Source organism: Rhinoraja longicauda, chromosome 18, assembly GCF_053455715.1.
Source record: "Rhinoraja longicauda isolate Sanriku21f chromosome 18, sRhiLon1.1, whole genome shotgun sequence".
NCBI classification, from domain to species: Eukaryota; Metazoa; Chordata; class Chondrichthyes; order Rajiformes; family Arhynchobatidae; genus Rhinoraja; species Rhinoraja longicauda.
This window is the reverse complement of record NC_135970.1, coordinates 9504082-9638400: the sequence shown is the minus strand read 5'-3', so window position 1 is coordinate 9638400 and position 134319 is coordinate 9504082. Positions and strand designations below refer to the sequence as shown.

General features: G+C 41.7%; 1 protein-coding gene across 5 annotated transcripts; it reads left to right on the top strand.

The window, feature by feature from the left end:
* The first annotated feature begins 30157 nt into the window (after positions 1 to 30157).
* prdm11 (PR domain containing 11) lies at positions 30158 to 133625 on the top strand. 5 transcript variants are annotated; one of them, XM_078415085.1, is made up of 10 exons: positions 30158 to 30498; positions 48342 to 48462; positions 69216 to 69328; positions 69899 to 70161; positions 73586 to 73653; positions 74178 to 74365; positions 84487 to 85299; positions 104495 to 105927; positions 108669 to 108891; positions 113074 to 114451. In XM_078415085.1, the coding sequence occupies exons 2-10, from the start codon at positions 48347 to 48349 to the stop codon at positions 113208 to 113210; spliced, it is 3354 nt and encodes a 1117-aa protein (XP_078271211.1). In that variant the 5' UTR covers positions 30158 to 30498; positions 48342 to 48346; the 3' UTR covers positions 113211 to 114451. The 5 variants fall into 5 exon arrangements, with proteins under 5 accessions (XP_078271211.1, XP_078271209.1, XP_078271208.1 ...); XM_078415083.1 differs by lacking the exons at positions 104495 to 105927; positions 108669 to 108891; positions 113074 to 114451 and adding an exon at positions 124970 to 133625 and having other exon boundaries at positions 84490 to 85299; XM_078415082.1 differs by lacking the exons at positions 104495 to 105927; positions 108669 to 108891; positions 113074 to 114451 and adding an exon at positions 124970 to 133625.
* The last annotated feature ends 694 nt before the right edge of the window (positions 133626 to 134319 follow it).

Below are 134319 nucleotides of genomic sequence, written 5' to 3'. Positions count from 1 at the left end.
TTTTGGACACATCAACCACAATCTTGGTTTGTCCACACCGAAGCCCAGTTTCACTTAAGAAACATCTCGGCAGATGCGACGAAATACTACTACCTTGTCAGCGCTCTATTGCTGGAGACGACCACACGTGTGATGTGGTTCATCGTAAACCCTCCCGCGGAAGACAAGTACGAGGCCATGAAGGCACTGTTACTACGAACCTTCGGGTTCAATAGGCATGACCGAGCTAAAAAACTTCTGCACCTACCGGATCTCAGAGATCGGCTGCCGTCCGTTCTCATGGCTGAGATGTTAATGCTAGCAGGTGAACATACGGATTGCCTCATGTTCAAGCAGGCATTCCGAGAGAAGCTTCCCGAAGATGTCAAACTTATGCTCACGGATTGTTCTTTTAAGGACCCCGTGGCATATGCAGAAAAAGCTGATGCGCTCATGGCGTCCAAATCGAAAGGAAGCGGTTCGATCAACAAGGTCTCGACATCAGTGACCACGCCACAGCGACATCAAGATGGCGCCGCGTCTCCTGTCATTTCTCCAAAAGCCCGCCAAAAGGATCCGCACAAGCGCGGCTGGTGCTATTACCATCTACGATGGGGTGGAGAATCCCGCAACTGCCGCTCACCTTGTACCTTCGCGGGAAATGCCTCGGCCGATCGTACATAGGGGCAGTTGCGATTGGCCAGAACCGACGCCTCTACGTCCGAGACCGATTCACGGACACAGAATTTTTGGTGGACACGGGAGCCATTGTCAGTATAGTGCCGCCGACCGACCTTGAGACCAGATCGGGTAAGACAGGTCCTGCCCTCATCGCGGTTAATGGCAGCCCCATCCGCACGTTCTGTACGCGGAAGATGTCCCTGGTTTTAGGCCTCCGCACGTATGAATGGCCATTCATTATAGCAGACGTCAGCCAAGCGATCCTAGGCGCAGATTTTCTCTGGGCCTTTTCACTGGTCCCCAACGTCCGCGGTAACGACCTCAGACCCTCCGCCAGCGATGAGCCCGTTGCTTCGACAACCGCCACCCCGCCCAGCCCAACTGTCCAGGCCGTCGTCGCGGCCCCCGACTTGTATGCCGAGGTCCTGGCGGAGTTTCCAGAGCTGCTCATCCAGCGTTTCGACGCCCTTTCGGCCAAGCACGACGTTGTCCACCACATCCGCACCGAGGGTCCCCCCGTTTTCGCTCGGGTTCGGAGGCTACCGCCTGACAAGCTGGTGGTGGCGCGAGAGGAATTTAGGAAGATGGAGGAAATGGGAATTGTCCGTCAGTCTGACAGCCCGTGGGCCTCACCGTTGCATATGGTCTCCAAAGCATCTGGGGGGTGGGGACCATGTGGCGATTATCGGCGTCTCAACGCTGTCACCACGGCTGATCGCTACCCCATACCGCACCTGCAGGATTTCTCGTCTGGGCTGAAAGGTGCGGTGGTGTTCTCCAAGATCGATTTGGTGCGAGGATACCACCAGATTCCTGTGCGGCCAAAGGACATACCAAAAACTGCCACGATCACTCCGTTCGGGTTGTTCGAATGGTTGCGCATGCCTTTCGGTTTAAAGAACGCGGCACAGGCTTTCCAGCGACTGATGGACCGTGTGGGTCGGGGTTTACCTTTTGTGTTTATTTATTTAGATGACATCCTGGTCGCCAGCCCCTCAGTGCAGGAACACCTGGTCCACTTGCGGACTGTATTCCAGCGGCTCCAAGACCACGGGCTCATTATCCAACCCTCCAAGTGTCAATTCGGCCTCCCTTCTCTCGATTTTTTAGGGCACAGAATCACCCCTGCCGGCGCCACCCCTTTGCCCGAGAAGGTGGAGGCTATCCGGGCATTTCCCAGGCCCACCACAGTGAAAGGTCTGCAGGAGTTCATAGGTATGGTTAACTTCTACCATAGGTTCGCCCCGGTTGCTGCGCGGGTCATGCACCCGCTCTTCCAGTGCCTTGCGGGTAAACCTGTAGAGTTGATATGGTCCCCGGCCGCGGAGTCGGCTTTTGCAGCAGCTAAGGCAGCTTTGGCAGACGCCACCGTGTTGGTCCACCCAAGCGCCTCCGCCCCCACGGCCCTGACGGTTGATGGGTCTGACGTGGCGGTGGGTGGGGTTTTGGAGCAGCAGGTCGGTGGCCTTTGGCAGCCCTTGGCGTTTTTCAGCCGGCAACTGAGTTCGGCTGAGCTGAAGTATAGCGCCTTTGACCGAGAGCTTCTGGCCCTCTATTTAGCTGTTCGTCATTTCAGGTATTTCCTTGAAGGCCGCCCATTTGTGGCCTTTACGGACCATAAACCATTAACTTTTGCTTTTTCCAAATTGTCCGACCCATGGTCGGCCCGCCAGCAGCGGCACCTGACTGCCATCTCCGAATTTACCACCGATGTCCGTCATGTCGCTGGTAAGCTTAATGCCGTTGCTGACGCCCTATCTCGGCCTGCTTTTTCCCCCATTTCAGTGGTGGACTGCGAGGTGGATCCCCAGGAGCTTGCGGAGGCACAGCTTCTGGCGGATACCGCCTCGGCATACCAGTCCACCACTTCGGGGTTGAAGTTGGCTCAGGTAGCCTGCGGGTCGGAAGGCACAAAAGTCTGGTGTGATGTTTCCCTTCCCCGTCCCAGGCCGGTAGTGCCGCCCTCCCTTCAGCGCCGGGTTTTCGATGCCATTCACGGGCTGGCGCACCCGTCCATCCGCTCCACCTCTGCTTTAGCAGCCGCTCGGTTTGTGTGGCATGGCCTGCGTAAACAGGTAGCTGTTTGGGCCCGTTCCTGCGTTCCCTGCCACACCGCTAAAGTCCAGCGCCATGTCAAGCCCCCGGTACAGGAGTTTGAGGTCCCAGCGGTCCGTTTTTTCCACATTCACGTGGATTTAGTCGGGCCCTTGCCTTCCTCCCGGGGCTACACCCATCTCCTCACGGTGGTGGATCGGTTCACCCGGTGGCCGGAGGCTTTCCCATTGTCCGATACCTCTGCTGCCTCTTGTGCCAGGACTTTGGCCCTCCATTGGGTAGCACGTTTCGGAGTTCCGGCTGTTATTACCACCGACAGGGAGCCACAGTTCACTTCGACCCTCTGGGCCACGCTAACAGAGCTGTACGGTTCCCGGTTACAACACACTACAGCGTACCACCCCCAGGCTAATGGGCTTGTGGAGAGGTTCCACCGTCAACTCAAGGCGGCCCTCAGTGCGAGGCTAGAAGGCCCGGACTGGGTAGACCAACTTCCCTGGGTCCTTCTGGGCATCCGGACTGCTCCTAAACAGGATCTCGGTGCTTCGTCCGCGGAGCTAGTATATGGCTCGCCACTTCGAGTACCCGGGTATTTGCTTCCGGACCCCTCCGGCCTGCTGCCTCCAGTCCCGTCAGTCTTAGCATCGCTCCGGGCACGTGTGGGTTCCCTGGACCCAGTTCCGACTTCACGTCATGGGTGTCCCATGGTACACGAACCACCTGCCCTGAAGGACTGTGAGTTTGTATTTCTGCGTAAGGATGCCCATCGTTCCCCGTTGCAGAGGGTCTATGAAGGGCCGTTCCGGGTTTTGCATAAAGGGATGGTCACCTTCACCTTAGACGTGGGCGGCAGGAGTGAGCTCGTCTCGGTGTCCAGGCTTAAACCTGCGCACTTGGATCCGGACCGCCCAGTCCTGGTCGGCCAACCACCTCGGAGAGGCCGGCCTCCGGCAGTTCCGATCAGTCCAGGACCCCCCGCTCCGGCAGTTCCACCAAGTCCGGAATCCCCTGCTCCTATGGTTCAGGCTGCCCCTCTCCTTACTCGTTCTGGTCGCGAAATCCGGCTCCCTGCTAGGTTCCGTACCTCGGGTTCTGGGGGGGGGGGGGGGGGGGGGGTCATGTAGCGACCATAGAGTGGTCCTAGTCGTCGAACCCTCAGATTGGCCAGCCAGGTCACGTGTGGGTGCGACCATAGGGATTGGTCCAGAGAGCGACATCGCTGATTGGACAGCGTTGTCATGTGCGCTTTTGGTGCCCAAAAAGAGTCAGTTGGGAGACGTCTTTGAAGAGGACAGTTAGTTTTAATGGTTGTCTGTAATCTTGTTAAGAAAACTTTGTAATCGAATATTGCTGTCGCAAAAAACTTCTTCAACAAAGAACAAGTTTCCAGCTTCGCCATACCTGCCTCTTGTAATTTTCGGCCAAAGTTTTGAATCAGTGTACTCCGAACCTTGCATCATCTACTGCAAGGGACAACTTTTCCCCATCTAAATCAAAGATCTCTTCTCCATCTGTTTTGAAGAATGATTCCGTATCTCCAGTCTAATCATTTTTGCTGAATTTTCTCATTCTTGGAACTATTCTAACAAGTTTACTTTCCTTAATCAATCTTTGGATCAAGAGAGTCAAGAGTGTTTATTGTCATATGTGCTGGAACGGAACAATGAAATTCTTACTTGCAGTAGCAGCACAACACATTTGTAATTGCAGTACTCAATAGAAAATATAATAGACAAACAGAAAAGGTTCAATAAATAAAAAAACAAGAGTGCAAAAACAAAACAAAGCTCAAAGTTCCTAGTGCAATGCAGGCTGTTTGTAGTTTAGTTGGAGATCGCAATGTTCAATTGCCTGACGGTTGTTGGAAAGACGTTGTTCCTGAACCTTGACACTGCAGTTTTCAGACCCTTTATGCCTGTTCCAAATGGCAGTAGTGAAATGAAAGCATGGCCAGGGTGATGCGTGTCCTTGATGTCGCTTGCTGCCTTTTAGTGACAGTGTGTCTTATAGATCACTTCAATGGTGGGGAGTACAGCACCTGTGATGGACTAGGTTCACCACATTTTGTAATCTCCTTCATTCCTGGGCATTCAAATTGCCAAACTAGGCCGTGATGCAACCAGTCAATATGCTTTTGACTGTAGAAGTTCAAGGCAGTATTCGACAACATACCTGGTCTCGTCAATCTTCTAACGATGTAGAGGCATTGGTGGATTTTCTTAATGCAGAGATATGCACGCTCAGGAAGTGGTTGACTTTCTCCACCACCAACCCATTGATGAAGACAGGTTTGTGGATAGTCAGCCCCCCTCTTCTGTTGACAAAAACAATTGCTTGGTTTTATTGATATTGAGAGTTAGGTTGTTTTTCTGCCACCATCCAATCAGATGATCGATTTCCCTCCTCTACTCTGACTCATCATTATCCATAATACAGCCAACAACGGTGGATATACGTCCAACATTGGCAAATTTAAAGATGGGGTTGGAACTATGTGCGGTTACACATTCATGGGTATAGAGTGAGTAAAGCAGGGGGATGAGCACAGTCTTGAGGTGCCCCTATGCTGATGGTTCTCAAGGAGGACGTTTTGTTACCAATTCGCACTGATGAGGAAGTTGAGGATCCAGTTGCAAATGGATGTGTAGAGACCCAATTTCCTTAACTTGGTAACAAGTTTGAAGGGATGATAATATCGAACGATAAGCTGTAGTCTATGAACAACAGGCTGACGTATATGTTTTTATTGCCAAAGTGGTCTACTGCAGAGTAGAGCCAGCGAGATAGCATCCCTCCTTGATCTACTGTGGCGATAGGCAAATTGTAGTGGATCCAGGTTCTTGCTGAGGCGGGGGTTGATGTCATCGATGGCAGTGTCAGCATTTATCGTCCAATCTAATCCCCTGAACTGATGAGACAGTTACCAATCAGGCAGGTTTGGGGTCACATGCACTCCAGTCTGGTTGAGGATGACAGGATTTCTTCTCAAACGATTTTTAATGCCAATTTGACGTTTTTTAAACTGCCACATACTTATCTCTGGATTGATGCCCTAGGAATCTGGACGTTTCATCTAGTAACTTAACAACAACACTGTTTCCCTGCCTTTGTATGCTTCTTAAAGTTCTGTTCAGTGGAATTTTTAATATCTGTGTAGTATGGTAGTTACTGAATGAAAAACCTGAGACAGATATCATTCTGTGAATAACTTTGCCATTTCACCTTTGTCCCCTCACCCATGTCATCCTCAATCCTTAACTCCCCACCCCCCACCCTCAGCTTTGTTGCTTTATCAATGGCAACCTTGTTGATTTTCAAAATAGTGACTGTATGCCACAATATCCACTATATATTTTGCAATGCCAGATTTTATTTGCACAGTTCCAGATCTATCTTCTTTTTGCAGTGAATGCCAATTTCCTATGTCAAAACTATCTATTTGGAGTAAGTGCTTGGAGCATAAGACGGAGACGTGGCTCAACGCGCTGGTCCCCGACGGGGCTGTGGAGCTAACAAACCGCTCACTACATCGTGCTGATAGAACAAAGGACTCCGGTAAGAGCAAGGGCGGTGGGCTCTGCATCTACATTAACAATGACTGGTGCACCAACCACTCCGCAATAGAGAGCTACTGCTCCCCAGACCTGGAGTACTTACTGCTCAAATGTAGGCCATTCTATCTGCCGCGGGAGTTTACGGTGGTCATCATCATGGCCGTATACATTCCCCCACAGGCTAATGCTAACCTAGCACTAGCACAGCTACACTCGGCCATCAGTAAGCAGCAGGATGCCCACCCCAACGGTGCCTTCATTGTTGCAGGGGACTTCAATCAGGTCGACCTACGAGCCTCACTCCACAAATTCCATCAGCATGTGCAGTGCCCTACCAGGGGCTCAAACACACTGGATAAGGTGTACACCAATGTAAAGGACGCCTACAGAGCTCTCCCCTGCCCACCCCTGGGACAATCCGATCACCTCTCACTGTTTCTACTGCCCGCATACAAACCCCTCATCCGCAAGACCAAACCCACAATAAAGACGGTCAAAATATGGCCCGAGGATGCCACCCTACAACTCCAGGACTGCTTTGATCGCACCGACTGGGACCTGTTTGCACAACAGGCCACCTACGGTTCAGAGGTAGACTTGGAGGAATACGCATCCACTGTGCTCTCCTACATCAACTGCTGTGTGGAGAATGTCACGGAGGACAAGGAGATAAAGATGTTCCCAAACCGGAAACCCTGGATGAACAAGGAGGTACAGAACCTGCTGAGGGCACGCAACAATGCCTTTAAATCTGGTGACACTTCAGCATACAGTGTTGCCAGGTCAAACCTGAACAAAGGTATTAAAAGGGCCAAAGACACCCACAGGCAATGGGTGGAAGACCACTTCAACACCACGGACACCAGAAGCATGTGGCAGGGTGTCAGGGACATCACTGGCTACAAGAGCAGCCCTGCCTGCCCCCACAGCGATATGGCACTGACCAACGAGCTTAACACCTTCTTTGCCCGCTTTGAAACTGGCAAAACCACCTTGAGTGAAAGAACCCCAGCCGAGGCGGTGGGACAGGTCTTGCAACTGAACACACAAGAGGCACAACGCGCTCTGCAAAGGGTCAACCCACGCAAGGCTGCAGGACCGGATGGAGTTCAAGGAAGGGTACTGAAGGACTGTGCTGAACAGCTGGCTGAGGTATTCACCAGGATCTTTAACCTGTCATTATCTCTAGCTATGGTCCCCAAGTGCCTGAAGTCGGCTATCATAGTTCCGGTGCCGAAAAAAGCAAAGATCTCCAACCTGAACGACTACCGCCCGGTTGCCCTAACGCCGATAGTCATGAAGTGCTTTGAGAGGCTGGTCCTCTCACACATCAAATCCAGCATTCCTGACTCACTGGACCCACATCAATTTGCATACAGGGCAAATAGATCCACAGAGGACGCCATCTCTCTGGCTCTTCACACTGTCCTGACTCACCTAGAGAGACAGGGCACGTACGTGAGGATGCTATTCATAGACTATAGCTCCGCCTTCAACACGGTCATCCCCACCAAGCTCATCACCAAACTCCACCAGCTAGGCCTCAGCTCGTCATTATGTGACTGGATCCTGGACTTCCTGCTGGAACGACCGCAGGCAGTGAGAATGGGCCCACACCTGTCCTCCACTATCACCCTGAGTACCGGCACACCACAGGGCTGTGTTCTGAGCCCCATGCTCTACTCCCTCTTCACACACGACTGTGTTCCTGCATTCGACACCAACACCATTGTCAAGTTTGCAGACGACACAACGGTGATCGGGCTTATCACCAACGGGGATGAAACAAACTATAGAGCGGAGGTGCAGAACCTGGCGGACTGGTGCTCGGATAACAACCTGTCCCTAAATACCACCAAGACCAAGGAGCTGATCATCAACTTCCGTAGGTCACATAACAGGGAATATGCCCCGATCTCTATCAACGGGGACAGTGTGGAGAGAGTGTCCAGCTTCAACTTTCTGGGCACTCACATTTCGGAGGACCTAACATGGTCCAATAACACTGCTGCGCTGGTCACGAAGGCACAACAAAGACTGTTCTACTTAAGAACACTGAAAAAGTCTAGTCTACCCCAACAGCTGCTGACGACCTTCTACCGCTGTACCATAGAGAGCATCCTAACGCATGGCATCCCTGTGTGGTACCTCAGCTGCACGGAGGCAGAAAGGAAAGCTCTACAGCGGGTAGTCCATAGAGCTCAGAGGGCCATCAGAACACAGCTACCAGACTTGGAGGGCATCTACAACACACGATGCCTCAGAAAAGCCATCAGCATCCACAAAGACTCTTCACACCCCTGCAACAGTCTGTTCGAACTCCTTCCATCGGGCAGACGATACAAGGCCTTCTACGCCCGTACCTCCAGACTCAGGAACAGCTTCATCCCCAGGGCCATAGCTGCTATGAACCGGTCCTGCTGAGCCGGATGGCCACAACGCATAGATCAACTTGCACTTTACCCTGTCTAAAAACTGTTACAATTGTTTCGTTTCGTTGGGTTGCTGTTAATTACTTAAATTATTGCATCGTATGGGAGGCGCATTCCCAATCTCGTTGTACCCCTGGGTACAATGACAATAAAGATATATTGTATTGTATTGTATTGTATAACACAGATTTGGGTTTGTTTTGATGTAAGGTCTTTGACATGATTTTCTCACTCTGTTTCTCACCAAAAAAAAGCACAAGACTTTAGCAGGAATAGCCAACAGGCTCCTCAAACCAGCCCCACCATTCAATATCTTCCATGCCAGTAGCTCTCAATTCCTTTATCTTTCAAAAATTCATCAACGTCTTCTTTGAGTCGCCCCACAACATTATTTTGTGGGGAAATCCAGAGATTCAACGTCCTTTGCAAGAAGAAATTCCTCCACATCAAAACTTTAAATGGACGCTTCCTTATCTTGTAACTTGTTTCTAGTAAGACATCTGACGTACGTATTTTCAGAATGTTCTTTATTCATATTTAACACCTTAGTCTGTTGTTTTATACACATTCATGACAAAGGAACAGCCAAAAAATGCTAAAGTGACACAAAATCATTACCGAACTTGCTAAATATAAAAGTGTGAATATGTTCCTTGTGAATATGAAGCTTTTGCAGCTTACGATATGTCATGCATATAAACTTGTTAACATGAAGAGGACAATGAATTCTGTTTAGTGGGATTTTTAATGCTTGTATACTATGGTATTTTATCAATGAAGAATCCCTTTATAGAAATAGTTGTGGGAATAATTTTCCCGGTTTTCCTTCTTTTCAACTATCCAAAAGCTGTACTTTGTTCCCCATTGCACATGTTCTCCCCCAATCTCTGTGGCTGTGTTAACCATGACTACCATGTTCATTTAAACAATGCATGGAAGGAATGGGTGACATTTGTGGTCAAGACCCTTCTTCAGACTGTCTCAGTCGGAAGAAGGGTCTCAACCCGAAACGTCACCCATTCATTCTCTCCAGAGATGCTGCCTGCCCCGCTGAGTTACTCCAACATTTTGTGTCGATCTTCAGTGTAAGCCAGCAACTGCAGTTCCTTCCCACACAAGAGTAACTGCATGTTTATTTTCACCCACATGTTCAGACCGTAATGTTTTATCCTTATTGTTTTGATGTGTTTATGCTTTATTCTTAATTGTTAACTGTATGTTTATGTTGTCATTTGTGAGCAGAGCACCAAGCAACATTCCTTGTATATGCACATACTTGGCCAATAAACTTATTCATTCATTCATACTCAGAGTTCTTGAAAAACATAGCACCCTCGCAGACTGCGGAAATCCCCAGCCTGTGTCAACGTAACATTGAAAAGGAGTGTCTGGGAAAAGACTAAACTTCTCACATTTCAATGGTAGGAGCATGTGGAAGCTAAACACAAACAGCAGGAGTGCCTAATATCCCAATAACTTACCCACCAGTTCCATCTGAGGTAGAGTCTGTAGATCCCACACTTGCATCATCAGATTTCTCAGAACCCACCAAACTGGAGTGGAAGCAAGTTGTCCTCAACTCCAATGGAGTATGAAAGAAGAAACAATGAAATAAGGTTTACACAACAAAATCAGACACTGGGCTATAAGAAAATAACTGCAGATGCTGGTACAAATCGAAGGTATTTATTCACAAAATGCTGGAGTAACTCAGCAGGTCAGGCAGCATCTCGGGAGAGAAGGAATGGGTGACGTTTCGGGTCGAGACCCTTCTTCAGACAGGTCAGGAGAGATCAACCCATGGTTTAGGTCATTTTTTTCTTCTCATGCATCATTATTATTTTTTTGGCCCACTAATTTTTTAGGTTACAGTTTAGCTTAGTTTAGAGTTAAAGCGCGGAAACAGGCCCCTCGGTCCACCGAGTCTGTACCGACCAGCGATCCCCGCACATTAACACAGGGGCCAATTTACATTTATATCAATCCAATTAACCTACAAACCTGTACATCTTTGGAGTGTGGGAAGAAACCAAAGATCTCAGAGAAAATCCACGCGGTCACGGGGAGAACGTTCAAACTCTGTACAGACAGCACCCGTAGTCGGAACCGAACCCGGGTCTCTGGCGCTGTAAGCGCTGTAAGGCAGCTGTAAGCGCTGTAAGGCAGCAACTCTGCCACCCATACAGGCTTTAATATTTCTATTTTCTGTAAACAGGTCATCTGAATGTTAGTTTTAGTTCATAACAAAGATAATTTGGAAAGAAGAGACAACATTAAAGATTAAATTAAAGATTCCGACTATCACAAACATATCATATCATATCATATCATATATCTACAGCCGGAAACAGGCCTTTTCGGCCCTCCAAGTCCGTGCCGCCCAGTGATCCCCGTACATTAACACTATCCTACACCCACTAGGGACAATTTTTACATTTACCCAGCCAATTAACCTACATACCTGTACGTCTTTGGAGTGTGGGAGGAAACCGAAGATATGAACCTACAAAATTCATTAAAATGTACAGCAAAGAAATGGGTCCTTTCATTCATTAAAATGTACAGCAAAGAAATGGGTCCTTTCGACCCACCTCATCCACTCTGACCGTGATCCTTAGCCTATTTGCCTGCATTGGGCCCAAATTCCTTCACACCCTTCTTATCTAAGTACCTGTCCAAATGCTTTCAACCGCAGTAATCATATCTGTCTCCACCAGCTCCTCTAGCAGCTTGTCCCAGATATCACCACCCTGTGTGGAAAAACCTACTGCTCAGATGTCCTTTAAATTTCTCCCATCAAAACAAACCATTACCCTCTAGTTGAAGAATCCCATTTGAGTAAGAAAAGATTCTGACCATCTATCTCATCATTTTATAAACCTCTATAAGGTTGTCTTTCAGCCTCGTATGTTCCAGTGAAAATTCTGTCAGCCCATCTTATGTCTCCTTACAAGTTCATAAGTTGTAGGAGCACAATTAGGCCATCAAGTCTACTCCACCATTAAATCATGGCTGATCTATCTTTTCCTCTCAACCTCATTGTCCTGCCTTCTCACCATAACCCCCTGTCACCCTTACTAATCGAGAATCCTTATAATCACTGAATCAAGGAAAGACCAGCTGGTCAGAGAAACATGTGTCATGAGTTTTAGTCATGTCTATACGTTGAGTCATTATGCCACAGCTGTACGACATTTTTTACTGCACAAAATAAAACCAGGAATAACACCTGCAGAAACAATAGTGTGGTGTGAATCTTATAACACTCAGAATTCCACTTGGAATTTTTGAGTGTAGGTCTGTGGATAGTATATCGGAGGCTCATGGATAATGTCGGTGGGCAGCTATTATTCATTTGTGTTCACAACTGAAATTGGGTCATGTTTTTCTGCTTTGGGAACATGGTGGAGTATCACAGGGACAAGGTTTTCATCAGACACCATTTACAGTGGCTGTGCTATTTAAATGGATACTCAGACACTTTAACCTCTGTTTTGCATTGTACTGCATTGAACCAGCGAAACTGCCTTGGGCATAGGAAGACACATTCATTTCTCCAGCTCCCCAAGGAGCAATATATCTGGAAGTGAAGATTTGCTAAATTAGTGGTGACAAAAGTCCAAGGTCTCTGAGGTTTTTTTTCTTAGCAATCTGAGGCACATATCAATGCAGCATCACGCAGAAAGGCAGGCTATAGGGAGACACTTCCTGTTTTCAGCTCATTATTCCTGACCAGGTCCCAGCTACTGCAGCTGAGTGCTGTACAATGATAACCACTGAGACACTAGGATCTTTTAGATCAGGCTCCATTGTCCGTATCATTCCGGGAGCACCCTGCAGTATTCCTACAGGGAGTTGGATATTTTGTCTTTGAGAAGGCCTGCCCATGCTCGAAACCAGAAGGAGAATAAGGAAGAGGATCAAACAATGGCGTGGAATATATGACAATGCAAGACTCTAGGCATGTCGACAGGGCACACAAGATTGTCTGGAGATTGTATTTACGATTCCACTGCAGTAGCTTTGGGATCAGAAGATAATAACTGGGGCAATGATCGCCTTGTCTATCAACCTCCTACTTTCAACTTCATCTGCAAGGGCACCATGGTGGAGAACCTGTGGTAGGAGCAAACATCCTGAGAAAGATGAAGGTTTTCCTACCTTGAAAAGGATTCTCAATGAGTCCACGTTAATGAACATCTAAAAGGACACAAATGTACCAGCAGCTTCTGACTGAAGGATACCACTGAACGATTATTGAAACCATACTTTCTTTATTAATGATTGTTAGACATCAAGGTGATTATTTAAGCTGAGAAAGCGGTCATCTACCCAACTGGCTCTGCTGGTGGTGATGATTGCAGGAAAACTGGCAACGATCCCTTCAACTCAATCCAGACACATTCAGCCCCTGCCTTGGCTTACTATGTACTATATTATAATGGTTTGGTAGCGAGAATCCTTTTTGGATTGAATAGCAGAGTTTGAGAGAATAAAATTTTGACCCCAAAATAATGTTCAAGATACTGAGTGGTCTTAGCCATCACTCCTCACATGTGCAGGGAAAGGAATACATGGAGACTGCAAAACAATTTTTTCTTTGGGACCATTTTCATTTAATTTCAGTCTTGAGGAAATGAATGATGTCAATAATAAAAGTGGTAATTGTGAAGAACCCTAATTCTAAGAAAACATATTATCTCCCATTGGTGATATACGTTAAAGTAATTTCACAGTGCTTCGGAAAAGATCCCTTAGTTGTGTGAAGGGTGTGCGATCATGATGAGTGAAACAACCTCACCATCTCTCATCAATCTTTGCAAGTGGCAGGATTGGTTTGACACGATTAGCTGCTATAGACATCTATGGGTTCACATCAGCAAAGGTAGCATTGAACAAGGCAACAGCTACAGGCCTAGATATACCTTGGTTGCATGGTTTAAGACGTAGCCTAGAGCAAATCACATCTTTAGCTAAGATGTTTGAGTGCTGCTCTGCCCTTTTTTCCCCTGTTCTATCTGTGTCGGTAATTAGAACATCATCATAAAGCATACGCATTAATCATTTACAGTTAATGAATATAGTTCCTAATGTTCCATTATAACTACAAGTACCAGTGATACGAGGAATTAATTGCAACCCAAGAAAAGTAGTGGGATGTGTGTCCCTCTGGGCTTAATCATGGTATTTTCATTTATTAAGGACTGCAGTGATGAATACAGACCAGTGCGTTAGCTCCAGTGCAAGTTGGCAAATGGTTGCCCAAAGCAAGCCAAATGTAGACTTTTAAAGTCAAAGCACCTTGACTATAAAGGTAAGCCTCTTGACTTTCTTTAAATGAAAGCAACAAAAGATTGATATGTCACGAAAATGACTTTAGTATACGAATGCTGTCCATGGACAATGCACCATGTGTCTCTAAACTCACTGCACAGCACATTTCAGAGTCTTAAAATACTCGCTTTCTGACAGGAGACATAATTTTATTTTCTTTATCAGACATATGCACTGAATTATTGGGAGATTCAGCGTAGAAACTCGGAAAACATACAATTGCAAAAATTCAATCATTTTTCAGTAGGAAGGCAATTGCTTTACAATTACATGAATCTACAAATGCATCAAACCGCACAGTATTCTGGTTTCCAAGAATAATCTCAACATAAAAATTGTAAGAAAATAACTGCGGATGCTGGTACAAATCGAAGGTATTTATTCACAAAATGCTGGAGTAACTCAGCAGGTCAGGCAGCATCTTGGGAGAGAAGGAATGGATGACGTTTAGGGTCGAGACCCTTCTTCAGACTGAACATAAAAATTGCTGGGTAGATCCCACAGGTCAAACAACATTTGTGGAAAGGGAAACATTTAATGTTTCAGGCCCAGGACCCTCATCAAGAGTGGAAAAGAGCAAAAACAAGTCAGTCACAAATTGCTGAAGTAACTTAGTGGGTCAGGCAGCATTGTTGGAGAACATGGATCGGTGATGTTTTGGGTCAGAACCCTTCTTCAGACTGGAGAGTTTAAAGAAGGGCCCCGACCCGAAACGTCACCTATCCATGTTCTCCAGAGATGCTGCCTGCCCCGTTGAATTACCTCAGCACTTTGTGTCTATCTTTACTATACACCAGCACCTGCAGTTCTTTGTTTCTACAGGAGGGAAATCTATGTCTGGTTGTGGAAGTTTGATGGAGCTGGCAGTAGTTGTGAAGGAGGGTCCATTGAATAGGTGGGTGATGATCATGGGAATTCCATTCTCACTCAGTCCAGGACGAGATTCGTTAAGAGCAGAGGTGCAGGAAATAATATGGTCGTAGGTCGTGTGCACTTTTGTAGAGGACAAGCCATGGTTTATGATATTTTATGAGATACAGTGAAAAACTTTATGTGCTATCCAGTCAAATCATACTACACATGAATACAACCAAGTCATTGCACAGGTGAAGCAAGTAGTGCAAAGAAATCAATACCAGCCTGCAAAATATCCTTGGATCCTTGACTTCCTGATCCAGAGACCATAATCAGTGAGGATAGGTAACATTTCGTCCTCCATGACAATTCTCAACAACATGGTGCCGCAAGGATGCATTCTCAGCCCCATAATATACTCCCTGCATGGCCAAATTTTACTCTAAGTCCATTTGCAAGTTTAATGATGACACGGCTGTAGTGGGCCAAATGTCGAACAATGACTTGATCAGTTAGGCCGGTGGACTGAGGAACGGTTGATGTAATTTAATATAGAGAAGTGCAAGGTGCTGCATTTTGGGAAGTCTAACCAGGACAAGACCAAGCCAGTGAATGGCAGGGCTCTGGGAAGTGTTGCACAGTAGAGGGATTTAGGAGTGCAGGTACATAGTTCCTTGAAAGTGATGTCACAGGCACATTGGCATTACATTGAGTATAGAAGTTGGGAGGTCCTGTTACAGTTGAGGCCACATTTAGAGTATTGTGTTCAGTTTTAGTCACCCTGTTATAGGAAAGATGATGTTAAGATGGAACGGGTGCAGAGAAGACTTACGAGGATGTTGCTAAGACCCGATGGCCTGAGCTATAGGGAAAGGTTGAGCAGGCTAAGGCTTTATCCTTGGAGCACAAGAGGATGAGGGGGTGATCTTACAGGAGTGTATATGATCATGAGAGGAATAGATAGGGTAAATGTACAGAGTCTTTTACCCAGAGTAGGGTAATCAAGAATCAGCAGACATAGGTTTAAGGTGAGTGAGGAAAGATTTAATAGGAACCTGAGGGGCAACTTTTTTTACACTAAAGGCATATATGGATAGTACTTGCTGGAGGAGGTAGTTGAGGCAGGTACTATCACAACGCTTAAAAATCATTTGGGCAGATACATGGAGAAGATTGGTTTAGACGGATCTGGACCAAATGCTGGCTGGTGGGACTAGTGTACATGGGGCATGTTGGTCGGTGTGGGGAAGTTGGGCCGAAGGGCATGTTTCCATGCTGTATGACTTCATAACCTTTGTTTTTCTCCTGTTGATTCTAACTACAGATAGTCTGCAGATTATGGATGAGTTCCGTTCCTAACAGTATGTGAGCCGATTTCTCTGTCAGTCAGGAACGTCCATTTTCTATAGCTATCCATTGTTTATATCACTTTGTTTCACTCTACAAATACTTTATTTCATTGTATGATCACACTAATGCTACCCATAATTAAACTGATGGTCTACATGATGGCATCCAGTCATTAATAACTTATGTGAAACATTTTATGATTCTTACCAATTAGGTAAAAAATTGCTTTGAAGGTGGGTTTACATAAAGTTGGTTTTTCATAATAATTGGCTCATTAATAACCCAGGGAGCCCATGGGAAGCTTGGATGTTTGCAAACCTTGGCGGACAAATGCAATGAATTGCACAATTCAATTTATTGCAACTACCAAGTGTAACATTTCTATTGAGATGAACCCTTGTGTGTTTACTTGAGGTAAGGGGAGTGATGCAAAAGATGAAAAAATATTTGCTTGAATATGCCAGGGATTGAGTTCAAGGATTTATAGCTGAGCTGCATTTCCAGCAAATATTAAATTGGGATTTAGATGTAAACAAACAGATAACTAGTTTTTTTACCTGTCCCACAGCACACCTAATTGTGTAGTAGGAATGCAGTTCATCAGCTCTGCACGAACGAGGCCCCAGAGTTTAAACTGTTGCTGCCCAATAAAGACTAAACATTTTAATACAATTGTTAAAAGTTCTTCTTGGGTATACAGACATACAATCCCACGGCAAAATACTACTGCTCATTATGTAGTCAACAAATATCCAAATGGTAGACACATAGTGCCGGAGTAACTCAGTGGGTCAGGCAGCATCTCTGGACAAAAAAAAGATGGGTGACATTTCAGGTCAGGATCCTTGTTCAGTCCCAAAACGTCACCCATTGTTTTTCTCTGTTGCCTGACCCACTGAGTTACTCTGGCACTTTGTGTCTATCTTTGTACCAGCATCTTGCAGTTCCTTTCTATACAATTATCCAAATGGATCTGGTCATCCAACCAATTTTTTAAATAATCATAAAAGAAGAAATATTGAAAATGAGAGATTACACATAAGATTCTATAATTATTTTATAGACGAGAAACTCAAGGCTAAACAATGGAAAGGGCCCCATATTGAGTTGTATTGGAAAACACAAATCTACCAATGAAGCAGAATCTCAACAGATGAATATCGCAGTATGTAGAATATTGAGTCTGGCAGAGTTTTGGTGCAGTGTGGCTGGACAAAAAACTGCTCTTGCTTGCCACGCAATCAGAACCTGGTACACTGCACTTTACAGCACAGTGGGAATTTCATTTACATGATGGCTTATACAGGAAGGCAATTTACTTCCACCTTTTTCATGACAATAAGTATCCATTGTTGTGGAAGAGTCTTCCAAAGAAGTGCATAAGCTTTGCTGTTAGAGGTGAGAGTGGAGACAGGAAAATGGATTCAAGAAACAGCAGCAAAATCTGGGGTTAGGTCTCGACCCGAAACGTCACCCATTCCTTCTCTCCAGAGATGCTGCCTGCCCCGCTGAGTTACTCCAGCATTTTGTGTCTACCTTTGATTTAAACCAGCATCTGCAGTTCTTTCCTACAAAAGTTATACTTACGTTCCTGGATGATCCAGGAAATGTGAACAACGCTTTATGAGTACTAGTTAGAAATGGCAATGAATGGCTAAACGTGTTGTCTGCAATTATTGAACACAGGTAGGAACAGAGCAGGTCAGTTAATCTCCCAAACCAGTTTTTCCATAAATTAGATCATGGCTGATATGAGACTTTAACTTCATATATTATCCCCAACCATGTCTTAATACCTATGGCTATCAAGAAGCATTATTTCAGATTTAAAACCCGAACCTTGCTTCAATTTCCATCCTTGAAAGTATTTCACATTTCTACCTCCCTCTGGGATGGCGAGGGCTCCAGATGCGGCTGAAATTATTTGAATTCTGGCGTGCCTTCACCAGCATACTCTCGCTAATATTCAATCACGCGAGGACAAGCTTGAAGAGCTTACAGCAGGCTGCTGTTTCACTGGGAGATCAGACTCTGCGCAGTTTACCCCTGACTCATCTGACCCTGCTGTACAACCTTAGAGATTCTCCATTTATTATATGGACCACAAGAAATCTCCAGGTAAGGTGAAAGGCCATGGTGTCCGCTTTTTGGGAAGTCAATGCTTCGTGGTGCTGATGTGATGATTTTTGCTCAATTCTACTTTCCTACCTAGAATACCTATTTGAAAAATCCCATCCCTTTTATCCAAAAAGGGAATTCACCTCTACCATCTTGTCGACAGTCTACATGCCAGCATAAGCAAATGCAAGGTGGTACTGGACAAATTAAGCCTGGTCGAGAACTCTCTCGTTACAGCAAACCCTGATGCCGTGTCCAGCTTACAGACAGAGATTAAAGTGCAAGGAACTAAGAGAAAGAGTAAGACAGCAATGGTCTGAGGAGGTTGAGGATCTACTTCAGGACAGCCTTAAGTTGGTGAATCGGAACATGCTCAAGACAACTTCATCCAGCCTGAATGGGTACACCTTGGCGACTGCCTTCCGACAAAGACAATTATGATCTACTAGACCAAGTGGGCCCGTCGTAACGTCACCTATTCCTTTTCTCCAGAGATGCTGCCTGACCCGCTGAGTTACTCCAGCTTTTTGTTTCTTTCTTTAGTTTACACCAGCATCTGCAGTTCCTCCCTACATTACAAGAAGGCCACACTGTACAAGAAGGCCAGGTATGTTCTCCACAAAACTATCAGGTGCCAAGAGAGAATTCCAAAACATCCAAGGCTCCTTCCCTGCTGAGTCAGCCTCTTGGAAAGTGTCCAGCCCAGATTATGTCCCTGGATGGGTCATGAAATCAAGAGCCAATTAACTGGCCACAGTATCGACATCTTCATATCCTCCCACTTCAACAGTTTACTGTCCCCATTTGCTTCAAGGAAACTTCTATCATTCCAGTGCCCCAGAAAAGTAAAGTGACTTGTCTCAATGACTACCATTCAGTAGCCCGAATATAGACCATAAAGCTTTGATAAATTGTTAATGGCCCACATCTACGCAAGTCTAATGAACAATCTAGACCTATTGCAATTTGTGTACTGGAGAATAGATCTAACGAGGACACCATCTCTCTTGTACTACATTTAGCTCTGGATCACCTTGACAAGAACATTTATATCTTAATGTTATCGATGTATAGAGCTCAGCCTCTAACACTATAATGCCAAATAGGTTCATCTCTAAACTGCTGGACCATAACCTTGGGTCCTCCAGCTGCAACAACTTATGGACTTCCTGACCGGCAAACCTCAAGTTGATTAGAATTAATCATAACATTCTCTCCACCTTGATTCTCAACACTGGTGCTCCTCCAGATTATGTCCTCTGTCCTTGTTCTACTGCTTGTGCTGTGACCAAGTACAACGCCAACTCAATATGTTTACTGAAGAAGCCGCTTGTTGGCCAGATCAACATTAACGATGAGACAAAATACAGGAAAGAGATCGAGAAACTTATGTCATGGTGTCAGGACAACAACCTATCATTTAACGTCAGCAAGGTGAAACAGTAGGTTGTTGACCTAGGGAAGCGAGGGAGTGTGTACATAGCCCTATCCTCATTAACGGAGCTGCTGTAGAGTTGGTCGGCAGCTTCATGTTTCTAGGCATCAATATCACCCCAGCAGGACTATCCCATCGTTTAAGAAACAGTTAGACAGGTGCATGGATAAGACAGGTTTGGAGGGATATCAACCAAGCGCAGGGAAGTGGGACTAGTGTAGCTAATTGTTGGCGGTGTGGGCGAGTTGGGCCGAAGGGCCTGTTTCCACACTGTATCACTCTATGACTCTAACCTAACTTGGTCCTTTTGCACTGATGTGCTGACCAAGGATATCATATATCCCGCCCCCCTGACATCAGTCTGAAGAAGGGTCTCGACCCGAAACATCGCCCATTCCTTCTCTCCTGAGTTACTCCAGCATTTTGCGAATAAATACATTCGATTTGTACCAGCAGCTGCAGTTATTTTCTTATAAGGATATATATCAGCATATTTACTTTCTGAGGCATCTGAAAATATTTTTCACATCCAGATTCCCTTGTACTTCCACAGATGCACTTTAGAAAGTATTCTCATGGGATGTATCTCAGACTGGTATGGTCACTGATCAGTTTGTGACCACTTGAAACTGTAGAGAGTGTACACAGCCCAGTCCATCAAAGGCTCGTCACTTCCTTCCATCCAGTCCATCTTCATGGTGTGTTGCATCAGGAAGGCTGGAAGTATCATCAAGGGTGCTACCATCCTGGCCATTCCTTTTCCAATCTTCAACCTTCCTCGAGAAGGTACAGAAGAGCTTAAAAGCCCTGAAGTTCAACTTAAGAATAGTACGTCCCACTTCTATTAAACCTGTGAACCAACCACCTTTTTCACACTCTCTTGTCACATTCTGTCCTGTTCACTCACCTGGCAGCCACGCCCACCACGTTAAGCCAACTCCACTCACCTGCTCCAGATCATCAATCAAGCCAGCATATAAACCCTTCCTGCACACACACTCTTTGTCAGATTGTTCTTAGCCCTCATGCAAGACTCTCCAGCATTCTCTTGGACTGATTTCCCGTTGCCGACCCTGCCTGCTCCTGACCTTCATGCTCTTCGTCGCCCTGGTGAACACCTCAGTCTTCTGTCCTCGACCATGAGCAGGTAGAAATAAAGCTCTTTCTAAAACTATTTCCTTGGTTCCGTGTGCTGCATTTGGGTCTACCTGCGGTCCGTTACATTACAATCTGGCCAAGACATGGACCCAGCACACACAGCGTCACCACTGAATCGCTTTGAGCGGATCGAGAGTGCGCTCCAACAGCAGCAGGAAGGTTTTACCAATGCTCTCGCTGATACTCGCCGGAATGTTTCTGTCTTGGAGCACACAATGACCACATTAGCCAACCAGATGCAGCAGTTAACCGTGGTGCTAACGCAGCAGACAGCTGCAGCTTCAACGGCTGCTCCTCTGCCACCTGTGCCTGAGCCCTCACCACCCAGGAACTCCCCTGAACCCATGGTGGGGCTGCCGGAACGCTATGCCGGAGATCCTGAAGGCTGTGGACCTTTTCTCACAAGCTGTTCGATCCTGTTTTCCCTGCAACCCCGTACCTTCGCCACGGAGGAGGCGAGGGTGGCCTTCGCCATTACCCACCTGACAGGCAGAGCATGGTTGTGGGGAACAGCCGAATGGGATCGTGGGACGCCAGCCTGTTCTTCCTTTCGGGCTTTCTCTGAGGAGCTTCGCAAGGTTTTCTGTCTGGGGCCTGAGAGCTCGGACGCGGGTCGAGGCCTTTTTCACCTGTGTCAGGGGATTCGGACCGTGGCTGACTACTCCATTGATTTCCGTACTCGGGCTCGTCGGAGTAACTCGAACATTTCCGCTTTGTGTGACGCTTTCCTGCATGGATTAGCTGACTATGTTAAAGACGAGCTGGTCTCCTATGACCTACCTGCCACGCTCGATGGAGTCATTGAGCTCGCCACCCGGGTTGACCTCCGGATTCAGACACGGAGACGGGAGAGGCGTCAGGGGCCCGCAGAACATCATCCCCGGGGCCGCCCCTGGGTAGCCGCTGCCTCAGCCAGCACAGCCAGACCAACCGGACAACCGCCTGAGGGGGCAGAGCCGGTGCAGCTGGGTCGTTCCCACCTGTCTACGGAGGAACGGCAGCGCCGGCACCGGAACAACCTCTGCCTCTACTGTGGCCAGAGCGGCCATTTTTTCGCCAGCTGTCCGGCAAAAGGGAGGGTTCATCAGTGAGTAGGGGAGTCCCGATCAGCTGCACCCCGACTAAAAACTCTCTCATCCAAAGACCATTGTTCCACGCTCGGTTTTGTTTTTCTGGCAGGATTCTCGCCCTCGCCTGCTTCATTGACTCTGGGGCCGCTGTCAGTATCATGGACGAAAGGCTCGTCACCCAGCTGGAGCTGGGCCGAGTTCCTCTGCCTCAGCCAGTGCCGGCCAGTGCCCTGGATGGCCACCTGCTGGGAACTGTCACCCATCAGACCACCCCAGTTCTTATGCTGATGTCCGGCAACCACCACAAGACGCTGCAGTTCCACATCCTGCCATCACCTCTGCAGCCATTGATTCTGGGGTATGCCTGGCTCCGCTGCCATAACCCCCACATCGACTGGTCCACAGGGGCCATCCTGGGGTGGGGTTCATCATGCCATCAGATCTGTCTCAAGCAAGCCTCCTTGTCACAGTCTTCGCCGGTCTCCAGCCCTGCTCCTGATCTGTCCTCAGTGCCGGCTGAATACCATGATTTCCAGGAGGTATTCAGCAAGACTAAAGCCACGTCTCTTCCACCACATAGACCCTATGACTGCGCCATCGACCTACAACCTGGCACTTCCCCTCCCAGGGGGCGTCTGTTCTCCCTGTCTGCACCTGAGAGGGAAGCCATGGAGAAATACATCAATGACTCTTTGGCTGCGGGCATTATTCGTCCATCGTCATCCCCAGCTGGGGCTGGATTTTTTTTGTTGATAAGAAGGACAAGTCCCTGAGGCCCTGCATTGACTACCGGGGCCTCAACGACATTACAATTAAGAACCGATACCCACTTCCCCTCATCACCTCCGCCTTTGAACTGTTGCAGGGAGCCGCTATCTTTAATACGCTCGATTTACACAATGCCTACCACTTGGTCCGGATCCGTGAGGGGGACGAGTGGAAGATAGCTTTTAACACCTACACTGGACACTACGAGTATCTTGTCATGCCTTTCGGGTTGACCAACGCCCCAGCTGTGTTTCAGGCCTTGGTCAACGATGTGCTGAGAGATATGCTCAACAAATATGTTTTCGTCTATCTGGATGACATCCTCATCTTCTCTCGCTCCCGGGAGGAGCACGTCCACCATGTCCAGACCGTCCTCCAGCGCCTCCTCGAGAATTCCCTGTTCGTCAAAGCTGAGAAATGTAAGTTTCACGCTGCCTCCGTCACATTTCTCGGCTACATCATCCGCCAGGATCACGTCCAGATGGACCCGGAAAAGGTTTCCGCTGTGACCACCTGGCCAGCCCCGAAGGACCGTAAGCAGCTCCAAAGGTTCCTGGGTTTCGCCAATTTTTACCGGAGGTTCATCCGAGGCTACAGCACCATAGCCTCTCCACTCACCGCGCTGACCTCTTCCAAGGTTCCATTCCGGTGGTCCTCTGAAGCAAAGACGACCTTCAGGGAGCTGAAGGCCAGATTCACCTCCGCGCCCATTCTTCAGGTTCCAGATCCAGACCGTCAGTTCATGGTGGAAGTCGACGCTTCTAATGTGGGGGTAGGAGCTGTCCTTTCGCAGCGTGCTGCAGCTGACCAAAAGCTTCACCCCTGCGCTTTCTTCTCTCGTCGACTCACCCCAGCACGGTGCTGGCTCGAAGGGCCGAATGGCCTTCTCCTGCACCTATTTTCTATTGTCTATTGCAGAGAAGAACTACGACATTGGGAACCGGGAGCTCCTAGCGGTCAAGTTGGCCTTGGAGGAGTGGCGCCACTGGCTCGAAGGGCCCAATCTGCCTTTTCTGGTGTGGACTGATCATAAGAACTTGAAGTATATCCGCACAGCCAGACGACTCAATTCCAGGCAAGCCAGGTGGCCACTCTTCTTCACCAGGTTCAATTTCACCCTCTCCTATCGTCCCGGTTCCCGTAACGTCAAGCCTGACGCCCTATCCCGCCGCTTTCCTGATGAAGAGGGGCCTTCCCCAGAGTCCGACTCCATCCTTCCTGCTCCGTGCCTGGTTGCTGCAGTTTCCTGGGAGACCGAGGAGAGAGTGAGGGCCGCCCTGGAGGACCAGCCCGGCCCCAGCACCTGTCCCCCGGGTCGCCTGTTTGTTCCCCAGGCTCTCAGGGGGGACATCCTCAAGTGGGCCCACGACTCCCGTCTCTCCTGTCCTCCCGGCATCCAGAGGACTAAGGACGTCGTCCAACAACGTTTCTGGTGGGCCACGCTGGATGAGGATGTCCGGGGGTATGTCAACGCCTGCCCAGTTTGCAACCAGCACAAGCCATCCCATAAGGCTCCTGCCGGACTTCTGCAGCCCCTGCCTGTGCCTTATCGCCCGTGGTCCCACATATCCCTGGACTTTGTCACCGGTCTGCCGCCATCAGACAATAATACCACCATCCTGACGGTGGTAGACCGCTTTAGTCAGATGGCACACTTCATCCCTCTCCCAAAGCTGCCATCCACCAAAGAAACCGCCATGGTCATCCTCCAACATGTGTTCTGGCTCCAAGGTCTACCAGTTGATGTGGTTTCCGACCGGGGGCCCCAGTTCACATCCGTTTTCTGGAGGGGGTTTTGCAAGCTGCTGGGGGCCACAGTCAGCTTATCCTCCGGCTTTCCCCCCCAGACCAACGGCCAGACGGAGAGAAAGAATCAGGAGATGGAGACGGCCCTGCGGTGCATGGTCTCTCAGAACCCCTCCTCCTGGTCCCGTCTACTCCTGTGGGTGGAGTACGCCCACAACACATTGACCAGCTCGGCCACTGAACTTTCTCCCTTTCAGTGTGCCTATGGCTTCCAGCCTCCACTTTTTCCGGCCCAGGAGGAGGAGGTATCCTGTCCGTCTGTCCAGTCCTTCATCCACCGCTGCCAGCGAACCTGGGTCCGAGCACGAGCTTCTCTGATGCGTGCGGCGGACCGCTACTCGGTAGCAGCCAACAGATGCCGCTCTCCAGGCCCCACCTACCAGATTGGCCAGAAGGTTTGGCTGTCTGCCCGAGACGATCCTCTTCAGGTGGAGTCCAAGAAATTGGCACCCAGGTTCATCGGTCCCTTCGAGATTGAGAGGATCATCAACCCATCGGCGGTGAGACTGAAGCTTCCTCGGACCATGAGGGTACACCCGACGTTTCACGTCTCCAAGGTGAAGCCAGTCCGGGAGAGTCCCCTTTCGCCAGCAGCTCCACCACCGCCACCTCCACGCTTCATCGATGGGGGCCTTGTCTACACGGTCCGTCGCCTGCTGCAGTTCCGCCGCCGAGGGAGGGGCCTGCAGTACCTCGTCGACTGGGAGGGGTATGGTCCAGAGGAGAGGTCCTGGGTCCCTGCTCGACACATTCTCGACTCCCGACTCAAGGACTTCCATCTTCAACACCCCGGCCAACCGGTTAGGCCCACTACATCTTCCAGAGGGGCATCCCGGATAACCTCGCCGTCTGCTGCTCCAGATTCTCCGGAGGAAGAAGACTCATCTGGTGACGAGGAGATTTCCAGTTCCAGGCACACTAGTGCTGGAAGTCTCGAGGGGCCATCTTCTGATGAAGATGATTCCCCCCACCAGTCACCTGCCTCCCACCCAGTTGCAACTATGGAATGGGACGGCGTCTCAGAAGAGTATTAGCCCACCTCCACGGCCCCTCCTCCCACCCGGTTTCTGTTTATTGACTTTTGGGGACGTCAGGTTCTGTCACAGTCTGTCCTGTTCACTCACAGGGCAGCCACGCCCACCACGTTAAGCCAACTCCCCTCACCTGTTCACTCACCTGCTCCAGATCATCAATCAAGCCAGCATATAAACCCTTCCTGCACACACACTCTTTGCCAGATTGTTCTTAGCCCTCATGCAAGACTCTCCAGCATTCTCTCGGACTGATTTCCCGTTGCCGACCCTGCCTGCTCCTGACCTTCATGCTCTTCGTAGCCCTGGTGAACACCTCAGTCTTCTGTCCACGAGCAGGTAGAAATAAAGCTCTTTCTAAAACTATTTCCTTGGTTCCGTGTGCTGCAGTTAAGTCTACCTGCGGTCCGTTACATCTCTTCCTGGAGGTGTTGATACTAACTCTTCCTCTTAACTCTCGGTTGTTAGTCTATAACGGTATAGTTATATTGCAAAGAAACCTTGTGTTATAAAAAAATTATAAAGATAATTGTGCCAATGGGGGAAAAGAAAGTTGGGGGTTATAGAGCTTCAGACTCGCAATAGCAAAGTTATTTTTCCCCAGGATTTTCAAAAATACAGGTCTTTTCAATAGCAATAAGTTTATTTTTTATTACTGCATAAATACTAAAGGCTGTGTTTCACATTGTTTAATATAGTATAGTTGAACAAGTGTCCATAGATATGATTGCTTGTCAATTTCATTGGCCAACCTTGGTTAAAATAGAAATTGTGTTCATAAGAAACAATGGTGTCTGATTACTGTGAGGAGGTTACAGGGAAACAGGTTTTTTTCTCCCACGTACTATTTAAATCCAAGACTGCTTTCTTTCAACTTGCAATTTTGACAGCCTCAAATTCCTAGGCATCCTGTAATCAAACTGGTCCCTTTACACTTGTAAATGGTACTCAAGTTCATGATCAAAATCACACTATAATCAATTTGGCTCAGGTAATGCAAATTGTGTTCCCCAATTCATAATTTGCATATCCAAATCATGTTGTGGAAACATGTGTACCTCGTTTAGTTATTCTGTTATTGTACTTAATTGTTTGTTGCACTACATCAGATTAAATTACAATATTATGTATCTGCTGTTTTGCACTAATCACTATTTATTGTTGTTTGTCATTACTATATGTATACTGTTTATTCTGTGAGCTTCATGTGAACAAGGAATTTCATTGCATCCGAGTGTATGGCAATAAACCAATCTGAATTGGAGTGACATTTTCTATGATTCTGGACATAATTTTTTTAAGAAAGCTCAAGATCTTTATATATCGTTGTCACGCATATTGTCATTGCTGATTCATTATGAAAGTGTTTATTGTGAACAAGGCTTGCAGAAATTAGTGTATCCTACAAAACACCAGATGCCAACGTTACCTTCCTGCCTCATTGTCCCACTTCCTATTTTAAGGCAAGATTGGCTATCTTGTTTCTCAATGTGGCAATAAAAGGAAGTCAAAAGGCACGACTCATAAATCCTGCAATCCACATTCTGCACATCAGCAGAAAGTAAACAGTGCAGTCAGCTAAATTATACCCTGTCAGATGAAATTCTAAAGCATCCTGGCAACTAGCAGCTTTAACCAATTCATTATTTCCAATTGCAGTACAAATCTTCAAGCCATACATAAAGCAAAAATTATGCAAGATTAAACTGACTACATTCCCAACATGTTTGTGAATGTATAGTGGGACATTTTACTGCATCAAAGTGCGATGGAAAGTGCAAGGGTCTGTAATTGGGAACATGACATCAGGTACAAACTCTATTTGGTAGGACATCATGATCCTCAGAAGCACAAGGGAAAATAAGAATGTGTTTAACACAAGTGTTTGGCACATTTTATGGGAGACCACGAACAATGGTGTATACGGAGGCCAGAGAAAGAGAGAATGGGAAACGGTGACAACAGACAACCACTGGGCCGAGAGTGGAATACATTCAGTGTCTGAGGCCACTCAGTGCACAGTAATTGAATCTGTGTTATCTGTAAAGCACTAATTACTTGCCAAGATCATCCCATTGTACCTTCAAAAGATGCAATCTCGATCACTAAAAAGGACAACAGTGGTGAGGGAACATGCCGTCTATGACGTCTCCTCCAACCTCCATATAGCACCATTCTTTAAACATAATTGGGGCTGAATCTTGAGCTCTTACCTTGACAGATCGTGGGACTCCATCATTAGGACTGCAGCAGTTCAAGAAATTGGCTCACCAATAAGGGGAAAGTGAAGATAGATGATAAATGCCAAGTTTGCAAATGATAACTCGGATCCCAAAAGATGAAGCTGAAACTTGGTGTGCAAGGGGCACTTCATGGGAGACATTTGCAATACATGGAACAGAAAGGTAGTGAGAGTAGTCCATTAGAACTTGAGAAGCAGAGAGTAGGGAGATTGTTGGAATGCAAAAAAAATAGATTTTGAGGCCACTTGAATGTGAAAGACAGAGATTGAGGAGTGTTCGCAGTTATGGGTGCAAGTGTTTGAATTTAAAGTTTAGTTTATTGTCACGTGCACCTAGGTACAACGAAAATCTTTTGTTGAATGCTAACCAGTCAGCGGAAAGACAATACATGATTTGTATCGAGCCATCCACAGTGGCCACGTGATAAAGGGAATAAAGTGAATAACGGTTAAAGATAAAGCCAGTGAAATCCAATCAAAGGTAGTCCGAGGGTTTCCAATGTGGTAGATAGTAGTTCAGGACTGCTTTCTAGTTGTGGTAGGATGGTTCAGTTACCTACTAACAGTGGGGAAGAAACTGTCCCTGAATCTGGAGGCGTGCGTTTTCACACTTCTATCCCTTTTGCCCGATGGGAAAGGGAAGAAGAGGGAGCGGCCAGGTTGTGACTCATCATTGATTATGCCGCTCTTGATAACTACTGTGATGTGAGGGACCAGAAATGGAGCAGAAAATATAACATTGTTGAATTGTGAGGCAAAGGAGACCATTGGAGTGTCATGAGCAGAATTTAAGAAATCATTGCAGGAGGATTACTGCAGGAGACCATTAGAGTGTGAGGGACAATAATTCTTGTTGGATTTAATTCCCAGATTCACATTTTGTATTTGTTTTCACTGTTCTCAATAGTTTTATTAAAACTTAAATTAAAATTATGTACAGTTCACACTTCTGGCAGTGTCCAGCAGTCCCCCAAAACCTCCAGCTATGCTGTGAATGAGAATGTGGGAGAGGATTACAGTACAGGGAATAATACATGTGACGAATAGAAAAGGACAGATAGTGGGAGAGAATGCTAGAATGGGAGGTGTGGACTTTTAGACTGTAAGAGATAGAAACTGAAGACTCATTGGATGTCAAAAGAACTATTACAAAGCAACTGGCAAGCTGTTTGTTATTGTGGAAGGTGCAAAGGGTGGGAGACTTTCAAAACTCAAAGGGCGGAGGGTTGGAAAACATGGATAACGAGGAATAGAGTGGCAACCCCTCAAAAGAACACATGGGAAAGGGTGTGGGAGACAGCTGGAATATCGGTGGCAGGGAGAGGAAGACCGTTGGAGCTTGAAGGACAGAATGGGAGGCCATTGACTGAAATAAACATAGTGGGGGAAGACATGGTGGGAGCCATAATGCCAGAGTGGGAATAGTTAGCATGCAAGGAACGAAGGTAGGAGACCATTAGAAGACAATGGATCGGGCATGGGAGATAGAAGGTAAGCTACAGAGGGTGGGAGCTGGAGGGAAAGAACGAGCCCTTAAGCTCCATTGAGAGACAATGGGAAAAGGGGTGACATGTGAGAGGTCTAGAGCGAGAGGAGGTTGAGGAAGTGGAGCTGGACAGAAGCTGGGTGCACGTGGAACAGGAAGCGGGTGACCGTTGGCACTGGACACCGTTTGAACGTGGGGCGGCCGTTGGAAGGCCGCGAGACGGGCGGCGGGCAGTTGGAAGGCGGGAGGCCGCGTGCAGGCGAGGGGCCGGGTGCGGGAAGTCGATGGTCGCCCGGGCCACAGGGAATGAGCCCGTTGCCACAGAATGAGGGGCAGTTGGAGGATGCGGAAGAGAGCGACAGCCGGTGGCAGCCATCGCCGCGGACCGAGTGTGACAACTCGAGACCGCTGGCAGCAATGGCAGTCACAGCTACTGCAAGCGGCTTTTGATGGCGGGTGGGGGTTACACCACTAATGTTCTAACTGCTTTGAAGTTACTGGGCAACCTCTTCTACTAGAGATCAAATCTGCACCTGTTCCCCTTTCCCCAACCGGGAATCACCCCTTTCTCCCATCCTGACCATTTTAGGTCATTTCCAAAAGCACACCAAAAAGAAATCCTTAAAAACTTTTTCCATGCAAACACCGTGCCCGGTGACAAATTCACTGATTATCTGCAAAATTAAATAATTTGCAAAACCAAACCGCCCGCGATGTACTTTGCTGGGAGCTGGCGAGCACAAGGCGTGATTTCCTCTGCAGGTAGACCTGTTTACCGCCAAAGTTTTGCGCGGATGGTGCCGATCAGAGGTTGTCTGGGGGTCTCGGCTCCTTTCTTCCGCTTCAACTTTTACATGTCATTTCCTGCAATATGGTGGTCAAGGCAAAGAGCCGAGCGAGCCTCCCGAAAATATTCACCCCCGACACCAGCAGACAACTTCTCCCTTCCTGGCCTCTGACTCGTGAGAGCCGCGGCGCCGCCGGCAGCGGGAGCGACCTGGACCCGACAGCCGCCGCCACACAAACAACATTACACACTGAGAAATAGAGGCACCCGTCTGGATAGATGCGAGAAGAGAAAAAGACGAAAACAATTAAGTGCAGCGGATTCCAACCCCGACCACCAACATTTCATTTTCCTGAGGTAAGAACTGCACTGTCCAAGGTGGCAAATAACAACGTTAAACGGGCTTGGTGCAAGGAACCGGCTGTGCCAGCTAAAAGCAAGTACGGTTTAATGGGACGGGAGTATTAAAACGCTGGAAATTGCTAACGGTTTGTTTTCTGAGGAGGAGAGGGACGATTTTCGTTTATGTTTTTATATATTTGTGTTTGTTTTTGCTGGAAAAGCTGCTTGAATCGACATCGGTGAACGGCTGCCCGTTTTTGCGGAGGGGGGGGGGGGGGGGGCAGGTGGACTGCGCTCAAGCAAACTTGGAAGCGGTGCGTTGTGATTGACAGCCGACCCGGCCAATGGAGATTGAGGGATGGGCGCCCGGCGTCATGAAATGGAACGCCGGCTGGCGGCGGGGTGGGACCTTGGATCCATCAGGTTTGGTGGCGAGGGCAATCTCAATGACATCATCCGTGTGGATTTTATGCAGCTTTTAAATTCCCGAGTTTGCAGATTTTCAGTCAGCGTCTTGTGTTTCCAGAATTATCCCTGCGACTTGCGGAACTTGACATTTACAACTCGCAATTAGTGGAATTTGTGTCGTGTTGACAACGTTGAGTTAACGCAGAGGCCCAGGTGACCTCTGTGTACTGTAGACAGAAAGACTTGATTTGGCATAGTTTAATTCGAGGCTTTTCATGACGTGCCAAAAGGTTTTCCAGCCGGTGAAGTGCGTTTTGAAACATAATTAGCCTCTATGGGGAAAATAGAAATTATTTGTGCACTCCAAGTTCTCATAATCAGCCTTGTTAATAAAAAGATCATTGTTTTTCACATCACTCAAACAAGCGTTGGCCAGGACATGGAAGATACGTGCTCATTTTAGGTTTTCATTTGTAGGTATGAGTATCTAGCAAAATAGGGTGAAATCAGTTTTCTAGCTATTCAAAATCAAAACCAGCATTTCATGTCATTGTAAAATTAGAAAAAAAAAAGATTTGAGCTTGTTGCACAAACCATTTAGTCCAAAAAATATTAGAAAGTCGCCCACTGGATATATTAACACCCATTTTCTCACCACTGGTGCACATGAACTACTGAGTATTGCACTACAATGTCGTGGAGATGCTGTCCCTTCAGTATTTTCTGTTTTTATTTTCGAAAGTGTTCTGGAAAAAGTGTACATGCAAAGAACAGCATGACAATCTGAAAGTGTTAAGCTCACTGTTGGCACGAAGGCTGTAGTGACATTTTTTCTCTTGCACCTTATGTTGTGCGTCATTAGATCAATGTAGAAGACCCAGGCAATGGAAACTTTCTGGAGTGGGACTGAGAATTAAACTGGTGTTTAAAATGAGATTAAGATCATGCTTGTGGAATGAATAGCTGTGTTTGCAAAGTAGTCACACAATTTGGCCTTCTCAAGTTTGGAGCAAATTGCATTGAGCTGTGAATAAAGTTCCAGTATACTAAAATGAAATAAATACAAATAGATTTTTGTTGTACCCAGAAAGATAATTTGAAACTCTCGACAGTGGACAGAGAGAAGATAACATGGTAGTTGCTATATATTCTCCAACGGGAAGTTTCCAATTGGAAATGAACGGAATTGGTGATTGAGTATTGAACTACGATGTCGTGGTGATGCTGTCCCTTCAGAATACTGAATGTATTTTGTATTAACAGCACCAAGGTGGTGCTAGAAAATGCAGAGGATAGTTCATTGAAGATGAAGATGGTGGCAGGACAAAATAACCCTATTGTGATTCTTGGAAGGAAAGGGAAAAGGTAAGAATGTGGTAAATAGCCACTTTTGAGGCCCTTGTTATTTATGGAGGAAGGGGTTCATTGAGGTTACAGAAGAATGATTTTGCAGACCAAATGCGAAGAAGATTGGAAAAAAAAAACTGGAATATGGAATATACTTGATAGAAAGCAGTGTGAGGGGAGGTGTCATGGTGCAGTTCACAAGGGTTTAGTAAATACCAGTTACTAGACTATTTCCTGAACAAAGTAGCTGACACGATTGGCACCTCATTCACGACCCGAAGCATCTACATCTTCAGATATGGACATGTGCCCTCTTGACTTGACATTAATGTTCTAAATTGTTGTTAGTCTAAATCCTAGAGCTCAACAAATCCTTCCTTTGTCCTGCCCCCCTGACATCAGTCTGAAGAAGGGTCTCGACCTGAAATGCCACCCATTCCTTCTCTCCTGAGATGCTGCCTGACCTGAGTTACTCCAGCATTTTGTGAATTTGTACCAGCATCTGCAGTTATTTTCTTACACAACATTGGCATTACCTTTCTTGAGGAGAACCATAGTAGTCGAAGAAGATGGCTCACCATAATCTTCTCGCTGGGAGGGATTAAATGTTGGATTTACTACTGATGCCCACATCCAGTAAATTAATCTAAAAAGAAAAGAGAAATAAGAGATAAACCATATGAAGATGAGGGTAGAGTAGAAACAGGTAACACAGCTGCTTCGCCCGCCCCGGATCGCGGGGCCTGGGTCGGCCCGCTGTGGACCTTTCACCGTTCAGCGCAACCTGGCAACTTCAACAGCCTGACTGCGGGAGAAGACGGCAGGGGAAGAGAAAAGACATTCTGGCCTTCCATCACAGTGAGGAGGTGACTGGAGGAGACTCACTTTGATAGATGTCTCTTTTTTTTTCTTTTTTTTTTTGGTTTGTGGCTGTGTAATTGCTTATTTTATTGCTCTTACTGTTGGACTGTGGGTGACGAAATCTCGTCCAAAAGACTTTTTTTTTTTTGGATGACAATAAAGGTAATTCTGATTCTGAATGAATTCTGTCAGTTTAGGGGAAAAGCAGAAAGTGACACTGATCATTATCATCAATGTATTAGAAATAGAGGTGAGGTTGTGAAAACAATACCCGACAGTTCCTAAAAGAGGCATGTTTACCCAGGATCTGCACTGGTTTGCATTGTAACACTATATTTGAAGGAAGTGAGTTGAGTAAAAGGAAAGTGTTTGGTTGGGAGGATAGTTCCGCTGGCCAGAAGAGCATAATGGAGCTGGATGGGAACAGGTTTAATCTTTGTTGCCACACAACAGCAAATTTAATGTCAATGTTTGCAGTTTTACAGGAAGCGAGACAGGAGTGAGTGAGTGGAGTAGAAAAACTGAGATGGTTCAAGCCATGCTACCATTTCATTTACAATGACAAGATCTGTAGTGGGGTTAGGTTTGTGGATGGTGAATTCTGATGAAAGGAAAAATCCACTGTGCAACTGGAAGGCTAATGAGGAAAATACTGAGCATAAAGACACAGTGGCATAGCGATAGAATTGTCGCCTTACTGCGCCAGAGTCCCGGATTCGATTCAATTCGAAGCTGTCTGTAAGGAGTCTGTACGTTCTCCCTGTGACCACATGGATTTTCTACTGGTGTGCTGGTTTCCTCCCATATCCCAAAGACATGCAGTTTTGTAGGTTATTTGGCTTCTGTAAAATTGTCCTCAGCGTGTAGGATAAAACTAGTGTACAGGTTATCATTGGTCAACAAGGACTCGCTGGGCCGAAGGGCCTGTTTGCATGCTGTATCTCTAAAACACAAGACTATCATTAAGTTGGTAGAGGAAGATATGAATTTCAAGCTCAACACAAAATTATAAGGTTCATAAGTCAAAGGAGCAGAAATAGACCATTTGGTCCATCTATTCTATTCCACCATTCAATCATAGCTGATATATCTCAACCCTGTTCTCCTGCCTTTTTCCCATACCCTTTGACACCCTTACTAATCAAGAAAAAGAGACAAATCAAATGAATTGAAGTTAAATGTAAGGAGATGAAGCCAGGTGCTGAGTGATTGCTAGAGAGGGTATCATTAATACATGGCAGCAGTAAGGTTAAATGTTGTGATTGGAGCCAGAGGAAACTGAAGGAGAAGGACCCAGTGGGGATTGGTTTACCAAAGTTGTTGTTTGCAATCCTTGACATCTGAAAGGATGAAAAGTCATTTTGTTTTAAAGTGACAGGAAGGCCATAGTTACTTAGTTATTTATATTAAGTGTAATTTTTATATGTCAGTTGGCACACAAACATGTTTCCAGGCAGTTTGGAGGAGGAGAGACGAGGACAGCTTAAATTGTTGATGTTTTTTTTACTAAATAATGCCATTACATCACGGCTGTGAAGTACTTTACCTCTAACTTTTTTTCCTGTACACACCCACTGCAGTTAGTAGCTATAATCCAATGATGTTGTTGGTTTAATTTCATTTACGGGTCTGCTGCAGGGAAAGTTGAGCCTGGGATGGGCTGGGATGGAATGGCAGAGAGAGGGAGGTTAGATGCCCTGGGAATTGGAGGAAGACAAATGATTCATCCCATTGAAATAGGGGCCTGAAACTGTGCAAGATGCAATTTTTCCATTTCGGCCGAGCTCTAAACACAAATTAAAACCCCAAACTAATCATAATTAATATCAATTAAAATACCTTTATAATGCATATATAACTTCAATTTTGTAGGATTCTTTAAAGTTGAGATGTGGGAAGAGGAATTGATAATTTAGCCTTTCCGGCTTTAGCCACCATTTATTCAGATCATGGCTAAACTGTACCTGAAGTGCATTTGTGGATTGCTCTCATTTCCATCTTCAACCATTTGTAACATTAGCCTATTCCTAATCTCTTATAACAGTATAACAGAGCTTTATTTGTCGTTCGGTACCGAAGTACCGAACGAAACTACATAGCAGTCATAGAAAAAAAGAACACGACACATAGCCCCAACACAAACGTCCATCACAGTGACTCCAAACACCCCCTCACTGTGATGGAGGCAACAAAACTTCCACTCTCTTCCCCACGCCCACGGACAGACAGCTCGTCCCCGACCGACCCGCACAGTCCCCGCAAGGGGATGGAAGTCCCCCCGGCCGAATCGCACCGGGCGCTGAAACGTCTCGCGGCCGAGCCGGGCGATGAAAGGCCCCGCACAGCTAAGTCCCGTGGTCGAGCCGCACCAACGATGTAAAGTCCCGCGGCCGAGCCGCACCGGGCGATGTTAAGTCCTGTGGTCGAGCCGCACCAGCGATGTAAAGTCCCGCAGCCGAGCCGCACCGGGCGATGTTAAGTCCCGCAGCCGAGCCGCACCGGGCGATGTAAAGTCCCGCAGCCGAGCCGCACCGGGCGATGTTAAGTCCCGCAGCCGAGCCGCACCAGCAATGAAAAGATGCTCGGCCGCTGGACTTAACAGTGCCCGGTGCGGCTCGGCCGCGGGGCCTTCCATCGCCCGGTGCGGCTCGGCCGTGGGGCTTAACATCGCTGGTGCGGCTCGGCCGCGGGACTTAACAGTGCCCGGTGCGGCTCGGCCGTGGGGCCTAACATCGCCCGGTGCGGCTCGGCCGCGGGGCCTAACATCGCTGGTGCGGCTCGGCCGCGGGACTTAACAGTGCCCGGTGCGGCTCGGCCGTGGGGCCTAACATCGCTGGTGCGGCTCGGCCGCTGGACTTAACGGTGCCCGGGCTGCGGGGCCTAACATCGCCCGGCGCGGCTTGGCCGCGGGACTTTTCATCGCTGGTGCGGCTCGGCCGCTGGACTTAACATCGTCCGGTGCGGCTTGGCCGCGGGGCCTTCCATCGCCCGGTGCAGCTTGGCCGCGGGGCCTTCCATCGCCCGGTGTGGCTCGGCCGCTGGACTTAACATCGCCCGGTGCGGCTCGGCCTCGGGACCTAGCTGCGCACGGCTCGGTCGTGGGGCCTTCCACCGCTCGGTTCGGCCGCGAGACGTCTCAGCGCCCGGTGCGACTCGGCCGCGGGGACTGTGTGGGTCGGTCGGGGACGAGCTGTCTGTCCGTGGGCGTGGGGAAGAGAGTGGAAGTTTTGTTGCCTCCATCACAGTGAGGGGGTGTTTGGAGTCACTGTGAGGAACGTTATGTGTTGGGGTCATGTGTCTTGTGTTCTTTTTTGTGTGTGACTGCTATGTAGTTTCGTTCGGTACCTTGGTACCGAATGACAAATAAAGCTCTGTTGAACTGTTGAACTAATCAGGTTGGTAATGGACCCCAGGAAAGGGAGTTTGTGGAGTGCCTCCGAGATGGATTCTTAGAACAGCTTGTACTGGAGCCTACCAGGGAGAAGGCAATTCTGGATTTAGTGTTGTGTAATGAACCTGATCTGATAAGGGAACTGAAGATAAAAGAGCCATTAGGAGGCAGTGATCACAATATAATAAGTTTTACTCTACAAATTGAGAGGGAGAAGGGAAAATCGGAAGTGTCAGTATTACAGTATAGCAAAGGGGATTGCATGAGGCAGGAGCTGGCCAGATTTGACTGGAAGGAGGCCTTAGCAGGGAAGACGGTGGAACAGCAATGGCAGGTATTCCTGGGAATAATACAGAAGTTGCAGGATCAATTTATCCCAAAGAGGAGGAAAGATTCTAAGGGGAGTAAGAAGCACCCGTCAAGGACAGCATAAAAATAAAAGAGAAGAAGTATAACAAAGCAAAGAAGAGTGGGAAGACAGAGGATTGGGTCTCTTTTAAAGAGCAACAGAAGATAACTAAAAAGGCAATACGGGGAAAAAAGATGAGGTGGGAAGGTAGCCAATAATAAAGGAGGATAGTAAAAGATTTTTTAGGTACGTGAAGAGGAAAATAATAGTCAAGGTAAATGTGGGTCCCTTGAAGACAGAAGCAGGGAAATTTATTATGGGGAACAAGGAAATGGCAGATGGGTTGAACCGGTACTTTGGATCTGTCTTCACTAAGGAAGATATAAACAATCTCCCAGATGTTCTAGTCGCCAGAGATCCTAGGGTGACGGAGGAACTGAAGGAAATTCACATTAGGCAGGAAATGGTGCTGGGTAGACTGATGGGACTGAAGGCTGATAAATACCATGGTCCTGATGGTCTGGATCCCAGGGTACTTAAGGAGGTGGCTCTAGAAATTGTGGCAGCATTGGTGATCATTTTCCAATGTTCTATAGTTTCAGGATCAGTTCCTGTGGATTGGAGGGTAGCTAATGTTATCCCACTTTTAAGTAAGCAGGGAGAGAGAAAATGGGAAATCAAAGACCAGTTAGTCTGACATCAGTGGTGGGGAAGACGAGATTGCGGAGCATTTGGATAGCAGTAACAGGATCGTTCCGCGTCAGCATGGATTTACGAAGGGGAAATCATGCTTGACTAATCTTCTGGAATTTTTTGAGGATGTAACTAGGAAAATTGAAAGGGGAGATGTGGTGTACCTTGGCTTTCGGAAAGCCTTCGACAAGGTCCTACATAGGACATTAGTGGGCAAAATTAGAGCACATGGTATTGGGGGTAGGGTACTGACATGGATAGAAAATTGGTTGGCAGACAAAGCAAAGAGTGGGGATAAATGGGTCCCTTTCAGAAAAGTGACTAGTGGGGTACCGCAAGGCTCAGTGCTGGGACCGCAGCTATTTACAATATACATTAATGACTTGGATGAAGGGATTAAAAGTACCATTAGCAAATTTGCAGATGATACAAAGCTGGGTGGCAGTGTGAACTGTGAGGAAGATGCTATGAGGTTGCAGGGTGACTTGGACAGGTTGTGTGATTGGGCGGATGCATGGCAGATGCAGTTTAATGTGGATAAGTGTGAGGTTATCCACTTTGGTGGTAAGAATAGGAAGGCAGATTATTATCTGAATGATGTCAAGTTAGGAAAAGGGGACGTACAACGAGATCTGGGTGTCCTAGTGCATCAGTCACTGAAAGGAAGCATGCAGATACAGCAGGCAGTGAAGAAAGCCAATGGAATGTTGGCCTTCATAACGATGAGTTGAGTATAGGAGCAAAGAGGTGCTTCTGCAGTTGTACAGGGCCCTAGTGAGACCGCACCTGGCGTGTGTGCAGTTTTGGTCTCCAAATTTGAGGAAGGATATTCTTGCTATTGAGGGCATGCAGCATAGGTTTACTAGGTTAATTCCCGGAATGGCGGGACTGTCATATGTTGAAAGACTGGAGCGACTGGACTTATATACACTGGTATTTAGATGGATGAGAGGGGATCTTATCGAAACATATAAGATTATTAAGGGGTTGGACACGTTAGAGGCAGGAAGCATGTTCCCAATGTTGGGGGAGTCCAGTACCAGGGGCCACAGTTTAAGAATAAGGGGTAGGCCATTTAGAATGGAGATGAGGAAAATCTTTTTCAGTCAGAGTTGTGAATCTGTGGAATTCTCTGCCTCAGAAGGCAGTGGAGGCCAATTCTCTGAATGCATTCAAGAGAGAGCTAGATAGAGCTCTTAAGGATAGCGGAGTCAGGGGGTATGGGGAGAAGGCAGGAACGGGCTACTGATTGAGAATGATCAGCCATGATCACATTGAATGGTGGTGCTGGCTCGAAGGGTCGAATGGCCTACTCCTGCACCTATTATCTATTGTCTAATCCAATGACAAAACTTGTTTGGGGAAATTAGGCAACTGTGTTTTAGAATTTGTCTACCATTGGGCATTCATAAAGTGAATAACCTTTCACAGTATTGCCTGCTAGAGTCAGCTAGAGTTAATTTCTTAGCAGTTTTTGGGACGCACATCTTTGTTTTTCCTGTGATATTGAGCTAATTCCCCACCGTTCCCCGAAGCTCAGCACTTCCCCTGCCCACTGGTCATCAGGTAACCCCTCGTCCGTCAGAAACTAATTACCCCTATCAGCCCCTCTCCCACTGACATTCCTACTCCACCCTCCACCTAATGATGTCAGGCTCCTGACCAATTGCCAGCATTCATTCTAGCCTTGATCACACTGTGTACCCCACATTACATAATTTGAGTACAGGAAATTCCCCCTTATAGAATTCACAAATCACATGAAAAAATGTTGAGTTACAGAATAAACATTTGCTCTTACTGAATTAATGTACGGGGAAAGTAATTAAATAAATATAAAATACCAAAGAAATAACAAACTTTGACAAAGGTTTTACATTATGGAAAATCACCATTGTACCTTTGCCTACTCAATATGCCACCTTTTTTTAAAAGAACCCTAAGATGAAGTCCATCAGGATCCAGAGACTTGTTAGCTCACTGCCCCAACAGTGTGATCAACTGGGATTCTACTACAATCCCATGGGATTGTAGTAGACAAAGGGGAGTTAACTAAGAATCTGTCAGTTTTCTGTGTTCCTCTTTCCCTGCCAATTCTCGATTTAGCTATTTCAAGGATGTTACTTGCAACTTCCACAGTGAAGACAGATACAAAATATTTGTTTAATTCATCTGTCATTTCCTCCTTATCCAGTATTGATTCCTTCGACTCATTTTCAATAGGACTCGCTTCGCATGGTTTATTATTGTCATGTTTTCCGAGATATAGTGAAAAATTTTGTTTTGCAATCAGTCAAATCAAACAATACATGAGTACAACAGTTAGTGTAAAGAGAAAAATAGACAGAGTGCAACATACAGTGTTACGTCTACCCGTTCCTTCTATCCAGAGATGCTGCTTGTCCCGCTAGGTTATTCCGGCATTTTGTGTGTATTTGTGGTGGCCAGAATTTGGTCATCAGTAATGATGGATGATGACAGCTTCACCATTGTTCTGTGACACAAGGTCTGAAGTATTAGGTATCCCAGTCTTGGAATTGATAAGAGCAATGGAGCTGAGAGATTTGTAAACATAAAGCTTTCTGTTCAAAGATCGTAAACTGGTAAAACGCTGCCTCGCATCGCCAGAGACTCGGTCGGGTCTGATCATGACCTCGGATGCTGTCTGTGAAGTTTGCATCTTCTCTCTGTGACTGCGTGGGTTGCCTCCAAGTGCTCCAGTTTCCTCCAACATCCCAAAGAAGTGATAGTTTGTATGTTAATTTTCCTTTGTAAATTGCCCTTGGTATGCAGGGAGTGGATGAGAAGGTGAGATAACTTTGAACTAGCAAGAACGGGTGATCGTGGACTCAGAGCTGAAGAGCCTGTATCCATGCAGTATCTCTGAACTATATTGTTGAAGTTCCTTATTTCACAAAATGCTGGAGTAACTTAGCAGGTCAGGCAGCATCTCGGGAGAGAAGGAATGGGTGACGTTTCAGGTCGAGACCCTTCTTCAGACCTTGTAAAGTTCCGGCCTTGTAACAAACAGACAACCACGCAAAGAATCGATTTAAAGCACAAAAGGCTTTACTATCACCAAGGCGGGAGTGGCAGGACCACACCAAGTAGTAGGTAAATAACTGCAGATGCTGGTTCAAATCGAAGGTAGACACAAAATGCTGGAGTAACTCAGCGGGTCAGGCAGCATCTCAGGAGAGAAGGGAGTAACTCAACGAGTCAGGTAGCATCTCAGGAGAGAAGGGAGTAACTCTGCGGGTCAGGCAGCATCTCGAGTAACTCAGCGGGTCAGGCAGCATCTCGAGTAACTCAGTGGGTCAGTCTGAAGAAGGGTCTCGACCCGAAACGTCACCCATTCCTTCTCTCCTGAGATGCTGCCTGACCCGCTGAGTTACTCCAGCATTTTGTGTCTACCTTCGGACCACAGCATGTATATCACTATACTTGGCAGTCCTGAGCACCCACTCGAAGAATCAGCAGAATACAGCTTTTTTTTATCAATGAAGGTGACAATGCAGAATCCACGATCAGATGTCTTTACCATATCTAATAATAATAATAATGCATTTTATGTCTGGGCTTACCTTTTGCAGTACACATTCCAGTGATCATGCTACTAGCTGCGTACACAGTTAAGGCAATTGTCACATTCTAGCAACTAGCCACATTTTCTTTGGTCAAGTATCTCTGCACACAAGTTAGCTGCCTGGGCTTACCTTTGGCAGTACACATTCTCTTAGCCACATTTTTTTTAGTCAAGTATCTCTGCAAGGCAAGACTGGGTAACCAACAATAATATGTCACATTAATAATTCAACACCTTCCTGAAAGTAACTTAATTTTTGTCAGGAATGGGGAATTTCTAATGTGGTCTGTGTATACATTACTGTAGGAGCCATTTACGCTTAATTTATTTACTGTCATTGTATTGTGGCTATGTTTAATATTTCTAGTTTCTGTCTGTTTTGCATGCTTGTGGGTGTGATTTGTTACGTAATGGGGAGTGTCTACATGGGAGGAGGTTAGCGTAGCGACAGATTGTGGGTCAGTTTAGTCTCGGAGGATGGAGAGAATACAGTTTTTTACCACGCTCGCACCTGTCACACTCACGTCTGCCACACTCACGCCAGCTACACTCACAAGGACCACACGGTAACGACTACACGATTTCTACTGTATTGTTTGAAGAAGAAACAGTTGATAAGAACGAAAAGTTATGAATTACTCTTTGATTTGTGCTACTTTAATAAAGACCAATTAATCAAGAAACAGCGTTTGGAAGATTTGTTTTTGTTATCTCAGAGTCCAGTCCATCCCCGAGAAGTATAAGAAAATAACTGCAGGTGCTGGTACAAATCGATTTATTCACAAAATGCTGGAGTAACTCAGCAGGTCAGGCAGCATCTCGGGAGAGAAGGAATGGGTGACGTTTCGGGTCGAGACCCTTCTTCAGACGAGAAGTAATGGCTATCGAAGTTGGACTTTGAGAAGGTATAGAAACTGCCATTACATTAGAGTAAAAAACCTCTGAATGGATGAGAGTAAAAAAGGCTATTCTGACAGAAGAATCTAAGAAAGACTTGTTCTACAAGCAAAATCCAATTCAACAGTGGAACTGAAGAAGCTGAATCTCTGCCAGAGATTAGAGCTGAAATCCTGGAACAAAGAATCTGCCGGTCGAAGGCAAATTGACACGGTCTACTCCTGGATCATTAGAAGATTGAAGACTTCATTGATCGGGTACCGTGAGTAGACGACTGTTTAGTCGTAATTTTAAGTTAAGAAGTTTAAAAACCTTGAAAGCCTGTGAGAAAATTCTGCAGAAGTACTATTTGATACAAGAAGCTTGTATGTGCTACGAGGAGATAAGAAAACCAAACTCGCAGAGCACGACCTTGAAAATTAATGATTTTGTGAACTTCTACAAGATAAGGTGCTCAGCTAGCGATTGTTTACCATAGGTACTGGCCGAAGATTCTCGGCCTTGGAATTAGTGATGTGTTTTGAAAAATTACTCATTCTGTTTTGAATTCTTCTGGTGTTTCTGGAACATGGCGATAAGCACCAATTCATCATGGATCTTCCATCAGGTAAGTATGAAGAACTGCCACAGGAGGGAGATGCAGAGCCAAAATCAAAAGATATGAGAAAAGAGACATTAAACTTTCGGAAAAGGGCAGGCAGCCTATCTGGAAAGATGCCAGAAGGAGGGAGACAAGGTTTGTGGAAGTAAGTCATCAAATTAATTGAATATCAGAAGGAACTAATGGAATCAGATGAGAATGCAAACACTGTACAATCTAATCTGGATCAACTACTCAACCTTTGCCATGGGGTTGGAGAAAAACAACACTCAATACGGTGTTTACAACTACTAAAGGAACAACTCGAATGGCACACTCAGTGGTTCCAAGAGAGGGTGGAATTTTTTGATGGTTTCATGGCTGACGCGGAGAAGTGGTTGTCTGAAACCATAGCTCAAACATTGCACTCTACAGTAGAAGGTGCGATGCAACAAGGTGTTGAAGTGGGAGAAGAAATTACACCTCAGGATAGTGTCTCAAACGTTTCAACGCGAAGATCTAAACGTAAATCTGGTTCTGTAGCCAGTTCAACTACGAGGGTCTCTGCTCAAATGGAAGCTGAAGCTGAGTTGGTTGCTCCAGAGAAGCTGCTGCCTTAAGAGAAAAAATATGAGATTGAGGAACAAGAACAGCTGAAGAGAGGCTGAGACAAACAGAACAGTTGAAAAGACAAGCAGAACAGCTGGAAAGACAAGAACAGCTGAAGAGAGAGGCTGAGAGACAAGAAGAACAGCTGAAGAGAGAGGCTGTGAGACAAGAAGAACAGCTGAAGCGAGGCTGAAAGACAAGAAGAACAGCTGAAAAGACAAGCAGAACAGCTGAAGAGAGAGAAGGAAAGGTTGGAAATAGCCACGAAGCTGGCAGCTGCTGGGGCAAGGAGGGACATACTGGAAGGCCAAAGATCAAAATGCAGCTCGAGAGTATCTCAGAAGAAGAGTTCTTTAATCCAAGAAGGAGCTACTAAGCTGGAAACAACAGCTAAAGTCAACCCACAGCCAGAGCCAGTCTGGTCTCGTGATGCCAAACTGCCACTGGGTAAGTGGATGGCTGACAAAACTTCACCAAAGCAACCGGGTGCTAGACTGAAGCAACCTACCTTTGGGATGTCTGTTAAGGTTCGAAAAGAGCCAACCCAGTACTCTTCTCAGAGGCCTGTTCATCAGTTACCTGCACCCAGCCAGAGACAAACAACTGATTATGGGGCTCGTGACAAAATTTATCCGGATCGATCTGCACTAAGCCAGGGATTTCAAAATGAATTCTATAAATTGGTAAGGAATCAAACGAGACTCAGCGAGCTCATGGTTCAACAAAATCTGTCACCTAACCCCCAATGGAAATTCCTAAATATGATGGTGATCCTTTACAATATGAAACTTTCACAGTAGCGTTTGAAGAAGGAGTGGAAATGAAAACTACAAGTCACAGAGATCGCTTACAATTTCTGGAGCAATACACAAGCGGATATTCGAAGCAGCCTGTTAAGAGTTGTCGACATTTGCCTGCAGGTGAGGGCTATCAAAAGGCAAGAGAATTGCTTGAAGAGCATTTTGGAAACAAACAGAAGATTGCTAACGTATACATGAAAAAGGCCTTTGCTTGGTCGGTTATCAAGGCGGAAGATGTGAAGGCTTTGCATGAGTTTGCGATATTTCTTAGGGGTTGTTATAATTCAATGAGAAATAGCATCCACATGGAAGAAATTAATGTTGTTAGTAATATGAAGGCTATCGTTCTAAAACTGCCCTATAGGCTTAGAGAAAAGTGGAGAAATAAAGCAGGCCTGATACAGGAGGTTGATGGTAGAGAGGCCATGCTTCCTGACCTGGTGAATTTCATGGAAAGAGAAGTACGGTTAATGTCAAACCTATGCTATGGGAATATTCAGGATCCTAAATCAGCAATTGTCAAAGGCTCTACCTTTGCTAAAACCAAGGGAAGATCAGGACCTAAGGAAAGCAGTTTTGCTGCTGCCGTAATACCCGTAGAAACGAAGGACAGAATGAAAATGGATGTATCTACTATTAAGCCACAAGGGTTTTGTTTTTCATGTAATGAAGTTGGTCACACTATAAGATGGTGTCGAAAATTCAAAAAGAAGGAATATAAAGATAAGATTGACTTCTTGAAGGAGAAAGGAATCTGTTACGAGTGGTCTTCGACTGTGCTGCGGTTTTCAAGGGTAAATCACTAAACTGTCAACTGCTGCAGGGTCCAGACCTAACGAGCTCACTCATCGGAGTTCTCATCAGATTCAGACAAGAGCCGGTAGCTTTGATGGCGGATATCAAGGCAATGTTTCATCAGGTCAAGGTATCGGAAAAGCATATCAACTACTTGCGATTCCTATGATGGCCAGATGGTGATGCACAACAAGATCTCATTGAATACCAGATGAAGGTACATCTCTTTGGAGCAGTGTCATCACAAGTTGGGCAATCTTGGCATTGAGGAAAACCGCTGAGGACAATAAAGCTCACTTTCCAGAAGAAGTGACAACACGGTAAAGAGCAATTTCTATGTGGACGATTGTTTAAAATCCATGTCTACGGAACAAGAAGCGATTCAAATGGTAAAACATTTGACTTCCCTCTGCAACAAGGGATGATAGTCAATAGACAATAGACAATAGGTGCAGGAGGAGGCCATTCGGCCACTTTGAGCCAGCACCGCCATTCAATGTGATCATGGCTGATCATTCTCAATCAGTACCCCGTTCCTGCCTTCTCCCCATACCCCCTGACTCCGCTATCCTTAAGAGCTCTATCCAGCTCTCTCTTGAATGCATTCAGAGAATTGGCCTCCACTGCCTTCTGAGGCAGAGAATTCCACAGATTCACAACTCTCTGACTGAAAAAGTTTTTCCTCATCTCAGTTCTAAATGGCCTACCCCTTATTCTTAAACTGTGGCCCCTTGTTCTGGACTCCCCCAACATTGGGAACATGTTTCCTGCCTCTAACGTGTCCAACCCCTTAATAATCTTATACGTTTCGATAAGATCTCCTCTCATCCTTCTAAATTCCAGTGTATACAAGCCTAGTCGCTCCAGTCTTTCAACCTATGATAGTTCCAACAAATGGATTAGCAACAGCCGTGCTGTATTGGAAACCATTCCACTAGATAACAGAGCCAAGGAGACCAGGGAGTTGGATTTGGACAAAGACAATCTGCCAATGCAGAGAGCATTGGGATTGCACTCGTGCATTGAAACAGATGTGTTCAAGTTCAGAATTTCGATTCAGGATCGACCATGTACAAGACGGGGCATCCTGTCTGTGATTGGTTCTGTTTACGACCCTTTGGGATTTCTTGCACCATTTACACAACCAGCCGAGTTAATTTTGCAGGATCTCTAAGAAGAAACTTGGATGGGATGAGAGTATAACGCAAATCTTCTCTGTGATGGACAGAGTGGTTAGAAGATCTCGACAAGATCTCGGAGTTCAGAGTGGACCGGTGTATGAAGCCTACAAACTTTGGTCGAGTCAAATTTGCACAGCTGCATCACTTTTCTGACGCAAGTGAAAGTGGTTACGGTACTGTTTCATATCTGAGACTGGAAAATTATAACAATGAAGTACATGCTGCATTCTTAATGGGAAAGGCCAGAGTGGCACCATTGAAGCAAATGACGATTCCCAGAATGGAGCTTGCAGCCACAGTCTCAGCTGTCAGAATTGACATATTGTTGCAAAAGGAACTGCAGCTTAAGCTGGAGGAATCTACCTTCTGGACTGATAGGACAGTGCTTAGGTACATCAACAATGAAAATAAACGCTCCCTAACATTTGTCGCAAACAGGATCTCTTTTATAAGGGATGCTACTAATGTATCACAGTGGAAGTATATTAATACCAAGGAAAATCCTGCAGATGAAGCCTCTAGAAGATTAACACCAGCCCGCTTCTTAAGCAGGAAGAGATGGATCAATGGGCCAGAGTTTCTCTGTAAACCAGACCGAGAATGGCCAAAGTTTAACCTGGAAACTGAAATCTCTGCTAATGATCCGGAGATCAAGCAAGACATCTTAGTGAACGCCATTATTAAGGACCCATTGGATCAACAAACTATTTAATTACCCACTTCTCATCATGGAATAAGTTGAAGACGGGTGGCTTGGTTTTTAAATTAAAAACAATGCTTTTGTAGTGGACTCGTAAGAGAAAGGAAACTTGGGCTGCTATGAGTAGCTTTGAAACATCCTGGCAAGCTGAAAGAAAAGGTTGATGAAGAATGAAGACATGCAAGTCTTTAAGGCATCATACCGGGGACAGTGTTTGTGTCCGGATGATCTTTTTAAGGCGGAAAATGCAGTTATCTCTTTATGTCAAAGACAAAAATATAAGGAAGAGCTATCAGCCTTACAAGCTGGTGAACATGGTGTTAAAAGAAGTAGTTGTTTATACAGGCTTGACCCGATACTGGATAAAGGACATCTGAGAGTAGGTGGTCGCCTAAATAAACTAGCAATGCCTGAAGAAGCTAAGCGTCCTATTATTCTCTCGAAGGACTTTCATATTTCAACATTGCTGTTACGACATATTCATGAACATGGAGGAAAAATTCCCATGTTGTCGAAACTTCGTAAAAGGATACTGGAGATCATGTCAGACGTTAAAGGTTTTGTGCGTACTGTACGACTTCAGACTAAGGACAACATCTAGGTAAGACCGATAACCAAGATATATCTGCTTCTAGAAGATGAAGGAGAAGATTGAAGAATCGCTAAAGAAGTTTGAATGCCAACATATAATGCATATTACTTTTCTTTTTGATAAATATTAAGCTTTTGTAGCTCCTTTTAATCTATTGGTAATTGCTTCGATATATACGCAGAACAATTAGGGGCCATTTACGCTTAATTTAGTTACTGTCATTGTATTATGGCTATGTTTAATATTTCTAGTTTCTGTCTGTTTTGCATGCTTGTGGGTGTGATTTGATATGTAATGGGGAGTGTCTACATGGGAGGGAGGCTAGCGTAGCGACAGAGATTGTGGGTCAGTTTAGTCTCGGATGATGGAGAGAATACAGTTTTTTACCACGCTCGCGCCAGTCACACTCACGTCTGCCACACTCACGACTGCCACACCCGCGCCAGCTACACTCACAAGGACCACACGGTAACGACTACATGATTTTTGCTGTATTGTTTGAAGAAGAAACAGTTGATAAGAACAAAAAGTTATGAATTACTCTTTGATTTGTGCTACTTTTATAAAGACCAATTAATCAAGAAACAGCGTTTGGAAGATTTGTTTTTGTTATCTCAGAGTGCGGTGTGTGCGTAAGCTATACCTCCATTCCATCTCCGAGAAGTAATGGTTATCGAAGTTGGGCTTTGAGAAGGTATAGAAACTGCCATTACAATTACCTTGTTCAATTACCTGTTTTTCTATATTCCTTATTCCTATATTCCTATATTCCTATATTCCTTATTCCTATATTCCTATATTCCTTAATTTTTTTTGTTACTTAATTACCAAACCTGCACTTGCCGGCTGCTAAGTCTCAGCCTCTGGTTTGAACTGGAGAAGAGGCAGTAAGCAGATGCTAGATTTGTTGCTTGGAATCATTTATATTTGTTCTGCAAACATAATACAGGTAATGGGTGCCGTGGAATGCCCTTTCACAATTCCTAGAATTAAATAATCCTGCTTCATAAATTCAGACATTTAAAAGCTGCTTTTAAAAACAAATTCAGACATTCACTTTATTTTGTAGATAAAATGAATGAAAACTGGCCTTCGAAGCAAATCAAAGACCAATTAGACCAAGGACAAATAGCTGCGAGGGTGAAGATCGAGAAAGTGTTGCCTGAAGAGGAAGCAAAGTATGGGCAGTGGTAAGCAACAAAATAAATATATAATGTGAATCAGATGCTATTTCCAGTTATATGCAAAGCACGAAACAAATTTACCCAGAATCTATAAAAAAAGGTGTGTATGAATTATTGCAGTTTGCAAGAGTGTAATGGTGAATTGAATATTATTATATGCCATATTATATGGCATATTTTTGAAGCATCAAAAATTAAATTGTCCTTTTCATTTCCAATTCTTGGTAACATTTGTGTTTTTTGTACATTGCATTTTTTTAAATATTAAGATATGCACGTTCACAAGTTATAGTAGAATTAGGCCATTCGGCCCGTCGAGTCTACTCCGCCATTCAATCATGGCTGATCTCTCTGCCTCCTAATCTCATTTTCCTGCCTCTCCCCATAACCCTTGACACCCATTCCAATCAAGAATTTGACTATCTCTGCCTTAAAAATATCCACCGACTTGGTCTCTGACCACCCTCTGACTAAAGAATGAGTTCCACAGATTAACTACCCTCTGACTAAAGAAATTCCCCCCCCATCTCCTTTCTAAGAGAGTGCCCTTTAATTCTGAGGCTGACCTCTGGATCTAGACTCTCCCACCAGTGGAAACATCCTTTCCACATCCTCTCTATGCCTTTCATTATTCTGTAAGTTTCAATGAGGTTCCCCCTCAACCTTTTAAACTCCAGTGAGTCAAGCACTCATCATTTGCTAATCCACTCATTCCTGGAATCATTCTTGTAAACCTCCTCTGTACCCTCTCCAGAGCCAGCTCATAATTTCTCAGATATGGGGCCCAAATTTGCCCCCTCCACTTATATTATATTGCATTTTGAGCTATTCATTTTACCACAGTGCTTTCTTTGAGATGAGTTGTGATTTAAAATAGCAAACTCTATATAAGTTAGCTTCCGAGTTGTTTGTTCAAGAATACCAAAGCTATTAACCAGTACTGGAGATTCATTTTCTTGTGACCAAGCTGTGAATAAAGACATTTTTCCTCAAAGGAAGTACAAAATGTATTGAAAGTAGGTATGGTTTGATAATAATACCATCTGCCTTTTTTGGGTGGAGTGAGAAAAGAGCAAATCAGCCTTAAAAGGGTTGGAGGGCACACCAGCATTCGGGTTAATAATCAAATATAGCTTATGATCACCTCGGGAGGACTTGATGTGAACTGCAACAGTAAGGCATTAATTTTGAATTTCTACCAACACCTCAAGTGTCAAGAGTGTTTAGTCACCATATATTCTAATAGAACAATTAAATTCTTACTTTTTTGTGTATCATTTTGTCTAGGTTAATCAGGTCAATCTAGCTGTATGTCCACACCAATACTCGCAGTGTATATATATATATATATATATATATCACATAATATATATTATTTGCACGGGGGGCACTGTCCCTCGCCATCAGGGTGCATTGTCCCAGCAGCTCTGTCCTGGTCTTTGAAGGAGGGGTTGTGGAGATCTTGGGCTTCTCCCTGCACTGGTACACGTGACAATAAACTGACCTTTGAGTTCACCGTTGCCTCGAGAGGAGGCACTGGTGGTCTCTGGATTATCCTTACGGCTCAGTCTGTGCCTCTGTATGGGCGCTGCCTCTCGTCCGTGGACACAAGGCAGCACTAGCGATTAGGCTTGCTCGGGCCACTCAGTCTTAGCCTCAGTAGAGGCACTGGCTATCTAGGGCTTCTTTCCAACAGCCTAGTCTCGACCACCTGTGGCACTGGTGCTCTTGGGTTTGTCCCGGTGGCAGTCTTCCTTGATCCTCTGACAGGGACCACAGCTAGCAGGGAGACATCTCACTTTGTCCGCCTTCTCACAGCTTCTTCCTTCTGGCTAAAATGCTTGGGTTTTAAAGGGAGAAAGCTGACACGGTTCAAGGAATCAGTATCTGCTAATTGGACCCAGCTGTTACCAATGATGCTGGGAATTGGCCTCTGCTGGGCAGTCAGCGGATCAGAGTGCCATCTGAGGGAGGGGGTGCTCTCACAATGTGTATTGTGTTTACAGGCTTGTAATGCTGTTTCGATCATTTGCAGTAGCATTACAGGCCTATAAACACAATACACATAGACAATATAATAAACAATAACTCAATAAATTAATAACCCCAATACTAGTACATAACAACCACAAAGTACTCCATGCCTCCAAAGACAGAGTTCATAGTTGGGGTTAGTGTCATGTAGTTTTCAAGAGCCTGATGGGTATTGGGAAGAAGGTATTCTTGAATCTGGCGGTCACAGTTTTCAGACTAACTCCTTTACATTTTTCCCGATGATAGGATCGTCATGAGAGCATAGCCAGGTTGGTCTGGGTCTTTGATGATACTGGCAGCCTTTTTGAAGCAGAGCCTCTTATAAATCCCTTTGGTAGGGTGGTCAGTAGTTGTGATACTGAACATTGTGTAAGATTTCTAACTGCAATATGTAACAGGAATGTAATTCTGAGAAAAATAAAAGAGGCACGGTAGCGCAGCGGTAGAGTTGCTGCTTTACAGCGAATGCAGTGCCGGAGACTCAGGTTCGATCCTGACTACGGGTGCTGCACTGTAAGGAGTTTGTACGTTCTCCCCGTGACCTGCGTGGGTTTTCTCCGAGATCTTCGGTTTCCTCCCACACTCCAAAGACGTACAGGTTTGTAGGTTAATTGGCTGGGTAAATGTAAAAAATTGTCCCTAGTGGGTGTAGGATAGTGTTAATATACGGGGATCGCTGGGCGGCGCGGACTTGGTGGGCCGAAAAGGCCTGTTTCCGCGCTGTATATATATGATATGATGATATGATGATAGAAAGTTAAAACAAACATTCATTTATTGACATGGTTGAAAGGGCAATTGGAGGTAAATATCAAAAGGGTAGAAATATGTCTTTACAACCAAGAGCATGCAAGAAACTGGGCTTTAATCGGGTACTAATTAACCTAGCAAATTTCTGAAAAGATATTTTTGCAATGTAACTCTGCAGAAACCATTGACAGCACATTCATATATTTGTCCTGTGGTATAAACACAATTAATACAATACTCTGTGCTGATGATAAGGTTATTTGTTTATGACCAGTAGACGATGATTCAAGCTGTGTATTGTAATAATTTAACAATGTTAAACAGAAATATTTTGGAAATATGAGGGAGCACAGGAGCAGAAGAAAATATGCATGATAGTGCCAAGATGCAGTGGCACTAAAGATATTGAGATTGGTATCATGACAGGAACATTTATCAAGGAATAAAGACAGATATTTTGTTCCTCATTAATTCCCGACGTATGTAGTTTGAGGAAAATAATGCTATATTTAGCTTGTCCAACCGTCAAAAGTTAGGATTCATTGAGCATTAGCATTGCCAATATTCTCATAAAATGCAGCTTGCTAATGAATAGATTTACTTCCTTGCTAAATCAAAAAAGAATTTGGATGTGACATTCATGAACATTTATTTAATAATTTCTATCTATTTAGAAACATTTAAACTGTCCAAATAAATAACATGATTTGGTTATATAACAGTTATTGCATCATCAACTTGTGACTATTTATTAATCTAGAGTGAGGATGAGACTGTTGAAACTCCACTTTGTGGATCAATTTCTGAAATTTATTATATTCAAATGATTTTAATGTTTGCAATAATCGTGCAATTTACAGCGATTGAGCAAGATGCTCTCTATTTTGCACATTACATCACATGATAATGTTCTATGGATTCAGGATCAGTTCCTGTGGATTGGAGGGTAGCTAATAGACAATAGACAATAGACAATAGACAATAGGTGCAGGAGTAGGCCATTCAGCCCTTCGAGCCAGCACCGCCATTCAATGCGATCATGGCTGATCACTCTCAATCAGTACCCCGTTCCTGCCTTCTCCCCATACCCCCTCACTCCGCTATCCTTAAGAGCTCTATCCAGCTCTCTCTTGAAAGCATCCAACGAACTGGCCTCCACTGCCTTCTGAGGCAGAGAATTCCACACCTTCACCACCCTCTGACTGAAAAAGTTCTTCCTCATCTCCGTTCTAAATGGCCTACCCCTTATTCTCAAACTGTGGCCCCTTGTTCTGGACTCCCCCAACATTGGGAACATGTTATCTGCCCCTAATGTGTCCAATCCCCTAATTATCTTATATGTTTCAATAAGATCCCCCCTCATCCTTCTAAATTCCAGTGTATACAAGCCCAATCGCTCCAGCCTTTCATCATACGACAGTCCCGCCATTCCGGGAATTAACCTAGTGAACCTACGCTGCACGCCCTCCATAGCAAGAATATCCTTCCTCAAATTTGGAGACCAAAACTGCACACAGTACTCCAGGTGCGGTCTCACCAGGGCCCGGTACAACTGTAGAAGGACCTCTTTGCTCCTATACTCAACTCCTCTTGTTACGAAGGCCAACATTCCATTGGCTTTCTTCACTGCCTGCTGAACCTGCATGCTTCCTTTCATTGACTGATGCACTAGGACACCCAGATCTCGTTGAACTCCCCCTCCTCCTAACTTGACACCATTCAGATAATAATCTGCCTTTCTATTCTTACTTCCAAAGTGAATAACCTCACACTTACCTACATTAAACTGCATCTGCCATGTATCCGCCCACTCACACAACCTGTCCAAGTCACCCTGCAGCGTTATTGCATCTTCCTCACAATTCACACTACCCCCCAACTTAGTATCATCTGCAAATTTGCTAATGGTACTTTTAATCCCTTCGTCTAAGTCATTAATGTATATCGTAAATAGCTGGGGTCCCAGCACCGAACCTTGCGGTACCCCACTGGTCACTGCCTGCCATTCCGAAAGGGACCCATTTATCCCCACTCTTTGCTTTCTGTCTGTCAACCAATTTTCTATCCATGTCAGTACCCTACCCCCAATACCATGTGCCCTAATTTTGCCCACTAATCTCCTATGTGGGACCTTGTCGAAGGCTTTCTGAAAGTCGAGGTACACCACATCCACTGACTCTCCCTTGTCAATTTTCCTAGTTACATCCTCAAAAAATTCCAGTAGATTTGTCAAGCATGATTTCCCCTTCGTAAATCCATGCTGACTCGGAATGATCCCGTTACTGCTATCCAAATGCTCAGCAATTTCGTCTTTTATAATTGACTCCAGCATCTTCCCCACCACTGATGTCAGACTAACTGGTCTATAATTACCCGTTTTCTCTCTCCCTCCTTTCTTAAAAAGTGGGATAACATTTGCTATCCTCCAATCCACAGGAACTGATCCTGAATCTATAGAACATTGAAAAATGATCTCCAATGCTTCCACTATTTCTAGAGCCACCTCCTTAAGTACTCTGGGATGCAGACCATCAGGCCCTGGGGATTTATCAGCCTTCAGTCCCATCAGTCTACCCAAAACCATTTCCTGCCTAATGTGGATTTCCTTCAGTTCCTCCATCACCCTAGGTTCTCCGGCCCCTAGAACATTTGGGAGATTGTGTGTATCTTCCTCAGTGAAGACAGATCCAAAGTAACGGTTTAACTCGTCTGCCATTTCTTTGTTCCCCATAATAAATTCCCCTGCTTCTGTCTTCAAGGGACCCACATTTGCCTTGACTATTTTTTTCCTCTTCACGTACCTAAAAAAACTTTTGCTATCCTCCTTTATATTATTGGCTAGTTTACCCTCGTACCTCATCTTTTCTCCCCGTATTGCCTTTTTAGTTAACTTTTGTTGCTCTTTAAAAGAGTCCCAATCCTCTGTCTTCCCACTCTTCTTTGCTATGTTATACTTCCTCTCCTTAATTTTTATGCTGTCCCTGACTTCCCTCGTCAGCCACAGGTGTCTCTTACTCCCCTTAGAGTCTTTCCACCTCTTTGGAATAAATTGATCCTGCAACCTCTGCATTATTCCCAGGAATACCTGCCATTGCTGTTCTACCGTCTTCCCTGCTAGGGCCTCCTTCCAATCAATTTTGGCCAGCTCCTGCCTCATGCCTCTGTAATCCCCTTTGCTATACTGTAATACCGACACTTCCGATTTTCCCTTCTGCCTTTCCATTTGCAGAGTAAAACTTATCATGTTGTGATCACTGCCTCCTAATGGCTCTTTTACCTCTAGTCCCCTTATCAGATCAGGATCATTACACAACACTAAATCCAGAATTGCCTTCTCCCTGGTAGGCTCCAGTACAAGCTGTTCTCAGAATCCATCTCGAAGGCACTCTACAAACTCTCTTTCCTGGGGTCCATTTCCAACCTGATTTTCCCAGTCTACCTGCATGTTGAAATCTCCCATAACCACCGTAGCATTACATTTTTGACACGCCAATTTTATCTCCTGATTCAACTTGCACCCTATGTCGAGGCTACTGTTTGGGGGCCTATAGATAACTCCCATTAGGGTCTTTTTACCCTTACAATTTCTCATTTCTATCCATACTGATTCAACATCTCCTGATTCTATGTCACCCCTTGCAAGGGAATGAATATCATTCCTTACCATCAGAGCAACCCCACCCCCTCTGCCCACCTGTCTGTCTTTTCTATACGTTGTGTACCCCTGAATATTCAGTTCCCAGCCCTGGTCCTCTTGTAACCATGTCTCAGTGATCCCTACAACATCATACTTGCCCATGACTAACTGAGCCTCAAGCTCATCCACTTTATTTTTTATACTACGCGCATTTAAGTACAACACTTTAACTTCTGTATTTACCTCCTCTCTCACATCGTTCACAATTGGCCCTGCCCTTAATTTCTTTTCCGCTCTAGAACTTCTGTTCCCATTCTTCCGAGAGTCTTTTGCAATATCTCCTGTATTCCCTTTGACCTCATCTTCATATTCACAATTTGTTAACCCCTCCCCCCCACTACTTAGTTTAAAGCCACAGGTGTCACACTAGCAAACCTGCCTGCCAGAATGTTTGTCCCCCTGCTGTTAAGATGCAACCCGTCCCTTTTGTACAAGTCACCCCTAGCCCAGAAGAGATCCCAGTGGTCCAGAAATCTAAATCCCTGCTCTCTGCACCAGCCCCTCAGCCATAAATTCATACCCTCTATCTCTCTGTTCCTGGCCTCACCAGCACGAGGTACCGGTAGCAGTCCAGAGATAACCACCTTCGACGTCCTACTTCTCAGCGCTTTTCCCAACTCTCTAAACTCCCGCTGTAGCACCTCCTTCCTCTTCCGCCCGACGTCATTCGTGCCCACGTGCACAACGACTTCAGGTTGATCGCCTTCCCTCACTAGGATTTTCTGAAGCCGGTCTGTGATGTGTTGAACCCTGGCACCAGGGAGGCAACAGACCATCCTCAAGTCCCTCCTGCTGCCACAGAATCTTCTGTCCGTCCCTCGGACTATGGAGTCACCGACCACTACGGCTCTTCCAGACTTCGGTCTCCCCTGTCGTGTATCCTTGCCAACAGGTCCGCCACTCGGACTGGAAACGTCTTCTGCCCCGACAGTTCCCAAGAGGGTATACCTATTTGCAATAGGCACAGCCACTGGGGTGTCCTGTAGTCCACGTCCACTCCCCCCGGAAACAGTCTCCCACCTTCGCTCGACCTGGACCCTTGGCGTGACAGCCTCACAATAGGTCCTGTCGAGGAAACTCTCGCATTCCCGGATGGCCCTGAGGTCATCCAACTGCCTCTCCACCACACGTCCCTTCAGGAGCTGCACCTGGACACAGTTCTTGCAGGTGTAGCTCCCAGAAGCTCCCGCGACGTCCCTGTCTTCCCACATCCTGCAGGAAACACACCGCACCAACTTTTCCGCCATCACCTTGTGCCTATAACCAGCTCTGGCTTAAAACAATCGTATCCTCCTCACCTCAGCCTCCTCGCCGAAGACTCGCACTTTTCTCACTGGGCACTTCCCTCACTGGGCTGCACCTGAACAGGGCTGCACCCTTTTGCAAGTATTGCTTATATTACCAATTAAATTGCCTGATTGTCCAATTTACCTGACTTCTCACTTAAACTAGCACTTACTTTATTGCTCAGCCAACGGGCGTCCTTGCTCTGCTCCCGGACTTTTGAAATTGACTACTAGCTTCCTTTTGGCGCTCTTTTTAAACTGCCTGCTCAACTGTGATTGGCACTTACTTTAGTGCTCAGCCAACGGGCGTCCTTGCTCTGCTCCCGGACTTTTGAAATTGACTACTAGCTTCCTTTTGGCGCTCTTTTTAAACTGCCTGCTCAACTGTGATTGGCACTTACTTTAGTGCTCAGCCAACGGGCGTCCTTGCTCTGCTCCCGGACTTTTGAAATTGACTACTAGCTTCCTTTTGGCGCTCTTTTTAAACTGCCTGCTCAACTGTGATTGGCACTTACTTTAGTGCTCAGCCAACGGGCGTCCTTGCTCTGCTCCCGGACTTTTGAAATTGACTACTAGCTTCCTTTTGGCGCTCTTTTTAAACTGCCTGCTCAACTGTGATTGGCACTTACTTTAGTGCTCAGCCAACGGGCGTCCTTGCTCTGCTCCCGGACTTTTGAAATTGACTACTAGCTTCCTTTTGGCGCTCTTTTTAAACTGCCTGCTCAACTGTGATTGGCACTTACTTTAGTGCTCAGCTTGTTATCCCAATTTTTAAGAAAGAAGGGAGAGAGAAAACGGGAAACTATAGACCAGTTAGCCTGACATCAGTGGTGGGGACAATGCTGGAGTCAATTATAAAAGAAGAAATTGCAGAACATTTGGATAGCAGTAACAGGAGCGTTCCGAGTCGGCATGGATTTACGAAGGGGAAATCATGCTTGACTAATCTTGTGGAATTTTTTGAGGATGTAACTAGGAAAATGAACAAGGGAGAGCCAGTGGATGTAGTGTACCTGGACTTTCAGAAAGCCTTTGATAAGGTCCCACATAGGAGATTAGTGGGCAAGATTAGAGCACATGGTATTGGGGGTAGGGTGCTGACATGGATAGAAAATTGGTTGGCAGACAGGAAACAAAGAGTAGGGATTAACGGGTCCCTTTCAGAATGGCAGGCAGTGACTAGTGGGGTACCGCAAGGCTCGGTGCTGGGACCACAGCTATTTACAATATACATTAATGACAGATGAAGGGATTAAAAGTAACATTAGCAAATTTGCAGATGACACAAAGCTGGGTGGCAGTGTGAAGTGTGAGGAGGATGCTATGAGGATGCAGGGTGACTTAGACAGGTTGTGTGAGTGGGCAGATGCATGGCAGATGCAGTTTAATGTGGATAAATGTGAGGTTATCCAGTTTGGTGGTAAGAACAGGAAGGAAGATTATTATCTGAATGGTGTCAAGTTAGGAAAAGGGGACGTACAACGAGATCTGGGTGTCCTTGTTCATCAGTCACTGAAAGTAAGCATGCAGGTACAGCAGGCAGTGAAAAAAGCTAATGGCATGTTGGCCTTCATGACAAGAGGAGTTGAGTATAGAAGCAAAGAGGTCCTTCTGCAGTTGTACAGGGCCCTAGTGAGACCACACCTGGAGTACTGTGTGCAGTTTTGGTCTCCAAACTTGAGGAAGGACATTCTTGCTATTGAGGGAGTGCAGCGTAGGTTCACTAGGTTAATTCCAGGAATGGCGGGATTGTCGTATGTTGAAAGACTGGAGCGACTGGGCATGTATACACTGGAATTTAGAAGGACGAGAAGGGATCTTATTTAAACATATAAGATTATTCAGGGATTGGACACGCTAGAGGCAAGAAACATGTTCCCAATGTTGGGGGAGTCCAGAACCAGGGGCCACAGTTTAAGAATAAGGGGTAGGCCATTTAGAACGGAGATGAGGAAAAACTTTTTCACTCGGAGAGTTGTAAATCTGTGGAAGTCTCTGCCTCAGAAGGCAGTGGAGGCCAATTTTCTGGATGCTTTCAAGAGAGAGTTAGATAGAGCTCTTAATGATAGCAGAGTCAGGGGGTATGTGGAGAGGGCAGGAACGGGGTACTGATTGTGGATGATCAGCCATGATCACATTGAATGGCAGTGCTGGCTCGAAGGGCCGAATGGCCTACTCCTGCACCTATTGCCTATTGATATAAACAAAGTGCCATTTGTTCGTTTGGAAAAAGACATGGCAAAGTCTACATTCAGACATTGTCTACAATTTTATGGGGGAAAGTTAGGCTCTCACAGGCAGAATTGTCACACTTTACACCAATAATATATACAGGAAACAACTGCCATAAATTTCTCTTGGGGAATTATAATGAATTTGAGGAAAGATTTCAGGGGAAGTGCAATGAGTGTGAGTATGAAAATATAATTATTTGACTTGACATAACCATTGGCCATGTTTTTTAAAAAACCTAGGAATGTATGCATCAAAAATCTCTGTTTATCCAATGGTCTTTCAGAATAGAATAGTTGTTTGATTGATGGTAATCATTTGGCATTTGCTTTCCTTGTACACAATAAAAGTCTTCTACTGATTTTTTTAAGTTGTTATGAACTATTGATGAAGTCTTATAGTTAGTTCATCTAGGTTTAAATGTTTATTTCTTTTTCTTACGTCAGTGTGTATTTTTGTTGTAAATCTATTCCCGGTTGTAACCTTTGGCCTCATACTGGAAACATAATCAGTTGAAATGTAAAGGATTTGGCTCAAGTGACCATATGGTAAGTATGTTTTTATAGCTTTTAGAAAAGCTCGGGCTATATTATGACTTCCTGACATGGAATGCTTTACAAAGGATGAAGGGGAGACTAGAGAAAAAAATATTTGGAGAAATAAAATGAAAGAAAGCCTAACAGAACCGTGAAATTGCAGTACAACATGTCTTGTCTAACTACACTTCCATCCCCCACAAGGATGATCTCGAAGCCCTCCGTTTCTTCCTCGACCGTAGAACCAGCCAATCCCCATCGACCAACACTCTCCTCCGCTTAGCAGAGCTGGTTCTTGCCCTCAACAACTTCTCCTTTGACTCCTCCCACTTCCTCCAAACCAGAGGCGTAGCTATGGGCACTCGCATGGGCCCTAGCTACGCCTGCCTCTTTGTCGGGTACGTCGAACAATCCCTGTTCCAGACGTACACTGGCCCCATCCCCGAACTCTACCTCCGCTACATCGACGATTGCATTGATGCTACCTCTTGCACCCATGCAGAACTCACTGACTTCGTACACTTCACCTCCAATTTCCATCCTGCCCTTAAATATACCTGGACTATCTCCGACATCTCCCACCCGTTTCTGGACCTCACCATCTCCATCACAGGAGACAGACTAGTGACGGACATTTACTATAAACCCTCTGACTCGCACAGCTATCTGGACTACACTTCTTCCCACCCGGTCCCCAGCAAAAAGTCTATCCCCTACTCCCAATTCCTCCGTCTACACCGCATCTGCGCCCAGGATGAGGTGTTTCACACTAGGGCTTCCGAGATGTCCTCGTTCTTCAGGAAACGGGGCTCCCCCTCCTCCATTATAGATGAGGCTCTCACTAGGGTCTCTTCTACATCCCGCAGCTCCGCTCTTGCTCCCCCTCCCCCCACTCGCAACAAGGACAGAATCCCCCTCGTTCTCACCTTCCACCCCACCAGTCAGCGGATCCAACATATCATCCACCAACATTTCCGTCACCTACAACGGGACCCCACCACTGGCCATATCTTCCCCTCCCCTCTCTGCGTTCCGCAGAGACCGTTCCCTCCATAACTCCCTGGTCCACTCGTCCCTTCCTACCCAAACCACCCCAACCCCGGGCACTTTCCCCTTGCAATTGCACGAGATGCAACACCTGTCCCTTTACCTCCCCCCTCAACTCCATCCTAGGACCCAAACAGTCTTTCCAGGTGAGACAAAGGTTCACCTGCACCTCCTCCAACCTCATCTATTGCATCCGCTGCTCTAGATGTCAACTTATTTACATCGGCGAAACCAAGCGCAGGCTCGGCGATCGCTTCGCTGAACACCTGCGCTCGGTGGCCGAGCACTTCAACTCCCCCTCCCATTCCCAGTCTGACCTTTCTGTCATGGGCCTCCTCCCGTGCCATAGTGAGGCCCACCGGAAATTGGAGGAACAGCACCTCATATTTCACCTGGGCAGTTTGCAGCCCAGTGGTATGAACATCGACTTCTTCAACTTTAGATAGTTCCTCTGTCCCTCCCTTCCCCTCCTCCTTCCCAGATCTCCCTCTATCTTCCTGTCTCCACCTATATCCTTCCTTTGTCCCGCCCCCCCTGACATCAGTCTGAAGAAGGGTCTCGACCCGAAACGTCACCCATTCCTTCTCTCCCGAGATGCTGCCTGACCTGCTGAGTTACTCCAGCATTTTGTGAATAAATCGATTTGTACCAGCATCTGCAGTTATTTTCTTATACTATATGTCTTGTCTAAAGACTGGTCCTGACCCGAAACGTCCCCTGTCCATTTTCTCCAGAGATGTTGCTTACCCACTGAGTTACCCCAGCATTTTGTATCTATGTCTTGTTCTTTGCCTATCAAATTGGAGTTGTTGCTATATTGTATGAGTACGGTGATATTTTCTCTGTACTCTCCAATACTCCCACCATTCTTAACGGCAGATGGCGACCAGCTCTTTCGGATGTCTGTAGGATTTTAGAGCATGTACAGCAAAGCATTGAACGTTGATAGGAATCTGGAAATTTAAGAGCAAGTCAAGTCAAGTCAAATTTATTTGTCACATACACATACACGATGTGCAGTGAAATGAAAGTGGCAATGCCTGCGGGTTGTGCACAAAAAGAATTACAGTTACAGCATATAAATAAAGTTAATAAGTTACTATTACTGCGAAAAAAATTTAGTCTCCGGGGTTATAAAAGTTGACAGTCCTGATGGCCTGTGGGAAGAAGCTCCGTCTCATCCTCTCCGTTTTCACAGCGTGACAGCGGAGGCGTTTGCCTGATCGTAGCATCTGGAACAGTCCGTTACTGGGGTGGCAGGGGTCCCTCATGATCTTACTTGCTCTGGATCTGCACCTCCTGATGTATAGATCCTGCAGGGGGATGAGTGTAGTTCCCATGGTGCGTTCTGCCGAACGCACTACTCTCTGCAGGGCCATCCTGTCCTGGGCAGAGCTGTTCCCAAACCAGACTGTAATGTTGCCGGACAGGATGCTCTCTACAGCCCCAGAGTAGAAGCAATGAAGGATCTTCAGAGACACTCTGAATTTCCTCAGTTGTCTAAGGTGGTAAAGGCGCTGCTTAGCCTTACCCACCAGTGTGGCAATGTGCGTTGCCCACGTAAGATCCTCTGCGATGCGGACTCCCAAGTATTTAAAACTGCTCACCCTATCCACAATCGACCCATTTATCTCCAGTGGCGTGTAAGTCCTTGGATGTTTAGCCCTTCTGAAGTCCACAATCAGCTCCTTTGTTTTAGTGACATTCAAGAGGAGGCTATTGTCCTGACACCAGAGTGCCAGATCAGCCACCTCCTCCCGGTAGGCCTTCTCATCGTTGTTGGAGATCCGGCCCACCACCGCAGTGTCATCAGCAAACTTGATGATGGAGTTTGAGCTGAACCTGGCCCCACAGTCATGTGTGTACAGGGAGTACAGTAGGGGGCTAAGGACGCAACCCTATGTTCAGGGTGAGGGAGCTAGATGTGTGTTCCCCCATCCTGACCACTTGGGGCCTGGCAGTGAGAATGTCCAGGACCCAGGCACACAGAGGGGTGCTAAGCCCCAGTTCCAGCAGCTTCTCAACCAGTCTGCTGGGGACTATTGTGTTGAATGCTGAACTAAAGTCAATGAACAGCATCCTCACATAGCCCCCCTGGCTGTCCAGATGAGAGAGAGCGGTGTGTAGAACCTGGGAGACCGCATCATCCGTGGACCTGTTCGGACGGTATGCGAACTGTAGTGGGTCCATGTTGCGAGGAAGGAGGGCGCAGATGTGCTTCTTGACTAGCCTCTCAAAGCATTTCATGACAACCGAGGTGAGGGCCACCGGTCGGTAGTCATTTAAACACGCTGGAGAGGCATTCTTTGGCACCGGTACAATGATGGATCTTTTTAAGCATGCAGGGACCACGGACTTTGCCAAGGAGAGGTTGAATATTGTGGTGAGCACTGGAGCAAGCTGAGTAGCACAAGACTTTAGTACTCGCCCAGATATACCATCTGGGCCTCCAGCTTTCCTCGTGTTCACACGCGTCAGAGTCCACCTCACCTCATGCTCGGACACCGAGAATGTGTGCACATCCCCGGCGATAGCCGATACCATCATCCCCACGGTAAGGGTCAGTATCTTCCCTAACCAAAAACCCTGGGTGGACAGGTCTATTCGCGTGGCCTTGAATGCTCGCACCGCTGCTTACAACTCCAGCCTGGCATCCGGCAACATGGACGACTACAAGGGAGAGTCCTACCGACTGCGAAGGGCAGTGAAGGATGCAAAAAGGAGGTACCGGGACAAGATGGAGTCACAGATGGAGCAGCAGGACACCAGGCGCCTTTGGCAGGGGCTACGGACTATAACTAGCTACAGGTCCAGCACCCCCTCAACCGGAAGTGCCGGCTCCTCCTTAGCTGATGACCTGAACTCTTTTTATGCACGGTTTGAGACGGGTAACACCACCAGCTCGCCGTCTAAAAACAGCACCAAAGGGGCGCTGGCTAGCGAGGCTGGAGGGGGATCCACCGCCTGGCACCCTGCACTACTGTCTATCAGTAGATAAGTGAACATTGAATGCCTCAAAACTAATGCCTCCCAACTTCTTCCATGTTTACTGTTTGCCCATGCCATCTTTTCATCTAAAATTATCAACTTTCTAGTGCACCAATACTCTGGCTGGGCACACCAAAACACCAGTGACAAATTGGTTTTATTAGTTATCTTTCAATCGGAGTGTATAAAATCATGAGGGGGCTAGATATGGTGAATGCATAGAGTCTTTGACCCAGAGTGGGGAATCATAAATCAGGACACGGGAAAGATTTGAGAAGGGAATCATGAGAGGGGAAAGATTTAATAGGAACCTGAGAGATAACCTTTTCCACACAGAGGGTTGTGGGTATATGGAACGAGCTGCCAGAGGAGGTAATTAAGGCAGACACTACAATAATAGCAGTCGAAAGATCTTTGCATAGGTGCATGGATAGGTAAGGTTTGGAGGGATTGGGCCAAATGAGGCCAGATGGGACTGGCAATGATGCCAGGGTATCTTGGTAGGCATGGGCAAGTTGGGCAAAGGGCTTGTTTTCGTGCTGTATGACTCTATGCAAAAAAAATCCAAAGTAATTTATAGTGGTGAATCTGTGGAATTCATAGCCACAAAAGGCTGTGGAGACCGTCAATGGATATTTATAAGGCGCCTGTTGACAGATTCTTGATGAGTACGGGTGTCAGGGGTTATGAGGAGAAGGCAGGAGAATGGGGTTAAGAGGGAAAGATAGATCAGCCATAATTGAATAGTGGAGTATTGATGGGCTGAATAGTCTAATTCTGCTTCTATCACTTAGGAACTTTTAATAGAGTAGCAGAAATCTGAGGCTATTCAAAAAGGGCTTATGAAGGCTCGGGAGAAAAGATCTTTGAAGGATAAACAGGTAAAATCACCTTTGCAGATAGAACAAAGCTTTGTGACAGAATAATGTACATAATTAGTGGAAGGGCCAGGTGAATAACAGGCCATAGTTTGAAGTGTGAGAGACACTGTGCAGAATTTTGTTTGAATTGTTAATTATGCTAAAATGGGAATGCATGAGGCATCTGTACTGGTTTTCCAGATTCTATCTGCACAATAAAATTCACATGTGCACCTCGTGCAATGATTTGTATGTTTATCTGAAGAAGGGTCTCAACCCGAAATGTCACCCATTCCTTCTCTCCTGAGATGCTGCCTGACCTGCTGAGTTACTCCAGCATTTTGTGTTTACCTTTGATTTGAACCAGCATCTGCAGTTATTTTCCTACACATGTATGTTTATACAATGTAATTTAAATGGTTTTTATTCTAGAGCATAATAATGGAGAGTAAATTCAGGATTCCTGCTCGTTCAGATAACTGGATTTGAAGTTATTCCTCCAGTTCTCAAAAAGGAGATGCTTGTTGCTTAGGTTCATTTGAGAAACATTACAACACAGCTTGGGGAGCAGTCAGACCTACTGCTTAGCCAAACATGGGTGTAGGCATCCTGATTTGGAGACAGTGCCCTCCAGGTATTGGTAGCAGAGGTGAGGATAAGAAGCAGGATTGAACATGTTTGGAGGTCTAATTTTAAGCAATAACAAGTGGATATTGTCAGGGAGGTGCCAGGCACATGATTCCAATTTTGACATTTGTTTAATGACCTTGATTCTTTGCTCAGATTTGTCAAATAAATATCTTCTACCAGCACTTGGAGCAATAGTTAAACACATTGCTCATGTACCACATCTCCAGTATGTACCTGGCAACACTAGATCAACACTTCTATTTCTGCATCCTGCATCCTACATGCAAACATCTCGTAACTAACACTTATTCAGCCAAGGCAGCACATCACAGAATAGTTCCAAGGCCTCTCTAATGTGCTCTTTCCAGGTGAAGCTGGTAAGTAGATTACAGCAACAGATAGCTTGAGGCCCTACTCACTTTGTCACGTGGAGGAAGGGGTGCTGACAGTCATGCGGTCAGCTGCCACGTAACAGTGACCTGCAGTGGTTCAAAGATCATTGACTTTCACTATGTAGAGTGGATTGAAAGTAAATGTGGGATTCCACAAAGATAATGTCAAGATAAATTATAATAGACAATAAAGAAACATCTGAAGTATTAGATAAATACGATATCTGTCCCTAATTCAGTATCCACAATAAATATAGCGGGAATGCAACCAATGGTCAAGTGCCAGTGTAAAAACAACTTGTTATTTACACCATTGAGGAAAATTTACCAGAAAAACATAGAGATGAAAAGTCAGAGTAAATGGGTAACTTTGCTGTGGCAGACTGTTTCTGGTGCGATTACTCGCCCACAGATGTTCACAGTTCATATTAAAAGGTTCAGTGTAATTCCGATGTTGCCAGACCATCGTATATTTCCAGCATTCTATATTTTTATTCCAGATTTTTGTGCATCTACAGTGTTTTGATTGCAATGTTTTGTATGCCGCAGTTCCTCCCTCCCCTTCCCTGCTTTTATTTATCTTCCATTTATGTCTCTTTCATAATCATCGGCAATGAACAATCCTTCACCACCCTCTCTCATCACTTGTGTTATTCAGTCTTTAGGTGCCTCCAGCACCTAGACCACAAGGGGACCTATGCCAGGGTTCTGTTTGTGGACTTTAGCTCTGCTTTTAACACCATTGTGCCAGAGCTACTACACTACAAACTCTCCCAGCTGACTGTGCCTGAACCCCTCCGTCAGTGGATCATCAACTTCCTGACGGACAGGAAGCAGCATGTGAGGCTGGGAAAGCACATCTCGGACCCGCAGACCCTCTGTATAGGAGCACCGCAAAGGCTGCGTACTCTCCCCTCTCCTTTACTCTCTCTACACCAACGACTGCACCTCCACAGACTCCTCTGTCAAGCTCCTCAAGTTTGCGGATGACACTACCCTGATTGGACTGATCCAGGATGGGGAGGAATCTGCCTACAGATGGGAAGTGACACAGCTGGCATCCTGCTGCCATCACAACAACCTGGAGCTCAATGCTCTCAAGACAATGGAAATAATTGTAGACTTTCAAAGAGATCCCCCTCCCGCCACTCACCATCAACAACACCATAGTCACATCTGTGGAGTCATTTAAGTTCCTTGGAACCATCATCTCCAGGGACCTTAAATGGGGGGCCACCATCAACTCCATAGTCAAAAAGGCCCAACAGAGGATGTACTTCCTGCTGCAACTGAAGAAACACAATCTGCCACAGGTAATGATGGTCCAATTCTTTACTGCTATCATTGAGTCCGTCCTCACCTTCTCCATCATGGTCTGGTTTGACTCAGCCACCAAGCACGACATCCGGAGGCTGCAACGGATCGTTCGCACAGCTGAGAAGGTTGTTGGCTGCAACCTTCCCCCCATTGACGAACTGTACACTGCAAGGGCCAGGAAGTGAGCGGGCAAGATCATCTCTGACCCCTCTCACCCTGGCCACAAACTCTTTAAAGCACTTCCCTCTGGAAGGCGACTCCGGACTGTCAAAGCAGCCACAGCCAGACATAAAAACAGCTTTTTTTCCATGAGTTATAGTTCTACCCAATAACCAAAGTCTGTAGTCTCTTTTTTGCTCTGGTTTATTTTCACCCACATGTTAGACCGTAATGGTGTATCCTTATTGTTTTGATGTGTTATTGCTTTATTCTTAATTGTTAACTGTATGTTTGTGTTGTCATTTGTGAGCAGAGCACCAAGGCACATTCCTTATATCTGCATACTTGGCCAATAAACGTACTCATTAATTCATTAATTCAGGTGTACAAACCTTCTCACCGATGCTATCTGGTCTTCTGTCCACACCTTCTCTTCCTCCTTCGCAACTTGAGATGTATTAGATTTTCAAACATATTTTGGCTTTGATGCCAAAGTTTTTGACTTGTGATAGAAACTTTTTCTTGGATGTTACCTGACCTTAGTATTCCATCATTTTTTCTTTTTATTTAAGAAACAAAATTTGATTCAGGCTTCACTAGTCAAGAAAATTGGTTGAATACTGCATACTGTGAGTAATGGAATTCAACTTCTGGTAGTCACGGGTCTCAGTGAGATAAGGAATTCAACTTCTGGTAGTCACGGGTCTCAGTGAGATAAGGAATTCAACTTCTGGTAGTCACGGGTCTCAGTGAGATAAGGAATTCAACTTCTGGTAGTCACAGGTCTCAGTGAGATAAGGAATCCAACTTCTGGTAGTCACGGGTCTCAGTGAGATAAGGTACTGATAAGTGACCTAGGGTAACCGAGAGAGTAGACAGCGCCTGTGTAATAAGGTATAGAATATTGAAATACACGCCCACTGGTGAGTAGAATCTAATTAACATGAACATGCGATGTATGTAACAGGGAGGGGGATAGGCGTAACGGTTAGATTGTGCACCTCATCCTCCTGATCCAATCAGGAGGGGAGGGGAGGGGTGATTGCGCCAGTCTAGGGGATATAACGAACATGTGGAACTTGCCTCGGTGTGTCTCTGGAGTGAGAGGCACCCGGCTCTGCAAACTCGATAATAAAAGTTTGCTTGTTTCTAAGACTTTGTCCTCTTGAGTGGTGATTGTGAGCATACACTACATCTCACAATACCATAATGTTTGTTATAGAAGGGTGGCTTGAGTCATTAGATGTGAATAAGATGCAATTAGATGTGAATTAGATGCAAATGTGAATAGTGATTTTGTGATCAAGTAAATATGCCTGCAAGATGAAAAAGGATAACAATGAATTTTTCAGTGTACAATTTGTCCTTTTTATTAGGCAAATTTATATATAACATAAAAGCAGAGTGAGTGCTTATGTTTAAAGGCCAGCCAATTATCTGCTATCCTAAGCTATTTTAATTTTATTTCTTCTGCAAGAACTGTTAATAGTCAACTTGGCCTTTTCAGTAATGAAGATCAGCAGCTTTTATTGCAGAAGGTGCAGCAAAAAAACAATGTCTTGAAATAGATGGCCACAGAGGTACATAAATGCATGAGCAGAAGTGCCAAAGTCCATTAATGATTAAGATTAATCAGATTAATGAAGTGCAAACAGAAAGGTGGAAGAAATATTCAGGCAACGGCAGAATGGCCAAGTGGAATCATTTTTTCCACATTTAATATCACAATTGAATCACATTATGCGTTTCAACCCTACTCAAAATTAGCCCTTGGATAAGAATGCCATTGAGCAATGCCAAGAGCATGTTGAAATCCAGTAACCTGCTGAAAGTTTGTGGATAGAATGAGACTGACCACTTTAATTATTCACAAACCTGTTAGTGTGAATGAATAGTCAGTGCACATTCTGGGCAAAAAGTTCCTGAGACAATTTAGGAATTGGGCTACACTGTTTGCTTTTTGAGTTTCCACATTGAATTTTTAAAAAATATATAAATGTGCACATATGGGTATTATTGACTTGCATTATAGTATTACATAGAGTATCCGAATTTTAAGGTCCTGAAGAAGTGGTGATACTTGTGCACATGCACTAACATTTCTAAGATGTTTTCATACGCTTGTAAAATAAACAATTGTACTTACTGTCGCTTGGATCCAGATACATTTTAAGAGCATTTTCATGTTAATATTCTTTAAAAGTGTTATTTTATATATCTTTAAGGTACCTTAGTGGTCTGTTGTCTTCCATCACATGAATTGGTTACTTGAAATAGAGGAGAAGGCAGATGAATAAATTCGGAAACTGTTAGTTGAAGTCTTTACAGGTTAACTCGAAATGATTTAATGGCCTGTTACTTCTCCCGCTGTACACCAATGCATAGTAATGCCCACTGCCACCAACACATTTACATGAGACAATGGAGATTGCTATTTATCCACAAAAAAAAATCTGTAGTCAGGAAAAAATTGCAAAAGGGTAAAACCTTTTTAGAATAGTTTCATTTATTAATTCTAAAAAAATGTGGATGCGGTTTTTGCTAGTGTTTTGAATGGAGGTGTGTGTTGGTTAGAGAAAGCGTTCTTTGTGTTAGGTAATTAGTGGCAGATCATAATGAAACCTCCAGGAATGCTTTCCAATAGATATAGAAATCATAGGATTTTGCCAGAGCTGTTTGCTGTTCTAAGTCTTTGACTTTCTAGATCAGCTACAATCTAAGGATTCAGAAAACAAAAACTTTACTGTCATTATTTTGAATTAATTTTGAGTAACATTGAACAGTATGTGACTTTCACTTATTAATTGTTAGCTTTCCGTGTCTTCCTATAGCATTGCATCAGAATATACCAAGGCATATCCTGCAGAAATGGAACTGGAAATGGGGAAGGTAAAAGGTGAAGAAGTGACGATGAATGAACCCCCTGGACAATTTGACTACTGGTGTAAGTTTTATTATTGAATTAAGACCAGTTATTTAGTGGTGTAAGAAGGAATTGCAGATGCTGGTTTAAACCGAAGATAGACACAAAATGCTAGAGTAACTCAGCAGGATAGGCAGCATCTCCGGAGAGAAGGAATGGGTGACGTTTCGGGTCGAGACCCTTCTTCAGAACCCATTCCTTCTCTCCAGAGATGCTGCCTGGTCCACTGAGTTACTCCAGCTTTTTGTGTCTATCTTCAGTTATTCAGTATCAACTCCATTTAATCAAAGTAGAAAAGCTAGAGAATGTAAGACCGCCCCCACAAATTGGGTTCTGTCCTCAAGCATTGTTTCACTTTATTTTAAGGACAATATTGTTGCAAAGTGATTTGTTAGTGATGAAGATTGCCGAGATGGACTATATTTGATTAATATGTGAAGATGAGATACTGCAAACCTTGTGGCGCAAGGGGTGGAAAAGATACATTGATTACAGGATCTTGGGTATCCCATTATTTTCATTTAATTAATTACATTTTGCTCCTTCTGTAAATGTGCATCTAACTATACACTTTTATTGTTTGCATCCTAGTTTGTGAGACCTGCCAAGAATACTTCATGGAAGAATGTGGTCTTCATGGACATCCAATATTTGTTGCTGATACACCTATACCTGTAGGTACACCGGAAAGGGCAGCTCTTTCGGTTCCTCTTGGAGTGGCAATTGTGAAGGATCCTGGAGGGGAGATCGACGTTCGCTGTTTAGATTCCATCATTTCAAGAGGAAAGATATTTGGACCATATGAGGGAGAAGTGTGTCAAACTGATCAATCGTCAGGGTTTTTCTCATGGCTGGTATGTACCTTTAATTTTATGATAGAGCACTTCACCAAAAGGTGGGGGAGTGGGAAAGGAAGTGGATGGGGATATCCTTGTTGGTTGAACATCATTGTTGAATACAACAACAAATACTTTCTTGGTACTTTTTAAGCAGTGTATTTTTGATGCTCTCTAATGTAAGAAAATAACTGCAGATGCTGGTACAAATCGAAGGTATTTATCACAAAATGCTGGAGTAACTCAGCAGGCCAGGCAGCATCTCAGGAGAGAAGGAATGGGTGACGTTTCGGGTCGAGACCCTTCTTCAGACTGAAGAAGGGTCTCGACCCGAAACGTCACCCATTCCTTCTCTCCTAAGTATCTAATGTGACTACTTGTTTAGTGAGTGTGTGAAATGTTGAGATTAGAGCATTTTGAATTTGGGACTCCTAAACACCTCTATGTCTATTGATTGAGAGTACTCATGAAGGCTTTTGCAAAATTAACTGATGAGTTATAGGCTGTTTTTGCAGTGCAAGAAATGCTAAGATAGTTTCAGCCCAAAATGCCAATCGTGATGTATAACTTAGTGTGAGAAATGCAATAAATACTATTTAATTGAAACATGCTTTGTGGCCAAAAGGTATCTGAAAAAAATATGTTATATGTCACTAGGGTTAGACATGGATGCAGAGTTGGGGTTACTGTTACATCAGCCATGATCTTATTGATCCCGACATGAGAGGTTGAGTGGTTCTAATTTGTATAATCTTAACTGAGTGAATCTGAGTTTGATGGAGTCTGTGATGTTAATGTAAAGAGTTCTTGTGACAGTTCGGGGTTATAATATCTTCCATACAACATTTGTTGTTGCAAGGTTATGTCATCCCAAGAGGCATTGATATAGTCTGTGGGGAGGTTGATATTATACCTCTTGCAAATTCCGAAATGATGAATGTGTAATTGCTCCTCACTCTGAAATACCAAGCCTTATTTTGTGATTCAGAGGGAAACAACAAAGCGGTGTGGGGTTGTTGAAAGAGGGGGTGGGTTGCAGAAACATTGTGTATGTTCTAAGCCATGCCTTCAATATTAACTGAATGTACGGAGGCATTGTTAATGAGCAAGGCTCTTTTATTTGATGAATGCGGAGAGCAATGGTGTGATATTAACTTTGAAGAACAGCACTGTCATCCAGGTTTTTTAGTTTGGTACACTGATGCAAGATAGTCTTTGCATGTAGTATTCCTGTGGTGAAGTGTTGCACTAACAGGGGACAGAGAGGGGATGTATTATACGATCCATTAATAATACAAGTATAATAACAAGGCAGCAGGTTTCAATATATTTCTGTTTTGCATTACTGTTGTCATTTCATTTACTGCAGCATAGCCAATTATCCTTTTTTTTTTAACACAGTTGCGCTTGTAAACTCTATTATAACAATAATATTAGTAAATTTAAGCACAATGGAGCAGAAGCTGGTATCTTGTTATTTTCCAGGTATTATTAATAGCGCCTAGGCTTTATCTCCCTCTCTCTTTGTCCTAGAAGCTCCCTAATCATTGTGAAAAAGGATTTGTAAATAGAGGATATAGACTCAATAAAAAAGTCAATAGGATTGTCGTGAAAAAAATAAATCATAAAACAAAAAAATGATTACTGTGCAGAGATGTCATTAAAAATGGAATGTCAACAGTGAAATCTGAGAAGGGAATAACAGTATTTATGACAGTCCCATAATGCAACTACAAGGGGATCATAACAAACATTTAGCCAAACAAATAGATAGGCATTGTGAATTTGCAAAATATAAGTCATGTACAAAGAAGCTAGCTGATTTTTGTTTTAAAGAAATGAAAATTGTGCCTTGAGAGTGAATGCCTTGTTATTATTCATGTGGACTTCCAGAAGTCAGTCAATATGTTTTCCCCAGAAGGATTGTTAACAAAGCATAGTGTGAGGAATTGGAGGTAAAGAATTGACTAGGAAATTGTTTTATAGATGGAAGATGAAAATAGCCATCATTAATATGTTACTCCCATTTGTTGGATGTACTTAAGACCCTAAAAGGCTATGAACTCTACCTCTCTTTACATAAGTATAATTATTAATTACCCCGACATCAGTCTGAAGAAGGGTCTCGACCCGAAACGTCACCCATTCCTTCTCTCCCGAGATGCTGCCTGACCTGCTGAGTTACTCCAGCATTTTGTGAATAAATCGATTTGTACCAGCATCTGCAGTTATTTTCCTATATTATTAATTACCTGATGTGTATGAAGGAACTGCAGATGCTGGTTTAAACCGAAGATAGACACAAAATGCTGGAGTAGCTCAGTGGGACAGGCAGCATCTCTGGAAAGAAGGAATATTAATGACCTGAAATGTGAATGTGGTTTTATATCCAAGTTATAATAGCATTAAGTTGGATAACAGTGAATAGACTAAATGGAACAAAACACAAAGAAACATTGATTGGTTGATTGCCTGAGGGGAAAAAATAATGATTTGATCTTAAATGTAGGGAGTGTGATATTTTATGCACAGAAGTGTGATCAATGCATTTGGGAAAGAAAAACAAGACAAAGAAATATCAAATAAATGGAAAGATACCGAGGAGTGTGAAGGAAGAAAGGAAACTTGGAATATACAACTTGGTATCAGAACAGTCAGTAAGTTAAAAGGCATCCCTAATAACGAATGCAGGGCACATAAGAACAGTGATGTTATGTAGAAACTGTGCACAATGCAGTTTGAATACTGTATATAGTTCTGGTCAGTGTATGCAGGAAATGTGTGTTTTCACTGTTGAGGATGTTGTGGAGATTATGAAGATGATGCCACATTGAAAAACGTCAGCTAGCTGGGAAAGTTTGATAAGCTGTTTTTTTATTTGGAACAGTGGACAGCGAAGAGTGAGCATTTTGAGATAAAGTTATTTGGGGCCTAGTCAGACTTAAGGAAGTACCTCTTTTTCTTTGCAGATGGATTAAAAACAAGGAAACATACATTTAAAGTGATTGGTAAAAAGATTAGAGAGGGGATGAGGATTTTTTTTCAACACAGGATAGTATGGATTTGGAACTTGCTGCCAGAAAGGGCGGTAGAGTTAGAAATCATTATCACATTTTAAAATGGTGTTGAATGTGTACTTGAATTGTGATCTAGAAGGCTCTGGCTCTAATGCCAGAAGACAGGACTAAGTTGGGCAGTTTTCCAGTTGGCTAGGATACAATAAGCTAATGGCCTCTTTCTGTGAAACAAACTTTATGATTCAGTGAAATCCCATTTATTTCAAAGTCAAGGTATTTTAATTAATACACCTTTAAGGATATACCTGAAGAAGAGCCTCGACCCGAAATGTCACCCATTCCTTCTCTTCAGAGATGCTGCCTGACCCGCTGAGTTACTCCAACATTTTGTGTCTACCTTATATTAATTAATGTTGTCATTACAGATACTTGGCAAAAATAATACCTATAAGTCCATTGATGGCACAGATGAGACCAAAGGCAATTGGATGAGGTGAGTTAGGGGCTCTAGTCAAAATTGCTACTGTTGACTTAAGTATAAAGGGTTGGGGATAGAATATATCAACCTGAAATCTTAAGATGCATGCAAGTGTTTCTTTTCTAGATATTCCACGATTGATGTTCCAATTTATCAATGTTTATGAACCATAATGAAAGAATGTAGGAAAGTTTGTCTTCTTAAAAAGAGAAAATTCATTTCATATTTTAAAAATGTGCCTAAACTTTCCTTAGTTTTACAATTCGTTATAAATGTTGTTTGATTTTGCAAGCCTATGCAGTTCCAAGAATGAGGCTAATGTTGCTACTTGATTTCTTGCCTGATAAATATGTTTTTCAGTGAAGTATCTTCTTTCAAGTTGAATTGGCCAAACCTTAGTGCCAAAGGAACACCAAATTTACAAATGTCTGGATTTGGGGTTGAAATTCTACTCCTTGGATCCAACATTCAGACATTTGGATATTTATGATGGAAATGTATATTTTCCTGGCATTGGTCACACATTTTTGTTGTTGTAGGTATGTTGTAATATCAAGAGAAGAGAATGAGCAGAACCTCATGGCATTCCAGCACAAGGAGAAAATTTACTTCCGTGTCTGTAGGGATATTCACCCTGGAGAGAGGCTGAGAGTCTGGTACAGTGAAGAATATATGAAACGGCTCCATGCAAGTACACAAGACACTGTAGACAGAAGCCTTCCAATTGGTAAGTGGTGTATGTGCATGGAATAAGTTGGGATCATTAGTAGTAAACATTATTACGGATTAATACTGTAACAAGATACATTCTTTTTAAGTTAATGATTTTAAATTTTGGACAATGAAGATTATATGAATTATCATCTGTTTACGTGTTTTTGCCAAGTACCTTTATTTTTCCACTAAAAACAGCCCAACTCAGATCCATGGAGTAGTAAAAGCTCAGCGTAATTTGACATCAGTGCCAGGTTGTGTCATGGATGAGTCTGAAATTTGTTTCAGTGCAATAAAAGTAACAATATTTTCAAAATTGCAAAGAAGCTACATAATAAAGCATTAAGACATTTAGGACTGAGTTCACAATCTGAGATACTTGCAAATTTCTCTTGTGACTATAGAATGGTTCACAATGGTTTTGTGATGCAGCGCACTCAAGTACCTTGCACTTCAGAAATTTCTTGATGCTCTTCATCAAGATCCAGTAACTGTGGTCCATATCAGAACAGAGCAGCATTGACAGTGGTTAAATGCAGCCTCAGTTGCTCACTGTGAAGCTGACAGTTGTTCTTCCTGTTTGTATCCACCATTTGCATGGTGCTTTACATGATTGCACTCGGTGATTATCAAGAAATATCAACTCAATCATCTGTTATGGCGTCGAACTAACCATCTTCAAGTTAAAGTGTGAAATACAAGAGGGTAGTGTTGACACTTATTGTGAAGATTAACACCTGGAAGAGATTTGAGAAGGGAGAAAATTAGAACATTTTGATGAAGGAATACAATACAGAGTCATCCACCATCTATGACATTGAGGTACAGAAAAATAAGTTAATTCAAGTTTATGTAAGCCTGGCAATGAGTAAATGGGTAATCAAGCAGCGTACTGTACAGTGTTTTATACAAATGGTTTGCACTCAAATAGTGCCCCAATCTCTGGGTCAATGCTTGTTGAAAAGGCTAAAGATTTTTATGGTTAAACTTGCGAAGAGGGCCCGTTGGGCCCATTCCCACACCCCCCATTCTCTCCTCCCCCAACCCCAATCTTACACTCCCCACACCCCCCCTTTCCCCACGACCTCCCCTTTTCCCAGTACCCCTATTTCCCCCACCACCAAGCCCCCTCCGGAGGACCCCTGTTGTCCCCCTCCCCAGTCCCCATTCTCAGACCCCGCCACCATTCTCTCTTCCCCCAGACACACTCTTACTCTCCCCCCTTTCCTCAGCACACCCCTTTCCCCTACTCTCTCTTGCCCCCAGCACCAACAGGTCCCGGGGGGGGGGCGGAGAGAGGGGAGCGCATCAGTGAAAGGTCCGGGGGTGGGGGGGGGGGTGGGGAGCGCATCAGTGAAAGGTCCGGGGGGGGTGGGGTGGGGAGCGCATCAGTGAAAGGTCCGGGGGGGGGGGGAGGTGGGGAGCGCATCAGTGAAAGGTCCGGGGGGGGGTTGGGGAGCGCATCAGTGAAAGGTCCGGGGGGGGGGGGGGGGGGGGGGGGAGGATAGCGGGGAGAGGGTCTCCCGGGTGTGGGAGAGAGGAGAGAAGCAAGGGGAGAGAGGAGAGGTGAGCCCATACGCACAGACGCACAGCAGCACCACGCTGAAAGCCTTCAATAAATCAGTAGGAGGGGGGTTGCGCGAGCTTTTTGACGTCACACGCTGAAGGCAATTGAAAAAACGGCCGTTTTTTAATTTATTTTTACTAAAACCTCTGTAACTTAACAAATATACGACCAAATTAAATAAAAATATCATTTTCGGCAAGCGTCCAGCGGTGCGATTAAGGCGGTGCAAAAATTGTGGCGCTACGGTTTACCGTTTTCCCGAAATCAGCCTAAATCGCAGACATACACACGCTGAAAACCTAAATCCGCACCACAGCGCCCCCCTGAAAACCTTCAATAAATCAAGGGGGGGCAGTGCTTTAAAACCTCTGTAACTTAAAAAACATGCGACCGAATTAAATAAAAATATTGTGAACTTTCTGATAGCTTTCTTAGCTGCTTTGAACTCACATCATGGAATAGGCCGAATGGGTGCTTTGGGTAAGCAGAAATTGGTGGATCTTGTAACAGCAGAGGAATTTTGCAATTCCTTCAATGAATTGGTGGTGGAACTAGACTCGATTCCACAACAAATATACAACGCGAATGAAATGGGCCTATTTTGGAGAAGTTTGCCACCTTCCACTCTTGCTCGTGTTGATGAAATGAGTTGAAACCAGGAACTGCAGATGCTGGTTTACAAATAAAGACACAAAACGCTAGAGTAACTCAGCGGGTCAGGCAGCATTTCTGGAGAACATGGATAGGTGACGTTTTGGGTCGGGACACTTGTCAGACAGATAGGTGACGTTTCAGATCGGACTGTTCAGACTCAAGAAGGGTCCTGACCCAAAATGTCCCTATCCATGTTCTCCAGACATGCTACCTGACCTGCTGAGTTATTGCAGCACTTAGTGTATTTTTTGATTAAAGGAATGCTGGATTTAAGCAAAACAACGATTGAATTACTATTCTAATATCATATCATATATATACAGCCGGAAACAGGCCTTTTCGGCCCTCCAAGTCCGTGCTGTCCAGTGATCCCCGTACATTAACACTATCCTACACCCACTAGGGACAATTTTTACATTTACCCAGCCAATTAACCTACATACCTGTACGTCTTTGGAGTGTGGGAGGAAACCGAAGATCTCGGAGAAAACCCACGCAGGTCACGGGGAGAACGTACAAACTCCTTACAGTGCAGCACCCGTAGTCAGGATCGAACCTGAGTCTCCGGCGCTGCATTCGCTGTAAAGCAGCAACTCTACCGCTGCGCTACCGTGCCGCGGTAATATGTATAATTGATAATATGTATCAATGCTGATGAAACTCACAGAATGAAACTTTTAGTGATTGGTAAATATAAGCACCCCTTGAAGAATTTGAAAGTGTAAAGCATTTGGCAGTGGAATACAGAGCTCAAAATAATGAGCATGTCCAAATAATGGACGAAGATATTTTCAGTATTGATTCAATCACATATTTGTGTCTGTTGTTAAAGAATTTTTTTGCAAATTGGAAAAACAGAAAGATAGTTAGTGTATTCTCTTGTTTGGCAAATTTGTGCACTTTTTCACCCATCTGAGTTAGTTTCTGAGAATATATTTACTATCTTCTTGCTTCCCAGCATAACAACTTTGATACAACCAATAGATCATGGTATCATTAAAACAATGAAGTGTTTTTACAGAGAGATTTTCTTACAAAGGTGATAAATGATGATGAAACTGCTCAGGATTTTCAATCCCTTTGTAGTGTTAAAGATATAATCTATAATGTTGTTTGTGCATAGGATTCCATTAGATATGAGACTTTTAAAAGAGCTTTGGAGAATTGTAGCCTACGGTGATCTTTGCTGAAGAATCTTCCAATGACAAATCGGATGTCATTAATGTTAGTCCCTGAAAATTAGTGATAGCAGAAATTGTCACCATGCTAAAGAATGTTTCCTTGGTTAACCCAATGTGACATCAAAGTGGTGAAAGATAGTGAAGATTGTGTTGAAATTGCTTTAAAACAAAGTTGAGGGTTCACATGCTTTAAATGATGCAGAACGTATAGAATGTGTATTAAAGCCCAAGAAGCTGAAAGAATTTTTTTTTAAACCCTCTAAGATTGTCAGGAAGATGATAAAATAAATTGGACTGCTGCTGCATCAGCATTTGATAAAATTCCCCAATTTACTGAAAGGCTTTCTTGTTATTCAGCGCCAGAGATTATGCAGCTGCACACTCTGTACTCTATTTTTATCCAAAGAAGCAAGTCAATTATGCATGCTGATATCCATTCAAGAGAACTGTGAGGGTATCCTGTAAGACTCAGATGGTGACCTCAACGAAGTACTGCAAGCCCTTGAATTGCAGCAGGAGCCCAAGTAAATGTAACAAACATGAAGGAAGCACATTTCCATCATTGCATTATAATGTGGCAAAGGTTATTTTTGTAAGTGTGGGTTTAAGTTTTGTACAAGTAAAAAAATACTGTTTGTACTGAAATATTCAATAATTTAATGTTTGGTATTGCACTTTTGAGAATTAATACTTAAGATTTCCCTTTTCTTCAGATCACAGCATCTGCAGTCTTCTTTGTTGCCTCTTATATATTCTGCTAATTACAATATCATACATCTAATTGAATTGTCAACCATGATTCCCTTTCAAAAATCCATGTTAACTCCACATATTCCTATTATGATTTTCTAATTGCCCTGTGAGTACTTCCTTCATAGGTGTCAAGCAGGCAGGTTAATATAATTTCCACATTAACTTTTGCTAATCTTTTCCTTTTGTATTTAACTCCACCAATGATTTCAATACAGCGAGCATGCCTACTTTGCTCTGCATAAGCACCTAGCAAATAGAGCAAAAATGGCTGCTGTGCCGTTCAGTAAGGTTATGAGTAATCTTTTATCTCAGCACCACTTTATTTGTATTGCCATATCATTGAATATTTTAATACCAAAAGATCTACCAAACTCTGCCTTTTATGTATTCAGCAAATGAGCCATCACAACCCTTTTGGGTAGAAGAAAATTCTAAATATTTACTACCTTGTGTGTGAGAAAATGCTTCTTAAGTCAGTTCCAAATGGTGGACTCATCAGTCTCTATGTTACTGACTAGACTACTCTCATATTCTACTTTCCCTTGTCAATTTATTTTGCTGAATTCTCTGCAGTTCTCTGAAACGCGCAGGATTGGTTTAACAGTGGTTAAATTTACTGGATTAGTAACCTAGAGGCCTGAACTAACAAAATAGAGATAGAATTCAAATCACACTACAGCAACTGGGAATGTAAATTCAGTTATTTAAATAATCTAGAATTTAAAGCAAAACAGCCTCGGTAATTGTAAGTGTGAAAGAGAATGAGTTGTGTTTTAAAAAGAAAAATTATGGTTCACTGATGTTCGATGAAGGTAAACTGCTGTGAGCTGTTCTAGCTTAAACATGTCTCCAAACCTACATCAGTTTACTCTTTGCAGACCTCTGAAATGGCCTAGAAAGCTATTCAATTGTATCAAAGCCAGCTGCATAACTGGCATTAACTTCAGCCTTGATTTCAAGCACGCAAAGCTGTTAAGAGCCAGGGGAATTTGCATGAACATCTTGGCACTGGTGCCTATAATTTAGGAAAGATCCCTTGCAAACAAGTCAAGCAGCATAGTTGTGCTCACCGAATCATTCCGTGCACCAATTAATCGAGACTCTTCTGTCACAATCCTTGGAAATGTCCTAGCCAAGTGACAGGACAAACTAACATGGTGGCGGTCCTCAATTTTGATTCTAGATACCTACAGTCTCACGGCATTGGATAAAAAGCCTGGAGGGCAAAGTAAGCTCCTCCTGATTACCACTTGCTGTTCCCTGTCAGTTGAGAAATCATAATTTCTTCATTTAGAATAATAGTTGGAAGCAAAGAAGTATGATATGGACAGAAGACTCCAGTGTCCTTCACCTCTCGCCGTTCGGTAATGCCATCTCTAAATGAGTTCTGTGGCAGATAGTGAGTGAACTTGTAGGGGACAGGCCTACTGCAATTTGTCCTCAGCTGATTGTTGATTTCTGTGCCCATGACAGCATTTCACAGCACACTCATTGTGGAGGCAGAGTCTTCACGTTGAGGATACATTTCTTTATATTTGGCACAGCCATTGAATAAATGAGGTGCACTAGGACCAGACCGGGAGCTTAAAGCTGTTCACTCATGTGGGCCAAAGTTGTACAACACCATAATCTGCAATGGCTGATCCCCGATCAAACCAGATAACTGGCTCAATGCTGAGGGCTATATCAGAAACACATCTATGAATAAGGTGCCTCGGAAGCAGCAAATAAAGACAATGTGTTTACTGCGCAACAAACACAACAAGCAACAGATGGAGCTAAGGAGTCCCACAGTAAATTGACCAAATGAAAATTCTGCTGATCTGCCAAACCTACCAGGGGGGAAAAAATGTCCAAGAACAAACCCATTCTTCTTGCATTGCTAACAAAATAATGTTGATGAGCAGTCCTTGTATACTATTTATCTATTCACTGATGCTTAATTTGAGATTTGCCAAAACAAAGCAGTCTTGTCTTGATGCAACATGGTGGGATAAGTACTTTTGCAAGACAGCATTTGACAAAGTGCAGTATCAAGGAGCATGGTAAAACTAAAGATATCAGTATGAAGATGGGTGACGTTTCGGGTCGAGACCCTGAATCAGTCCCAAACAGAAACATCTCCAGCTCATTGTGACCCGCTGAGTTACTCCAGCTCTTTGTGTCTTTGGGACCTGACATTATATAGTACATTATATTGTTTGTTCTGTGAACAATGATAGACTGCAGAGATGTAGTGGGAGCGCTGCAGGATACAATGTCAGAATAAACTATAAAACATAAACTGCATATCACCTATATATATCATCTTGATTTTCAATGCAATCGCTGATCCTGTTGAAATTGATAGCGGTAAAAACATTAAGCAGGAGATAATATACATGGACTTGTGCAATCAGCAATGCTGTAAGGTTGTGACTAGTGTTAGGTTTAATTATTTAAACAAATCCATCATACTATCACAAAGCTATTGTCCTCAAAATGGCACTGAAAGAATGAAAAGCGAAATTTCAGTGTCGGGGGTTGATTGTAACTCATTAACAGGTTACTTACATTTAAAAATGGCAATCTTATTTTCTGTGGTGAGTTTAATTCATGCAAAATGCAAATACAGCAACTCAATGTTATTCAGTGCATATCACCAGTGAGGCAGGCAGCAAGATGCTCTTTTCAGGGAGTATTATTGTGTACATTCTCCAATTATGATGTCTAATATTTTAATTTTAAATGCTAGAAATGTTTAAGTATGTGGGAAGGTTAGCATATTGAAACCTGGAAATGACCTTTGAATATTTATCTCAAATTTTTGACTTTTAAAAATGTACCTAATAAAATTAAGTATTGATTACATCTTACATATTTAGTCATAAACATTTGTAACACACTGTTACTTCACTTGTATGTGTAACACATTATGAAATAAATGAAAGGATACAGAACATCAAATTATTTTTATATTGTAATATTCTTGTATTTCTGACTACTGAGTTATAGATCAAATAAATAAAAAGTCAATGTGAAATTGAAAAAATAATTTGTAATCATGCCTTTGGTTTACAAAAATGAGCGGTAGGTTTTTTATATTGATGCAAATAATTATGAACCCACTAAATTCAGTTTCTGAATTATTTCTTTTTACAGTCTTGATATTTATTCACAGACGTCTATGGTTGCAGTAAATGTCCACTTTTTCTTGAAGGCTTTATATTCTTATGGGCACAAGTTAGTAATCCATACTATCATGTTTCACAGAAGTTTCCCACGCTTGCCCTATGCATATCACCAAAATGTTTTACTGGTGTCAGCTTTGTGTTATAAATGTAAACGTTTGTAGTTTATTTGCATATATTCTCAACTTTATTAAAAGAATTATGTACATAAGAAATAAGTACTTTTAAACTATTCCATTGCTAAAATTTAAATGCTTGGAAAAACTCACAGAAAGCAATAACAAAATTTACGCACCACATCAAAGCATCCACAAGAAAGATCCAGAAACTTAAATTAAAAAATGTTTCAGCAAAATTGGAACGTTTGGTAATATATTCAAGATTATGAGGCACGGGAATTTGGTGGCATTGTAAACTTATCAAGTTTTGATGAATCAAAAACTACTCTTTATCATGCAGGCAATACTGAAGTATTGCAAATATTACGGTTTAGACCATGTAATTAGGTCACATAATTTGATTGTAGTAGCCTACAAACCTTACATTCTGCTATTTATTGTGATTTATTTTCCAGCAAAAATGAAAAGTTCTAAAAATTGGCCATGGAATCTAATTTTTTTCGGCATATATGCACGGTCACTGCACTACATTCCTCTGACAAAATTGGGTAACATCAGTAGCTTGAGCTTTATTTTTATGGCTTGTAAAACCACTCAATTTTTCACCTGCCACTTGTATTGTACTCTGCCTAATTTGTTGCACATATCAGTCATTGTGTATTCTACTTTACAAACTACATTATTAACGTAAGTAATTGATTGATATCTTTTGATTTTAAATAGCTGTATGAATTAAACACCCATTGGGAGTATTAAGTTTGATCTGATGTAAAGAAAAACCTTGAGAACCAGCTCATTTATGAGCTAGTGCCTTGTTGTGAAGTAACTTCATTATTTAACATTAATCTATTTAGAATACTTTGGAATGGAACACAACAAAGTAGTGATTTTTTGTTGTTGTTTTCTATCTCCTGAAAATAAATATGGAATTATTAATTTCTCATGTAATTGGCAGAACTATTCACCCTCATATAAATATGAACTTAGAATGGAGTAAATATATTTTCTGGTTTATCTTTAGGGCAATAATAGGGAATGTCATGAATATAATGATCTTTTAAGTACAATGGTACAAGTGCAATAAAACATAATGTGCTGGAGATACTCAGCAGGTCAGACGGCATCCATTGAGGGAAAGGACAGGTGACATTTTGGTTCAGTATTCTTCTTCAGACTGGAGTAGCAGGGAGAAAGCTGGAAAAGAGAAATAGGAGCTGAAAAAAAACTAACAAGTGAATGGTGGATACAAGTGAGAGGGGAGGGGGGAGTTGATTGGCAGATGGGTGGAGTTAGTGACAAAGGCGAAAAGGAGACAAGAGTGTCAGATAGGATAAGGGGATGAGAAGTGAGATGTCAAGCCGGAGAGAGGGACATGAGTAGAAGGGGGGAGGGGAGAGGGAACTAAAGGGAAATGGACTTGAGGATGGGAGGTGAGACCAGTAACCCTGCTCCTTTCCCCTCTTTCATACACCTATCTCCCATCCTTGAGTCCCTCACATACCCTTCCACCCACATCCCTCCCTCCGACTTTATATTTCACTCCTCCTTACTTGACACCCCTTTGTCTTTAGCCTTTGTCACTCCATTTACCTGTCAAGCATCCCCCTCCCCCCAGCTGTTTCCATCTACCACATCAGACTTTATCCACCCACCATCCATCTTTTCCAGCTCTCCCCACCCCCTCCCATTAACCAATCAGTCTGATGAAGCGTTCTGGCCTGAAACAGCACCACCATCCACAAATGCTGCCTGATCTGCTGAGTTCCTCCAGTGCTTTGTGTTTTGCTCAAGATTCAAACATTTGTGGTTTCTCTTGTCTCCTTATGTGCACTATTTAGACATAAACAGCATAGAAACAAACCCTTTGGCCCAACTCATCCATTTGTCTTCATTTGACATATCCTTCTAAACCATTCCAATCCATATACCCGAACAAATGTTGTTTAAACCTTGTTATTGTACCTGCCACAACTGCATCCTCTGATAGCTTGATCCATATACATACCGCCCTCTGTGAAAAAGTTTCCCTTCTAGCCTTAAACCTGTGCCCTCAAGTTCGTGATTCCCCAACCCTGTGGAAAAGATTGTGCGCATTCACCCTATGTATGCCCCCTTATGATTTTATGCACCTGTGTAAGATCATCACTCAGTCTCCTAGTCTTCCCTATAAATCAGTCCCTCGTCCTGGTAGCATCCTCATAAATATTTTCTGTACTCTCTCCATCATAATGGCATCTTTCCTATAGGAGGGTGACCAAAAGTGAATATAAACAGAAATAAATATTCTCTTTTCTTTAAAATAATACCTTTACCTAAAAATCCATGATAAATTCTTTAATGCATTAAACTGGACTTAAATACACTTATATTTTGAATGATTGACAAATGTTTATGACGTATGTTAATTCCACGTACTTCTATCTACCTGTTTATTGGTATACCAGTTCTCACTGAACTACACATTGAGAAATGTGATATATGAAAACAGCAAAGTAATTCCATACCAGATTATTTTAGTACATAGTAAACTATATGGTCGAGCTCAACATGCCAATGCTCCTTTTTCTCAGTGACTATATAAGCAATACTGTGAACATGATCATTTCTTCAGATAAATCATTTCTGTGAGCTCAAAAAATGACATTCAAACCCTGTATTTTGGCAGTAATTTACATCATGTACCATTTCAGCAGCAGCAAAGTGCAAGAAGGCTAGCCTAGGAAGACATTCCACCGAAAAATCCACTGGAAATCCAGGGACCTCCAGAAAACCAGGGGTTCTAAATAAGGATGATTTTGAAAGACTGGAAAATGCCAATCCTAACAAGGGTGGAAAACGTGGCAACAAAGATGGAGACTGCAGCCCAAGCCCTAAAAAGAAGAAGTTGGAACAATTGTTTAAAAGCACTCATGAGTTGCCGGTTGATAGTCCAAGAGAAAAGCTTGGTTGTCCAATTTCTGGTCGGGGTCCATTTGAGCATGTATGTTCTATGAAGCAAACTAGCAATCTTCTACTAACTACCTCATCTCCTGTACCTCAAATATCTCAGTTTGTAGGCCGCAGTGGACAGGAACATGAAATCAATAAATTGAATACAGCACAAACAAAATATCCATCATCAATAGACAATCAATTTCCTGTTCAGCAAAGGTTCAGGCATCAAGAGGGAGACACATTCAACAGGCCAGGAACTTCTTCACAACAAAGTATTCTATCTCAATCAGGCACCAGAGGCGAAGTGGACTTCACATCCCAACAAAAAGTAAATGAAAAGCATTTAAATACTGGTTTTCTCCAAACAATGGACTCTGGGTTCCTTCAAAATACTGAAGAAAACAGCAGTGCTTTGCCACCAGATAATTCAGATGGACAGCACAGGGTTGTGGCTGAGGAAGATCTTCCAAAAAGCCAGCCCACATCATACTGTCCAAATTGTGTAATACTACAAGAGAAAATTCGACAGCTTCAAGAGGAACTAGATCGATTGAAGTCTAACTTGCCAGGTAAGTCTACACACATGATGTGCCCTAGAAAATTAGTATTTATTTTTTGCTTTTATTGATCAGTTTTAAAGCTGTGGCTGGCAGTTTAACCAACCTATTAGTTATGGTTTCCATATTAAATGTGGTTATAAAATAAAATTATGCTGTTGCTTATTGTGGTCAATGCTGGCTTGCTGATTGATCCAAGGAATAGCATTGGTGTTGCATATCTACAGTGCCCTCCACAATGTTTGGGCCAAAGACCCATCATTTATTTATTTGCCTCTGTACTCCACAATTTGAGGTTTGTAATAGAAAAAATCAAACGTGGTTAAAGTGCACATTGTCAGATTTTAATAAAGGCCATTTTTATACATTTTCGTTTCACCATGTAGAAATTACAGCTGTGTTTATACATAGTCCCCCCATTTCAGGGCACCATAATGTTTGGGACACATGGCTTCACAGGCGTTTGTGATCACTCAGCTGTGTTTAATTGCCTCCTTAATGCAGGTATAAGAGAGCTCTCAGCACCTAGTCTTTCCTCCAGTCTTTCTATCATCTTTGGAAACTTTTATTGCTGTTTATCAACGAGGATCAAAGTTGTGCCAATGAAAGTCAAAGAAGCTATTATGAGACTGAGAACCAAGAATAAAACTGTTAGAAACATTAGCCAAACCTTAGTCTTACCAAAATCAACTGTTTGGAACATCATTAAGAAGAAAGAGAGCACTGGTGAGCTTACTAATTGCAAAGGGACTGGCAGGCCAAGGTAGATCTCCACACCTGATGACAGAAGAATTCTCTCTATAATAAAGAAAAATCCCCAAACACCTGTCCGAGAGATCAGAAACACTCTTCAGGAGTCAGGTGTGGATTTGTCATTGACCACTGTCCACAGAATACTTCATGAACAGAAATACAGAGGGGACACTGCAAGGTGCAAACCACTGATTCACCGCAAAAATAGGATGGCCAGGTTACAGTTTGCCAAGAAGTACTTAAAAGAGCAACCACAGTTCTGGAAAAAAGTCTTGTGGATAGATGAGACGAAGATTAACTTGTATCAGAGTGATGGCAAGAGCAAAGTATAGAGGAGAGATAGAACTTCCCAAGATCCCAAGCATACCACATCATCTGTGAAACGTGGTGGTGGAGGTGTTATGGCCTGGGCATGTATGGCTGCTGAAGATACTAGCTCACTTATCTTCATTGATGATACAACTGCTGATGGTAGTAGCATAATGAATTCTGAAGTATATAGACACATCCTATCTGCTCAAGTTCAAACAAATGCCTCAAAACTCATTGGCCGGCAGTTCACTCTACAGCAAGACAGTGATCCCAAACATACTGCTAAAGCAACAAAGGAGTTTTTCAAAGCTAAAAAATGGTAAATTCTTGAGTGGCCAAGTCAATCACCCGATCTGAACAATTTATATGCTTTTATATGCTGAAGAGAAAACTGAAGGAGACTAGCCCCCAAAACAAACATAAACTAAAGATGACTGCAATACAGGCCTGGCAGAGCATCACCACAGAAGACACCCAGCAACTGGTGATGTCCATGAATCGCAGGCTTCAAACAGTCATTGCATGCAAAGGATATGCAACAAAATACTAAACATGACTACTTTCATTTACATGACATTGCTGTGTCCCAAACATTTTGGTGCCCTGAAATGGGGGGACTATGTATAAACACTGCTGTAATTTCTATGTGATTTTTTTTTCTATTACAAATCTCAAATTGTGGAGTACAGAGGCAAATAAATAAATGATGGGTCTTTGTCCCAAACATTATGGAGGACACTGTATGACTCTTGTAAAGGGGGAGGTGACCCATTTAGATGAGTTGTATGTGCAAGAGTTGAAATGACAAAGAAAAAATGGGCATTGGGAATTCTAATCGAAATTAGAAAGAAAGAGACAGTATCCTGTTTGTTGGCCTGCATAGGCTGTATTTCAATTCAATGCTTCCTTCACAGATCATCTTAAAGATAAAGATTTAATTTTAGGTTTGAGAATGGCTGCTGACATTCGACGGGCCAAGCTAAACATGTGTATCATTTTTCTTTATTCAGAGCATATACTACTGCATATGTAGTTAGGGTACTCAATGGAAAGTAAATAATTCTGCAAATATCACATTACTTTGTCATGTGTATATATTTGTTACAGTTGTATTCACTGTACTCTACTATTCTAAATTCAATAATTTTATAGAAGCTAAGGATTTGTGCCAGTTCTTCAATATCCACATCCTTCCTGCTACTAGACTTTGGAGCAACATTTCTTGGATGTTTTTTTGAAGGATATCAGTTTTGGTCATTAGAGGGAGTAATTGAGGAAAAAAAGCAAATGGCCCTTTCACAGTTAATATGAGTTCAAAAGCTAGGAGGGAAGAGGAATCCTCACAAACAAGTGATTGCAAAATGAGAGAAGTGGGATTGGATTTTTTTGGAAGAAATATACCGTCGGATGGTCAGTCCTAAAATGCTACAAACTGTTTACAATATACAATATTTACAATATTCATTTTGCAGATTTCAAAATCCTCAGTTGTTTTGTACCTTTCTAATGCGCACTGCTGTAAATTAAGTTTTGTTTGATTCTCCTCTGTGTTAGTTAATAGCAAAGATAATAGAGCAGAGCAAGATAAACCACTCGACCCTAAAAACCGTAGTATGTCACGGCGCCATTTTAGTAGGCAGAAACTTGCAGAAACATTTAAAAAGAAAAATAACAACAAATCTGTGAATTGATAGATGAGATATATTCTGCATTTTTATAGTATCATCACACATACTGTTCCCCCAAAACACTGATTACACTGCGAGAGGCATAGCGAACGGCGGGTTTTCCTTACTAAAATGGCGAACGTTCCGCACCTTTGCGTACTCCACTCAGTATAGGCGATTTCATCGGAGTGGTCCATCTTGCTCCTCTAGTATCTTTGGTTAATAGGTTACTTTTATTTGATGTATGAAGAACAATTGTAGCTAAACTCGGCCAACTATGAATGATGTCTCTTTTAGGTTTATTTACAGTAGTTCTTAATTGAAATTATTTTGGAATCAATAAGGAGTTGATTATGAAAGCATTTGTAATCACGTATTTAATCAAATTATTCAATTCAAGAATAACCAATGTGTATAAATGTGGTGAAGGTGACAATAAGAAAACTTAAGATAGACACAAAATGCTGGAATAACTGAGCGGGTCAGACAGCATCTCTGGAGAAAAGGAATAGGTGACATTTTGGGTCGAGACCCTAGTTCATAAAACCGAGTTGTGTAACATCAACGTAACAACATATTGTGTGATGATTCAGAAGAACAGATTCTATCTGATCTGACGGCCATGGATTATGTTTGGTGTGACGGTCACTTCCAAATTATGTAACTTAAGTATGTTATATCTCTTGTCACTTGGGTTCTGTTTTCTAAGGAAAGAGTTATTTTGTTTCATTTTCAATTTAGATTTTAATGTCATAATTTGACAGCAAATCACCTTTTTTTAGATTGAAATCATTAAATTGTATAAGCTACATTTTGTTTATTACTGGATGATTTGTTTTTGTAAAATTACTGAAATAAGCATTTTTAGAACAGTGGCCTGCAGTTCTAAGGTGTAAGGTGTTTTTCGTCAGCAGATGGAGCTGTTACATTTAGTGAATAGTTTGGCTCACCAGACTATTTACTCGTGGTGATGACGAATAGCCCTTGTTTAACCCACAGAAGGTGAAATTTTACTCTGCTGCCCAGTAGTCTTAGACATTAGCAATAGACTTTACTTTGTTTTATAGATGAGTCCAACTACTTGTGAAGCCGAATTTTAAAAGACTGTATTTTTAAACTGAATAAAATCTATTTACTATTCCATTCTGTGTTCATGAATCACCAACCAAGAGAGCAAGGAAGGTGGTTTAATCTTGAAGCTCATACCTTGTGTGTGATATTAAGAAGTACATTTATGTTATCTTCAGACAATTAGGCTTTTCTCTGTAAATATACATAGAGTTGTTTTTTTACAGTGATAATTGTGTCATCTGTTTTTTATAATGCCTTTACTTGTGAGGACATCCTACTTAAATAACTTTTTCTCTGCAAATTTAATTTTTCATAACAATTTTATCCTGTTTTATTGGTTACAAAACCAATTCAAATATTTTACATTGATTTTCATGCTTGAAATGATTGTTAGAAGGATTACCTAATGGAGAAGTTTAAAATTATGGAAGACTTTGATAAAAGAGACACCAAGGGAAACAGTCTCTTTATAAGGTACAACTATACTGAAGGCCGTCCTTATAGGACAAGAAATTAAATAGAGAATTCAGAGGCAATTTCTTTATCTTGAGAGTAATGAGTGTTTGGATGCATTTAAGGAAAGAATACAGAACTTGATGTTTTTAATGAAAGGATAAATAAACATAAGAAGGAAAAGGGAATAGTGGATCAGCTGACAGAATTAATAGCCTAAATGTTGACAATTAATAACTGGATTGAAAAGTCCATTTTTGTTTACTGTAATTCTAAGTAGTTTAGTATGTGATACTCCATCAATTAAATTAAATTGCACAACATTATTTTTTAGTTTTATGCAATTGGAAATTGTCTACCCTTGGGTGCAATAGAATAACAAGATATTCTGGATTATTTTAGAAACATAGAAACATAGAAAATAGGTGCAGGAGTAGGCCATTCGGCCCTTCGAGCCTGCACCGCCATTCAATATGATCATGGCTGATCATCCAGCTCAGTAGCCTGTACCTGCCTTCTCTCCATACCCCCTGATCCCTTTAGCAAAAAGGGCCACATCTAACTCCCTCTTAAATATAGCCAATGAACTGGCCTCAACTTTGTGTCACTGTGAAATTTAACCAGGCACTACCTATCATAAATCACTCCTTCGATCGTAAAGTTAATTCTGCATGATTTAATTTTCCATGCAACACACCTCTCATTGGGCATAACTGGAAAAATGTGATAGTACCAGCACAGCATTGGATTGGCAATCCTCCAAGTAAGTGAAATATCTATCTGATTTTTGTCCAATTTCCCTCACAATGAACTCAGATTGGACTCTGATCAGTACTCTGATCACAATACTCTCTGATCTCTTGGACATCTCTGATCTGCAGCCTCTTCATTTTGCCTCTTCCCCTCCCCTCTCACACCCAGTGCCAACAACATTTCTCTAAACTCCCCATTCTCTAACACTTTTTCTGTCTCAATACTTTTCAAAATCTGCCCAAGATTAATAGTGAATGCCTGATCAATGATCAATGCTCCATAAACCTCCATAAAAGGTTGTAAATACCTGTGGCCATCGCCTGAGCCCATCCTTATTGGATGAACCAGAATTCCTAGGTCTAGGTAGCTTACCTCAACAATGTAGGATAAACTAGTAGTCCCTATTCACCAGGAAATTTTTATTCATTATTTTTTTTTAAATCACAGAATCATTTGAGTCATGAAATTATTGTAGTACAAAAAGCAAATAACTAGATTGCAACGTTAATTTATTCCTTGTATTAATGTCCATTGTTAATATTGAAGTACAGAGCACTTTGAATTGTAAATGTTTGTAATTTCTAATTTAATAAGAAATGTCTAATGTCTAAATGTCAATGTCCAATATTGCACAATGTAGCGGCAGGCATTTTGGAGCTTTTCACCTTTCTTGGTTGGACTAGGTGAGGAAAGAAGCTATGGATGATGCCTGGCAAGGTGTAGATTAGTTACAGTGTGCAATATTTTCTCATTTTAATGCATCATTACTCCTCAGTAGTTTCTTCAGGTTGCCATATAATTCAGTATGTATATTGCAAAACAAAGTAAAGGCTTGGGTGGCATCTTTATAAATTGTATAAGTGACACATTAAATTTACTTTTGTTGCTAAATTAGCAACGCTGATAAATCACTTGGAGATTGAACTGTGTTGTGGAGGATCCCTGATATGTTGTGTGCATCAAATCACTTGTATAGTTTTTTTGAGGCATATTACATTTTCAATCCATCTCTTAAACCTTCACTGTACCAGCGGTAACATATCTTTGTTTCTTTTAGAACTTATTTTTAAAATAAGCCTGCGGAGTGCTATGCTTATGAGCCGACAACCTATTAATCTACTTGTTTAAATCTATTGCTTTCTCTACTAGCATATACTAGCTAAAATACCCAACAAAACAACTCTTACCAAAAAACATATATGGACTCATTAGTATATGCATTTCTGACATGTTTTCTTGCAACAAAATAAATTGCAATATAACTGGGGTGTCTAAACTAAAATGAACAATATTTTATTTTTCATCTAGCATTAGATATATATGAATATATGGCTTTCAAGAGAAACATATATGATCATCAATTTTTGTGAGTCCATAAAGTTAAATGAGTAAAATAGTTTGTGGCAAGGAAAGTAAGATCTTAGTGCTCTCATTTCGTCAAGCTGTTTTATGTTGAAACTAATAAAGTTTTCTTTGATTCCTCTCCTAATTATTATTAACTATTAAGCCTATAATTAACTCTAATTAACTATTACGTAACTGAGCAATATTCTTTTTCTTGTTTCTGTGATTGCTAAATCAGTAAAGAATTTATATAAGCAATATTGGCACATTTTTGAAGAAGTTATTTGGGTTTTGATGTTGGTGAACCAGAAGACGAACGATTGCTAATAATCTGACATATTTGAGAAACCATTCCTGTACGATCTTTTGAGTTTACTGATGCATTTCCACAATGCTACTGCTGAATTCTGAGCACATCAAAAAAAGAAAATAATAATCTGCAAGTGCTGTCATACACCAGAGGAACAGAGATTTTGATCACTGCAGTTCAATATCTGAGATCCTATCAAAAAGACGACAAGGCAATAACAGATAAAGGTAAGAACTTCAGATTTTTGTTTCAATTTGCTTAGTTATGTAACGTCTTAATTTTTGAAGAAAAGACACTGTAAACAATCACAAATTTCAATTGACATTTTATCTGCAGAAATTGTTACCCAGAGGATACAGAGTGAGACTGATAATACATGTAATTTATTATGTCTGTAGAATAGACTTAAACTACACAAAAACTCTTGTTCTGTTGAGGATATATGTCGTGAATGGCCCATGTCACGTGGCCTCTTACTGTCATTTTGCTGACTTTTGCACATGGTGGTTGGAACTATAAATACTGCTTACAATTTTAAGATACTTTTTCTGTAGTAAAATGGCTCTTTTATGATTGTAAATTGAAACAACATTCACTTAAGAACATTGGAGTCTATGGGTCTGGAAATCACAATTGGAATCCATGACGGTAACCAAGTTTAAACAAAAACATGTCACTTTATTCACTTCCTGTAACTCTTGCAGTTTTCTTCCATTAAAATTACAGTTTAGCTTCAATTTTCCAGCTCTACCAATTTCCACCTGAGTCTCCGGCGCTGCATTCGCTGTAAGGCAGCAACTCTACCGCTGCGCCACTGTGCCACCCAAATGTATTGACATTTTAATACTCAATGGTCTACTTATTTTAAAAAACTGTAACCCTTGGATCTTAACATTCTCGACAGGGGAAGCAATATTTCTCTCCCCTCCCCCCCCCCCCCCATCTACCCTGTCAACTCCATAAGAATTTTGTATGTTTTAAAGATATTACCTTGTGTACACTCAGCAGAATAGGTGCAGTGGCTTTATCTCTTCTCGAGGGACCCCATTGCTGCCCCGATTGCAAGTATATTCTTCCTCACATAGCTGGATCAATCATAATCATAATAGTAATTTATTAGCCAAGTATGTTTTGCAACATACGAGGAATTTGATTTGCCATGCAGTCATACCAATAAATAGCAACAAGACACCCAAATAAATTTTAAACATGAACATCCACCACAGCGACTCCCCCACATTCCTCACTGTGATGGAAGGCAAAAAAAGTTCAATTGTCTTCCCATCTTTGTTCTCCCGCGGTCGGGGCACTCGAACCGTCCGTTGTCGGGGCGATCTTGGCTCCCGCAGCCGACGGTCGAGCCCTCCGCATCGGGGAGATCACCCTCTTGCATTGGCGGAAACACAGCTCCCCGCGCCGACCAATCGGACCCCGGTCGGGGATAGTCGAACCTCCTGTGGCTTGGAGCTTCCTGACATCAGTCTCTACCCGAGACTGCGAGCTCCTCGATGTTGAAATCCGCAGGCCGCGGTTGGAGCATTGATCCCAGGCAAGGGATCGCAGACTCCGATGGTAAGTCCACGGCCCTGCGGTGGGGCTCAAAGTTAGTCTTGAGCAAGGTCACCAGGTCTATGATGTTAGGCCGCAGAGCGACCAGAGATACAATCCAGAGAAAAATCGCATCTCTGGCAAGGTAAGAGATTGAAAAAAGTTTCCCCCACCCTCCACATAAACATTAACACTTACTTTTTAAAACACACTAAAAATACAGCCAGACCGTTGGCGAGGCTGCCATAGGTGACAGCGCCACCCGGCATGATAATACAATATCCCAAGACTTGTTGGAACCTTAAATAATTGCAGGAAAATCCCTATACCCGTATCTTCTATTTTTGTAACCATAATCAGAATACGATTTATCTTTCTAACTGCTTGCTGTGTTTGCTTGTTGACTTTCTCAATAATTTTTATAAAAGGACATTTAGCTTTTTCTGAACACCAATATCAATCTCACCAATATTTCTTCAATCCATGGCAACTTTGATGAAGTCTTCCCAGCCTAGCTTTTCTCAGCTAACACTTGCATCTTTCTGAGTCTTTCCTTACAGATCTGGTATTTGCTTTTCAAATAGCTGCTTATTTGGCCTCCTTTGTACTCTCCCTGGACCTAAAATGATAAGTATTAAACTATGGATTGGTGGCTGGTGAGCTGTATGCACACTCACTACTGTCCCCTTCATAAGCTGTACCTTTAAATAAAATGGAACTATTTATTCAGACAGAATCAGTCAGCTGCTTCTGACTTGTAGGGCAGCACAGAGCATTGGGCTCCCAACGCATCATAGGCTTAATACTTTTGTTAGGAACTGGGTTTGTACCCGCAATTTCTCTAGCTTAATAATTTATAGTCAAATTTGTTACTTTGATGGAACATACAAAGAAACAACCACACCATCTCAAACAGGGAAAATTATAAGACCCGACTTAGAAACTACATAACTGAATCCCTGTACCAATTTTCTATCTGGTGCACTTCACTGGATTATCAAATAGTTTTTCACTTTGTATTTTGTGACAGTACTAAGTAGTTTTTAGCCAAAGAGGAACTAATCAGTAGCAGGACTTCTGAAAGGAGTTGAATTTCTCATGTAATGTTTATTTAATATCTTGTACATCTTTGAATCCTCTGTTCACTGGACAGTTGATTTGCACACGTTTTACATGCTTGTGATGCAACTGAGATGTTATCATGCCTAAAAATGTTAATCAAATCAATCAACTTCCAGTCAAATGTGACAAAATAATAGTTTATTGGCTTTCACCATTGTTTTCCCACGTGGTGAATTCTTGATTTCAACCATGAGATGAGGATAGTTACAAGAATGTTTCTATCAGCATTGTCATTGCATTCACTCTATTCGGCATGCACAGAAAAATTTCTTAACTTCGTTAGCTCTTCTTTATACAAAAAACAGAGCATCCAGAAGTTAAGGTTGAATATATTCCATCTATATTTAAAATTCTTATTAATAATGAAATTAAACAGACTGTACAAGGATTAGACTTTTCTATTGGCTTTTTTCTTTACTTGCATTTTGGTTAGATTTAATTAATTGCACAAAAATGTGTAATATTACCATATTGTAAAATATTTTTAAATCACTGTGAAGAAGTAAGTATTTTATCAAAATATTATTAATTTTCCCATTATTTCATCCTGCAAAGTTTCACTTATTTTTAGATTGGGCTTCCAGAAGAACTTAAGACTTTACATAATAAACAATTATCCTGCACCACAAATAAATCTTATGTGCTTAACGTGATGGTATGTGTTGTTTTCTGTAATAAGTGGGAGCTAATCAAATAACAGATGATATAACAAGGGTCATAATCCAAAATATTTCAGTATTTTCTCACCATAGCTATCTTATCAACCAGGACTTTAGCAGTTAATTTACACTTGCATTGATCCAGACAGTTGTTGTTACCATTGTTTTATTTGGCTTAATGTTCTCTCCCCTCTAAAGAAAAATATAAAAGTAACTCTACAAGATTTTTTTGTCTGATTTCTTAATGTAGTGATTACAAATTTTAAATTTTGTTAAGAAGTAAATATTTAAGAAGTAAAGAAGTAAATGCAAGATGACAGTATGCTTTCTATGGTGCATCTGTAGAAGCTAGTAAAAGTCATTGGATACATGCCAAACTTTGTCAGTCTCTTGAGGAAGAGGAGGCATTTTGGCCATAGCTTTGATGTGGTTGGTCCGGGACAAATATTTGGTGATAATTATGCCTTGGAACTTGAAGCTCTCGACCATTTCCACTTTGACACCATTGATGCTGATTTGGGAAAGAAGAGCTAACTCTACCTCACTTCCTGAAGTTAATGACTAGCTCCATTATCATGCTGACATTGAGAGAAAAGTTCTTGTCTTGAAGCCATGCTACCAAGCTTTGTATTTCCTTCCTGTACTCCATCTCATCATTGTTCAAGAAACAGCCCACCACACTGGTGTCATCTGCAAACTTGTAGGCAAAGTACTAAACGAGTACTTTGCATCTGTATTCACCAAGGAGAAGGACATGGAGGATAGTAAGATCAGTCTGGGTTACATTAATATGCTAGGGCAATTTGAGATCAAGAAGGATGTGCTGTTTGAAAGTATTAAAGTGAATAAATCCCTAGGGCCTGATGAAATCTACCCCAAGGTATTGAGAGAGGCTGGAGAGGAGATTGCAGGAGCCTCGACAAAGAACTTTGGATCCTTTCTAGTCGCAGCTGACGGAGAGTAGGACTGGAGAGTAGCCAATGTTGTTGTTTTGTTTAAGAAAGAAAGTAGAGATAATCCAGTAAATTGTAGGCCGTTGAGTCTCTCATCCATGGTAGAAAGGCTATTGAAAAGGATTCTTTGGCATAGGATTTACTCGCATTTGGAAGAGAATAGGAAAATTAGGGACAGTCAACGTGGTTTTGTTTGTGGAAAATCCTATCTAACTAACTTGATTGAGGTTTGAGGAGGTGATGAAAGTGATCAATGAGGTTGATATTGTCTACCTGAACTTTAAGGTATTTGATAAAGTTCCTCATGGTGGGCTGATCCGGAAGATTGTCCAAGATAGGTTAGATAGGCACATGGATATACAATACGATATGATAGAACTTTATTTATCCCAGGAGGGAAAAATAATATGCAAGAATGAGGTTTATGGACCAAGTGCAGACAGGGGAGATTAGTTTATCTTTGCATTATATATGGCACTGACATTGTGGGCTGAAGGGCTGGTTCTTGTGGTGAACTGTTATGTTCGACGATGATAAGGTTGAAATAACTTTAACTTCTATCCAATCTAAGTGTTATGTTTAGGTATAGGAAATGGCAAATTTGAGATGCAAGTGTAGTTTCTTCATTTGATAGCTAGTCATGAGTCAAGCAACCTTTCTTATTTTTGTATATTTTAAAGCTTTGTGAGCAGTAGCAACTCTATAATATATTAGTATTGAAATCAACTTCAGTATTCATGATTTAAAGACCTACTAAGCTTACAATTTTGATTCATACACATTTTTTATGTTCCATTACTTAATAATAACACCATGGAATTTCAAGAATACTTGAAGTGCATTGCAAAATCACAGATATATACAATATATTTAAAGGTCATTGAACATTGTACCTGAAGTGAATAAGAAGAGCACCTAAAAGGCTCTGCTAACTTTACGATTTAATTTGTATTCTTTTAGGTAGTGACATTTCAAGTACACATGCAAGTATTGTAAAAAATATGGTGATTGTTTCTTCATCTACATTCTTTTCGGGCAATGAATTTCAGAAGCACCTTTGGAATTATTTTTTGTTCCCTTGACTCTTCTGCAATTTTTTGATCAATTACATTTACGCTAATAAAAACAAACATGCAGCAAATCAGGCATAATCATTGGAGAGAATGACGCAGGGGTAATATTTCAGGTCAGCAAGCTTTAATCAAGTGGAAATAGCTAGAAATGTATTTTGAGGTGCAGAGAAATGGGGGAGAAGAGAACAAAAGCGGCCTCAGACTGAATGGAATGACAGCACGAGTGTTCGCGCAAGATAACAAAGCATTGAAGAAATGAAAGTGCAAAATTATTATCTGAAATGTAAAAGGAATTTCAAATGAATGCTGTATATCAAATAAAATTGCAGCAATGCCAGTTCTTTGAAATTATTGGTTCAATGTTGAAGTTAAAAATCTCTTTCATGTCTAGTGAAATGATAAGTTACCGTTCCTGAACTTGGGTTGAATTTTGTCTGAACAATTCAGAAGATTCAAGGCAGAGTAGTCAGAATACGACAGAGCATTGAAGCGGGTGGTGACAAAAAGCTCGGTGTCATGATTACATACTCGGAGGTATTCTGCAAAGTGGTCAGAGCAGCTCTCCTGCATTTGGTCTCCCCAGCATAGAGGCACAAGTTAATATAACTCCAAATAAACTAGTATTGTACACTTGGAAAATTCAGATAACAGTATTGCCTCAATTTCCCATTTATCTGGCCCTGGTTGAGAATTCTGACTTCTGACAGGGTAAGATTTTCTTTTGCTCTGGAACCTTTTTCTAAGGCATAAAGCATCCTCAAATGTTATCAACAGTGATGCAAAAATGAAATTCCATTTACCCAATGGGATTGAAAAATCATTTTATTTATCTCAGAACAACGGTTTCCCCAGAGACTGTGCTCTTTATAGTTTTGGCATTTAAACCGCATTACTTATGAGACCTGTGATTTTAAATAAGTCACAAAAAACTTCACTTACTTCTCCTTTAGTCCACACAAGAATAGACAGGGCTGGTAAATACAACTGCCCATGTCACAGGCATCCATAGGTCACAAGCATTCATAGACAGCAGTTGTGTCCTTCCTGGCAATCACCTGCAAAGGCATGACGGTAGTTCTGGATGGTGTACAGATGGTCTTCATCTGCCTGCTCAAGTTTCTCCAACTTCTTGGGAACACTCTAGCATCATGCCTTCCCCCATTACCTACACCCCTCTCCCTTCAATTCTTTGTGATCCATCTATTTATTACCATTACTTTTTTTAATTCTATTTTCAGGATATAAGCATCTTTGGCAAGGTCAACATTTATCACCTATTCCTAATTACCCTTTAGAAAATGGTATTTATTTCACAAACTGCTGGAGTAACTCAGCAAGTCAGGCAGCATCTCAGGAGAGAAGGAATGGGTGACGTTTCGGGTCGAGGCCCTTCTTCAGGGGGGCGGGACAAAGGAAGGATATAGGTGGAGACAGGAAGATAGAGGGAGAACTGGGAAGGGGGAGGGGAAGAGGGGCACAGAGGAACTATCTAAAGTTGGAGAAGTCAATGTTCATACCGCTGGGCTGCAAGCTGCCCAAGCGAAATATGAGGCGCTGTTCCTCCAATTTCCGGTGGGCCTCACTATGGCACTGGAGGAGGCCCATGACAGAAAGGTGGGAATGGGAGGGGGAGTTGAAGTGCTCAGCCACCGGGAGATCAGGTTGGTTAAGGCGGACTGAGCGAAGGTGTTTGGATCGCCGAGCCTGCGTTTGGATTCGCTGATGTAAAGAAGTTGACATCTAGGGCAGCGGATACAATAGATGAGGTTGGAGGAGGTGCAGGTGAACCTCTGTCTCAGCAGATGTTTCTACGAGTAATTGAGGTTTCCGTCTGACTATTGAGGTGGTAGAATAAGAAATGCTCTGACATTCTTTGTTAGATTCACTGCGATTGAAATAATTTGATGTTGGCAGCTTTATTATGGGGGTGCTTTCATTAACCAGCCGTTACATATCTGCCTATTGAATCCAGCAAGTCATTACAAAAGGATTTTTGAAAGGGACAAATTGAGATGATATGGGTTTACATACGAAAACAATGGATAAGCAAAGCAATCCCAGTCGAAGGTGCATTAATTACAATATTACAATATCCATGTAATGACAAAAGAAGGCAACTTCCCTTTCAAATGTGTAAATATCATAGCAATTAGTTCAGAGAAACCAATTAGAACATTAGCAATCAGTGAGGAAAAAGTCCCTTTCAGCTCCTACTTTTATTGCCATAAATGATAAGATTCTTTGGGTTGGAGCATGTGGAGGGATGGTGAGAGAGGAGGTTGAGGGGAGGGCAGGTATATTTTCCTTACAGGTGTAAAATTGCTTATAATACTGAGGACATTTGGACATTTTACTTTGTGACCTACATCAGAAGCATATCTGACATTAAATTAGTGTGGGTGACCATTGGTCGACATGGATGTTTGCTTATGGAGAATCTCTAAAATTCAAGCACAAATATTCTGAACTTTGACATGTGTATTATATTGAGTTGTACTGAGCCAATGAAGAACACAGAAAATATAGTGCAGCAAATTTACACCATTTTTGTAAACTGCTCAGTCTACAAACTAACTGCAATATATTATCCCGAGATTCACATTGGTCCTCAACTTCTCCCCAGCATCTCCCAGTGCCCATACCATAGCACTGGACACATTGAACATGGGTTCAAATTATCACAAATGTTATCCAAAGCCAAGATTTGGGAGCATGTCGTATTTCTCATGCTGCTGCAACACTTCCTAAGTCTGACACATTCTGATGTGTACAACTGTCAGCAACAATATTTGAGGGTTTTTTTTCCCCATTGTCTCCTCAGATATGTTCTAAAGTTTGGAACGAATGTCCTTCATAAAAGTGAGAAGGTGCTTTTATTGCAGAGATGTTGTAATTATAAATATAAATATGCCATTTTAGTTTAGAGATACAGTATGGAAACTGGCCCTTCGGCTCACCGAGTCCGCGCCGACCAGCGATCCCCGTACTCAAGCACTATTCTACACACTAGGGACAATTTACAATTTTTACTGAAGTCAATTAACCTGCGATCCTGTACGTCTTTGGAGTGTGGGAGGAAACCGGAGCACCCGGAGAAAACCCACGCAGTCACAGGGGGATCGTACAAACTCCTTACAGACAGCATCCGTAGTCAGGATCGAACCCAGGTCTGTGGTGCTGTAAGGCAGCAACTCTACTGCTGCACCACCGTACTGCCCCCATTTTCATAAAGATTTTTTTGGGGGGTGGGGGGAACCACATTCTTGTATCTTTCTCCAATTCTGAGAAATAATGAGGATCTTCAAAGTACTTCAAAATATTGTATGTGGATAAATAAGTAGCTCTTCCACACTGATGTACAGTGCATTCAGAAAGTATTCAGACCCCTTCGCTTTTTCCACATTTTGTTACGTTACAGCCTTATTTTAAAATGGGTTAAAAAAAAAATGTAACCATCAATCTATACACAATACCCCATAATAAAAAAGCGAAAACAAGCGTTTAGAAATTTTTGCAAAGTAATTAAAAAGAAATAACTGAAATATCACATTTACATAAGTATTCAGACCCTTTACTCAGTACTTTGTTGGGGCACCTTTGGCAGCGATTACAGCCTCAAGTCTTCTTGGGTATGACGCTACAAACTTGGCACACCTGTATTTGGGTAATTTCTCCCATTCTTCTCTGCAGATCCTCTCAAGCTCTGTCAGGTTGGAGGAGGAGCATCGATGCACAGCTATTTTCAGGTCCCTCCAGAGATGTTCAAATCCGGGCTCTGGCTGGGCCACTCAAGGACATTCACAGACTTGTCACAAAGCCACTCCTGCGTTGTCTTGGCTGCGTGCTTAGGGTCGTTGTCCTGTTGGAAGATGAACCTCTGCCCCAGTCTGAGGTCCAGAACGCTCTGGAACAGGTTTTCATCAAGGAACTCTTTGTACTTTGCTCCATTGATCTTTCCATTGCCGCTGAAAAACATCCCCACAGCATGATGCTGCCACCACCATGCTTCACTGTAGGTATGGTATTGGCCAGGTGATGAGCGGTGCCTGGTTTCCTCCAGACGTGACGCTTGGCATTCAGGCCAAAGAGTTCAATCTTGCTTTCATCAGACCAGAGAATCTTGTTTCTCATAGTCTGAGAGTCCTTTAGGTGCCTTTTGACAAACTCCAAGTGGACTGTCATGTGCCTTTTACTGAGGAGTGGCTTCCGTCTGACTACCATAAAGGCCTGATTGGTGGAGTGCTGCAGATATAGTTGTCCTTCTGGAAGGTTCTCCCATCTTCACAGACTTGCTCTGGAGCTCTGTCAAAGTGACCATCGGGTTCTTGGTCACCTCCCTGACCAAGGCCCTTCTCCCCCCGATTGCTCAGTCTGACAATAGACAATAGGTGCAGGAGGAGGCCATTCGGCCCTTCGAGCCACCACCGCCATTCAATGTGATCATTCTCAATCAGTACCCCGTTCCTGCCTTCTCCCCATTCCCCCTGACACCGCTATCCTTAAGAGCTCTATCCAGCTCTCTCTTGAATGCATTCAGAGAATTGGCCTCCACTGCCTTCTGAGGCAGAGAATTCCACAGATTCACAACTCTCTGACTGAAAAAGTTTTTCCTCATCTCAGTTCTAAATGGCCTACCCCTTATTCTTAAACTGTGGCCCCTTGTTCTGGACTCCCCCAACATTGGGAACATGTTTCCTGCCTCTAACGGCAAAGGTGTCCAACCCCTTAATAATCTTATACGTTTCGATAAGATCTCCTCTCATCCTTCTAAATTCCAGTGTATACAAGCCTAGTCGCTCCAGTTTTTCAACATATGACAGTCCCGCCATTCCGGGAATTAACCTAGTAAACCTACGCTGCACGCCCTCAATAGCAAGAATATCCTTCCTCAAATTTGGAGACCAAAACTGCACACAGTACTCCAGGTGCGGTCTCACTAGGGCCCTGTACAACTGCAGAAGGACCTCTTTGCTCCTATTCTCAACTCCTCTTGTTATGAAGGCCAACATTCCATTGGCTTTCTTCACTGCCTGCTGTACCTGCATGCTGCCTTTCAGTGACTGATGCACTAGGACACACAGATCTCGTTGTACGTCCCCTGTTCCTAACTTGACACCATTCAGATAATACTCTGCCTTCCTATTCTTACCACCAAAGTGGATAACCTCACACTTATCCACATTAAACTGCATCTGCCATGCATCCGCCCACTCACACAACCTGTCCAAGTCACCCTGCAACCTCATAGCATCTTCCTCACAGTTCACACTACCACCCAGCTTTGTATCATCTGCAAATTTGCTAATGGTACTTTTAATCCCTTCATCCAAGTCAGGCCAACGTGCGGCCAACTCTATGACGAGTCCTGGTGGTTCCAAAGTTCTTCCATTTAAGAATGATGGAGGCCACTGTGCTCTTTGGGACCTGCAATGCTGCAGAAATTGTTTTATACCCTTCCCCAGATCTGTGCCTCGACACAATCCTGTCTCAGAGGTCTACGGGCAATTCCTTTGTCTTCTTGGCTTGGTTTTTGCTCTGACATGCACTGTCAACTGTGGGACCTTATATAAACAAATGTGTCCCTTTCAAAATCATGTCCAATCAATTTAATTTACCTCTGGTGGACTCCAATCAAGTTGTAGAAACATTTCAAGGATAATTAATGGAAACAGGATGAACATAAGCTCAATTTTGAGTGTCAAAGCAAAAGGTCTGAATACTTATGTAAAAGTGATATTTCAGTTATTTCTTTTTAATTACTTTGCAAAAATTTCTAAACATCTGTTTTTGCTTTTTTATTATGGGGTATAGCGTAGATTGATGATAATTTTTTTTAAAATCCATTTTAAAATAAGGCTGCAACATAACAAAATGTGGAAAAAGCGAAGGGGTACTTTGAATACTTTCTGAATACTTTCTGAATGCACTGTATAATCTAAAATCCAGCTTCCATTGACACAAGGATACTGACATTTTTGGAGAGGAGAACATTTCAATTCAAATGTTTAAACAGTGCAGAAAGAATAAACTTATTCTTGTACAATTACATCTGATTTGTGACAGGCCTAACTAAACTGTAATACTTTCAGGATTTACAATATTGAGAGAACTTGATTCCATTTTGTAACAGTAACAGTCTGAATAGAATGCAATTCCCCAGGAAGCTAATATAATATTTTGTCTGAGAAAGTCCTACCTGATCTCTTGCAGGATTTCTCTTCATTAGCTTCTGATTCTGTCTGTATCCGGTCTTTATGAGGTTTGATTGCATGCACATTGATAGTTTTCTTTTGATAGCTGAATGCAGGTTATAAGAATAATATTATTTAGGGATTATTTTTCTGAGTGTGGAAATTGGAATGATTTTATTTCTTTTAAACCTCTAAAGTGAAATTAGTTTATCATGATGCATTCAGTAATGTCAAGTTTTCAAACAGCAATAAAGTTTACATTTTTGTGCTGACCCTTTTTTACCACAGATTTATAACCTTTCTTTTGGCCACCATGTGCTATTTCTTGCTGAAGCCTGAATAGTTTCTTGCTTGAAAATATGTAAATAATACTTGGTTTTGAGAATAAGATATTTGGTTTTACAATTAGTTAATTGTTCGTGTTGCTCTCGGTGGGTCACAGTAAAAAATGCATACATTAAACCACTTTTTGCATTTTATTACCTGATTAAGAGGTTGATAAATTTCGTATAATGATTATTTTTTTATATTTGGAAATTGAAAAAGCCTGATAGAAGTACTTAGTACTGTCAGTAGATTCAAAGTAGAAACCTAGTATTAGACTGGGCCATTCCCATATAATTAGAAAGAATTGTGCACAAGAAAGATGACCTTGAAATGAACATTGAATAAAGATGTTTTGCCATACTTAAGACATGCGCTTTGGGAAGGGTAGAAAATGTATTTGGTCCCTTAAAAACAAATAAAATAAGTCTGCATGCTTTCTTTATCTTTAAAATGAAAGATTTTTCTTCTTAAATACAGCCTATGTGTTCCAACAAAAGATACTGTCTACCTTGTGCAATTGACTACAGAAATACACTTTCTAATAAATAATAAGTAACCTTTACAAAAGTTAGCAATGCACTGTTAAAAAGCTTGTTTCTCGTAGTTTGACAGAGGTTTTTAAACAATTGTTCATTAAATTAGATGCAGCTAACCTATTTTATTTTTTTAAGTTCCTTCTATGGCTACATTTGCCTTTCTGGAAAATCTTGTCCAGTACTACAGATTCCACCTCTTGCAATCAGAACCTGAAGAAAGAAGCACTTTGATACCTGTGCTACCAGACCAAAAACAGCAACCTACGAGGGATAAGGTCCAACATGATTACCCTCATCATCCACCAACGCTGCTGCACCTTCCACAACCTTATGAAAACCAACATGCAGAAGAACAACCAGCAGTGACTGAGCAGGGCCCAGAACCTAAACTGACTCAACAAAATTGTTCCGAGCAAGAACTTAAGGTTGAACAATGTGATGAAATTCCGGATCGACAAGTTTACCCTGAACAATCAAAACACCAATATCAGCAGATAAAACTCAAAGAACAACTTATTGAGGTGCCACAAAATAACAGTCAGTGCCAGCAACATTTAATGGTTGAACATCATCCATTAGATCCAAACCAATTACCACATCTCCAGCAACAGTCACCACAACAGTTACCACATCTCCACCAACAGCCGGCACAACAGTTACCACATCTCCAGCAACAGTCACCACAACAGTTACCACATCTCCACCAACAGTCGGCACAACAGTTACCACATCTCCAGCAACAGTCACCACAACAGTCACCACATCTCCACCAACAGCCGGCACAACAGTTACCACATCTCCACCAACAGCCGGCACAACAGTTACCACATCTCCAGCAGCACTTGGTGCAACAGTTACCACATCTCCACCAACAGCCGCCACCACAGTTACCACATCTCCAGCAACAGTCACCACAACAGTTACCACATCTCCAGCAACAGCCGCCACCACAGTTACCACATCTCCACCAACAGCCGGCACAACAGTTACCACATCTCCAGCAGCAACCGGCACAACAGTTACCACATCTCCAGCAGCACTCGGTGCAACAGTTACCACATCTCCACCAACAGCCGCCACCACAGTTACCACATCTCCAGCAACAGTCACCACAACAGTTACCACATCTCCAGCAACAGCCGCCACCACAGTTACCACATCTCCACCAAATGCCGACACAACAGTTACCACATCTCCAGCAGCAGACGCCACCACAGTTACCGCATCTCCACCAACAGCCGGCACAACAGTTACCACTTCTCCAGCAACAATCACCTCACCAATCATCACAAAATCAGCGGTCATCCCCACAGCCACTGCCACAATCCCAGCAACCACAACCTGAACGGAAGACATTTTTATGGCATCAAGAAAATCTACAGCCATTGCCACTATCAGCACCACCGCCACAATCACAACCACAGCAGCAGCTTCCACAGTACCAATGCCCTTCAATGCAGGAAGCACCACATCTCCAACATAGGTTGCAGCCTTCAACTTTCAAAGATATTTGCCGTAATCTGAAAGCAGTAGCTGCTCGTAAACGTATGCGGCAAAATCAGCCATCGGTAAGAACCGTCATTTGATACAAAAAGATTCTTTACATTGATTGGCTAGTTTTACTTGAATGAGGTTGAATCAAATGAAAATTGCTGCTTGCCAACTTAAGTTTTCAAGGAGGCATATATGTGATTACCATGTGAATCCAAAAGATGAAATTGTCTTCCTAGAAAAAAAATAAGGCTGTGACAATTAAGTATCTTCGGTATTTGCATGCATGTGAATGAGTGAGAGACATCAAGGCCCCCTGACTGACTTTGGTTATGTGGAGAGGTGTTAGAAGCTATCATTTATTTCCTCAGAACAGCGAAGGGAAACAGGAAATTTATTACAGGTGTTAAAATTGGAGGCGTTTTCAGAGCCCTGATGGAAAAACTGTTTCTATCGACAGTAGGAATGGTAACCAGAGATATAAATTTAATGTGATTGGCAAATGGACCACTGCAAATGTGGGCTTAGGAATGGTGATGATGAAAAATATTTTGCTCTGCAACTTATTAAGATTGTAAGAAAATAGTGGAGTAAATTTAATCATAGCTTTTAAAAAGGAATTGCTTATTTATTTGTGAGAGATATTTTCATGATTGAGAGAAATTGCTTATGCTGATGAGCGCAGCACCATAGACGTGCCATACATGGGCCTATAAACCTCCGCATGATAGACTGTTTTGCAATGTCGGATCACTTGGGATCCGGGGAGTGCTAGCTAACTGGATACAGAATTGGATTAATGGTAGGATAAAGAGAGTGGTGGTGGAAAGGTATTTATCATATTGGAGGCCTTTAACTAGTGGTGTGCCTCGGTCCATTACTCTTTGTCATCTATAGCAACGATTTAGATGAAAATGTAAAAGCATGATTAATAAGTTTGCAGATGACACTAAACTAGGTTGCAGCATAGACTGTGAAAATGGTTATCAATATTTACAAAAAGATCATGATCAGCTTGGCAAATGGACTGGGAATGGTTAATTTAGATCAGTGTGAGTTGTTGTATTTTGGGAAGTTCAATCATGGCAGGGCCTTCACAGTGAATGAGAGAGCTTTGGGAGTGTTGTAGAGCTATGAGTACAAGTACATAGTTCCCTGAAAGTGATGTTGCAGGCAGATAGGGTGGTGAAGAAGTCTTTTCGCTGGCTGGCCTTCATTAGTCACGGAATTGAGTGTAGAAGTTGGGACGTTATTTCACAGTTGTACATGATTTTGGTGAGTCTACACTTGGAGTATTATGATCAATTTTGGTCACCCTGCTCTAAGAAAGGTGCCTTTAATCTGGAAAGAGTAGATTTCCAAGCATGATGCCAGGACTCAAGGGCCTGAGTTATAAGAAGGCGTTCGGCAGGTTAGGACTTTATTCATTGGAGTATTAGAAGGCAGCAGGTGTATAAAATCATGTGGACAATAGTAGGGCGAATCAAGCACTAGAGGAGATAGATTTAAGATGAGATGGGAAGGATTTAATAGGGACCTGAGGGTCAACTTTTTCACACAGAGGGTAGTTGGTATATGGAACGAATTGTCAGGGGAAGTAATTGAGGCAGGCACAATAACAACATTTAACCTGTTCACTGGCAAGGTTTGTTTTCACTATTCGCCATGACCCGAGTATACTCAGGGGTGGCACTGAACAGGTTAAAAAAACATTTGGACAGGTGCATGGACAGGAAAAGTAAATTTAGAGTAATATGGGCCAGGCTCTGGCAAAAGGGACTCTCTTGGATGGGACATCTTAGTCTGCATGGACGAGTTGAGCCAAAAAGATTCTTTTGCTGCTACATGATTCTATCACTCCAAAAGAACAGACACCTGTTTGACAGAATTGGATGTCTTTTCTTCTTTTTGATTCTATGATTTAAATACCTTAGATATCATAGATCTGGGTCTTGAACACTATTGGAAAATATTTTAAAAGCTTTCGCTTTGAAATATCAAGCCATATAAAATTCAAATGAATACTGCATTGTCCGCAGAGGAAATAACTATTATGAAATGATTGTACCGGTAATATTGTACCAAGGCATGTTGACTAATAAGTTTCAAGTTTGGGACTTCAGTGGCTGATTTTCAGTTGGGACACTGGATTTTGCTGCTTAAACTGCCACATGGATTGCCATGGTTGCAAGAAAGAGACCATGTCAACACTATATCAAAGACAGTTAGGAATAAATGTTGACCAAAGCTTGTGGAATGGGGAAAAAAGAGCCAAATTAGAACATTTCTAAGAGAGAATAGGTATACACCCCCAGTACATTACCACAAGTGGACACTAAATGATTTTGTCGGGCATTTATTGCTGATAGTTGAAGTGAGTTGATGGGGGCAGAGAAAGGTTCTGCTAATTGAAGAACCTGGTATAACATACCCTCTTGGGCCCTATGTGAATAATGTTCTTTTAAGTAAGATACCAAGAAGGAGATGGGTGCATGGTGCCTATGGGACCATATATCTTGTATGATACTTTTTTTAGAAGGTGTGGCTCAAGGAGGAAAGGGGGAAAGGACTTAAAAACCTGTGCATAGCAGATTTAAATAGTAGGCAAAATAATTGAAGGATTCCATATGGAGGTAAAAATGCTCAAACTTTCTAATTGCTGGAACATAACATGGGATTATTATAGGATCAGGGTAAATGGGTGGTTGATGGTCGGCAATTTTATTAGATTGTATCTCTCTATTGCTCAGAATTCTGTAAATAAGTATATGTTTTAGTTTTTAAATACTATAATGTTTCTTATTGCTTGTATTACAAGGAAGGTGCACAGCCTGGCTCTGGGATATCAGTCAATTGCCTTAATTTAAATTTCATCAGTCCTGCTGAGAGAAGTGACCCAAGCAAACTTACAAGAGCTTTGCTGGAATACTTTTACACTGAGCAACACCTGGCTTCACATTGTGCTCGAGGCAGAGGCAAAAACAGTGGGTTCAACATGTCCAGACCAGCTCTTGATCCTGATGTTGTGGATGCAATCAAAGGTACAACACACTTTATTCACTTAAAATTTTAATCATGGTAATTTGTATAATGAAGCCGCAAGGAATAAATTAAGCAGCTAAGAGACATTTTCAGTGTATTTAGCTGCCTAGGTGCTTCAAACTAATATTTGGTCCCAAAAATTGAAAAGGTATTTCTAGAAAGCACAGCTGCTGATCTTTGCCCATCCATGAAAAAATAAAATTTTCAACGTTAAAATGGCTTAGTGTTATTTTCAAATTTGGTACTGGAATTATATTTCTGGCCTTTCAATGAAGTAGACCACCTGATTTATATATATACCAGTTGAACTTGGGAAGCCTGATGGTAAGGTGGAGTGGTTTTAAGAGTTTGAAGGGATAGATATCCTTCATTTGGCTTCTCTTCCCACAATTTTCCAATCAAGCCTTTTTCAGTCATTTTTCCACGGCTGTATTCCCTTGCCTTTCATCACCAATCCATGATCAACGGAACATGCCTTTCTGATTGATAGACGTCAACTCCACCTATGAAGCCATAATCTTTCCCAGTTGCTGTCTCTTGTCTCCAACTGCGTTTTATGGCAGGGATTTCAAATAATGGAATAAGAAAATTATGAAGTTTTGCAGTAAAACCTCACAGCAGGACCTCAAAGTCCCAGAGATTTCAAGATTCTTATCTGCTCCAGCAGCATTGCCCCACTACTTCTACTTTAAATAATGCCATTGGGTGTCACCATAATATAATAATACATGTCACAGGAAGTGGAAAATTGTATTTATCCTCAGTAAGAGTAAGAAACGTAACAATGGATGAAAAAATTAACAGTAGGATTTCAGTATCTTCATAAATATTATGTGTGCAATTCTCATTGCAGGCTCACAAAATGGTATTGGTATTGTTTACATGTACGTGCCCCTCAGTTTTGAGTAGTTTGAATTCCAAATGTATTTGGTTAAAAATTCAAATGACAATTGAACATAATGGACAAGTGAGTCAAGAACTCTATTGATTGTTTGAATTGAACTCAAGAACTCAAGTGATTGATTTTAATTTAGTGAAAGGATTTGGATTGATGATTCTGTGACTTGGATTTTACAAAAGAGGTCCAATTAATTGGAGCAGATGATTTTAAAACATATGAAATAGAGCAATGGAAGACCATGTGGTCTGTCAAGACTGCTGTTCCATATCAATTCCATCTGATAATAGTTCGATCCTCAGCCCAACATTATTAAAATACTGAATGGTCCTCCCATAAAATAGGGTGTAGTCCGAATCTTCCAACCTATCTCAGTGCAGACCTTGCACTTTTTTAATCTGCACTTTTTGTGTAATTGTAACACTATAATGTGATAACACCATATTGCGCACTGGGTTTTTTTCTATTTGCACTACCTGTTGTACTTGTATATGGTTTTATTGATGTCTAGTATTATTTGAATGGATCGCACACAAACAAAACTTTTCACTGTACCTCCATACACGTGACAATTAGTTTTAGGCTTAGAGATAAAGAAGGAAAACAGGCCCTTCAGCCCATCAAGTCCATGCCGACCATAGATCTCACATTCACACTAGTTCTATGTTATCCCACTCTCACATCCACTCCCTACACACTAGGGACAATTTTCAGATACCAATCAACTTACAAACTCACGCGTCTTTGGGATGTGGGAGGAAATCATAGCATCTGGAGGAAACCTACGTGGTCAGTGGGAGAACGTGTAAACTCCAGATAGACAGCATCTGAGGAACGTACCTGATCTCTGGCGCTGTGAGGCAGCAGCTCTACCAGTTGCATCACTGTGCCGCAATAATAAATAATATACCAATAATGATTTCCTTGAATCATATCGTATCCAAAAAGATATGAATCCTACCATAAATATACACAGTGACTAGATAACTGCAGCCTATGGAGTGGAGAAATGTAATGATTTACAAACCGCTAAGAAATGTTACCACATCCCTATCCTGAATCTTGTCTACATCTCCATGTTCTAAACTCTCCAGGAAGAGGAACCACTCCTTCAGCATCTATTCTGTGAATCCCAGTCAGCAACTTGTATGTTTAAATGAGATCACTTTTCATTCACATTTCATTATTGTAAACTTCTGCAAATAAATGCCCAACCAACTTAAAACTCCTCATTGGGAATCTGGTTCATGCCAGGAATATTGTAAATCTCCAATGAAAGGAAGTATATATTTCCTCCAGAGACACAAGCAACACATGAGATGTCTTATCAAAGACCTGTACAATTCTAATTACCCTGGGTTGCACAACCTAATAAGACAACCTATCTTTTATTTACTGCCATATATTCAAATTATTTTAAGAACTTGTTAAGAAAGTTCACAAGAGAATCACATGGAAGCACCAAAAAAGGAATGTGCATGGGAATGCCATTGCCTCAATCTGTACAGGCGTGGTGGTGGAGACAGTTATAATAGTGGCATTTAAGAGACTTTTAGATAGGCAGATGGACATGCAGGGAATCGAGAGATATGGATTATGTGTAGGCAGGTAAGAGTTAGTCTTGGCATCTTGTTCGGCACAAACATTGGGTACCGAAAGGCCTGTTCCTGTGCTGTACTGCTCTGTGTTAAACAGCAGAGAGAAAGTATTCATATCTGAAATACATGAGGGTTAAAGTCCTTTTAAAGTCTTGCAGAAGGTTATTTGCATTGTCAGGAGTAACAATCCCTGCTCAAGATATTGCATGACCTTGCAAGATACGGAGGTGAGCAGAACACTTACCTACTCACGTGCGTACATACGGACACACGTTCGTACAAGTGGACAAACATGCATACGTACACAGACCTCACACACACGATCTCTTACTCAATCCACATCTCCTAACACCATCCTCGCGCACCAAGGGCAATCTATTCTCTTTATCTCCTTCACTGGGTTGAAGCAGCTAAATGGTGTCAAATAAAAAGGTCTCTCGTCTCCAGTTAGGCTAAAGGAATGAAGAATAGGTAGGAAAATAGGAAAAAAGGGAGATGAGCCCTCAAATGAAGTGCCTCACCAGGCTGCAGAAACAATTCTCCCCTGGGCATAGGGACCACCAAGATGCAAGCAACCTCATGAATGGGGGCTTAATGAAATTCATCACATATCACAAACAGCATTTTGTGATCCCTGCATTCCCTTTGCACTACTCAATTGTAAACATTATCATTAGAATATGTGTTGCTGAGATGCTTTGCCTACAGCAAACTTACTTACCAACCCATTTATATTACATTTATATTTACCCATTTACATTACATTCACATCCAAGTCATTTATATATATATATATCACAAACAACAGAGTTCCCTGCAGAACTCCGCTGTTTACAGACTTCCAGCTTGAATATTGACCTGTCACCACAATCCTCTGTTTTATATTGGTAAGCCAGTTCTGAATCCATACAACTAAGTCGCTATTAATCCCCTACATCTTAATCTTCTGGATCAGCGCACCATGGGGGACTTTGTCAAATGCCTTCTAAAAATCTTTGTAGGTAACATCCATAGCCCTACCCTCATTGATCACCTTCATCATCTCCTCCGATAAACGATCAAGATAGTAAGACTTGACCTGGCGTGTACAAAGCTGTTACCACCCCCCCCCCCCCCCCCCTCTCCTCTGTTTCAGCTGTACAGCCTTTGTTATTGCTCTCCTGCCATGGAGAGCTTGCCCTTCTCTATTTGCAGTGCAGTTAAGTGTCAGGAGCTATGCTGAACTGTGAAACTCATTTTTTTGCACATACAACATAATCACACGCTTGTTTTTTCAAGGACCACCCAATTTTGCACTAGTATGCAACACAACGATGTTTCAGATGATAAATGTTGGTTCAATCCAATTTCAAGGAAATAGTATATTATTTCAGAATTGTTTGAATGTTTTACCCAAATTTTCTTTTTTAACTTTGCAAAGCAAAAACTACTGGGAGGTCACCCTGCTGAGTGCGCATTGGAAGCTTTGGATATATTTTAACCTCAGTCTATGACATCCTTTGCTTCCCTATAATGCCTATGTAAATGTAATAGATCGAATATGAAGATAATGTGATACAACTCTTTGTTTATACTTAGTCCAGTTCTTCTCGATACACTCTTGATACAATATTAAGGGTCTTGTTTAAATAATCCTATTTAAGATCATCCATCAAACTTATGTTTGTTCATTTTGTATTTTGCAGCATATGTCCAGCTGAAGTTTGCATACGTGACAGACAAGGCATTTTATGCCATGGTAAACAGCAAATGCAGTGACAGCAGAAAAAAGATCCGTTACATTTTGGGAGTCCGGGACAAACCTGAAAATGCTCCCAAGTAGCAGAAGTTTTATGTGGGTTTCACAGTGGAAATCAAGGGGCTAATACTGAAGAAGGAGAGAAGATGGAAGCTGGTGTTGATGGATGTGGGCGCTCACCAATAAAGGAGGAAATGTTTGCATTGTCCGCGTTAATAATGTCAAACAACCCCAAATCAATTGATTCTACCAGGAAATGACAACCTGAAGTTTCAACCCATTTCAGTTTCCTCCCATCAGAATATAATTGGCTTTAAATTAATCTGCTAATTCATTTGTCCTGATACCGACCACCGTGGCAAAGCAGTGTATATTTATTTTATTTATTCATTCAGTACATATACTACAAAACAGCTGATGAGATTACTGCTACAAAATAAAGTGTATGGAAATTTGTTCTTTATTTGTGCAATTTGACTCATATTGGGTAATGAAATTACTTCCGAGGAAGAGAGCCTTACTCAATGAGATGTTACACAAATGGTTACTAACTAGAAATGACAATTATATTATTAGCAGCACGTTTGTGGTTCTAACCAGATTTTTTCCCACCATTTCATTTGTAGTAGTATTTGGCCAAAAACTGTCTAAGTAACCGATTACTTGAGTGTTAGATATGTGGTAAATATGAAGCTTATGTTATCTTTAAGAACATTCAGATTGTCTTGGCCGTTGCACCATCCCCAGAAAATGTTAGGTGTGGCATATAGCAGTGAATGATAAAGCATGATAGGGATACACTTGATTTTCATAGTTTGCTGCTGGATATGCTTCTTATTGATTGCACTTAAGCAAAAGCTGGGGAATGTGGTCACTGAAGTGAGCATGATTTGCTCATTGTGCATTATTAATGCATTTAAATTGCTGGCTTCTGGCAGAGCATTAGTTTTCTGCTGGCAGAAAGTGTTGCTGCTGCAAACAAAGTAGTAATTCAACACATTAACCTCCGAAATATTGAATGTATCGCAAGATGAAATAGAAATTTTATTGGTAACACTAATTTTTTTCTGTCATGTGTTTATACATTTGTTCATTTTGTAGCCTCTTAGTCTGCATTTCTGAATCTCCATTTGTTAGAATGGACATGTGAACTTGAACCACTCCAAACCATCTTCTGATTCCAGGCATTGTTGGGGGGTGGGTAAAATTGTGGAATCCAATTTTCGATTGTACTTGACCCTTCTTTCTATAGTTAATCATCTGCGATGAAGTAGAAGGTCACTGATGTAAAGAAGTCACAATGATTATTTGAAACACGAAACTGAACAGAAGAAAAATAAAGTTGGTTTCTTTTACTACTTGAGGATGATAACCCGTTTTTATTTGTTGTGGCAATTAAATTAAAAGTTCATGAGCAAATGGTAGACTAAATGAGCAAATAGTTTGATTTGCACAAATAGATGCATCATCTGCCTTCTATTTAGGTAAAATAATAACTTGGTAAAAGAAGTAATTTAATTTCACCTGTACATACCATGGTTAGAGTAAAAATCAATAATTGGGACAACATATCAAGGCGCTTTGCTTTAAAAAGAAGATAAAACGTTAATGTTGGAGAGACAAAATAGTGGGAAACCCTCCTTAAAATTGGAATAGTCTGCTACAGGGAAGCGAGTTATTTTACCATATACATGCTCAAAATATTATAAATAATTACAAAAATGATCATTATCAGCTTCTGATTACTTTTTTATGCATACTGCTTAGTAAATGTGACTTACTTGAACTTGCCTGCATAGGATAAAAAAAAAAGTTATTTAGTCCCTCAGGCTTAGGTGATCTGTGATCTAACTACTTGTACTAACTATGCATTTATATCCTGTAATGCGTTGAGATAACAAATATCTTTACTCTTCTGTATCAAATTAGCAATTGACATTCAATAATGAAAATCCATTACACTTATATTTCAAATTAGCAATGACGAGTCATAAACATTCATTTTCAGATTGAAGTTCCAAATTTCTAGTATACATTGGATGTATTTTTAAACATCAATCCTGAACAATGGGTTTTGATATAGTTGACAGCCTATTTTATGGTAGTAGTTCCAATCAGTTTCCCCTAAATTTTGAAAATAAAGCAAATCAAATCCCTCAATGTTTAAATTCAGACATTTTCTACTATGTCTAGGTAATGCTTTCAAAATTTATGCTTTAGAATTCAGTTGTTTTTCTGGTGAGTCCACATTGTACCCCCTGCAAGCCAGTATGTCTTTATGATGTCCAAATTTGAATACAGCACTCTAACCAGGGCTATGGATAGGTACAACATGGTTTCTCTCCTTATTCTTCTCATTTAGTTGCACCAATGTTAGTCAGCTCTTCTGGTTATTTTCTGTGTGTCCCTGATGTTTTAATAATCTCTGCATAAAGATTCCCAACTCACTTTGGACAATTACATTCTTGACTTTTTCACTATTTAGCAAGTATACTGGTTATCCTGTGTAGGATCCAACTGTGTGGCTTTTTGAAACATTTAAACATTATTTTTTCTGTTCACAACATATTAATATCTCTTTAAAATGCTGCCTGGTTCTGCTCATTAACAAAATTGGATGTGTGGCTGACTTCATCTAAGCCCTTCATATTGCAAATAGTTGAGGCCCCAACGTTTATCCCTATGGGGCACCACTGATCATATCCTGCCACTTTAAGTACTTGTCCACGATCCTTCTACTCTGCTTCTCGCTGCTTGACGAATTATCTAACTGGATTAATAATCTGCCTTCAGTTCCATGGGCTTAACAAAGAAGATACAACTGCATTTATAAAAACATTAGTTTTATCCTTAATTAGCGTAATTGAATGTGAAATTTAACAACCAATAAAATTCAGCAAGTATATCCAGCAATCTAGCTACCGATTTGGTCCCCGACTTCTGCTGATTTACGTAATCTTAACAAGCGGTATGCTGAAATAAATTAAATTGGTTTAATTTCTCTCGGTTAAAGAAGGCAACTTTTTCTAGGACTTCTCTTTGTTGTCTTCCAATGGCTTATGCTAGAAGAATGTTTGTAGGAAATGCTTCAAATATGAATAATGGTCTCTGATAAAATGTGAGCATGACGGATGGTATATTGATTGCAAGTAATTGGTGCTACAGGTGAGTAGGAGGGGAAATGGTGAGGCAAGATCTGTATAACAGAAATCTTGTGTAAAAGAGATGCTTTTCACTGTAATAGCAGAAAGGTAGAGCAAATTGCCAAAAAAAAAATATTGATGTTATTCAGAACTGGAACCAAAATTAGAATATATTTCTTTTTCAGAACTGGAATCAAAACTAGAATATTTATTTTTTGTATGCCAATTTTTAAGTGTTATAATGCCAGATATTACTTAAGGATGTCATAAATACTATGGATTGAATATTCTATGATATTTTGTGAGAAAATGTAGATGATGGATTATGTTCTGATGCTTAAATTGGCTGTAAATTCATTTACTTTTTTATCTATAAAAGTATATCTAAACTGAGTCGATAAGTGCCTAGATTTGGCTCAGTTTAATCAAACATCTCAGTTGAGCTTGTATTCCAGATCCATTTAATGGGACAGGACATCATAAGGATAATACATTTATCAAGAAAATTACATGATCTGGATAGTTATTATTCTGAACGTTGAATTACAATTTATTCCTTTCCAAAAAAATATTGGAACACTTAACAATTTAAGTTCTCTTTACGCCATTAGCACATCTGAATCACTTGGCCCACAATTTAAATGAATGATTTAGCTGTTTGTTATATTGAGAAACTGATGTTGCAGCTATTAATCCGATCAGTTGTAGAAATGTTGTGTGGTGAACTCCTAATGCATTGTCTTGGTCTATAAGTAACACCCACTTTAAGAGGATGCAAAGGTATATCTCGTTTTGTATTATAAATGATAGGAATTTTTTTCCTAAATTTTTCCGATTGCATAATTTTCCCTGGTTGCCTCCAATTATGGTTCCTAAATTTTATTAAAAATTAATGTTTCAATAAATCTCTAGTTCAAATTTCAACTTAATATTCCACCAAATATGAAGGAATTTTATTTCTGGGTTTTTTATTATCTCAGGAGTGGCAGTTATGGCTCTTGGTTCCGAATGAATATTGAAAGCATTTACAAGATGTTTTTATGAAGTGGGTTCTCATTTGATTGTATAACAGGAAAAGGTCAGGTGGGAATGGAATATTTTTCAGCATAGGAAGACAATTTTTCAGCTTTTTTTGTGGGCTTTTATGACAGTCTCAATGGTTTACAATTATTAACACACAGGCAAACTGTTGTGTATGTGACAATTCGGATATTAGTAATTTCGCAAAGCTTCATTTAATTTTTCAGTAGATATGTTCATATTTTAGAGAAAATATAAAATTGCCTTTGTTGCTCATGTTATCAAGATGAAAATATTTTGTACACTTTACCACCAATGGAAATTGAAGGAAAAGTATGGAACAAACCCAATATAGAATAAAACACTGTATTAGTCAAGAAATATGGTCTTTAAACAGTACATTTTCTAAAACTAAAATCAAAATTTAGCTAGTGATATAATATCGATTTCTGAACTACAAGTTTACCTCATTCTGTGATTTTTTAATGCTAAAAATAATTAAATTTTCCTGATAATTTGAATTAAACTACCATTAAAAAAATGTTTGAGTGAGATGGTTGGCAGTGGCAAATTGTGGGCCACGGACTTTAAGCCATTAGATTTTGGATTGATATTGGCTAAGCTCATTTGGTACACGAATGTCCAACAGAGAGATTAACCAACTGTAAATAAGAAGAGCTACATTTGAATTAAGCAACATTTGTTGCTCTATGTTCAAATACCACTACCCGTGGAATACTCAAAAGGTTCCACGGAATACATTTTAAGTTGAACTATTGCAATATGGAAGGACTGATTCTGTATGAATGAATCTTTTCATTGGGAAGAATTAAGAATAATTGAAAGACGTTCGCAAGCTGAAATACTGAAATCAGAACAGAAAGTACGAGAATTTATAAGTCAACACCTAACAGTTTTTAGATGGAGCATGTTAGAACCTTTCTGAAGAATCTCTCAATTTGAAATGTAATTGATTTTTCTCTTTTATCTTTCACTATTCCATTGAAAGAGAGATCTGAAACAATAATTCTGCTCCCTCTCTGAGACAAACTTTGACTTGCTGAGCACAGCATTTTATTTTTACCGCTTGATCTTTACTAGAGGGGGTTGTTCTGCTCTCTCCTTTTTGTTTGTGTCAGGCCTTTAAAGAGACCAATTTTTGCCTCGCCTTATGAGTCCCTATAAACTTTTTTTTGGCTTTCCATTGAGAATTAATTTGTGCATTTTGGCATGTCCTTTTTTATTGATTTATTTATTGAATTGCCATTTTTTTTAATCAACATGTGTACAGCATCTCAAATGACATCATAAAAGTCGAGATGCTGTACAACTAATGATATCTTGGAAGATGGAAGAAAGAGAAAGACTAAAGGTATCTTAAAGATAGATTTTTGAGTAGAGTAATACTATTCAGAGATTGTATTGTGTTAAAGGTCCTACTCTACTATTATGTTCATTAATAGGAACTTTTGTCACCAGGAAATACAATACAATACCCCATTCTCTATGCCAGTGAAATATATATCTCACTTGTAATTCTTTGTGAAACATAAAAATAGATCTGTTTTATAAATCAGTAATTTAATTAGGAGCAGACATCACCAAGAGAAAATGGGGAAGATAGAAAGCCAACCTATGGAATTTGTTGATAACTGCGAGAAATTATTTTTCTGAAATTTCAATTTCAGACAAATTCTTCTAAAATTAAATTGCCTTTAAAAATGTCTTCTAAGTTAATAATTATTATTTGAAGATTTCTGGAATTATTCTATAAGACGTTGCTGTTATCTAATGTGTTTTCATTAAAGTACTAAGATAATGCAGGAATTTGTTAAGCGGACAGGAAAAGTGAAATGTAAATATGATAAGTAAAATTTATAAAACTTCCCTTAGCTTATTGAAGGGACTCTCAAATGTTTTGTCCAGAAATGGTTTAACCAGCAGCTTAAACTCACTGCACTGACAGTTTACACATGTAAAAGAAAGGTGACGACAATTAAAATTCCCGTACCTCATCAACATGTGCTTTTGTGAATCAGCAATTGCCAGAGGAAAAGCAATTCTCTAAATTGTATCTTTGACAAGTCACAGAGAAAAGTCAAGTTTAACATTCAAGAACCATTATTATTTTCATTGAGATAAATAAACCTCAAGTCAAGTCAAGTTTATTTGTCACATGCACATACACGATGTGCAGTGAAATGAAAGTGGCAATGCCTGCGGATTGTGCACAAAAAAGAATTACAGTTACAGCATATAAATAAAAGTTAATACAGAGAAGACAAAATTTAGTCCCTGGAGTTATAAAAGTTAACAGTCCTGATGGCCAGTCCTCCGTCTCATCCTCTCCGTTTTCACAGCGTGACAGCGGAGGCGCTTGCCTGACTGTAGCATCTGGAACAGTCCGTTGCTGCGGTGGCAGGGGTCCCTCATAATCTTGCTTGCTCTCGATCTATCCCTGTTGTTTTCATTGCTGTTTCCCGTGTTTTGCACATATGTTGTAGGTTTATGATTTTATTTTTGCATATTTGCTTGGGTTTTATTGTTACACTGGTGATAAATTAAAATGAATAAAGATGATGTACTTGGTTTTAATTATTTTGTTTAATTTAGAAATTGCTCCACAGTGTATCCTCTCATTACTCGTACATAAGTCTTGGAATTGTGATCTAGTTGGGGGGAGGAGGGTTGTAGGGGGATGCTGTGGAAGGATTGAATGTTTTTGCTTTATCCTATGCTTTTTGAAGAATAGAAAATTGTGAAAATCGCATTTGATAATAAGAAAATGAAGAATTAAATAAAAAGGTAAGCAATCTGCTGCAATGGGTGAATCATTGTGAACATGTGAATAAAGGCAATGTTATTGATTCCACTTCAGATTCTGTCAAACACCCTGGGAATACCAAAGTGGTGTATAAATGTATTTTATATATTTTGAATCGAGTACATTTTTGTTGGTTGAATCTTTAATGTCAGTTGTGACTCGGCAGTATTTTTGAAGATTGCGTGTTCAATTTCCATTCCATTGACTTGAGCACAACAATGTACGATGACAATCCAATCCAATACTGTTGGCATGTCACAGCAGTACCTTTAGACACGACGCTACATTGACTCGTGTGCGTGTGAGTGATCATAGGACAAGAGTGTTACCTCAGGTGTCTTGGTCCATATTTATCTCTGAATCAATGTCACTAAATGAAAGCAGAATAATTTGTCTACGTAACATTTCTGATTGTCAGAGCTTGCCAGGAGCAATTTGCCTGTTTTTTTATATTACAAAAGTGAGTTTGCTTTAGAAAGTATATAATTGGCTATAAAGTGCTTATGAAGTTCTGATGTTAATCAAAGTTTTCTTTGTTATATCCCCGTTCTCTAAGAAGATTTCAGCAATAAAATGGGCACAAAAGGCAATGTAAATGCTGTGGTTTGGAAGGCTGAGAAATTGACCATAATGTTACACATTTTGCTGGTGTGGACACCATTTAAGTAAAAAAGTAAAAAAGTGCATTTGTTACAAAGCAGAGCAACTGTTCCAAATAATTTCTAGTTTTGTACATAATTTCACATATCAGTTTGGGAATAGCACTAAAAAAATTAAACAATTTAAGTTCTCAATTCATGGCAATGCAAATTGCAGTTCTTTTCTTAAAAAGACATTTGATTGTGCATAACTAATTTTATGAAGCACTTCAATTTGTATTTTCTGGTGATGATGTCAGGCATGAGGGAAGCTTCCCCGTCTTATGAATACTTAAATTTTCATAAATGCGGTGGAAATTATTGGAATACTAATGTTTCATTTTTCTCAAATTTGAGGTGTGATATATTGACATTAGATATGAAAGCTGAATGTCCTGATCTTTTATTGTACAAATAGCAAGAAGTTACTACTGTTATAGCCGTGGTATGTTGATGCTGCTGCACGTTTGAATTAGAGAAGGTAACTTGATGATGTGCTGGTATTATTGGTTTACTTGATTTAATTTCTGCTTACAGTAATGTCAACTGTACTATTGAATCAATCTAAACAAACTTTTGCTTTTTTTTTTTTTTTAATCGTTTTTAATGCTAAAACATTAATAATTGTCTCATTTTAGGTAAGCTTCTTAATCTTTCCAGTAATCGAAAGAAACTCTAGCTGCAAAATGAGAGTGAACCCCACAATTGAGACAGCCATCAAACTAGCTCCACATCTTATTTATAACTATTATTTTGTATACATACCCCCCATGTCTGTGCTGAATCTTCTATCCCAATGTATCCTGTGTGTGTAACAAAATTCTGCATTTATAAAGAACTTTTAACAGATTAAAACAGCACAAGGTACTTCACAGGAATGTAAGTGAGTGAAGATTTTACAGTCGGTCGTGTTAAGAGACATGCATAGTAATTTAAATGTACTGGCTTTTTGAGGCGACACATGCACATGATAAATATTATGAAGCACATGTGTGCAAATATGCATAATCTAATCTTTTTTCATGACTGTTGGGGCAGACTGTACCCTTGCCTTCCTTGTGGACATCCTCTTTCCAGTCAGTAGAAACAGTGTTTTTAAAAGGATTTGTTGATGCTTTGTGTATTTTTATTTGGAGTCATAGTCCACTTGATGAGTTTAACTGATAAGTTAATCTAATGCTTTGCGCCAGTGGTGACTCCTCTGTCCAGTAGGATCACATAGAATTCTGTTTCAGTGCTGTTTCAGCAATCTTGATACATCCAAATTATTTGTACAAACCTAATCCAATTATAAAAGATTGCGTTTAGCTGCTATATTCCTGAACCGCTGATAGAGAGAAGTATCATATATTAACAATTTATGAAGTTAGAATAGGCATCTTTCAAAGCTTTCACAAATATATTGTCATACCATTTTCTCTAAAAGAAAACCAAGCAATTTAACAGCAATTTTAATTTCTCTTCTATTTATATGAAATTGGTCAGCCACATTTAGCGATTGCACACGTATGGTTATCTGTAGAAATCTTTAAGTTGTCTGAGATGCATTGCTCATCCAAATGCCATGCTGCCTTTAGACTTATACAAATATATCAAGTGAAATAAAATTGCATTATTTTTCTCGTCGGTACAGGCAAGACTTACTATAAAATTGTTAAGGCTCATGTTTTCCAATTTAAAATCCTTTACAACAGTGCTGAGACTTGTACTATGACTTGTGATACTTTTTCTTTCAGTAGGAAATTGTAAGCTTTGCGTGTTTCATCGTTTGATGTTATTATTTTCTTATACTACTCATAATGAAACAATTAAACTCTTTTACATAAATAGATGTTTAAAACAGTTTAGATTAGCAACTGTGCTTTGCTTCCTTAGTTGGCTTCCTGACATCAGCTATCTCTAGCTTCCCATAATATTCTAATCCCATTTAGGTGCTGGTGTTTTTTGAATTGGTATTATTATTATATGGAGGTTGCTTTACCTTTTGCATCTCTTCCACTTACCATTTCCATCACACCCACAAGGGAGAAAATAATCTTTGCACAAAGATGAATCAAGATCATAATCAATATATTGCTAACTTATTAGATGGAATGTATCCTGACATAACACCGGTTCAGTCAGTAGGAATATTGGAGATTTTTTTCAACATTGCTTGTACAGTTGATGTGTATATGTTAAAGTGGAAGATATAACCAGGTGTTCACTAATTAAGAAATACATAAGAATTTAGTGAGTCGATAAAAGTATCTGCCTCATGTATGTATGTATGTTTGAATAATATGTAAATGTTAATTATTATACCATTCATTTTGTATGTTTGAACCTTAAACATAGGCGTTTTAAGCTATACAACATAACAATAATAATAATAATATATTCCTTTATTCATCCCACACCGGGGAAATTTACAGTTACAGCAGCAAAGTGGATAGCAAGAGAGCACGAGATCATTCATTATAAATAAAAGATACATAAATTGTCATCAGTTTTCTGTATGTTCTTAGCTGTTATTGTTGACTCGTCTGCTGTGAGCAGTGCTGGTTGTGCAGTCTCACAGCAGCGGGAAGGAAGGACCTCCTATATCTCTCCTTCACGCACTTGGGGTGAAGGAGTCTGTCACTGAAGGAGCTACTCAGTGCAGTGACAGTGTCCTGCATGGGGTGGGAGTCGTTGTCCAGCAGCAATGTTAGCTTTGCCATCATCCTCCTCTCTCCCACCTGCACTGAGTCGAGGAACATTGAGTATTCTGACACAAAATAAAAGGATTTTGTAGTAGAAGGGTTTTAACAGATGGATGTGATTGTTTTTCTCCCTCTATGTACTTTTTGTATTTTACTATTTCATTGTACTGATCACATTGCACAAATGTTGTACAAAACAGAAAAGTGACAAATCGTATTCTCAGGGGTTGAGTATTTAATTGCCATTAAAGAAAATACCGTTTATTTTCTATTCATTATGGATTGTGCTAAACTAACATGATCATTTTAGGTTTTTAAATCTCAGAGCATTAGTTTAATCTCCTGGTATTAATGGTCAAGTGTATTTAGGATTTGTAATAACCCAATAGTTGGGACACCTGTCAAAGGCACCATATAAATAATTGCATTGGGATATGTGTAGTGTAGATTGTGTATGGAGCTAAAGCTGTTTTACTTTGTTGAGGTTGTTTTAAAATGAATTTAATTTCATAGCATTTCGCACTGTGGCAATAGAAAAAGGTTGCTTTGCTTGAAGTAATGGTTCGATGGAACAATGATCTTCATAGAATTTCTGTGGTCTCAATATCATCACCTGAATAGGTTTTAACACCTTCCACGCAATGTCATACTATTAAACTCTTATTTTTAATTGGTTAGATTATTTAATTTAAGTCTTCTCTAAACTGTAAAGATGTGTGATGTCAGATAGACTCTGACCTTCAAAGTGGTTAAGAACTTCAAAATATTTCTCTGGGTTGGAATAATTTCAGAGTCGCAAAGATAAATACAATACTATATAACAAAAAGAAAATAATAATTTGCTCTGCCAATAATGTCCCAGGTTTTCCTGTCAGATTTTTAACTTCAGGTGTGTGAAAGATATGTGGTTAATCTCAACTGTCCAAAAAATGGCCGTTTTTTGGAAATGGCTCCTTACTTTGTGGTTTATCATTGACCTGCATCGAATGGCTTGAAGTTGCTATAATTTCCGTGAAAGTCAAGCATTCTCCATTCTAGTCTAAATACTTGTTTAATGGCATAATAAACGTTAATTACTGCCAGCCAATGTTCCTGGTTCTAAATATTAATTATTCCCAGTGTACAGAAATAATTTTGTAGGATTTTAGAAATATGATTTTAATGTTTTATATATCATTTCTATTATCTCTCCGTTAATCCATGTTTTTTTCTCACTTTAGTTTTGCTTACATCCAATTTTAAATTAAATTCTTCTGCTATAATTTGCAATTTCTCTTTGGTACTTGCTCGGTTAAATGCAAAATCTTTCAGCTTGCTTGACACTCACCGCAAGATTATTGACTTGTGTTTTCAGTGACCTGCCGCTTTAGAAAAGTTTAAAAGATATTCAACAAGATCTAGTCTCATTGAAAGTGGACTGGATTGATTCCATCCAATGGCAAAATATGCTCCAATGTGATTGTGATTAGATTTAGGAAAAAAGAGGTTGAACTTTTAGTTTCTGAACATATTTTTCTTCTTTTCCTCATCCTAGCTAAAGAAGAACAGACTCCTGTCCCAGTTGTCGTGGATGACGTAAGTGAGCAGGAGATGGATTCAGCTGACGAGTCGATGTCCAATGAGATTCTGGCCACCACAGAAGAAATATCGAAAATATCGACTGGTACAGGCCGGAGGATCAGACGCTTCAAACATGAGTGGCTGAAAAAGTTCTGGTTCCTGCGCTATTCACCCACTCTGAATGAAATGTGGTGCCATGTTTGTAGGCAGTACACCGTTCAGTCCTCCAGAACATCAGCCTTCATCTTAGGCTCTAAGCAGTTCAAAATCCACACGATCAAGTTGCACGCCCAGAGTAATCTTCATAAGAAATGTTTGCAACTTTACAAACTAAGGATGCATCCAGAAAAAACAGAAGAGATGTGCCGGAACATGACGCTGTTATTTAATGTCGCCTATCACATAGCATTTGAAGGAAGGCATTTTTCAGATTTCAGACCATTGGCTGAACTTCTGAAAAAATGTGACTTGAAGATTGTTGACCAATACTTGAATGAGGGAGACTGTCAAACTTTAATTCACCACATAGCAATGTCTCTTCATGAGGATCTCCTTGAGAGGCTCAGGGTGTCCCCATTTATGAGTGTGATTTTGGATGGGCAAACAGATGACATGATTGCTGATAATGTTGCAATCTACATTCAATATGTTACCAATGAGGGGCCAGCTGCTACAGAGTTATTGTGCCTACAGGAACTGAGCTCTGCAACAGTGGACGGTTATACACAGGCACTGGACAGGGCCCTTGGGGGCATAGGGATCAAATGGAAAGAAGAAAAAATAATTGTTGGACTGGGGGTTGATGGAGCCAATATGACAACAGGTCTAAGGGCAGGTTTAGCCCTGAAGATCAAAAAGGCTTTGCCTTGGCTACTCTCTGTCCCATGTGTGATACATAGGCCTCACTTGGAAGTATTGGATGCTATTAGTAACAAAGAATTAACCTGTTTGGAAGATCTAGAGAATAACCTAAAACAATTGCTGAGTTTCTATCGATATTCCCCCAAATTCATGTGTGAATTAAGAGCTACTGCCGCAACACTCTGCGAGGAGACAGAATTCCTGGGTGACATTCGAGCTGTCAGGTGGATCATTGGAGAGCAGAATGTCTTGAATGCATTGATCAAAGACTATTTGGAAGTGATAGCTCATCTTAAGGACGTTAGTGCTCAGGCCCACAAAGCAGATGCTGCCGCCATTGCTCTGGCTCTGCTACAATTCTTGATGGACTATCAGTCAGTTAAGCTTATCTATTTTTTGTTAGATGTTATTGCTGTTCTTACACGGCTGGCATTCATTTTTCAGGGTGATCACGTTCTCATTACCCATGCGGATGACAAAATTGAAGAAGCCATTGAAGAGGTAAGTAGATTGCTGGAGTCACCAGGAGAATTTCTGCAAGAGTTTGAGGAGACGTTTCACGAAAGCTTTCATGGTGTTCCTCTGAAAAACCTAAGAGTGGCAGAAGCCAAGTTTAATTCAATAAGAGAGAAGATCTGCCAAAAAACGCAACTCATTCTAGCACAAAGGCTGGATTGCAATAGCCGTACCATTATTAGAGCATGTCAAGTGTTTGACATTACGACTTGGCCCCAAAATAAGGAAAACCTGATGAGTTATGGTGAAGAAGAAATGATGCACATATATAAGCACTTTGAAATAATTCCATCTTTTACAAAAGAAATTGGTCTGGATGGCAGAGACATTCGGGGTAGTTTATTGCAGGAATGGAGGGTGCTAAAATCTGAATGCTACAACAAGAATGGTTTCAAAGAGTTGAGCCGTCACATCTTTAAGTATAAACAAAGATTCCCAATACTAAATAGAATCATTCAATTATTGCTTGTTCTGCCGACTTCAACAGCAGCTTGCGAGAAAAGTCGTGGTGCCTTTTATCGGATACGTAACAATAACAGGTCTCGACTTAGCCTTGACCAGCTCAATGACCTTCTGACTATTGCTGTTAATGGACCATCCATTGCAAACTTCGAGGCAAAGAGGGCACTGGACTGTTGGTTTGAGGAGAAGTCGGGAAACAGATATTCCTTGTCTCCAGAGATGTTAAGCAGAGTTACTTCACTGGACCAGAAACCAACATTACATGGCCTAGACATGGGAACTAATTGTCTAACAGATATTCATGAAACCATAATGTAAATGATCGGTGCTTTTAAATTGCTTATATATTAGCTTCTCTATCTAATGAGAATAACCCAAAATATATTGGTATTTTATAAAAATGATAATTTGTGACATACAGGTACAGATACCAGACCAGCAAAGTCAATAAAACTTTGATAAATCTCATCGACAAACCTCTGCTGCCCCAATCTGTAGGATCCAATTCCTATATTTATTGTCGCCTTTGGGAATCAAATATTGAAAGTTCGAATAATCTGAATGAAATGGTCTGCTAAAACGTTGGTCCTGTATTGTCACCAAAAATATTGGACTGCAGTTTGCTTTTAGTAATGCAAACATTAGATAATAAGCAAAGTTATTCTAATTTTTCTTTGAAAACTGTGGTTATTTATGCTGCCTAAGACTGATACATGGGTCACCTTGTTCAGTCTTTAACTAACCTCTTATTTACATAAACAATAAATAAGCAGTAACAGTTAGTGACTCATGAGAGAGGGGAGGGAAAGGTAACTAGTTATTTGTGGGGTTTAAAAGATATAAAATGCATAGCTGAAGGGATTCAAAAATATAAGTATTTACTTTATTTTTTATATATAATGATTATTGATAATAGATGGTCACGCTTTTCTGTCAAATTAGCATGTCTTAAAAAAACACCAAGAAATGAATAGATTTATCAAGGGAATATATTTCCCTTTTCATTTCTTTATTATTGTGGGAGGAAGCACACACAATCAAGTACTGCATTGGCTGACCATACTCAACTCTGTTCAGTTAACTAAGCTAGACGATAAAACTATTGATATGTGCCCTTATATGGGATTGATGATAGAAATTATTTTCATGTCCAAAATATTTTAAAGACTCAGCCCAGTTGCAACTGGATGAAAGTCTGTTCTTAAAGACGATAGTGAGATTATTTTGATAATTTCAATCGGAAAGGAGGGTCATTTTGAGATTGGCAAAGTCATACAGCAATATGATGTATCACAGGATGAGAAAACATTATCTTTCATAGAATTTGTTGAAAAGCATAACTTACTTATATTGCCAGGTGCTGCCACTGGCTGCAAAGCACTTTTATTATATACTTTGATATTTATAAATGCCACAGAAACACTGCATTTTGTTTGACAGTTCCTAGTCATGCTTTATGCCTGTGATTTTTACAGTTCTGCACAAAACTTTATTATTGTTGTCAAATCGACAAATTTAAGCTAATTTTTATTCAGAAATTCCTGAATATGAGAAAGACTAGTTGTACCGCAGGTATGAAATTTGAGAGTTCTAAATTGAAATCTTGGAACAAGAAAAGATACTTTATTAATACAATGTTTCTGCATTAGAATAACCGTACCAGTAAAAGTAGAATTCCTGCTCCCAGTACCATGAGCAATGGCCAGTCCCCTTTCATATCTAAATATGAAAGGCTGCTGTTTCCAGATGCTCTTATTGTAAAAAGTACTAGGCGATATGAGAGGCCCATGCTTTTATGTGACCTCAACAAGTCTTTGCCAATTTAAATGCTGAACAGGCATTGCTGGTACCTTTAACTTGTATCCACCAACTTAGGTAGATGTTTAATACCATGTGAATCTTGTTACTATGGTGAGCAATATTATTGTAGAACCATAGATTCAAATTATCATCATTTATTTTAATAGGGCAACTTTCTCTATAACTCAAGTGACAAAGATGTATGGAAAACATGCAAGCGGCTGTTCTATCTACTCGTTTTACTGTGTACTTTGCTTAGTATGTATGAATTTAATCCTTTGCACATCAATTACATAATGCAGATTTTGAAATGCAGTAAAACCTTTATGAAAATGGACGCAAAGTGATAGGGCCTGGAATCTATTAGTGCGATAGCCAATTTAAATATACCGTAAACATCAAAGTGAGGACAAGTGATTACATTTGTACTGTATAGCCTTTGTTCACTACTGATCTTTGGCAGACTAGAGTGCAAATATCATAGAAAAGAATTAAGGAACTGCATAATTTAAAACTGATATATGATATATTATAGTGAATTTATAACTGAGTATACATATAGAGTTCAGAATATTATGAAAAAGATAGTATATTCTTAAAGGGTTGGACATGTTAATATTGGTTCAAAATATTAAGACTGAAGTTGATTTGTCTAGCTAATGCGGTTCTATAATATATCGTACTCATGAGCTATAATTTCAAAATGCCTTGTCTGGTTATTAACATTAGGTACTAAGCTTACTCATGATCTAAGTTGTGACAAGTTCCTAAAATTGTCATAAATGTCATAAGCTACAAGCGATAGAAATTTACAAAAGCTAGGGATCCACCAGTAATTAAAATGTTTCATTTCTAAACTTAAAATATTTGTGCAACTTTATTCAGAGTCAGAATGCATTCTTCACTGTTGGTGGACTTTATTTTTCATATCTGCAAATGGAGAACAAAGATGTGTTTAGTCAACATAATTAATACCCAGTCTTAATATGGTTTGTATATTTTTAAATGCATATATATTTTTGTAACTAAGTGTAAATTTTTATATTTAAGTTACTAAACATACTTGTTGAAAGTTGCCTGCTGCAAGTTATCAAATGGATTAACAAATGCAATGAACTAACTGATTAATAATTTAGCTACAATATTTAAATGATTTTTATGCAGAACTGATGAAATTAGAAAATAGGTATTATAGTTTAAAAGGAGCAAAATGGTCATCCTGGCCATTTCAGGAGAATAGTGATCATTCTAGAGGCCGGAGATTGATTGGAGAGGAAGATGTAAATGCACAGATACAGCTAAACTAAGGCTACCATAAATGCAATAATCAGATCAGATGTAATTATAAGGGTGCCTGGAATTAGCTATCTTTCTAGATTTGCCTTTTTATTGTTCCCATGGTATGTGTGGACTCAATCATATGTGTACAAATACTGAACAATGTGGAGATAATAGAAAAAAAATGTCAAACATTGAAGGATCTCTTGGCAAGTTTAATCCACCTCTTAGTTACCGTTCATACATTGTTGATCTCTTGTTTGTTGATCTCTGTTTTCCAAAGGAACATAAGGAGAGAATTTGTGTTAAAATCTCATTTAGATGTTGCTGTGAGACAGAAGCCTCATGAATGACGTACATTGTATTATGCAATATGATTGGCGATGATGTCCCTCAAGGTGCTGAAGACAAATTACTGTATATTACTGGGCTACATGTATGATTTCTCATTGTTTAGTTAATAATGTAGATTTTTTTTTAAGCACATTGTAGCATTTGCTCATATTGTGTTTCCTTCAACAGAACCCATTTCATTGTATTTGCAAGTGAATTTTCAATCACAAATTAAGTACCAAATAGGAACCTTTTTTTACGCAGAATTATTTTTCTATCCCTTTGTTGATTGATTTTAATTTTATATTTTTTCCCTAATGCCATTAATGTACTTAACTACTAAACCTCCAGGATCACCAACAGCAGTTGTCAAGACCAACGTTTGCTAACTTTCTATAATGTTCTTATTTTAGCCAAGAGTTTATAACAGCCAAAAGAAGAAAGTTATCGTATGACCTAAAGAAAATCTGGGTTATTGGCTGAAGATTTCTTGGTTACATCGCCAAATTCAGATTTTCTGACAAAGTACTTATTAGTTAGCATCTCCATTTGAATAAAATTAGATGTAGGGTGTTTGTAAAACACAAACTTATGAACAGTTCATGCACCAATATTTGGGGATTTCAATTGAAAGATAAATATGTTTTATTTTAATGATAGAGTAAAAAGGATTCTGTTTGTATTTTTGATTCCCACTGGTCCTCATCCACCTATACCATCTCCATATCTTTCCATATTACAGAAAGTACAGTCAGGGCTTCAGCCCCCTGATCCTCAAGTTTTTTTAGCTTAAGATTGCATTTAAAATCTTAAATATTTTGTAAGACATGACATTCTGTACTCATCTGAAATTGACATTCAACCAGATGCCAGAGCAAGAAAGAAAAAATAATTCTACACTGTATGAATGTAAATTAATGTAAAATCAGCGAACATAGTTGGAATTAAGATAAATATTGAATGAACAGGGATTCTCCTTTTTCCTTTCTGAACATGTACATTTTTAACATGGAAACCAATGTGCATCGATCATCTAGGCAGAGCCCTTTGCTGGTAGGAAAAGACCAAGTCATGTCAACATAGTGCTACTTAAATGGCATCTACTGGTTTCAGACTGGTAAATTCACTGTAAATTCAAGCTATATAAACATAATTCTCCTACTGAAGATAGTCACAAAATGCTGGAGTAACTCAGTGGGACAGGCAGCATCTCTGGGTAGAAGGAATGGGTGATGTTTTGGGGCGAGACCCTTCTTCAGACTCTGGAGTCTGAAGAAGGGTCTCGACTGGAAATGTCACCGGTTCCTTTTATCCAGAGATGCTGCCTGTCCCGCTGAGTTACTCCAGCATTTTGTGTCTATCTTTGTGTAAATCAGCTGCAGCAGTTCCCTCCTACATAATTCTGCTAATGGTTGTAAGCTAATTTGGTGGTTATGCTAGACCGTTTCATTTTACTTGGCCTCACCTTGAATTGCTATCTGTTCAGCTTGGCTCATTTTAGGATGTTGTCCATTGACGTCACCACATTTTGACATCCATATAAATGCAAGATATGTTTATCCAAAAGGAATGCTTATCCAAGTACTTTAAGCATACTCTAGTTCTGAAGCAGCAGTTTTTGCCGTGAATTACCTTTTTTACTCTTGATTATATTCACCATGGACATTTTGGGTGGATTATTATTCACAGCACAATTTCATAAATCACTTTTTTGGGCTAGGACTGGACTAAATTGTGCGTAAGAGAAGAAGGTCTTTGGATTCAAGGTGGCTGAGCAAGCTCCTTGAAAAAAAATTCACAGTAGTTCCATTTGTCTGCTGTATTTCACAGGATTTAGCAAATATTTCCATGTTAAATATATGTATATGATGTATTTAGAAAATTACTACGGCTTTCTTTATTCTTTCAGATCATAACCATTTGCTCTGTGTAAACAAATGTACACAATTTCTTTATTTACATTGTCCCATCACGTCTCTAGTGCTTCTTTTGTACAGTTATGTTAAATTTGTGGTCATTGACTGAGCTGTAATTTGGCCATCTCTCCATGAGAATTCTTCATCATGATTAACGCCTTTATTACATTTTCTCTTACCTTTCTGCATTAAAAAAAAAACATACATCTGGTCCCTCATCTCTGGTACCATTCCTATAACTTTCCACTGCACTCTTACCAAGGACCTGATATATTTTCTCATATTTGCTGCTTGGAATTGGGCATTTTTATCACCTACCAAACCAAAACATATCTTTAGAGTCATAGAGACCTGCAGCGTGGAAACAGGCCCTTCGGCCCAACTTGCCCACACCGACCAACATGTTCCATCTACACTAGTCTCGCCTAGAGGCCCATATCCCTCGAAACCTGTCCAATCCATGGACCTGTCTACATTTTTCTTAAACATTGTGATAGTACCTGCCTCAACTACCTCTTCCAGCAGCTCGTTCCATACACCTTTCACACTTGGCTTGAGGTTACCCCTCTTGGTTTTTTCTATCCTGTAGAATATTGGCCAGTGGCGTTAATGTGCTACTTAGTCCATTATCAAATTTACATCAGTGGATGAGAAGATATTCGTGGTGCAATCAAACAAAAGAACCTTGAGTCCAGAAGTGTCTAATTACAAAAAAAGTACTGATGAATCATTTTTTACAATTTACGACCTGATTTTATAATGATTAACAGTAGATCAGTCTATTTACACTTTTCCTCCTAGGCATCATAAATGTGCATATCTTGGTGAAATCCTCAAAGTTCCAAGTTTAGTTTGCACTCTGTGTTGTCCTACCTGATCTCTGAAAGCACAGCAGCAAAAATCCTATAGTTGCTTTGGACTGAGGAATGTAGAGGGAGGAAACAGCCAATGTTCCCTTCTAATGATGATTTGTGGACTGTGAGTGAAGGAAGATTGAAAAAAGTGGGATATCAAAAATTAGATTTAAAAATTCTGATTTATAAATTATCCTATGTTCAAATGTAGATCAAACTTGTCATTGATGCCATCACATAATACATTGAAATGTTATAATTCTATATAGTCAAAATAAGCAGTGCTAATGTTCTACAGACAAAAATAATTGGAAATCTAGAAGACTTGTTTTAACCAGTTTGCAGTTTTTCAGATTTGTTGACTCCAGAAACATCAGATTGATTCGATGAAAATATGTTTAGCAGACCTATTTCCTATGTATGTCCTTCCTCCCTCCTCCACTGCACTAAGCCATAAACATTTGGACGTTGATTTTATTTTTTATGTTATTGTAGGCTCTGTTCAAAGAAGTACAGTGTGTAGTTTTTTTCTGAATATTCAGACTATATTTCCTATCTAAATAAAATTGCCTGTGTAATCTATATGTTTAATAAAAACTAACAAGTCTAATGCTGATGATTTCAATTAAGTTGAAATGACTTTTCTCATCGAATATTTTGGAAAAAGTTGGAAATATTCATTGTCATTGGGGAGAAACAAAGTTAACATTTCAGTTTGATGATCTTTCATCAGAACAAGCTAAAATTAGAAATTATGATAAACTAAAATTCAGATGAAGAGGAAGGGTGGAGAAAACAAAAGGAATCCCAGTGAGAGGATGAAGAAAGAGAGACTGAATGGCACAAGTATCAATGCTGCTGGCTGAGAAAGGATGATAGGAGTTTTAATCGCCAGTGAACAGATTGGAGGAGATGCAAATGGAAGATAAATGGAAATAATGCGGTGGATAAAATAATACATCAGCGATGTGATACAAACGACTGCAATTGTTGAAAGTCCGAAATAAAAGAGAATATTGGAAATTCTCAGCAGTCAGACAGTGTCTATGGAGTGAGGGAAATAGTTACTGTTACAGGAAAAAAAACTGCAGATGCTGGTTTAAATCGAATGTAGACATAAAATGCAGGAGCAACTCAGTAATTCAGTCTGAAGAAAGGTCTCGACCCGAAACATCACCCATTCCTTCTCTCCCGAGATGCTGCCTGGCCCGCTGAGTTACTCCAGCATTTTGTGTCTACAGTTACTGTTACAGATTTATTCTTTCATTAGAACTAACGCACACTGATGGAAACTCAAAGGCCTG

Coding starts and splice junctions, on each gene's coding strand:
- prdm11 (XM_078415082.1), top strand. CDS start 48,347: ATGAATGAAAACTGGCCTTCGAAGCAAATCAAAGACCAATTAGACCAA. Junction 69,329..69,898: donor TGGACAATTTGACTACTGGT/GTAAGTTTTATT, acceptor TTTGCATCCTAG/TTTGTGAGACCTGCCAAGAA. Junction 70,162..73,585: donor CAGGGTTTTTCTCATGGCTG/GTATGTACCTTT, acceptor TTGTCATTACAG/ATACTTGGCAAAAATAATAC.